This window comes from Haemaphysalis longicornis, unplaced genomic scaffold (genome assembly GCF_048455015.1).
Source record: "Haemaphysalis longicornis isolate Haplotype H1 unplaced genomic scaffold, Haemaphysalis longicornis Haplotype H1 scaffold_18, whole genome shotgun sequence".
NCBI classification, from domain to species: Eukaryota; Metazoa; Arthropoda; class Arachnida; order Ixodida; family Ixodidae; genus Haemaphysalis; species Haemaphysalis longicornis.
In genome coordinates, this window is record NW_027526282.1 from 3521235 (window position 1) to 3633093 (window position 111859).

A 111859-nucleotide genomic window follows, 5' to 3' on the forward strand; every position below is an offset into this window, starting at 1 on the left:
TTCTACTCTCCATCAGCGTAGAGCAGCAAGCTTTAATGCCTGCTCCGGCCGTAGCCTGGTTACAGCGTAAGTGACAAATTTCCTGGAAAATCTCGAAATAAACGTACGGTTCAAAATATGTCGATACAACGAACATCCCTCGTATGATTTTCAGGCTTCTTCTGTCCGCTCTGGGCGGCGTTCATGATAAACCGTGATTGCAACGGAATGCATTGCAGGGCGAAGGTTGACGAAGACTTAGAAGGCACATGGGACGAGCCCTGTGTCCTTCTTTTTTCTTGTTAAAGCGAGTTCTCAATCAGCCTTCGCGCTGTAATGTCGTGTAAAGCTAAATACGAACTTCGCCGACAACATGTTTTTCTGCAGCATGATTGCCACTTCTGGGCGTCTGAGTTAACAATGCTTTAATTTAATTGTTTTAAGTGCACAAATTACAAGATGACGTATTCGTATGGACAACGCAATACCGCGAACGCGGTATTGCGTTGTCCATACGAATACGTTATGACTTAGCCGAACGAAGAGTTCCTAGGAGGGCAAAATTTTTTTCATTCCGTGTTTTTCCCACGTGGCATATGAAAGAAGTTTAAAGAAGAGAAGGTAGAAGAAAGTAGCAAAACAAGAGAAACAGGAGGTACAAAAATCATAGATAGTCAGGAAAGTGATAGGAGTGGTCGAGTCTACAGGTTGATAGTGTCACTAGATAAGGTTACAGAGTATCAGCACTCTTCTGCTATTGATACGTGCCGCCGCCGTGATCATCGATGAGTTCGCATCACGTGACATTTTTTACACTGCAAAGGTTCATGGGAACTGCTATTTTGTGGTTTAGGCGTTTTCTGTCGGTCAACTGTGGTAGATAGTCTTAGCTTGTCCTCCCTGCTCTGCGGGTGCGCTCTGCTGGCGTCGTTCCGAACGCAAATCAAAGATAACGCGCTTCGCAGCATTTAAGCTGCAGAAGTGTGTCCGAAGATGTGTAGTTGCGTTTTCGGCAGTGTTGTTTGCAAATGACCTCGTCAATGTTTGCGGTGAGGCCGCACAAGCGGCAATTTGGCCACACTGAGAACCACCAAAATGGCCGCCGTTGCTCACCTACGTGCCTGAGTGACGGTACTCTGTATCTTCTATAGTGACATTACACTTACGGGTTGGCATATAGTTGTCCCGAGCTGTCCTCGGCAAATTATGAATATCAAACAGTGGCAACGGGACCTCACTAGACTCGGTACGGCGTCGTCTAAAGAATGTAATAAAATAAAGATCAACCTTAGATGTGAAAACATAACGCTGTTTGAAATGAAAATAAAGTTGTTCATGTGCGAATAATCTACTTATCTGCTTGTGTCCAGAATAAATCAAGAGTGCGTTCAGATTGTGAAATGCAGTTTTTGGTTAGCAACCATCACAATGGCGACATGGTGATCATGGGAAACGGCATTGCCAACATCATCCCCGAATTCTTTGCCTTATAACCGCCTATTAACAGAGAGCGCACTTTTATAGGCTTTTATTTTAACTAGCTCTGATGAATGGTCTGAGCTATTTTCTAATAGCGTAAAAATTACTGCGTGGCGAAATGAAATATCCTAGACTTATAGCATTGATAAGAGTCAAGTATAAAAACTGCAGAAGCTTTCTCATCCTAAACATGCATTACGTTTCACTCCCCCTCCTTTGCTGCGTCAAAAAAAACCTTCACAACAGACGTGAAGTGTGTGCCAAGCTCTAGACATGTGGCAATGTATAATTGAAAAATTGGTCGCGCATCTGCTTACTTCCGTGCAAATGTCCTCAAACCACGATAACCTTCTGCCGCCCCTGCTACATCAATGTCTCTCTTCTCCCCCTCCCCTCAACTACCACCCCACCCACCCGCCCTGATCCCACGCTCTTCGACTCCCGTTTCGCTCCTCCCACAAGAAACACTCCGGATATTTGCTCAATTCAATTCAATTTTGCCGCGCACCACTGCTCGCGTGTGTTCTGCTGGAACCTTTAATTACGACTGCACTTCTATACCGCCACAACGTCTTTGCTCGGGCGCGAGCGCCTTTTGTATTTTTGGGTCAAAACATTGATTTAGACGCGCAGTTTCAATTTTCTGTTTCAAAAATCAAGCATCCCTGTATTTAAAGAACATTGCGAATACCACTTCTATATGCGTAATGTTCTATTTTGCTGAAAATTGTTGACAAGTATGAAGTTTGGTTCATGATTTAGTGGTTTGGAAATGTTTTGCCTGTGTAAAGGCGAACAGGCATCCAGGCTCAAAGACAGGTAGCCAGACAGAATGAAAGACAGACAGACCAACATTGTTGGAGTCAAGAAGCTCAGGAAACACTATTGTTTCTACAAAATGTGGTGCGTTACATCTCAGTGTAAATGCCTTTATGGCCCCTACAATAAGCGCGACTGTTTTTCGCAGAGAAGCAATGGTCGTGCGTCCAGGATGTCCGTGCTGTCATGGACATCCCCTCCGTGGTGGAACGTTTTTGCCGTTGCTTCCACACTTGCGAGTAAGTGAATTCATGCATTTTACTATGAATCAGTGAAATAACTGACAGCTTGAATTTAACCATGGTTCCCTTTAATTTTGCTAATGTAACGACGAGTGGTACAGTTTTTTGTGATGGATACTTCAATCTAACATAGCTTCAAGGAAAAACGTTACCATCCTTTTCTAAAGCAAGTTGAGAGAAGCGTGAAAGCTAAAAGTGAGTCGAACCTTCGCTAAAGGTGCGTCCCGTCGATCGTCAAAGCTTCAGAGACCAAAATTGCAAACGAAAAAAAAAAATTTCACCACCTTCCCGTAAGGGAACCCTGAGTAGTGTGCGAAGCAGCCATGGGGTCGACTCAAGTTCCCATCAGTTTTCAGTTCGATCGCGGCGTTGCCGTAGGATAATGAGGGGAGCGGAGCGCGCGCGCGCGTCATTTATACCGCGGAGCTACAGTGGCGGAGTATGCAGCGGAGTATGCAGCGGCTACCGTCGGCTATGCAGCGGCTACAGCGGAGTATGCAGCGGCTACCGTCGCGTCTCTAACCCTAAGCTGCTTCGCATTATCGCGCGCGGAGCCGCCGGTGTTGCCATTCATTGCGCAATCCCGGAGAGGAGAGGAGCTTCGGAGAGGAGAGGAGGAATGCCGGAGAGGAGAGGAGTGTCGGAGAGTAGAGGAAGAATGCCTCGCATACTATTCAGGGTTCCCCTGCGGGAAGATGACGACGGTGGTTGAACGCGAAGCTATCTCGTGATTGATTCTTTGGTTGACCAATCCCTCGAAACATCCTGCCACAATCATCATCAGCGGTACCTGGCCAGGCATGCGCAGTGGGGGTGCGGACGGCGGACAACAATAACAAGCCAGGGAGGGACACAGCCCTGAGCATGAGATACTTCGCATTTAAAACAAACCCATGCGACGGTTTTCCGAGGACTAAGTAAACGCATCTATGAACGATTTAAATGTATACCGATGCTTGGTAGACGAGATAAAAGTATACTGTTGTACTTCTTCATAATCGACAAGTGTATTGTCTCATCTAGAACCGCTCCTTTTGCGCCCTTTTCAAGTGATCGTTTTGACGCATTTAAGCCCGGTTTCAAACACGCGCCGTGTGTACATAGATCTTAGAGCTTTTCGGCCCGCCAACCCGTCTATGGAGAAATGCACCAGTTTTCTGACAGGACGCCATCGTTCCCACTTTGAAAGTTCTCGCTTTTAAAATGCAACCTCGCAACGCAAAGACTGTGCGTTTTGCTGTACCGCTCTCTACACGGACTCCTCCTCCACACTCCGTCTCAAGCGGAGGGGGCTATGTGGCGGCTCTCCAGCGGCGATGGCGCTGGAGCTGAGCGACAACCAATGAGAGCGGGCCACGCGTCGCTGGTGCGCAAGCAGCCACGAACGCCACGAGCGTGGAATAAAACGGGGCCCCAGTTTTCTGGGTGCACGGCATAGCCTTCAGACGTGTCTCGGCTCATCTCTCTGTCGCGTTCGCGACACTCTAAATCCTCTCATACTGTTCGCAAACATTATTTTTTTTATTCGTCACGCCTTTCACTGGACAAGTAAGTACGATCACATGAAAATTTGGCTTCGTAAGCGGAGCCTTAGCTCAGGTCTTTACCGCGTTCATGAGCCATTCCAGGTGCGCAAAAAATGTATAGTACAAGCTTAACTGTCGAGCGAGGATGAAAGTTCCCGTGCCTATGCTGCAGAAAACGCCTTTCGTTCTTACTGTCATCAAATAATTTGGTCACAGTTAAAGGTAAAGTGCTTGCTTCAAATGTTTTTGTGGACCAGAGACCTTTGGCGGTGCCAAGAAAATTTGACAAAGACCGTAAGCCATTACACCCGTGGTTTTTTGGTACACCCTGGCACACTTGCCAACATTACATACATTGTAACTTTGTACTTGCGAAACAAACTCCGGACGAGGTCTCAGCCCGCGTGTGTGTGACTTGACAATAATATCAAAGAAAAATGACGATGCACATACATCGAATTTGGGAAGAAATTAAATAAAATACAGTTCCACGTTTTTCCTTGCCAACAAGAGGGACTCTGCTTTTCCACATCGTTCTGCGCAGGCCCAGCCGGCGTTCGTATTTATATTTTATTCTGTAGCTCTATAGTTATAGAGCACGCTGCAGTCAATGGTAATGAAAGGTCTGGCTTCCGAAGTCGGAGTGGTTCTCCATACGACGCTGACGAACACGGTTAACATCACTGGGACATTTCACGCTTTTATATTAAATGCAACCCTTACCTCCTGAATACAGCTAACAAAGTTATGCTTAGGAAAAAAACAGCGCAAAGAAAAGGGACGGAAGCACGAGGCACGTGACAAACCCAGGCGGTTCCTCGTCCATCTGTGCAGTCTTCTTGACCTGTTTTCTCCGGGATTATGAACCAAATTGCCAATTTTCACAATTTAGTAAACTTTACGCTTGCGTTCTATTTCCTCTACCTCTACCCCTCTACCTGGAGATTCGGATATTTTTATGTACTACAAAAAAGCTGCACAGCTTGGTTGGCCCATAATTAAAATAACTTTTCCCTGAAGGACGGAAGAGAGGAGAGAACGACACCGACGTTCTCTCCTTTGTCCCGTCCTTTAGAGCAAAGTTTTTTTAATTATGTACGTGAACCAACTAGCCCAACAATGCACGCTACTCAAATGATTAGCGCACTCAGGTCCTGCGTATCCGTATGGAACGCCCTTCAGGATTGCGGTCAACATTGCACTTTAGACACTAACATTGCCGGTCATGTGACGGCAGTGAAACAGACTGCCTGTGCTGGCTATTGAAGATAGCGAACAATTCTGAAAGGTGTAACTTTTTTTTCCAAACTCAAGATTTATGCAGTCTTACCGCAAAAACTTCAGTTTTGGGACAAATTTGCAGCTATATCTAGCAAAAAATCTTCACCGCTACACTTAGTAGGGAGAGTGTAACATCCTCCCGTGCCATGCCATCACATTGTACACCCTTTCCTCTGAAATTGCGAAATGTCGGCAACACCCAGGCCCACAAACAAAACCCATAAATCATCCCCTCAAAACGCTTGTGCATGTACTGCATTGAAAGTCAGGGAGGCCAGTAGTATCTTTATTGTGGGAGTCATTTCAACAGACTTCATCACACATGTCATCTCACAATTTGCCCAGAAAAACCCGAGGCGTCTGCAGCTGCCATTTAAGGAAGATTGACGGAATGCAGTTGCATGTATGTGAACTTATTGGGCTGTGTGCTGGTGATCAGTTGGCGTGAGCCGAGAACCCTCTCGCATCGAGACTGGCCCCTCTTCTTTACAAAGTGATGGTAACTTTTCGCATTTTCTCATTTTATTTTCTTTATTAGCTTTATTCTTGTTCGGTAATAAAATCCAATGTATATTCTCCAAGTCTGGTTCTAATTCGCTGTTTGTAATTTTTGTACCACAAATACTCCCCCCCCCCCCCCCTCGCCAATGGATGTCCCCCCTTGCAAAAAGGTCTGCGGACGCCCTTGGCCATAGACGTTAACAGAACTTGTTGAACTAGTTGGTTCATAATTGTAATGGATAAACGAATAGGGCGCTAAACCTGGCGCCTGTGTACGTCTCTCGTGTCTTCTTTTGCCTTCGTCCGTTTTGCGTCCTGTTCGTCTATCTACTACCTCCATAGAAGCGCATGAAAACACCAACCTCGAACATCTGCAGGAAAACTTGCAGGTGTTGTTCGAGGCGGACTGCCTAGTTCTAACACAGACGGCAGTATTGTTCGAATTAGCCGTCACGCGTATATTACGTTCGAATCAACAGAAGCTTTCCCTATTTAAATACACATCACTCTGCCGGGCCCACGGTGCCAGTTTGAGTTATTCGTCGGTTCTATTTGTACGACCTCGATTTGAAGAGCTGCGCCAGTACAAGTTAAAGAAAAGGGTTGTATATTTACCCAAGCGCAATGTTTCACTCAAACAGAGCCCCTATTGAATCGCGTAGACATTGCCAACATCCAGTTCTACTAGCGAGAAACTAAAGAGTTGTTCTGGACTAGTCTGCACATTTTATTAATTTTGTAGACAGCAATATTAGATCTGTACCCTTAAGTTGTTAGGCATTTTAACCTATCCACTTCAACCTCCAAACATTGATCGAAGACCAAAGAACCGTGAACGCGACCTAAAATTCTGTTTGTAATATAAAAATGTTATTTTTTCACGAAATACTGTTTTTCTGGGTTTTTTTTTTATATAGGAATACTTGTCATGCTGAACTATTTCGTATGTGGAGAAAACGTGCCAGTCAAAGTAAACCTCCAGGAATCAAATCGAATTTCTGTTTTTTAGTGCGCAAGCACTTTGATGGCTGTTACTGTGGTTTCGCGGCGGCGATGGCGGTTGTAATCCAGCGAGCGAAGACAGACGTAAAACGGCGGAGGAAAGTGCGGCGAAAGTGTGTAGAGGGGAGGGCGGCACGCGCTGCCATGGCGTCATCTCTCTGACTGCCTCCCCCTCACACTTTCTTCAGAGCTGCTAGCTCTGTTCGTGGCTCATCCGAACCACGTGACATTTGCTCTGGAGGTTCAAACACGATTTGCACCAACATGTTCTTCAGCGGCGGCTTCGCGCCACGAGATGACAGCAGAGTAGCGCACGCCGTGCGTTCACTGAGCTCGGAATCACTTCCAGAGACGCAAAAAATATGCCCCGTGACCGCCGCTCACACATTTCGCATTAGGAAGTATAGTAATCGCCAGTGCTTTTTTTTAAGCTAGCCCCTGTGTGATCAATGGGTTCCCTAGTCTCAACTAAACTGAACGCAGTTATATTCACGCATACACTGAGGCATCATTCCGCCATTTAGCTACCAGTCCTCGGAAAATCAAATGTTAAAGTTCGTTTATAACGTTTACGCTTGTGAAGCTTGCACAAATTAGTGCAAGTGCCTTATCACGCGCCTCATGTTTCCGGAGTAGTACCGCAATGCAGTACCGCAATAAATATTTCAATTTCGTTAACCGCAGTGGCCCTGAAAATCCTTGAACTCCCTTCGCATAAGTTTGCTCGATCGCTGCTGCCACCCAAACAAGCGTGGCTGACTATTCAATGTCTGCCTTTGTGCCCGCGTGCAGAAACCTGAATTTGAATTTTCTTTTCTACCTTCTCTTTACAGTGATATCGACTTCATCAAGGAAATCTCCATTTCGACGATGCCAGAGGTACGATTCGACTGTTTAAGGAGACATTTGAGTTAAATCATTTAGGTTTCCCTGATATTTTCCAAGCGAAAATAATGTTGCAACGTTAAAATACCAAGCGCAGCTTCGAAAGGAGTAAGAAAGCTTAGTTTAGTCCTGCCTGAATGAAATCATGCAACTCTTGCACTAGTTATTTGAGTTCGACTACACCTATGCATGGGAGCAGGTACAAACACAAATTACTTACCTATGGCGGTTTTGTTCTCTACCTGGTGTCTGCTATTTTTGGTGTTTTGTTCAGTAACCTTGCCCTTTTATTTGTTCCTAGGGATATCGAAGTGAAGAGGCAGGACATCAAAAGCAGTAAGTGAGCAATACTGAAAAGAAGTTTTATAATATTTATTTCACGCCTGCCACCAAGCAGGCACACACTTAGTGAGTAATTACCTGTCCTTGTAATGTTTTTATACCGTAACAATATCGTGTGGATTCACAGAAGGCAGAACAAACTTCGTTCTTTGAATTCGTAAGAAATTTTTTCTATAATTTGCCTATTCGATTCATCATCATCATCATCATCACCAGCCTGTCTACGCCCACTGCAGGGCAAAGGCCTCTCCCATATTTCTCCAATTACCGCGGTCCTGTGCCAACTGTGACCAATTTATCCCTGCAAACCTCTTGATCTCATCTGCCCATCAAACTTTCTGTCGCCCCCTGCAACGCTTGCCTTCTCTAGGGATCCACTCGGTTACCCTTAACGACCAACGGTTATCTTGCCTTCGCATTACATGCCCGGCCCACGTCAATTTCTTCTTCTTAATTTCTACTAGTATGTCCTTAACACGCGTGTGTTCCCTGACCCACCCCGCTCTCTTCTTGTCCCTTAATGTTACACCTATCATTTTCCGCTCCATTGCCCGCTGAGTCATTCTCAATTTAAGTTGAACCCTCTTAGTGAGCCTCCAAGTTTCTGCCCCGTAGGTGAGTACCGGTAAGATGCAGCTGTCATACACTTTCTTCTTCAAGGGCAATGGAAGGCTGCCATTCGTTATCTTAGAATGCCTGCCGTATGCACTCCACCCCATTCTGATCCTTCTAATTATCTCTGCCTCATGGTTGGGATCTGGGGTAACAACCTGGCCTAAGTAGATATATTGGCTTACCACTTCCACTGCCTCGCCCCCTTTCCCAAACTGCTGTGCTGTCCCGAGGTTATTGATCATTACTTTGGTTTTCTGCATATTAATTTCCAGGCCCACGGTTCTACTCTGTTCACCCAGTGTGGAAAGCATGCCTTGCAATTCGTCCCCCGAGTTACTTAGCAAGGCAACGTCATCAGCAAATCTGAGGTTACTGAGGTTTTCTCCATTAACCCTTACTCCCACCTGTTCCCAATCCAACGTTTTGAATACTTCTTGTAAACATGCTGTGAATAACATTGGAGAGATTGCGTCTCCTTGTCTGACGCCCTTCCTTATAGGTATTTTACTGCTCTCCTTATGGAGGATGATGGTAGCTGTGGACCCCTTGTAGATATTTTTAAGTGCGAATGCACTTTATAAGTGACCCTGAATTCCGGCGACCGCCGTCCGTCCACATAGCAACAGCTGCGGGTGCGCGCGCTCCTCGTCTTCCTTGGCAACGGGGGGAGATGGGCGCGCGCTGCCTGGCCGCTGACATGGCACATACCCACGTGGGGGATTGGCCAGGAATCTCCTCGTCTTCCTTGGCAACGGGGGGAGATGGGCGCGCGCTGCCTGGCCGCTGACATGGCACATACCCACGTGGGGGATTGGCCAGGAATCGGGCGTGAGAAGGGCTAATGCACCCGCTTAAAGGAGTACTGACACGAAATTTCAAAGCTGAGATCCGCTCTAGCAATCAAGTACAGCGACAACACAAATAGGTGTCTGGGCATGGCACATACCCACGTGGGGGATTGGCCAGGAATCGGGCGTGAGAAGGGCTAATGCACCCGCTTAAAGGAGTACTGACACGAAATTTCAAAGCTGAGATCCGCTCTAGCAATCAAGTACAACGACAACACAAATAGGTGTCTGTGAATAAATGCATCTTTCTTTCTTTGTAGTTGTGTGTGTGTGTGTGATCTCTCTTTCGCGAACATTACCGAACCGCGCAAATTCAACTCATGCATTCGCACTTTCACATTCTTCCCCTCGGGGAAATGCGGGGAAATTTTCTAGTATTTTTACACAATGCTCATCGACCCCCTGGTTCCGTAGTGCCTGAATGAGTGCTAGGGTTTCGACCGAGTCAAATGCTTTCTCATAATCTATGAAGGCTATATCAAGGGGTTCCGTATACTCAGCGCACTTCTCTATCACCTGATTGATCGTGTGAATATGGTCCATTGTTGAATAACCTTTACGGAACCCTGCTTGTTCTTTAGGTTGACTGAAATCTAAGGTTGCAGAAATTCTGTGAGCGATTACCTTATTAAGTACCTTGTAGACGACTGACAGTAAGCTGATCGGCCTGTAGTTTTTCAAGTCCTTCATGTCACCTTTCTTATGGATTAGGATGATGTTCGCGTTCTTCCAAGATTCCGGTACACTTCCGTTATTTAGGCATTTCGTATACAGGTTTGCCAGTTTTTCAAGTACAATTTCTCCGCCATCCTTCAAGAGGTCTGCTGTTATCTGATCCTCACCTGGTGCTTTGCCCCCTTTCATTTCTTTCAAAGCCTTCCTTACTTCTTCGGTCGTTACTGGTGGGATGCCTATCTCCTCTGAACTACTTTCTCGTTCAGCATTATCCTGCATGTCCCGGCTACTGTACAGGTCCCTATAGAACTCCTCGGCCACTGTGACTATTTTATCCCTATTTGTGAACACTTTGCCTTGCTTATCTTTAAGTGCATACATCTGATTTTTCCCCATGCCAAGACGCCTCTTCACCGCTTTCAGGCTAGCTCCGTGCTTTACAGCGTATTCAATGCTCTCCATATTATACTTCCGCATGTCAGCTGTCTTCCGCTTATTGATTAACTTCGAAAGCTCCGCTAGTTCTATTCTGTCAGCTGGGGTGGAGGTTATCATGGTTTGCCGTTTCCTAATTAAATCTTTCGCCTCCTGGGAAAGTTTACCAGTATCCTGTCTAGCCATCGTGCCCCCGACTTCTACTGCACACTCCCTGATAATGCGTGTAAGGTTGTCGCTGGCTTCCTGTGTCGTAAGCTCGGCTTCCTCGGTAAGAGCTGAATATCGGTTCTGTAGTGCGATCCTGAATTATTCTACTTTACGCCTTACTGTTAGTTCGTTAATCGGCTTTTTTCGTACTAGCTTGCTACGGTCCCTCCTCAAATCTAGCCTAATTCGAGATCTTACCATACGGTGGTCACTACACCTTACCCTTCCGAGCACTTCCACATCCTGCACGACGCCAGGGTTATCGCATAATATGAAGTCTATTTCATTTTTGTGCTCCCCATTCGGGCTCCTCCAGGTCCACTTCCGACTCTCCCGTTTACAGAAGAAGGTATTCATTATGCGAAGGTTATTCCGTTCTGCAAACTCAACTAGTAGGTCCCCCCTGCTATTTCTACAGCCCAGACCATAGTTCCCAAACGCCTTGTCTCCAACCTGATTCTTGCCTACTTTAGCATTGAAGTCCCCCATAACTACGGTATACTGTGTTTTTACTTTAGCCATTGCCGATTCCACATCTTCATAGAAGCGTTCCACTACCTGGTCGTCGTGGGTAGATGTTGGGGCATAGCCCTGTACCACCTTGAGCTTGTACCTCTTATTGAGCCTAATTACAAGACCTGCTACCCTTTCGTTAATGCTATAGTATTCTTCTATGTTGCCAGCTATGCTTTTATTCACAAGAAATCCCACTCCTAGTTCTCTTCTGTGCACTAGACTACGGTAACATACCACGTGTCCATTTTTCAGCACCGTAAAGGCTTCACCCGTCCTCCTAACCTCACTAAGCCCTGTAACATCCCATTTAATGCCCTTTAATTCCTCGAACAACACGTCTAGACACGCTTCACTAGATAGGGTTCGCGTGTTAAACGTTGCCAGGTTCAGATTCCAATGGCGGCCTGTCCGGGTCCAGGTATTCTTAGCACCCTCTGCTACGTCACAGGTCTGACCGCCGTCGTGGTCAGTTGCTTCGCAGCCGCTGGGGACTGAGGGCCGTGGATTAATTGGCGTATTCATGGGAGGTTTTGGCCGTTACTACACCAGGATGGCCAATCCTGCTCTGGTGAGGGAGTGCGTTACCGGCAATGGTCGCCGGGATCAGGCCGCACCCCAAGCCCCAATGTGCTATTCGATTCATATCACTTTAAAGATTAGGAAAATGCATCAGTTTCTTTCTTTTCAGCCCTGTACGTCTCTGCATGCATTTGATTTTTCGTGTGAGGTATTTTCTACTTAAATTTGGTATAGGCTTCTTCACACTAAATCTCATCTCGTTCATATCATTCATCGCCGCTTCCCTACGCCCACGCTTCATTGAGAGTAGCCCCTGAGGAATGGGCAAACGTACTGTATAAAACCTTATAATTAACATTACCGGTGTGCGCTGAAGGGTCAAAAAACTGCTACTCTAATTTTTTCCGCAGTTTACTGCGACAACTTTTTCAAGTAAAATTTGCGTAGTTAAGTGCGAAAGTTAATACATTATTACACCACTCTACGGGTATCTTCGCACTGATAGCTGGAAACTTACAGTCGCAGTTCAATAAGCATCCATTTCATGTCCGACACTCCTATACAGCCAAATTGAACTTCTGCAACTTGTAAAACTACGAGCGACAGCCGCATTCGGGCTTTCTCCGCCTGCAAGTACGGAGCTTTTTTAAATGCTTGGGTTTTCCCCAACCAGGTGTCAACATGGGGAAAGCGGGGGAAAAATCCCACCAGGGTCTATTCTTTTCATTTGAAAATGCCAGCAACTACAACACACTTTATAATATTCAGCGCCTAGGCGCGAAACTTGCCTCTTGTGATCTGAATTTTACTTAAACGTTGTCTGAATTCTATGTTGGTGTACAGTTGCTATGAGTTCTAAAACTTTCGCAACCTGTCAAAGCTCTGAAAATGTTAGCCTGTGCAGAAGGTGCCACTGCGTTTTCAATTCAGCTCATAAGGTTGGTTCCCCAGTAAACCTGCCAATTTTCATTCACCGGAGATCGTAGATTGCTGTAGCCATTTTTGCACAGTTTGCCGTAATCTGTGGGCTACCTATGGAGGTGGATATCCTGCAGGCAAATGTTTTAGCATTGCTCCCAGTCCAAACTAGTACACTGATGTTCTCGCATTTGTGCTGAGGTTTTGTAGTATGGGGCAGTGCAATTTCTCGTTAAATATTTCAACTATATGTGAGCACTTATTGAAACCACAAAAGAGAACACGTCAACCTTTGATGAGCGCTTATTAAATTAGCGAAAGTATCCTGAACATTCGCGAAACTGTTGTACGGCGAAAGCGGCGCGGCTGGTAACAAAGAACTCTTAGTCTTCGGTCGTCATTGAGTAAAGTGGCATAAACGCCTACCGGTACCTCCAACGTAAAGCAAAAAACTGCGCAATTTTGGACGGCCAGAAAAGGGAGGAAACACGGGACACGCGCAGTCCTGTGTTTCCTCCCTTGTTCCCTGGAGGTGGTGCTAAAGAAAATGAAAGCCGGAAATACCAATCGTGGACCTCAAAGAGAACGCGAGAATAACAAACGTGAAGCTGTGCCTTATGTGCACAAAGCGTCCCACAATTTTAAGAAGGTCATGAAACGGTTTGACGTTCAGGTGGCATTTTCAGCACCGGTCAAGCTAGGCGGGATGTGATCGCGCATCGGAAAAAGTAGCGCTGGACTGAAAGGGTGTGGAAAAAAGCACACCGATGCATACGTTTATTGCTGCACGGGGGCAGTTTAGCAAATACCGCTGACATGTGGCAAGGTTTACGTGCGCCAAACGGAAAGATGCGTTAATGTGACGTTACGAGAGAATGAATTATCGATACAGAACAGCGCGAGTAGGCATCACCCCACCCACTGCTCGGCATGCACGTATAAGCCATGTAAGCCACTCTTGAAGGAGGTTAAGGTCTTGTGTCAGTGCCGTGATAGCCGGGCGAGAGAGATACGCGAAGCGTATTACATAAAAAAGCTGGGTCATGAGTGCGTCAGCGAAACGTCGATGTGGTTGCACAACAGTGAGATGAAGTTTATTGATGACCGGAGTTAGGGTGTTTGGCTTGTTGGTTTTTATTATTGTTATACGAAATGCCATCGGTTTCGTTTTGCGCATGCGCAGTGGTGGTGTTCCGGCTGTACTTATATGGAAAATTTGGTGTTATAAATGTTAGTTGCAAGTCTGCGCCTGCCCTGTGTTTCCTCCCTTTTTGTGGCCGTCCAAAATTGCGCAGTTTTTTACTTTACGTTGAAGATGCACCAACTCGCCTACCAACAAGTTCTTCTCAACTACCGGTACCACATGAGTATAACTGGTAGTCTTCGGTATACAGACAACTTGCTTGTAACCGCATCCTCTCTCACCGAGGAAAGTACCTGGATTTGTTACTGATAACGCCCCATCTCTGACACACGCCGTTTATTATTGTGTGAGCATGGCAAAATTACCGCCTCAATCCGTGTCGTTCTGTAGCTCAGCCAGCAAACGCACACGACCAAAAACACAGTTACGAGATAGCGTGGAGATACGCACGACGTCGAGAAGACGAAAGTGGGAGTATACCTCTTGTTGTTCTTTCTGTCCCCTTCCCCACTCGCTAGCCTTCCCACGCGCTCCCGGGTTGGCCGGTGTCCAACGGGCAGCTGCGGTTCGCGGAGAGGATGAACTTTCAGTGACCTTGCGGCACGTTCGGCGCGCGCCACAATGCGAATGAGCGGATGAACTAGGCTTCCTTGCAATTTCAATAGGTGACCGGTAAAAAGCGCAGAGGCCCATGAGTACATTGTTTTCTCCCGCGGAGTGCCGCCACTTCCGGTTCGGGAGCTCTTCTGGCTTCCCATACGCTGTCGGCTTTCACGCGCGTGTGTGCTTGTTGTTTATCGGTTTTTTACCGGGAAAGAAGACGCTCATGCATCGGGAATTCCATAAATAACAACGATTGGCCCTACTAGGGGTTTATCTAATAGGTAAGCGCCCTGTGACAAATAAACAACACAGGCGCGCTCGTGAAAGCCGCCGGCGTACGGGAGGGCAGAAGAAATCTCGAACCGGAAGTTGCTGGAGCAGACGACGTACCCATGAGCCTTTAAGCTTTTTACCGGTCATCTATTGAAAAACGTTCGACGCAACAGCAATGTTGTACAGTCAGGTTACCTCCAGGTTACGCGAGGCTTAAGTGGTTGCAGCGGCGTTCGAGCATGTGTTTGCGCGTCTCGTCACCCTTTGACAGCGTTGGGACAAGATTCCCTCACATTCTTAAATCTTTATTGATGATCTTCAAATACTTTTTGGAACCCATGTGAAATACCGAAATCAACTTCATGTCTCTAAAAGCTAGGAGAATAGAAATTTATCTGGAAACCACGAAAATCGCATTTAAGCAGAGTCTGGTAGCCAGCCGCAATGTAGCCAAGGTGCAGATTTTTCCCCATTCGTCTAGTCAACTAAGGCTGTTCAGGGGATTGAAGCAGCGACATCGTAAGTTGAACAGGTTCTTGATAACGAACTACATCATTGACGCCAGAAATTGCGTTTTGCAGATTGCCGTATGCTATAACGTGACATTCTTCGTGTAATATATGCGCTGAGTCCATTCTGTACTTTGCCTTAACCGAAAAAAGTGGCTATATATACACGCATCCTTTCTTCTGATAGCTTAATTTCATGTTTTCTCAATTATACCATTATTTGATGTTTTAATAAGCACTCCTGTCTTGTGTCTGTGTCCTCTTACAATTTTCAGGTTGTTGGCTCAAGTCGTGATCTACTTTAAGACGCTGACTTTCGAGAACGTTGCCGCAGTACCGAAATACAACGTGAGTCTGCTTGCATTTTTGCATTCAAGCCTATTTTCTGCTTTTGTTATTGCTACTTGACCTCGGGGGTAAAAACACGAACCAGTTAACAAACCCGTTAGTCAAACTGGTAGGTCGTGACCTGCATACAGTTGTGACAACATGTGAGGGACCTGAAAAAAATATGTTGGTATTATGTACTTGCAACATCAGGTTTTATTTAGGCCAATGCCTCGTTCGTTCTATGGATGCGTAGAAAGTTAGTTCTACTTTATCGCCACAAAGCCCCTTCGGATGAGCCACCTTCACGGGAGTGTACTGTATCTTGTTCAATACGTAAGGATTATTTTGTACGTTATCATTTCTCTCCACTTCTAAGAGGAAATTTCCTGGGCTCTATTAAGCACCATTATTTTTTTAACGCAGCTGGATCGTGTGCTGAGCAGCTTTTGCGGCATCAACGGAATGTACCTGGGCGGTTCCTTCCTGCTGTTCTTCAGCCTCCTCGAGGCGTCCCTCGTTGCCTGCTGGAGCTACTGCAAGGCGCGATGTCGTCGCCCCGCCAAGGCGATTGTGGCCGTGTATTAAAAAATGCAACAGTACTGACGTGAAAAGAGTAATTATCAGAAGCCTACATGTTGTCCTCTTGGACTATATAGCACACCTTTTCAATACCTGCTTTTAAACTTGACATAATACCCACAAACCCAATATGTCCCTCATGTCTGAAGCGTTGATTACAACTGGCAGCCTTCCAAACGTTCCGATTCAAGTGCCCAGTTCTTAAACACCCACCACGCTCTAACAACAGAAAAGCCTCTTACTACCTGTCTATATGTTATATCTGTATAGATTTCTATATCTAGCGGTGAAGAGACGTTTCTTCAGCTGAGTTTGCTGTTTCAAATAATTAATGGGGCAAGACAAGTGCCACCGTTTGTAGAAAATTTAGTTCAACATATCACATTATATCGAGAAAACGTGTTCTCCAAACACAGTGTGCGATTGCACTGCACTGATCGATTAACATAACTGCGCTCTCTTGTCTTGTCTTGTTGTGACTTAACCTGCACATATTATTTTGCTCGGACACGTTTAAAGGGTCCACATGCCATTATCACTCGTTGTGAAGACCGGCTACGATACTCAGTGAATTCGTCATCCACCTGCCGCGGTGGCTCAGTGGCTAACGCGTTGTGCTGCTGAGCGCGAGGTTACGGGTTCGATTCCCGGCCGCGGTGGCCACTTTTCGTATGGAGGCGAAAAGCAAGAACGCCCGTGTGTACGAGATGTCGGCGCACGTTAAAGATCCCCAGGTGGTCAAAATTAATCCAGAGCCCTCCACTACGGCGCGCCTCATCGCTTGCGTTGCGTCGGCGCGTTAAACCCTACAGTCAAATCAAACTTGTCCCCCGCGTAACAATTACTAATAGGGCTTGAAAATGAACATGTAACTTCTCCGCACAGTCGCTCTCTGTAGAGTTTTGTACTGTAGGTATTTTCGTTCTCTTGTACATGTTGCGCTCTGTTTTTCCGAATAAAAATTCACTGGAGACGCCGGAATTGTTCGGGTCTTTTCTATAACCTGTCATTTATCAAGTTCATTTCGGACTGTATTTACGACTATAAACTGCAACTAACTAGTCTAGTTTTTATCTGTTGGAGCGGTAAAACAAACCGTGTATTGCACAAACACTGACTTGTCTTTGAGGGTCGTGCTTGGTGCTTTCCTCAAAATTATCATGCTGTCACATTTTGTGTTTTACGATTACCTGAATAAAGAAACATGCGAAACAAACGCCTTAAGTAAGCTTTCTTGGTGAAAACGACCGGTACACATTGTAGTGCAATTTGCACTAACAAATTTTGCAAAGAGCAAAGGTCATCATGGGGACACAGAGTGAAACCGATGCCGGATCTTTTGTTTCCTTTTAGAGCATGCGCCTTTTTAACGCTAACATATTAAGTGGTATTATTTTCAGGGCGCAGCCCATTGGCACCCGTCTCTGGGCTGAGCCGCGCCGTCGTCGTAACCGAGTGAACGATGGCGAGACCGATTAGTGAAAGATAGCAAAATAGGAGAGTGTCACAAAATTGGTGCAAGCACTCTCCATGGTGGCGCAAGCACTCTCCAAAAGTGTGTGGTGGGGGAGGGGGCAGTATGCTGTAGGGGGATATGTCGCGAAATGTTCGCGAAATGTTCGCGATATGTGGGGGATATGTTCGCCGTGGCGGCGCGAGCCAGCGCTCTCCGAAAGTGTGCGATGTGTGTGTGCGGGAAGGGGGGAGGGGCGGGGGGGGGGGGGGGGGGGGGGGGGTTCCCAGCAATGCACGTGAATTCATGCCGAAGTTCTCGTCGCCTGAAGACGAACGGAACTTACTCCCCACCACGGAAAGCGGAGACGCTCTTTGGGCCAACCACAAGCTGTATAATTAAAAAAAGCGCAGTTCGCTGTTCTTGTCCAGCTTACGAACGAGCTTGGAGAAAAATTTCGCATGCGCTAGTTTATTGCTAATAGTACCATATTAATGCATTTCGCAGTTCCAGAGTTATGGAAGCAGAAGCAAAAGGAAATGCTCCAGGTCGAAGAAGGGCTTTTACCTCGCGCACAGTTGGCCGCCGGGCCCCATATTCATAACGCGGTATTAGTAAAAAAAAAGAAGACAAAATAATGTTAGGTGTTAGGCTCCGAAGCCACGCGTAGAGTATTGTGCATGAAGCAGCGCTTGCATTTAGTCGCTTGCTGCATAATTGTGCATATGCAAACTTGACCAGGAATAGGCCTAATAAAACTATTATACGAACTATCGCAGCGCAAATATATGAAAAAAGAACAAAAATAGCGGTCTATATAACCGTGTTGATCAAAACAATGATAGGATTCATTTTGTCTGAGAGGAACGTAGTTTTCGTTATGAAAACCCGTGCCGTTTTTCCTGCTATGCCAGACTAGTAACCACGGAGAAAGAATGACTCTGGCTAGTAATTGAGCAGTACTGTTTTTATTTGTGTTGTAATATATGTATATAATAATCCTAATTACACTCCGTGCCTTGACCTTTGTCATCGCCGAAGGGGGAGATGGGGGAAGAGAGTTGGAGGAAGAGGGGGGCAGTGAGTGTCCCGACTAAATGTGGTCCTGTACGGCCGCTTCTCGAACCTTTACGAGTAGAGAGACGAGGAACATATTCCTGTGTTCTGTAGACCCTTCGGGATGGGTCCACTCCCGCAGCGTTTGTGGCCTGACTTGAGGAGGAATGAGCGCATGTGCGCGGTTTCTCTGGTCCTTAAAGGCAGGGCAGCTCCATCGCAAATGGCCAAGGTCAGCTACTTGTTGGCTGTCAGGTGATCCGCACTGTTTGCAGGTACCGTCGCCGGGGTGTAGACGAAAGCGTGCCATGATGTGCGGCGTTACGGCAGTGTTCGTCCGAGTGCGTCGGAGTGTAACCGTTGCCTACCAGTTATAACCGGATGGGATAGGGTCATCTTCTTCAGGTAGACGAAATCGAAGCGCTGCACGTCGCTCAGTACGTGCTTTGGCAATAGCTTCTTCGTAGTCATACTCTTGGTCATTCCGTTCATCTTCCAACTCGTCGGGTAGCGGCTCCAAAGATGGAGGTTTCAACGCTTGGAGAGCGGGGAAGAAGTTCGTCTGTCACGACGGAGGTTTCTGGCAATTATCGGGGTTGGAAAAAGCATCTCCCGTGCTGCCTTGTGTGCCTCCTCGTAGCCCGGTATCCCGTTATGGCCAGAAACCGAGCGAATAGTTATTGTGCGGCCGACTTGTCGAAGGTATCTTGCGACTGCACAAATTCTTGCGACCGTACTGTTTTTCCCGGTTGGGGGAAAATCGACACACCGCTCCCAACGGGCGTTCTCGTGCGCGCGTCCGCATGCTGTCGGGGTGAGGGTGGGGGGGATATTTGGCCACACTTACAAGACGACCTTCACCGCAAATTGTTACCGTCTGCAACTTGCCGGGAGGCCTACAGCTTCAGCAACGACAAGGGCTATATTTTGGCAGAATATCAGAATATCTAGCCCCATCTATGGCTCAACTAGGTCAAAGCGGCTGGAACTCTGCTGCCGCTTCCAAATGACGAATGACATCTCTCTTATTCGCTTAAAGGTGCACAAATTCCTAGTTCCGTGACATGCAGCTGCATGTTTATCACTACGTTGGACAACAAGCTGCGCTGCTCCGAATTGTCAAGGCAGAGCGCGTTCAAGCATGCTTTCCACGCTCTCAAGATATAATTGCGGATGCAACACGGGTGCACGCCGAAAATAGATTCAAGACTTTCCTCCATACGATGCACGAGCCCCGACTACAGATCTTATTCATGCGCTACCCACAATTTCCGGGGTGGCCCACGATTGCAGTGCCCGTTTTCTCTCTGGAACATTAAAAAAATTTATATGAGTTGTCTCCCGTTTCTTCTCTTGAACAACTGTGTTGCTTGCTTGCCGCTCCTTTTGTCCACCAGTATCAGCATTTTGCCTCCATCATTCCCATTACATTTTCTTTTGCAGAAAACTTCGGCCTTCTTTCCTTTCCCACTCTGTTATACAACGCGTTGAAAAGGTGGCGGCATGCGCGGAGAGGCGGAGAGGGTGAGAATTGCCGTGTGTGCGTCCCTTAATGCTTCGCCAGAAAGCGCTCCGAACACAGGCTACTGAAGCCAAAGCCGCCACCGGCTAGACTGACATCACCTATGCTTGCGCTCTATCGGTCTCTGCTCTGTAGCTGAATAGGTGACCGGTAAAAAGCGCAAAGGCTCATGGGTACATTGTTTTCTCCCGAGGAGAGCCGCCACTTCCGGTTCGGGAGCTCCCCTGACCCCCGTACGCCGTCGGACCTTTTTAATTGCGATAGATTGCCCTACGGCATAACAGGGAGGTTTAAAGGTACAACATTGTGCGCGTGTTCATGCTCATGCATCGAGAATTCCCAAAATAATAACGGTTGACCCTACTAGGGGTTTATCTGACAGGTAAGCATCCTGTGACAAATAAACAATACGCGCATACGCACCTGAAAGCCGCCGGCGTACGGGAGGGCAGGAGAAATCTCGAACCGGAAGTGGCGGCCCTCCGCGGGAGAAAACAATGTAACCATAAGCCTTTGCGCTTTTTACCGGTCACCTTCTCGTGGATGAACGGAAGAAATTTTCGCCTACAGGCACCATCTTTTGTTCACGCAATAATACACTCGCACTCCGAGCACTTCGTATAAAAGAATGTCCTCGTGGCAGTTCCGAAGAGTACTCTGTGTCCTTCCACTCTGTGGAAGAGGATGACCAGCGAAGCTGGGCACAGTTCAAGGAGTGCATAAATGCACAGGATTGCGCGGGTTTGTTTGTTGTAATTTGCGATTGAGCCTACTTCCTAGTTCATTAGTTTAATGAAACTGTGAAACCTGGAAGGATTCGAGTTTTATTCTCGCGGGCAAAAATGAGGCCGCTCATTTCCCTCCCGGGTCGCAGGCATATTACTGTCTGTGTAACACACCAATCCCAAACCGCTTGACCACGGAGGACATCGGTCAGGTCGCGTTGGGGCGCGAGACGTCCTCGTCGAAATTTCCTACCAGCACAACCAAGTGAACCCTGGCTGCGCCTGCACGAACCACTGAAAGCCGCCATGGCTCAGGATAGCCTTAAAGTTCAAGAGAGTGAAATGCTGGGCTTGTTGGTTCATAATGTATCAAAAAACAAACCAGCGGCAAGAACACGCAGGACAACAGAAGGAGGGACACAAACACAACGCTGGAGCCTTAAAGTTCTCCTGGATGGCAGTGCGCCACTACGCCGACACAAAGCCGGTGGACAGAGCGGCGTCGGGCCACCGGCTCGCACCCGAGGTTGAGGCGTGCTGTTTTGTTGGGAGTCTTTGGGGCATGCTTGAGAGGTAGCGCCGAAGTCAGAGTGGTGTTGAGTCAAGGCGTGCTCATCGGGCTTATTACAGCCCTGCTGAAGTTCTTGGGCTGGTGTCACACATGACGGCCTGAGCAGACTGTCTTTCTTCTTTCCATCTGTTCTTCTTCACTGATTGAGAGAGAGAGAGAGATAAACCTTATTTTGAAACCTGTGTCCAAAGGACTGCTCGGCTTCTTGGTTAGGTTACAGGGACTATAGTCCTGGCTATAGTCCTGGCTATAGTCCTGGCTATCTATAGTCCTGGCGGGTTTTTAACGTGGTTCACAAGCGTGGTCCAATAGAGCTCCTCAAGCTCCTTAGGGGCTGTGACCCATGCCTCCCAGCAAGTAGGGCGCTTTGTGGCAGGAATTGGTTGCACGCTAGCAACACAACACATACAACACGACATAGACGGGCTTCCAGGCACACCAAAATGCTCACACTGCGACCAATACCCCGACAATGAACACACCCTCTGGACGTGCCCAAATATACAAAGCGCCCTGATATCTCCACTGATTGAGATGGTTACCATGGTGCTGATGCAGTTGTCATGAGCGTGTGAATAACGTTCACAAGCCAATACAAATTTTACACGCTGATGCTGCAGCGGGGTTTATATCAACCTCAGCAGAAAGTTGCGGTTTTGCTCAGACCCATTTGAATGCCTAAAGTGAGTCGAAATCTTCTCCACATTATGAGCTCTTCAACTACAAACATGATCAGTATTATTATTGACATCGCTGCGATTACTCGGACTTGACACGTGCCCAGCAGCCAGTGCATACAAAGCCCACTAGAGGAAATTATACTCATAACGCGAAACGAACTGAGCTAAACAGAAACAAACACTTACCTAAATTTTCTTTCAAGCAACTTGGCTTCGGCAATTCCATCCCGTATGTATGGAAGCAAGATCTCACTGTATTTAAGACTTTGAAAGTAAAAGACTTAACAAGCGTGTAAAACATGTCATATGTGCGAGATGCATTGCGGAGCGCAGTTTTCTGAGAACTCGAGAAAATCGGGCGAAAATAACGCTGTAGCTCCTAGACTCGGCGGTGAGCATTTTTTTTTTTTCTGCGGAAGTTTGCTTTTCAGCATAAGGACGACCACATGTACAGATACACTCAGGATTCCCTAAGAAATCGGAGCAAGTGTACTTTCGGTAGCCAAACATTAGAGGCGCTGCAGTCAAACTTCCGCACGCAGCAGTGCAGTGATCCCGATGTCGTATTGGGGGAACAGGAAATCGTGCACTTGTTTTTAAGCGAATAAAGTACAGGAGAGTAGTAACTTTGAAAGCTGGTACAAGATTAGAGATGTCGGAAAGCGCTACCCAAAGCGATGCTTGTGCAGCGTTTTTAAACACCAGCAGTTAAACGAATGGCACGCGATTGAAATCATTGATGGCCTCAACCGCGTAAGAATTAAAGTATTCCTTCCTGTGATCCTAAGTTACCTGTGCAGGCTATGCAAATATTACATTTACTCCTTCGCATTATCCCCTGCCTCAAGGAATGTGCACCCAAAATATCGCCAGCCAAGCCGCTCGTGCATCTGCATTGCACCGAATATGTGGCTGTAACTCCACCAGAATGTACGCAGACGTTCCCCACTAACCAACCTGCCCTGCCTACGCCATCGCTGTAGTCGACCAACGCAAGCAACGGCTTTAGACGACCGCTATCTGCATCACACATAGAGTTTCTTGCTATACTTACTAAGAAACCCTTGGCAGCACCAGGGCCACGACGGATGAAGGAGAAGCCACTGCGCTTCCAGCCATTACAGTCCAAGGCTTCATGACTATAACCACAGACTCGCAAGAAGCCTGCCGCAGATGTATCGGGGCCGCATTACTACGACAGCCCTTTTTATACTTAAAGGAGCAAACAACCAATCTTTGTGGAGTGCATGTCCTCTAGTTCATGTGAAAGCCAGCGTTTTATATAGTGGGTTAACCAGAAGGAATTTCTAAACGATTTGTAGGTAATATTTTCTATTTGGCACATTAACTCTCTGAAATATGAAAGGTTGCGCTATGTAGTGTCTAAGCGTAGCACTAACGTACGCTTAAAAACAGCTCCGCTTCGGTTTCAATGCAGGACTAAAAAACCGCTTAGAGGAATAGGAAGGACTACATTTTATTATTGTTTCAGCTGGGGACGAGTCTTTAAATCACCGTCCGACCCTTTATACGTCCGCATTGCACGTGGGGAAGTGCTGAAGCTCATCATACACCACCTTCTAAGGGATTGTATATGTCTTATATGGCCCCGCTCGGCACATCAGCCTGCCTGGGTCCTCGCTTCCGAGTACTGGATCCATCCAAAGGGCAGCATCACAGAGACTTAATCCGCATTATGGCGGTTCGTCGATGATTCCTCCATGTTCGGGATGCCTTCTTCCTTCCGTTCGTTGCTCCTCCCTTTAGTACTCCGCCATCGTATAAATGTACTGGCAGTCAGGGATCGTATGTTTTATTAATAGCGGAGCTGTTGTACAAGCAGTAAGTTCACCGCTGCATGAAAAATACGAAGAAGATGCCGACCTCTCGTTCCGACCTCTCGTTACAATGCTGAGGGTGACTTTACATCCGCCCCTCGACAAGAAGACGACGACGCCCTCTTCGATGCATAACACGGCGATTACTAGCACCGCAACTACGCAAATAAACAATGATACCGAAACTTAACTTTGTGTACGGCAATGCTCGCCTACAACAGCTTCGACATTCTAGTCTTGCGGATGAGTGCAAGCGTCCCTGAATTTTCTTAACCTGCCAGCTTCTTAACGGCAAAGCAGCAAAAGGCCCATTGAGCGCTAAGGATGGCCCCCAATGTCTGTACAAACTCAACGGCTCCTTAAAGTTCATTGCACAGGGAAAATAAATTACCATGTAGATCGGAGAAAGGCTCCCGGAATTCGAGTCAAAGTATACGCGCCCCACTACACCAGTTGCCTTTCTTTCCGATGGCTAACTAATGGTGGATTATGACCATGCCTATGGGGTACGACATATAAAACATCGACAACCGTCACACAGAGCTTGACGTATAATAAATAAGACTGTTTTTGGTACGTCGGTAGTTCATTAAAACACGCTTCCAGTGCTGTCAAAGCACAGGGACCTTCCCAGGAGGACACTGGAAACGAAGGCGATGTTTTCGACACGCAGCAAAATGGCGTGGTATCTACGTTATCGAGTGCTGAATTACCAATGGCCGGCAGAGAACCACCGGCGTAAACTCCACAGCGAATAAAAATGGGACAGCTGCGACTGACCCGTGAAGCGGTGCACCAGGACTGCTTCTTCATTCAATCATTAAATTGTGTACCTACATGCGAGCAAACGCTGATGATGATATTAAAAGGGGGCATAAAAACGACAAAGCAATGCGTAGGTTTTGGTTATTTATAACTTATTTGTTCCCTATTATGAATTGAACTTTTATGCTTTGCTCTTTAAAGAGCGTTTCGGCAATAAATTATTGGCGCCCATTTCATTTTCTGGGTGTTTTGGCTTTTCTTTTCATTTTTTGCGCCTATAATTTGCCATTTCTTCGCCGTTTGCATCATTTTTATTCCGTTGTCCTAATCCTAACTCTCCGTTTTGTGGCACAACATTAGAGTTTCCATGACCAATTCCCCAAGCGACTACCAGATAGCTCATCGCCACAACCACACAACGAAGAAGAAAGTGAAGCTGTCAGCGTCCATTCATGTTCTCTTTACAGGCTGACACCTGCGAGCAAGAAAATTAACCAGCCTTCTATCAACCTTCTTCCGCGAGGTGAGACTGTGCAGGAAGCCCCGATAACTGAAACTTCCTAAGTACAATCCGCCAACAGCCGCATCAAGTCCGACGAGTGCATCCTGAAGGCTTCTGAGGCCCCAAGTCAAGCCATGCGGAAAACAACCTCCTCAGAGGAGCAGTTTGACAAGCCTACTGCGACTTCATCCATCTCAGGCGTTTCACCTGGAAGGGCGGTAGAGGGACAAGTCCAGAGGGAAAGTGGACGAGAAATCTCTGCTGCTACAGAGAAACATGCGCAAGCAAGCTTGATAACGGGAAGAAGCAGTGATCCCCAGCCTACCGAACCTTCACGAGATGCGGAAAACGATGGTATCGCGAAGAAGGAACGACCTTTTCTTAAATCCCAAGCCCAAAAAAGTAGAGCTGAGGATTCATCGACCACGAGACGCGTCGCCGACTGGCAACGAGGGCGCACAGAGGCGCAATCGGCAACTGAACACTCAGTTACAGCTGAGCAGACCCACGGCCCATCGCACCTCGCTTCCACCTATACAAGCCACGCTGATCTCATTTCGAGTCGCAAGAAACTCAAGGACAAATCTAAGCCGCTGCTGCCTGTCAACCCCTCAAGTTCTGAGACGGACGTTGCGGTTATCGGAACAAGCGATGGAACTTCGGCCACAACGAGCCATATGCGAAGCGGTGTCGATACCCGTAGCCTCTGTCCCTCCAACGCAAGCCCTAGTTCCCTGATATCGTCCAAAGCGGTAGACGATAGCAACGATCATTCAGCGCCGCCCAGCTCGGCTTCCACCGGAGCGATCTTAGAGCCCAGCAGCTCCTTCAATTTCGACACGGAGCAAATAAGACAGATTCAGAAACTGACTGACGAAAGGACCATTGGAGACGTGCTCCAGCGACTCAGGCGATTTATAGTGGAACCCACTGATCCACTGGAGTCATTGAATACGACTACAACCACACTGGCTACAGGGCGAACAACCATAGTTTCCGCCACTGAAGAGACGTCGCCATCAACGACAGTGCTTCATAAAAAAAATCAACATTCTGTTAGCTCAACCCGTACAGTCACTGGCGAGCTCGGGACCTCGATGAACGGCAAGAAAAAGCAGGAAGAAGAAACAACCCCAGAAGGGCGACATCGATCCGGATACAAAATGGCCAAATCATTCTTTAACAGGAAGAACAAGCGAGAAAGGACATCTGAAGGTTCCGGTAAGCACCATCAGATTAATGACGTTCGTGCTTTGAACAGGTGCAAATACATCTGAGATCAATTTAAGAGGTGACGGCCTGTCTTGGGCTAGCTAAACTGGAACATTTTGGTCTTTATATAGGTCTCTGTATATTCAGAGGTGTTCCTCGTTGATCTGTGACAAACTCACTCGATGGAAATATTTGGGTCCCTTGTTTCCCACCAGAGGTGACCATTATGGTGACCTTTGGAAACGGGTGGGTCACGTGATCTGCATGTGACACAAATTACTAGTGAATCTAATGGCATACCATTGACACCGGTGAGATACGTTACCCATGGTTCGGTCCCGTCACCTGGAGAAGGACAAGCTGGATACGAATAAGAAACTAGGATGGGGCAGGAAATAAGCAGGTGCATAGGGCAAAGGGTTATGAGGAAAGTATCAAAGGGAATGGAAGAGTCAGAGGAGGATGGGATGAGGAGTAGCATGACAGTAGGAGTGATAGGGGACAGGCAAGGAGAGCAAAAGGAGGCGGAAGCGGATGAGGAAGAGGACAGGGACCGAGTGCAGCAGAAATAGCAGAAATACTAGTGGGAAAGAAAATGGGAGAAGGGTTATGGTATAGAACGGGGAGACGGGAGACGAAAAGAAATCGGAGTGCAGGACGATGGTGGGAACAGGGAAGTGAACAAGGAGGGAGGTACGCAGCGGCGTCCGTCCGGTGCCAATGTTTCAGCAAGGCTTTCCGCGACCACGGCAAATTTTGTGGAAACATTGGCAGCTGATTGAGGCCGTCACCTGGTTCAACGTTTTGCCTCTTATTTGCCCAACGTCCTACAAGTTTCAGGGTCTGTACATACATACATACATACATACATACATACATACATACATACATACATACATACATACATACATACATACATACATACATACATACATACATACATACATACATACATACATACATACATACATACATACATACATACATACATACATACATACATACATACATACATACATACATACATACATACATACATACATACATACATACATGCATACATACATACATACATACATACATACATGAATGCATACATACGTACATACATACATACATACATACATACATACATACATACATACATACATACATACATGAATGCATACATACGTACATACATACATGCATACATGCAAGCATTCATGCATTCGTACATACATATCAACAATCGTGCACGCGTTAATGCATATACGCATGCAAACACAGCTGGTTCCCACCTGATTGCAGTTACAAAAGCCTAACCAAAATCATCTGCGAATACGTATCCCTTGCAATTCCAAACATCATAACGCTTTTTTATTTCAAGTTATTTTTCAACTTCAAACGAAACCATGGGTATTGTTCTTTGTTGCTTCATTCGAAGGCTCCGTGTCTGATGTTGCAGGAGACAGCGATGAGCACTGCAACCGGTGTTCGCCCTACCGACTCAGCCAGGTCGTTTTCTTGGCTGCGTTGATGGCCGTCATTTTGTTTTTGTTTTCGGCGCTGGTGCTGCACCCGCGACTGAGTCGGTATCGCCGCCCCCAAATTCGTAAAGGGCACTCTTTGGACGCGGACTCCGTGTGTCATAACATCGCTTGCCATCGAGCTCTGACTTTTCTGCGTCAGCCAATGGACGCCGACGTTGACCCTTGTAAAGACTTCTACAGGTAAGCCACGGATTACTGCTGTAAGCCAACGTAATTTTCCTTGCATATACGTCTGTACAAGGTTTGTACGTGTCAAATTAACGTACAAATTTTCCTAATCAAAATGGAAATTATCCTAGGATGGCACGTTTAAATTTCAGTTGCTTCGACACCAATAAGTGCATACGCAGAACAATTAGCTCTTTCAACTCGTAAGGAAAAAGAATCGCAAACTTCGTAGTATCTGGGACGTTCTAATAACTGGGCAATTCGGTTCTGTTTACGTAGGCACATAATTACGCAGTGTTTCTAATTAAGTTCATTTGACTGTTAGCAAAACAATAAGGAACATAGCATTTACTTAAAATGACCAAATCAGGCTCGTCATAATCATTCTACTGTGTACAGTGTACACTATTCGGCATTTCACCCTAACAACTCCTCAAAAACGCACTGAAAACAACTTCAATGTGAGCTGTTTGGCGCGTGATTACAACTTTTGCAAAGCTTCCGCTAGGCAAGTTGAGGTGAATACAAGTAGCGGGATTAACCATCAACGATAAACAGGCAGGAGAAAAATACGGCTGCTCGTCCTGCTTAGTTTCTCTGGTTTAAATGCTGTTAATCTGTCCTGTGACTTACGTGCTCTTACCATTTCTCACAAACCCAACGTGTAGAAATTAAATTATCACGGCAGTGTAATATTTAAAACTCAGCAGTGGCCACAGTGTGCAAAAGAAAAATTCCTGAAATAAATTCTAATGGCAACTGGCGAGTAGGGAGGCTGCCGCAGTCCGACCCATCGTGGACCCGTCACCACGCCGCTTCGGACATCGTTGTTCCTTCTCTTAGGCTGTATGATGAACGCCTAAACACGAAGAGACGCCACTCGCATCGCGCGTTGCGCAGGGTGACTGGGGTTTTAGGGGTGAAGCCCCCTAGGGGCTCGGGCTGTCGGGGCCTCCGGTCGTCGTCGCCGTATCAGTCACGGTACTAAAACACCGGGACACTCGTTTTCCCATGCCTCGCGCTGGAACGTAATGCCCACTAAAAGAATGCACCGGGACCCTCATTTTCCTACACCCCGCGCTATACTTTTTCGTGCTACAAAGACACGACTCTTTTACACCAAAGGTGCAGTGTATAATATACCCCCATGTGCAAAAAGCCGAGGCCCCAAGAACACACCGCATGCTTCGCCCCTCCCCAGGTTTCAGCCCCTGATTTTTTTTCGAAATCAAAAGATATGTTCATGCAATATTGTTGAAGTAACATCACAATTTGAATGATGTCCAATTGAAGGAAAGTTTGACCTGAGCTTTCTTAATGCGCGATTTTTCGGGATTCAAATTTTAATTTATTCGTTTATTGTTCGTGATCAAATGACTCTCTTGTGCAGGATAAAATTATTTAGCCTGATTTGTGCCTGACACAGGAATTTTTGCATGTGTTGCATGGTAGTTTCTAACCAATTGTGTACCCCATTCAATTGCTTTGTTTGAACTTGCTCTTTGCACCAGTAGAACGACACTTATGACGGTAATGCAGTCAAACCCGATTATAACGAACCCGGATAGAGCGAATGATGCGCTGTATCGAACAAAAGCAAATCCGTTACGAAATGCATGCAAGTCATGGGCAGGTTACCGAAAAAAAGTAACAGTGTTACAGTTACTTAACCCAAAAAAGTAACTCTGAGTTACAGTTGCAAAGTTTCCAAAAGTAACTAGTTACAGTTACAGTTACTATAAAAAAGTAACGTCGTTACTTTTCCGTTACTGTATGAAAGTAATTATTAGATAACAAGATTTAGCTTATTAAATAGAAACGTACGAAGGCATGGGGGCCCAGGCAGCGGTTGCACTTGCTCTGTGTCGACAGAAATGGCTGCCAAACGTTTAGAAAAAGTACGAACGCGGAGGCCAAACTTATACTATACCGAGGTTGAGGACAACAGACGAAACAATCAATGTCAACTAAATTTATTTTCACCTACAGTGTCGTCGTTTGACCGCCTTGCATAGTGCGGGTGAAGGGGGAAAAGGGGAAGGAGGTGGTGGAACCCGGGAAGGCCCTTCGGAGGAAAAATGGAAACAGATGTGGAAGTACTTCGGTTGTCGAGGTGTTTTTGAAAGATACTAAAAAAAGCGCTGCGTTAGCATTTTATTACGTATTTGTCGTCGGAGACGGAGACCAATTTGAGATATACTGCCGTAGCGACGTTTGTCCTTAGGCCCTCGGGGTTGTTCCCCCGCCCCAACCCCCAGCCACCCCCACCCCCGGAATGAGCCAAGGTTATTTCCAAAGGGAATAGAAACTAAACTGGACGCTTTACTGTTTGTTTTTTCCTGCGCCCCGTGTCCTCACAAAGGCGATTTTTGTCGCCTCGACCGGAAAACACTCTTCTCCCAATCCCAGCCTTTCACAGCAACCACGTCCTCGATCCCGGAGCCCGCTCCCTTCGTTTGCTTTGAGGCGTCGGCCGAACGAAGCTCGCCCAAGTATTCTTTGCGCCCAACATTCAGAAACAGATGTAGCTACAGTATTCGTTTCTGCCCCAGCTCTGGAAACGAAGTCACGAGGCTTTCCAAGAATATTTCCTCGTGCAGCGGCAGTGTGGTCAGGTGTCTGCCGACCAAGATGCTGGGTGGTGTGTTGGGGTCGTCGTATGTGTGAAGGGGCGGGGAATTCATTACTTCCTCGACCTCGTACGGGCAGTGTTGACAGCTCGACGAATCCTCCAGACTAGGGGTTCCAAACACGTGGTCCCAAACACGGCCAGGGGTCTCAAAAGCACACAGCGGTCGCAAGCAACTGCGACTTGTGAATCAAACACTCTCCAGTGTTCACAGGGCTGGACGAGCGCGGGGACGCCGAGAGACTCGCCGCAGAATTTTATGACCCCGCAAACGGGGCTGCACGTCGCTAATGATAAGGCGATGCATTGAACGGAGTTTTCCAGACTTCCGCGAAAGTGCAAAGGATTCAGTACGTTGTGCGGTGTTTGTGGATGTTTTTTTTTTTTTCTGTTCGCCTTTGTGTCAAACACTTTTACTGCGCTCCAGATGTGGCAAAAATGGTGCAGCCGCGCATCGTACTCAACATGCGCCCACGTGCGCTTAGGCGCGTGTCGCAGCGTTAATTATGGTCTGGGTCAGAGCAACATCGCCCTGCTGAGGGAAATGCTGCTGCTGATACTTAACAATTTCGAGCCTTAACTGACCGCGTGGGACCCCACGCACACGTGCACGCCTAAACATTTCTAGTCCAGCTGTTTTTCACCATGCTAAAGGAGTGAGCTGGCATACATGAATTAGACGAAGGCTCTACAGAAGAAAGTCCTAAAAAGTGATTGATTGATTGATTGATTGATTGATTGATTGATTGATTGATTGATTGATTGATTGATTGATTGATTGATTGATTGATTGATTGATTGATTGATTGATTGATTGATTGATTGATTGATTGATTGATTGATTGATTGATTGATTGATTGATTGATTGATTGATTGATTGATTGATTGATTGATTGATTGATTGATTGATTGATTGATTGATTGATTGATTGATTGATTGATTGATTGATTGATTGATTGATTGATTGATTGATTGATTGATTGATTGATTGATTGATTGATTGATTGATTGATTGATTGATTGATTGATTGATTGATTGATTGATTGATTGATTGATTGATTGATTGATTGATTGATTGATTGTATGGTTTTAACGCGCCGACGCAACGCAGGCGATGAGGCGCGCCGTAGTGGAGGGCTCCTGATTAATTTTGACCACCTAGGGATCTTTAACGTGCGCCGAAATCTCGTACACACGGGCGTTTTTGCTTTTCGCCTCCATCAGAAAAGCGGCCGCCGCGGCCGGGAATCGAACCCGCCTCGTGCTCAGGCGGGTTCGATTCGGACCCGCGGGTTTTAATCGGACCTCGTGCTCAGCAGCGCAACGCCTTAGCCACTGAGCCACCGCGGCGGATTTCCTAAAAAGTGGAAAGCGCAAACTGTACTATTGTGAGCAATATGAAAGGGAACACAGGAACGCGTGGAAAACAGCCTCGAAACAGACTCGGAGCGATACGCGAATGGCGCTCTGAAAAACATAGGGGGACAGGAGGGCGCTCTTTCACTCACTGTTGGCACTCCCACCACGCTGGCATTTCTAAAAAGGCAGCAGCTTAGGTCATTTTGCCGATAATATAGTATCGTCCAAAAGTCGATAAGAGGCACAGCGGGAATAGGAACAGTTGTTAGAACAGCGTCCCCCTTTCCACTTTGTTTCCGGCTGCAGCCGCTGCGTATCACTCATATCTGGGTCTGAGGGTGTTTCTACGCGTTCCTGTGTTCCCTTTCATATTGCTCATAATAGTACATCGCCGTTAACGACTGTTGCTGTTTAATAATATTTTTAGGAATGAAGTAATTGTAACGGTATTTCTTGTTACAGTTACTCCATAAAAAGTAACAGTGTTACAGTTACAAGTTCCTCTGACTTAAAAGTAACTAGTTACAGTTACAAGTTACTGAAAAAGTAAATTGTTACCGGTAACACGTTACTAGTAACTAGTTACAGCCCAAGAAATTGCGAAGCATATTCCTTATAACGAAGTTCACATCGGATATATCGAACTCGGCGCGCCTGCAATTGCCACCGAAATGCAATGTCTCGGAGCGGCGATTGAGATGCTTATTGTCCACGATTGAGACGTTGAGCCTCGCATGGAGCGACGTGACGCCTGGCACCTCCCGTAACTGTTTCCGACGCGCGGGATTCACGACGGATGACATCCAGTCAGCGAGTCCGGACCAAGACGGCATCATCGGCGAACTGCGCGAAGAGCTCACCAACGTTCCAGATGCTGTGCCTAAATGAGTGTCCTGGAGGATTTCCTTAGTGTCAACGACGACTTTTCCGTCACTGTGAGCCCCTCAGGCACAGACAGCGTCACTGATGTCATGGCAGCTGGTGCTGCTGAAAGCACTGAAGAAACTTACAATGTCCCAAGGGACATCCTCGGTCCCTTTGGTGCTTTAATAAAGGTTAACGAAGCGCTTTCGCCAGTCGATGTGCTCTGCGAATTTTACTTCGATATTGAAGGACACGGATTTGAAATGGCGCAAACGACGTCTCCGCCAAAACGAAAGTGAAAGCAACAATCACCGTTTTTTTGTGAATTAGGCAGTTGAGGTGGAAAGTAGCTTTAGTCCATGCAATAAATGGATTGTTTTTTGTAAGGTAATGGCATAATTTATGCGTTTGTTTCTCTACGTGGGAATGTCAAGGAGGGGGGGGGGGTGTCCCGCGTATTTCGAACTCGTAACACAAAAACTCATAGACAGGTTCGGCTATATCGAACTATTGGGTATATCCAACCAATCGCGGTGTATATTGCAGTTCACTATAACCGGGTTTGACTGTACCCACCAAAAGACCTATTAGAGGAAAACACACTAACAGGCCTTATATACAGTACCAGTACATTACGTCTATTAGTGACAATAAGGAGTTACAACACTGGTCTTTTATAAGAATTTTTCCTATTTCCCATGCCTAAATGTCCAGCAAGCATACCTAAAGTAATTCCCAAACATATCAACATTTCCATCGCAAACAAAACGCTTGGCACATCTGACGCATGATCCACGTGCACTGCTGCAATTATTTTTCTTGTTTCAAAACCCACGTCATGTTTAGGAACATGTTGCAATAAGACAAAACCGCCACACCAACAGGAAAAGCTACTGGCGCATGAGTGCCAAACAGCCGCACACTTATGAATAATGTTGCAGTCATCGGTGATCTCAGAACTCTGAAAAGGGGAACAGTTGTGCGCGTGGTTACGGGCAATAGCTCGTAACTCTCTTTCCAATGCAAATACTCTTAAACCTACCCCATATCAACTCAATTTCGGCATCCCATCGGCATGTTGAATTTTATTGGGTTCATGGGATCTAAATGCATTCATCCTCTGCCTTCTCACTCAAAATTACTACCACTCAGAAACCTAGTGCAAACATTGCATGAAAATAATATTTCGCATAAAGCAGGGCATTCAATTGGGTATAAACATTCTAAAAAGGCTATGCAAAACGTTGTACACTTTGGGTAATTTACAGTAAAAAGTTATTTCCAATTCATTTCAATGTGATCGTTTTCATATCTCGAACCTGGAAAAGCCACTAGCCAAACTTGACACTGCGTAAAAACCAACCTTACACTATTCATATTGCCTGTATGAAGTTAGTTTGTACTACAGTAAATATCTGCAGAGTAATCGCTTCTGAAATAATTGTGATGATCTGGAAAGCTCCGCCTACAGGTGAATTGTCGAAGCCTTATTCCATTTCGTGATGAATGTCCATTCGTTCTCTACTGATCAAAGAAGTTAAGAGAACATCAACATTCTCTAATCTAATCATTCGAGCAGCGGTGCGCCGATGACTGGCTTAAATAAACTATGGCCGGTCACCCCATACAACCGTCATGAAGAGAGTTAAAGCACCGATCCTTCACAGAGAACGCGTTTCACACGATTGAGTCTTCGTATGCTGCGCAGTTCTTCAACAACTTTCGGAACAGTCTGTTGTGGACTATTTAGATAACCTAATAAGGACCCTGCCCATACTAATGAACCACAGTTGCACAAACTAAGCTCAAACAATGGTTGAAAGTGAACGTCAAGTGTTCACACTTGAAACATCTAAGAAAAGCTTTCGTAATCTTTTAGGCGTGAATACCAGGGTGTGATAGCGCAATTGAAGAGTCTTAAAATGACAAAAAATAAGATGTTTAGGGATATAGGTCCCCTCCGTTTCTGCCACTCGCTCCTAATTCGTTTTGCGTCCCATGGAAACTCGTGTGAGTTCCCAAAAGGTAGTGGGGAGGTGGCGATCGAACGGCGTTCTCTGCACTGCAGGCACGTGTGTGGCCGGTGGCGAGCGGACAATCCCGCACGACTCAGCTATGCTGCTGAGAACCACCACAACTTCTTGGTCAGCATCAACCGTGCACTGAAGCGCATGGTGTCCGGCGCCGACGCAAGCGGTGCTCAAGCGCAGCGGCCTCCGCCCGTTCCCTGTCCCGGTGCGAGCCGCATGATGGCCGACTTTTACGTCAGCTGCCTTCAGTTCGCGCGTCATCCACCGACTTTATCCCTTCGAAGAATACTGTTACAAGTAAGTGCGGCATTTAAAAGTGCTATCTTATGCTGCAGGCGATGGTGCCGCGGCGTCCTACGCGTATCGTTCAGGGATAAGCATGCAAGATGAAACTGGAAACTAGTTATTTCCTGAATTGATAGCAATCATTTTTAGGTGGCCACCTTAAGTATCAACAGTACGCATTTTTTCCCGTTATCTCGATATGCACCGTGCCGTATCCCGATGATTGATTGTAGGGTTTAACGCGCCGACGCAAAGCAGGCGATGAGGCGTGCCGTATGGGATCTTTAACGTGCGCCGAAATCTCGTACACACGGGCGTTTTTGCTTTTCGCCTCCATCAGAAAAGCGGCCGCCACGGCCGGGAATCGAACCCCCGACCTCGTGCTCAGCATTGCAACGCCTTAGCCACTGAGCCACCGCAGCGGGTACCGTGCCGTATCCCGAGAATCCGGCTCTAATGCTATGTTCAGACTACCGACGCTAAAACCATACCGTGATCTGTGGACGTAAAAAACCGGCGTTTCACACATTTCAGTCGGCCGAGACGTGAAATGACGTCATTCTTTAAAGTTATTACGACAGCTGCGGCAACAGTCTGAACTCAGCCTAAGGCTATGTTCAGACTACCGACGCAAAAGCCATATAGTGGTCTATGGACGTAAAAAAAATGGTGGGTCACGCAGTTCGGTTGGCTGAGACGTAAAATGACGTCATTCGTAAAAGTTATTACGACAGTTGCGACAACAGTCTGAACCCGGCCTAAGATACAAAGAGTGGAACACCGCCAATATACGGAAACGCTTCTGCCGCACCGTGCACGTAGCGTCCCTACTACGCTGTACTTCTATATCACCCTCCTGCCTCTCATGCTCCAATTTTTTAAAGACGATAGTCTTTCCTGGGCTACTTAAAAGCAAAAATTTTGGTGTCTCTATATGTCGTCTGTCTATCTGTGTCTGTCTGTCTGTCTGTCGGCGTCTCGATTCAGCCACCCGGCCAAAGTTAAATTGAATCTGCTGAATAGTCTGATATGCCCACAGCAAAATCTAAACGTCCAAGTCCAGCGGCAATCTTCATACTTGTAACCATTTTAGAACAAGAACAAAACATTACACAAATGTGAGGCACAAAATCAATACATACGTGATATTTGCAGTGTTCCTTTATTTAAAAATTCATGGATGATTGTTTTTGGCGATATCAAATGAAATACCGCATCAACTGCAAAAAATTGTCGCCTGCTGTTGCCCTCGCCACTACAGCTCCTGGCGCAATTTTCAAAAATCAGACTGCAACAGCAACGAAAGGTTCCATATAGATAGATTCCAAATTCCGCTTGGAACGTGCGTAGATCAGGTAACGTGGTTCTATAAAATGTGTAGTATGGTGTCTCAACTCACGCGCGTCTCCGCCATACGGCAGCGGGACAAATTTACTTGAGCAAGCATCTAGCCTGTTATCTTGGGAGGACTGAGACTGCAGAGGAACAGCATGAGAGGTGAGTGGGAAAGAGATGGGAGGCGTTTTACACGGCAGGGGCGAGAGTCGACTACCGTCTTTCGTCGACATTTGCAACGCAAGGAGCCGATAGGCGGCCTTTTTTTTCACCTCCCTCTACCCCACTCCACCTTTTAAATGCATAGCATTTTAGTAACTCACAATGTCACGCGGCGTTGGCGTGCCTTGTCGTAGTCCGCATGCGCGCCTTGTCGTAGTCCGCATGCGCGTCTTGTCGTAGTCCGCATGCGCGCCTTGCCGTAGTCCGCAGGCGCGCCTTGTCGTAGTCCGCAGCCAGGAAGAAATAACAGTTTCCGGCGCCCGGTTTCGAACCCATGACGCCGCGGGCGTTCCGGAGCGCAAGGTGCCCGGCGCCCTACCGACCGAGCCACGAAACCGACACAGATTTCGATGCACCGAACGCGCCTTATATCCTTCACTCATTTCTCGTTTGTTTCGAAAGCGCCACAAGTTGTCCCGCGCCTCCAAAAGATGGCGACACGGGTCCCGCGATCAAGAGATACGACTTGCCGGCGCACCCCCTCGGAAATGCTGTGCATTTGATCGTGCCCCTCGCGAGGGGGATGTCTTTTTTCCATTCTCTCTCACTGCGCAGGGCGGTCAAGAGACGGCATTGTAGGCGAAAATAAATTAAGTTGACATTGAAAGATTGTTTCGGCTGTGTTGTCCTCCAGTTCGTCCTCTCTGATTCCAACTTTGAAAAACAACTAATTCTAAGCTACAATGGTGTTTGCAAATAAATTTCTTGCAGTGAAAGTGCAGCAACCAAAAAATAAAGTTCCTTATGATGGATAGCAAAACTTCCGTAATAAAATAAGTGAGCCGTAAACAACGATTGTTTCTTTACCACTGCTTATCTGCCCCTCGGCTTGTCCTCCTCCTCTGTCGTCCCCTCACCATTTCTACATCCCGTTTACCCTCTATTCCTCTTCCCATCCCTCCTTTCTTTCCCTCACATTCTATGCACTTCCCCTTCCTTCCTTCATTCTCCTCCTTCTACCCCTATTCCGCCTCTCCTCTAACCCCCGCCCAAGAAACATTTGCCGAAACACAGCATGCGTGTTAAGAGCCCCGACGTCGTGTGCATTCTCATGTGTCTGCCGTAGAAGAGTACCCGAAAAAAACAATTTATTCCTATTGCTTGCAAACGTGCAGCGTGAGTGATATTTAGATTTTTCAGTGCGCTGGCCAAAAAACTTTTTGCTGTGACTAAAGTCTGTAAGTAGGAAATTCTTTCACGTCAACCCAATGGGCGGCCCTTACTCCGGCAGAATGAAGTAGAATACATTGCGTACAGCAGAAAATATTACAACGCGCTAATTTTTAAGTTTTGCGTGCATGCATGGTCTTCCACATTCTAAGGTGTTCTAATAATATTCAAGAACATGATAAGCAGCGCAAATAAACGACACACAAGAAACATGAACCGGACAGGCGCTACGGAGCGGTGTCTTCGTCCTGGTATGTCGGTTATTTATGCTACTTATAATGTTCTTAGACCGCACCCAACACACCGAGCATCGAGTTCTTACAGAAACATGTCTGTCCGAAATATCTACGTACCGCAACACCGATTTCCTACACTGACCAATTCGATTTGGTGTTTTTTAATCTAAATAACCTATCTGACAACATCAGTTGAAGAAGTATTTGCCCTAATTACGTAAGGCTTCATTGCTATAAAGCAACAGCATTTCCGTGAACGTTTCCATTGCAGATTGGCATCGACCCTGTAGTGTGGCTGAGACCGAGCACTTTCCAGGAGCTGGTGTCTTTTGTCGTCAACGCCTGTCTTCGCACGGGCTTGACATCAGTGGTCAGTATTCGACCAGGTATAACCAATCGAGACATCTTCCTGGATATTGGTGAAACGATTAGGCACTCCACTGAATACCCCGGAAATGACCAGAGCGCAGCGGACAACGCCAGAGCCCGACTCGTGACAACCGCGCTCAGCGAGCTACAGCTCAATTTGTCCGTGCCGAGCATCACCGAACTGGACGCTGCTATGGAAGTCCTAAGGAGCGAAGCATGGAAGCCTCCCCATTCAGAAGTGTTCACGACCGTCTCGGTCAAGGACTTGCCTCACCCGCTGGAAAGCCTGTCCTGGAACACAACTGTCGAAGCAGCCCGAGATAATGAAACGGTGGCGGGTGCAGTGAAAGTGAGTGAACGACACATGTTTCTCAACAAGGCTAGCACTTTAACTATAGTATACAAATGAATATACCTCACATCAAAACTGTAAACATGCCGCGAGTATCCTTAAAGAGCAATGGTATCGTACTTCATTACACTCAGAAATAGCATCTTGATTAAATTTGATAAGGTAGCTGCGATGTATGCATCAAATAGGTGGCTTTGGGTCCTTCGTCATCAGGAGGCCGTATCCTTTGCAGCCAAGCCGCTCATACCCGCTCATACAGCGGTTAAGGTGTGCGAATTCTCTTTCCCTACACTGGATACCCCCATGAAACCTCCTCCTTTGTGTACACCTTACACAACACCTAAAATATAAATTAATCGAGAGGAAAATGCATGATGACGCAATACAAAGAGCAGCGCCCCCAAATATTCCCCCTTTACCCCGCACCTGTAAAATCTTCAGTTACTAACTTTTCAACAATGCAGCACACACTCCGCACATCCTTAACAATTGCATCTCTCCTCAAGTCACCTTGAAAAACAGCGCGAAAAAACTCGGACGTGGAGAGGGTATGACACGGGGGTATGACACGGCGTGTACGTAGGGGATGACGTTGAGGCGGCCCCTGGCATTCTCTAGAGACCTTTTCGTAGTCCCGTTGGAATTCACCCGTTTCAAAATGGTTTTCGCTGAGCTGCGCAGCAATGGCCTGGGATACCCTGCTAAATTGAGTCTGCTGACCTGGCTGTCCAAGCTTCTCCTCATCATGAAGAAGATAGGAGACAAGGCAGAGGTGCGGACAGTTTTTTCAGTGCCCAACAAACTAGCCACCTTGTGTGCCATGATGAATGACGGAAAGGATCCCAGGACTGCTTGTGGGAAGAAGCATGAAAAACAGTATGTAAAATACGTGGAATGCAATACGAGATCCAACTTTCGTGCGGGCGAGTCTACGTCGGCCAGAGTGGCAGGTGCGTCAGCGACCGTCTTCGTGAGCACGCAAATAACATGCGCACAGGAACAGGTAGCAATCTAGCCTTACACTGCAAGAATTGCAAAAATTGCTACCCCAAGCTCAACGAAACCCGCATTTTAAAACGATATCGTGACGCCCGATCCCGCGAAATCATTGAGGCTTCAGTCATAGCCACTAAGGGGGAGGATTGCGTGAGTTCGCCTTCGGTGGCACTCCTTGAGCGCGAGATTGCTTATCTGGCCGGATAAACAGAAATTTGTGTGTGTTTTGTCAACTTTTACTGCCGACGCCCCTTTAAGCTGTTTGTTTATCTCGTTTTTACTGGCGTATCAACATTTTCTTTTCTTCTATTTGTTGCCAACTTTAATAAAATTTAACCAGTTGCTCGTCAGCGCTCGTGTCTGTTTACCCTCTCTACGTCAGAGGTTTTTCGCGCTGTTTTTCAAGGTGTCATGTATACCCAACTAGCCCAAAGTCAAGCTTTATTGCTCTCCTCAAGTCTTCTCGACGGGTTCCTTGTGCGATACCATAATCCTAGCAGACCTCAAAAATCTTTTATAGTACGTTTCTGATGTCTCAGGTATCACTCAGAAGTTCGACCTCCACCCAAATCAAGCCAAATTAAATCAGTTATACTTGAATAACATAATCTTGACCGCATAAACTACCTTTTTTTCTATAAGGGTTGCCTGACAATCGTGGTTTAGCTTGGGGCAGCCCCTCCATTGGAAAAGTGACAGATTATTTTCCCACATTTTTCTCCCCGCATGGGTCTTTGAACTTACGCTGAAATAACGATATGCTACCTACTCTCCCACCTCATACTCTCGAAGTCGTATATTGTAGATCCGACTAAATATGGGATGGTAAAGGAAGGCACATTACTTCTATATACAGCTACTGTACCGATAACGTAATCTTGCAAATAAGTACATCGGCGGACATCAGGTATCCCAGCTAATACCTAGAATCTTGTACCAGTGCCTCTAGCTTTCTGATTGCACCTCAAATATAAGGATTAATCATTATATTATCATCTTCTGAGACAATAAAAGGGATAACCCTAGCAACTGTTCGAAAGTTAGTTGTTGCTCCACTAAAATCCAGGGTAATTTCCGACTAGCTGCAATCGGCGTCATTTCAGGCTTCCTCGTGTTTGGAACAATTACTGTACCAGAAAAAAAAATCCGCACCATAGCTATATACTGTGGAGTAAATAAATCTGGCAGAAAATAAATTCCCGCACGCAAACGTATACTTTTACGCAAGATTCACTGCTAACTGCCACCGCAACTTCTGCGGCAAACACAAAAAAACCCAGCAAGCCAATTCTGACCTAATTTTAGACCGGTCGCATGTTTCACTAGAGCGTATTTCTTCGCACTTCGTGCTACGGTGCACATTCTTCGGCGTGTTACAACGAGGAAGCTATTAACAAACGAAATACCTCACCATACGTATGCACTTTATTTGTCCACATTTGACAGTTGTTCGATGTCATGCGTATACTACCCGGAAATCCACAAGCAGCCCGCATGAAACTGCAAGTAACTCGAAACACCTGTATCTCTAAAGGCTGTATGCCCCAGTTAGTGCGTAGTGCACTCCGATTGGTTAACCTTGATCCATCTCTGTAAATGTGGCGGATTTGATGTTCTCCGCACAATGTATCACTTCTTATGGAAGTGACAAGGCTAAAGTTTAAAAGAATCTGCAGGGTAGACATCAGGTCTGCCAGGGCCGTATGTCACTTCTGTTCATGAGTAAGAATTGAGTTTTTGGTTTTTCCTTGTTTTCGCTTTTTTGCAGGCCCCACCTTCGTTCCACGTGCGTCGTCTCACCGTGGTGCGAGCCACCTTGAGCCTCTTGGGTTCAACTAGTTTGCGATTAGCGTCTCTGTACACTCTGCTGCTGCCGGTGGCCCAGGTGGTCAGGTTTGTCCCGGCCCATCTGGGCGCCCGTGGGATTGACCGTGACGATCTCGTCCTTCCCACCTGTCTGCGGGCGACGGAGAGCCGCTTCCCGGGCCACTTCCCGCTCTGGGTTTCCGCCACACTGGAGACGATGCGGGCGCGGCTGCGCCTGGAGGAAATGGTCGCGGCCATCAAGGGCGTGCTCAAAGCGCCGGTTGCTGGTGGAAGCAGCATCGCGGGAATGAACAGCAGCGGAACAGCGGCCGAGTTCATTGTGAGAACAACCGGTGAGTTCACATTTTGAAGTGAAATTTGTACACATCGCACGCTTGCGCCTACGAAGTTCCACAGTATACATCGCATACGCAGAGAGATCTGGGAAGTGTATTTCAGGCGGTGTTTATCGGAGTGATACGATGTGGCAGGGTGATCCCTACACAAGAGCATATAGGTAAGTGTGTGAGCGAGGTGTAAAAAACTGCAAAAGTTTGATGCTATACATATATGCAACATTTATCTTCGACAGACCCGCCGCGGTGGCTCAGTGGCTAAGGCGTTGCGCTGCTGAGCACGAGGTCGCGGGTTCGATTCCCAGCCGCGGCGGCCACTTTTCTGATGGAGGCGAAAAGCAAAAACGCCCGTGTGTACGAGATTTCGGCGCACGTTAAAGATCCCCAGGTGGTCAAAATTAATCCGGAGCCCTCCACTACGGCGCGCCTCATCGCCTCCGTTGCGTCGGCGCGTAAAACCCTACAATCAATCAACATTTATCTTCGACATGCAGCCGCACTGCCTTTTTGCAGAGGCGCGCCGTTTATGCTTGCTTTGATATGTCACCGCGCGGGCTTGTTCCTGCAGGTATTCACCTCTGTCCCAATCACTCGGGGGTCGTTGAACCCGATTTTTGTTTAACCCCTGTCGCTTGTGATGCAGGCTCGTCGAACGGAAACGTAACTGCTTGCGGTGACGACAAGAACGTCTCTGTGGCACGGCTGTCCAGCGAGGACTTCATTGGAAACGTTATTTTGCTCAGCAGACAGACCAGGTTCGTCGACTCCACAGAAGAAAGTTGGATGGGCACACACGGTAGTGCACACGGGCAGGTTCACCAAGTTCTGTGCGCCATTGACTTCCACAACGGGACGCTGGTCGTGCCTTCCATATACTTGACTGAAGACCTCATGAATGTCGGAGCCTCGGAGCCCTGTCTGGACATACCCACGGTTGGAGTACCGCTCTTAGCGGCTTGGGCTCAAGGCACGCTTTCGGGCGGCCAAGAGCAATCGGAACAGTTTGTTTCTTCTTGCCACGGCTGTTTTCCGCAAGAACGTGATCATGCGATGGCCGGCACCGATGGGCTCAAGAATGGATCCATCGATGCTTATCTCGGGAATTCGCTTCTGGTACCGTGGGCGGCCAAAGTGGCCCTCGCTGCTTGCACAGCTATGAAACGGAACACTGGGAAGCTAGAAACGAAGGCGTTTTCAACCGGGCCACGGACGACGGAGAGCGTGAGGGTTACACCGGAAGCAGAGGCGGTAGCGAAAATGCAACTGTTCTTCCGGAGGCTATGCCTGATGACGTGCGGAGATCCCGCAGCAGCCTCAGCGTGCAATTATGTAGCACGCCTGCCAGAATTCACCGCTGCCTTTAAATGCACGTCGTAGCCGGTGTATCCGGAACGCTGTTGCGGAAGTGTTTTCCCACTCATTTCCAGACTGTAAAGTTTCGGTGAACTGCCATGCGGCCTACTTATTTAAGGAGCTGATCCTCAAGAATGAGCGTGTTTTCTTCTTAGTTTAGAGACCGTAATTCTCTCCCGGCGTCAAAAGACTAACTTGCCATACTTACGCCACGATGCTTTCTGGTAAAGCTACCAATGGGAGAAAATACTGAGTTGTCCCGGTTTATATTTGCTGCTTGGACAATTGAATAGCTGGGCCCTTTTTGTGCATATTTTTGGCTGTTTTGGGGAATATTTACTGAGATTTGAAGGTGATGTGTTTATTAATATTACCTCGCGTGAGTCGTTGCGTATGAGTGTGTCTTTGACTAGATGCTGTAACAGTAGTAAGAGATGGAGCAAATTTTATAAAGAAATAAACTCTGGGACGTTTACTCAACGCTTTGTGTTGTTTTATTTCTTTATATCTGCTGTTAGCTTGTTTTATAGCGTTACAACCGAAGAACACAGACGTCAGAAAAAGTGCTATTACCAGTCTTACGCCAGATCAATACTAACGTAAATGATAACTACTGCGAACAGTCGTATTTGTGTATTTTTCTTTTATTGCATGCGTGTCGCCCATTAACACCCTGGAGACTCTGCTACTAGCGCACCTCCTCGGTGTACACATTACCCCGCACGTCTCCGGAAAACGTCCAGAGATTATAAGATCTGCGTGTGTCGCTAAGGACGCTATCACCCCCGTTGCGGTTTCGGAGATCTTTATGTGGGTATATCTAGACTAAGAGTAAAATCTATAGCGTGATTCGCGGTGGAGTAGTTTGGTTCGCGATGCCGCACTGGTACGAGCCAAGCAACAACGCAGCGGCGCTCGTTCTATGACGGGACATTCTCGAAAAGCGTGTCTTCCGTTGTGACTGCATATCTCCGCTTCGCTGGTTGGAGCGTTTGTGTGCTGTTCGCGGCAACATGACGCGTCACGGGCAATGGCGACGTGAGGCTGGGGCATACCGACGTTCGCAACCAACGGCTGCCCTCTTTTAACAACGAAGCTGCAAATGGCCGAGAGAGCTTTTATTTGGGCAGGTGGACTCTACGTCATACGGGGGATGCGGTAGTAGAAGGTAGGGTGTTTGCGGCCTGGGACATCTTGAAGGTCGACCGTTCCATCAGAGAGACAGGTGGGCCCCTTGAGAAGGTGCTATGTCACACGGCCTTGAGAAGGCCGTGTGAGAGGAATACAGCAGACTCATGGCTTTAAAAAGCTCGCGCTGTACAGACCAGTGTGCAATGTGAGTCACCGTGGAGGGTGCCAGTGTGTGAGGGTCGATGTGTGTGGAATGCTGTACACGGCTGTTTCAAAATTCCTCCGCATGTAGGTGAAAAATTTCCATGTGCTGCCACCTGTGCGAAGTCGGCGCTTTCACAGCACCGTCAACGAGCAATGGGGCAAAGGCTTGTCGTTCGCTCCGAAGAAGGACGGGAGTGGAAGGAGCGCCGAGGCGCGAAGAAGGTCGAACGGACGCGGAAATAACGTGAAGCCGATGCCTTCGTCCAACGTGCTGTTTCTTCCGTTGATTCTTCACCCAGCACTGGCGTTCTGCGGGAGCTATGAACCGCGTGACACGGACGTACGGTTCTTCTTCTTAATCGTCTGTCTTCACTGATTAAGATTGACCGTGGTGAGAATGAGAACCGTAGTTTTCGTGAGGGCTATAATATTGTTACAAGAAGATGTAGAAGAGGACTCAGATGGACGGGCTCCCTCATGGCCGACATCGTGTAAATAGTGTAAATACATCGTTCGACTGTCTCATCGTTCATGTCGCCTGTCCTGCCACCACGTAACATTTTGGTGGAGTGTGCGGGTCGGTTCATCGCCACCCTGGTCATCGATTCGCAATGTCTAGGCACAAGCGCACTCGTCGAGGGTAAGCGGGATACGCCGGAAGCCCCAGCCCTTACTCGACCTGAACTCGACCCGCCCACCGCCTTGTGTCCTCAGCCGGTGACCAGCCCATCCAGTGCTGCCGTGACCAGACGAGACGATACGTGACCAACACAAGATGCCGTGTTTCCAGCCCAGTAGTCCGACGTGGTTCTGGCTACCTCAGACGTTTCGTCTGTGCCTTGACGAGATCGTGTCGTGGGACCAGTTATCACCGACATCATCATCCTATGTGGCGGCAAGGACTTCACTGTAAATCGCCATCTCATCTTTCGTCCTCACCACATAACCTACTACCGCGCCGTCGACCGGCACGGCCGCTTTCAACAGCGGGGGAAGAGGTGGGGGGGGGGGGGGGGGGGGCATACTACGAGAAGACGTAGAAGAGGACCCAGCTGGGCGGGCTCCCTCATGGCCGACATCGTGTAAATAGTGTAAATACATCGTTCGGCTGTCTCATCGTTCATGTTGCCTGTCCTGCCACCACGTAACAATATGAATGTCGGAATACCAACAGGTTTAACACGTTGATGCTGCATTCGGGTTACAATAGGTCTCTGGCAGACGGCTCCCCTTCTCAACGCGCGCGAAATCTGATTAAGATTAGTGTTTGGGCGACGGTGATGATGCTGTTTACTCTCTTTATTATTATGATTGCTTGCACTTAACACGTACCAAACCGAGACTGCTTACAAAAGAAAAGGCAAGTGATAGTATTCAACCCTAGAAAGCATGAAGATGAGGCGAACGCGTCAACCAAAATTTCTGGACGTAGCCACGCTTTAGGAAGGAAAATAGGCATTTGTGAGAGCCAAATTTCCAGCGCATACAAAGCGGTCTCAACGCAACAAAAGTCGATGTGACATAGTGAATGCTGAATGGAGTGATGGCTCTTAATGTTTAATTTTCCAGGAACATACAAGGCAGGAAATTAGGGCAGCATGTGCGCTGCAGCTCCGGCTTTCAGAACAATAAAAAATGTGTTTTCGGTACAAAACCTCAAGGCCCCTAATTCAAACCCCTGCGGCCTGCATCGCAGTGAGAACGTTTTATATTTGTGGATATTGCCCTTGCTTGAAATTAACGCTGGAGCAAGCCGTGCAAGGAATGGAGGCCGTGATAAAAACCCATTTCAGACGATCCGTCCCAGTACGAGTCACCCGTGAAGGCGCAGCGAAGCACGCGTTTAGTCTACCACGTACGTTGATTTTGAGCGTGATTAATAGTATGCTGCTGTGAAGCCGTGGCCTACTCCAACCTTTATTGTGCATTAAACGATACATAGGGAGTCCTGAGGGGTAGTTTGCATCGTTTGCTAAAGTGGGCCTGCGTGATACGATAGTGCGGATTTGCTTCCAGGACCCCTAAACTTGCATCGATGAATTTTTTCCAAAAGTGAGCCTGCGTGATACGATAGTGCGGGTTTGCGTCCAGGACCCCCAAACTTGCATCGATGAATTTTTCCATGAGATGGCTGGTGTCCAAGGGCAGCAGTCAACCGAACAAACGGAGAGCCAGGTGGCTGTAAAAAGCGAACGGTGCTTCGTAATGATAGTGGTGCAGGCCTCTCGGCCGAGCTGACAGCTTAGCGGGTCTTGCTGGCAGCGTGAGACACTGCAAAGGACTCCCACCACGCCTAAAAAATTCGACGCTGCCAGCAGTCGTAGCTGGAAAACTCTTTGCCAATATTTACCCCAACTTCAAGGGAACAGTTTCAAGCAACGTCTTAGTGGGGAAGCACTACTTACTGTATTCTGCACCCCGCCACCCCGCAGTATACTGTACACCCCCGCTCAAGCATCAGCGTGTGAAACCTGCGTTGGCATTGGTGTTGATACGACCACAAAAACAACGCTCTAAACCACCACAATCGCCACGTAACGCAGCGGAGATGAACGATGGAGAGGAAGCGCGTGTTACGCCCTCGATGGCTCTCGCGCGCACGCGCGACACTCACAAATCATCACTGCCATCGTCGTTGTTGGAGTCCCTGCCGCGCGCTCTCAGTCGCGACCAGCTGGCTGCTCGTGCTGCAGAACCGGCTAGAACACGTCGGCTATAATCGCTGCTTGTTCGGAGTTGGGTTTGGCCAAGTATGGGGTGGCTGATTCATTGGTTTACGTTTAGGTACATCTGCGGGATCGCATAGGATTTTGCCATGTCTATTTTTTCTTCCGGCTAGGGGTCTTCTCCCTGGGCGGCTAGTCTCTTGGCGGAGGACTTACCCCTGGACTACTTCTTGAGGAATGGTATGATGGCTGTTCCTGTGGATTTGGTCCCTACGAATGGCGGTGCGATCTAGGTTAAAAATTTCAAAACTATTCAGAGGGATCTGCAAGCTGCGAGTGAGCACTTCCAGAACGTGAAGGAGGTGAGACCATACGGGAAGGACGGAATCGTCTGTAAATCTTCGGATAAGGCCTGCTTGGTCAATCTTCTGAAGCGCTCGAGATTCGCGTTGTTCCAAGTTAGTCCTTTTGTCCCCTACCAGCTTGCCTGCACAAAAGGAATTGTCCGAGGAGTAGACACGGAGATTTCGCCCAGCGAGCTCCTTGAGCAGTTACGGGATGCCGGGGTAATCTCGGTGTACCGTTGCTCCCGTGTAGGGGAAAATACCGCTATTCCAACAGAATCCGTGATCACCACTTGCACGGGTATATCGTACCCATCAGAAATTAAAGTCTGGCCTCTCATCTACAGGGTAGAACCGTTGTCCCCCCGACCTCGTCAATGCCGAAACTGCTGGCGCTTTGGACACCGCGCAGGGTCATGCACGTCCACATCATGCTGCTGCAATTGTGGGGGCGCGCATTTGGCTAGCCAACCTCTAGCCAACCTCTAGCCGACCTCTAGCCGACCTCTAGCTAGCAGACGAACTCTCCTGTTGCCTTTGCGAAGCGTCTCACACCGCTGTTTATTCCAACTGCCCAGCCCATTCATCTGAAACCAGTATCCTTGAAGTTCTTGAAAAGCGCCAATTGCTCTCGCTAGGAGGCGATGGCGATAGTTAAAGAGAGTACGCATGGATATGCAGCTGCGGCTGCCCGCCACACCATCCAACGAGGTTTCCCTTGCAAAATCGACAGCGCTTGCTCTCAAAGAAGTGCTACCGGAGGTTTCACGGAATATGGTTGCGTCTGTAACTGAGCAAGTGTCCAAGCTTTTGGCAGTGCAAACACAGCAAATCGCGCAGGCACTCTCTTTGCCCGTGTCTCCCTTCCAGCAGCAGGGATGCTTGCAGCCCTCATCCCCGCCTCCCAGGGATCAAGAGCCCCAGGATTCAGCGGGGTGAGTTGTAGATCTGGCAAGGAATCCTTCCTCGGCTAGCGCGCTCCCGAGTGTGAATTCCAAGGAGTAGGTCCAACCTCTATTCCGATGGCAACTGTCCAGGTTTTGGCACCTTCTATTTCTGTGACTTCTCAAGGTCAGCCTTCCTGTACAGATCTCTGCCCATATTGAGCCAGAAATGGAACTCGACATTTCCACTGCGTCGAACGAGGCGTCCTGACGTTGAGCGAGCTACTCCACCCACTTCGCAACAAACCACTTCTTCCCCAGAATCGCGATCCAAGGAACCTAAAAAGGGCCAAGGGGAAATTAAACTTAAAGAAAGCATCTTGGAGGCAGCCATGGCTGCCATTCACTCTCCATAATGTCTATCTGAGTACTCCAGTGGAACTGCCGTTCTGTAGTTCCGGCACTGACAGATCTGAAATGTGTTATAACTAATCACTGCCCAGATATTATTCTCCTTCAAGAATCCTGGCTGTCTAGAGGAAAACGATTTACTTTACCCAATTTTCGCGTGTTTCGCTTAGATGGGAGCACATGAGGAGGTGGTCTACTTATTCTAATAGCTACAAAGTATTGCCACAAAGCCAAGCTGTCCTTCCAATTTTTGTCACCGGTTAGCAAACTCATGGTGGTGGATATAAGTCTGCCAGGTTGTCTTTCATTCTCTCTACTGAATGCCTATTTCCCCAAAGGAGTTTCCACCACATAACACCTAGATCTGGCCCTTTCTTCCTGTAATCAAAATGTCGTAGTTGCCGGAGATTTTAATTCACACCATGTGAGCTGGGGCTTCAAGACGGACACTTCTGGTTGGCACTTGTTAGACTGAACAGATGAAAATAATTTAGTATGTCTTAACTCGGGTAGTGCGACTTTTTTTCTGAATCAAACGCGCTCAGTCTTAGACCTAACTTCGCAAGGGTGGATTGGTTTCCACTTGGCGTACAGTAGATGGTCCTACAAGTACCGACCACGTTCCTATAGTTTTTGATGTTGTGGTTTCCCCAACCACACCTAATCGTGTGCTGCGGACCTTGGTTAACAATGATTTCATGCAACACAAGTTGAGTTCATCACTTGCATCTCTGCCCGGTGGTTCTGTGGGGATTATGGCCATAAATGTAACAGGAATAATGAAACGTTCACTAGAAAATTCTTAATTTATTGTTTCGTCAACCAAGAGCCTGAGATGGCTTAAGACCCCGTGGCGTAATTATGATTGTGCGAGAGATTATCGGCGTAGGAAAGCGGCGTGGAAAAAAATTTATTAATAATCAGAGCCCCAATAATCGGACCAATTTCAAGCATTATTCTGCAATTTTTTGCCGAACCATCTCAACAGCTAAGCAAGGCTATCATTCGCAACGGTTTTCCGCGCTTTCCGAAGCGAAAAACCGGCCGTATTTTTTTTTTGCTTTTTTGCGTAACTGCAAGAGCACTGACGATAGAAGCATTAGTGTATTCATTGTGGAAACGCCGGAAGAAAGCTCAGAGGCGCTCGAAAAAGTCGCCCGGGCCTTGCAAACAAGGTTCACGGCTACTCTCTGACCCATGATAATTGAAAATACCTAACTCTGTCACGATGGAGGAAATGGCGGATATAGTTATGCGCCTCCCGGCAGCCTCCCCAGGGACAGATGGCATCTCGACTACAGCGATAAAGCTTCTCTTTGAGGAATCTCCTCGCGATCTATTAAACATTATAAATACGTCATTCAAAGACTGGAACACGGGGTTTCGAAATTATGAATGGAAAAAGATCAATGCGAGAGGGTGAAAGGTACGACAAAGACGGATGAGACACGGTTCGCGGAAACGATGCGGAAAGCAGAAGAATCCCAAGTTAAATTCAATAAAGCAAATGAGAGCTGACACAGTCTGACAGATTGAACGTCTGGCTGTGGTAGGGAAGCGAAAGCACTTCGAAGTAGGATGGAGGCGCCGGCGTTGTCACGTGAGTGCCATGGTTACGGGCAGTTGCGGGTGCAGAAAGCTGTCGCTCGATGGTGGAACCTCGTCCCGTTGTACAGTATGGGGACGTGGTGCCTGGCAGTCAGGTCGAAATCCGCAGGACACTGTGGTTGTGACCATTTGGTCGACAGGCCTCAGAACCAGTGGACTCGCCAGGAAAGCGGGAGTGCACTGAGATTTTCACTCTCCTTCCGAACAAAACTTCCTCCTCTACTGGTCGTGGTGGTGGCCCGAAAAATGACGCATACCCACTTAAGGGGATTGGCCAAGAAGAGTTATGTTTTCGTTACAATCAATCATGCGAGGCAGAATAATTCTTCCTCGTAATTCTGACGATGATGCTCAACTTGCGTTATCTTCGTTTCGTCTCACACCACTTCTACTGGGGATTGGCCAACTTTCTGTTGATTGTGCAATCCTATCACAACCAACAATCGATTCCACATTCCTAAAGCATAAACCCGTATACTTGGAGTCCTGTTCCATTAAGATGGCTTTGGCACTGCAGTTCTTCCCCAGGTAAAACCCACTGCCACCCAACTCAGCCATCTCATCAAACGCATCACAAACCAACGTCAAGGCCTCAAGGAGGAGGATACAATACGACTAATCCAAGCACTTTTAATTAGTCGCATCGCATATTCCGCCCCACACGTTCAAAGAATGAAAGAAAATCGGCATACTAATTCGAAAAGCTTTCAAAATAAGATTTGGCCTCCCCACTCTCAAACTTCTAGTTTACTTCAACTCGGAATTCATAACGCCCTCGAAAAACTCCTGGAAGCTCAACGCAACAGCCAACTCACCAGTCTCCTCCTTAACACTGCCAGCCGACACATTCTTCAGTCCCTCTGCTACCCGACCTCGCCTCCTTTACAAGCCCTCCAAAGCATTACGTTTTCAATTCGGTGTCACAGTACTATATCCAAAATTCCTAACAACATGCACCCGGATTTTAACCAAGGTAGAAGACTCTCCCGAGCTAAAATCTTCGATCCCAAGCCCACTTCCACCTCGATAACCGCTAAACCGGCGCCACCCTCTACCCCTCACGCCAGGCTCATGCTCTAGCGGCTTTTAACTCGGAAGGCACACTTCTCACCTCCCTCACGTCTCTGTCTACATCAACAACCACTGCAGAAAAATTTCCATAGCCATTGCAGCTACCACTGACTCTGAGTACGTTACAATTATCACAGATTACCAGCAAGCCTGCAGTACCATTCAAAGTGGACGCATCTCACTTCCCGCCTTATGCATAGTCATGTCAATCGACCTCCCACTCTACCTCTACTTCGTCTAGACCCCTAGCCACTTGTCCCTTGAGGGAAATGAGACGGCTCACGCCGCTGCCCGTAACATTCCACACCGGGAATTTTCGTCAGGGTCACAACCCACGGCCAAACCTCCTCCACCTCCCGCTGTTTCATCACGCTAATTCAACATCCTCTGCCGTTATCGCAACCTTCGTCTCACCTTCCCTCAATCTCACGATCAACTAACCAAACAGGAAGCAATAATCTGGCGTCGACTACAAACACTTATTGCAACACACCCATCCCCAAATCTGTTTCCCCTATCCAATACCCGCTCTCCTGCCATTCTGCCCCTCTCTTGATACTACCTATCCCATGATGACGGCCTGTCAAAGCTCTTTCGCCTTCAGCTGCAATCACAACCCTTTCCCCCGAGCAGTGGGAGGGCCTGCTGACCAGCTACCGTCAGGCTGACCAGATCTTTCTGGTCACCTGTGCCCGGGCTTCAGCCAAGTCCCAAGGGTACCTGGATGAAGGCGAACCCACCCCATCGAGTGACGGCTCAACGACCACCGTTGTTTCTATTAAACTTTAACTCTCTCTCTCTCTCTCTCTCTCTCTCTCTCTCTCTCTCTCTCTCTCTCTCTCTCTCTTCGTTCACACTCACTGTCACATGTCGCGTACTTGTCCTAAAGTACGAGATTCTCGGGCATTTAATGCTGTATTGCATGGTACTCCATGGTACTCCAAGGTATTCCAGGCAACCTCATACTCAAAAAAAACCTGTCACGTCATTGCAATGCGTCCGTCGCGGTAGCAGAGACCGGAAGAGTTCGTCGCCGCAGTCTGGGACACCAGCAAGCTGCATCCATAACTCTATGGTAGGCCCTTCAGGCTCGTCAATGACCACCACTCTTTGTGCAGGCTGGCATACTTAAAGGGCCCATCTGGGCGTATTGCTAAATGAATCCTTCGACCGCAGGAGTACGACATAAAGGTCATCTGCAAGCTCGGAGGATGCTTTTGCTTTGTTTATACCGAGCGCTCATTGACTCACCACGCCAAACAATGGAAGGTCTACCCTTTCTTGGAGCCCTCAGCGCTTTCGAAATGGCCCAGTTGCAACGAGCTGGCCCAGAGCAGCTACTTATTATCCAGCATCTGATAGTCCTTGGCATTCCTATCCCACCCGCATTTATCCGCAACTTTGCTTGTATGGAGGCGACCATTCATACTATCGCACAATTGCACCCATTTGTCATTGATGAGCTGTTGCGAATATTTCTGAATTTCGTGGGAGAGTTCCTGAAGTTGTCGGCGTAGTTTTTTGTTGTGCTTGTTTCTGTGCAGTTTTTTTCTCAGGCTAAGCCGCCGGTCCCATAGTGCGGGGAGATGATTGTCAACGGTCGGCTGTTCTCGTGTCGTCGTGAGCTCTGTGGTGTGCTTGCGTACGGCTTGGTGGATCTGTTTGCTCCATTCCTCTTGGTTGACTGGTGGCTCCGATTCCTGAAGCAGGGCTCGGACCTTGTCCCAAGCCGTAAGGGCGATGGTGCTGGGAGAGAGCACTGTCCAGCTGGGACCCTGACTACCAGCTTTGGCTGGTGAAGAGAGCCCAAGAAGCCGGACGGCCTCAAGGGGTCTTGGAAAAAGGACTCTTCCCCAAGGTGAACAGCTTCGTAGGGACGTTTATTCCTCATCCTCCTCCAGAGATCGTCATAACAGACCGAGTAACGGCCTTTACAGAAAATCTCATGCAGTACATCATGATGTTAATCCAGACCACTCGCAGGTGAACGACAGCATACCAGCCGAAGAGCATAGGCTTCACCGAGAGATTAAACCAAACCTTCGTCGACATGTTTTCCGCGTATGTTGACGTCGAACACAAAACATGGAATGAAATTCAACCGTGTGCAACGTTAGCCTACTACACAGCAGTTCAGGAAACTGCACGGCTGACTCCGTTCCAACTGGTTTGTGGTCGCACGGTCACCACTACCACAAATTCGATGCTACCCCTTCACGCGGACGTAAAAAACATTGACGTCGACAATTTCATACAAATGGCCTAGGACGTTCGACAGCCAGCACGACAGCGGAATTAACACCAACAGAGGGCCGCGGCAACCCTTTTATGACGGAGGCGAAAAGCGAAAACGTTCGTGTGTTGCAGATTTCGGCGCATGTTAAAGATTCCCAGGTGGACAAAATTAATCCGGAGCCCTCCACTACGCCGCGCCTCATCGCCTGTGTAGCGCCGGCGCGTGAAGCCTCATAATCAATCAAATCAACACCAACAGAGCGTCGACGCCAGCCGCCACAGAAAGCACAGGCGAACTGTGTTCTACAAGCCCTGAGAAGCGGTGCGGGTGCGGATGCCAGTACGCCAGCGGGGACGATAAGAACAAAATTTCACCATCTTTCCGGGGGGGCAACCCTGAGGAGGATGGGTTGGTTGGTGTATAAGTAGAGTTGAAGTAAGTATTGAGTTGGTGTGTGGTGTTAGAGACGCGTAGGTAGGGTGAGGAGGAGAATGGAGGAGAGACGCGCATGCGCAGTAGAGTAGCGCGCAGCGCGTGTGCACACCTGGTTTATACGGCTGTGAGGAGGATACTGGAGGAGAGACGCGCATGCGCTGTGGAGGTGTGGACGGAGCAATGAGGGAACCGGCTCGACCATAAGCATCCTACAGAAGATGGTGTAATTTTATTGGAGGGCGGGGGATGTTAGAGGGGAGAGGCATTAAAGAGAGAGAGAGAGACGTTGTACGTGGTATGAGTTTCTTTATTTAGGCATTATGATCATCATGTTCAACGTAGGTGACGTGGAGCTGTCGTTGGCGTTTCGCTTTGATTATGACCGCCTTATGGTCTGTGAAAGTAAAGTCAAGGGCTGTTCTAGTGGATGAACCCTACAGTTGTGGAAGATGAGGTCGATGCACGTTCCCCGGATGGTTGTGGACTGCTTGTAATCACGGCCTGCCGAGACTCGCAGACGCACGCCGCCGACGACGACGATGAAACCTCGAATGCGCGTGAAGCGCGCTCGTCTCGCGCCAGCCCAGGAAGACACCGGCAACACTGTCGCTCCAGGAACCCTTAAAGGGGAAGCGTGCTCGTCTCATGCCGGCCCAGGAAGACACCGGCAACACTGTCGCTCCAGGAGCCATTAAAGGATAAGACACCACCGGGCGTTCAGCAAGCCGAGGATGCGCAGTGGGGGTGTGGACGGCGCAGCAACAAGGGAGGGACATAGCCCCGACCATGAGATGCTTCGCATCTAAAAAATGGATGCGGCTTAGCTAAGCTAACCTTGGATCTGCAAAGCAAAACCTTCGCTTAGTCTGGTTGAGTCTGGTTACGCTTGGTTAACTTCTGATGTAGTAATTGTATTGCGGACCACGGCTCAACGCCATTCCGTCCCGTGCAACGCTCACAAAATAAGGCCCGCCTCGACTGAGCGCGACTGAGAGCGCTCAGTCGCGGCGAACGCGATGTCCTTTTCGCCAGCGGCACATGCGTGGGAGGCGGCGGCGTTGGTCGGCTGCCGATCAGCTGCGCGCCCACAACCGCGGCGGCCGCCACCGCTAGCTGAGCAGAACGACTGAAAACGGGGCCTTGTGCGCAGCGCCGAAAGCGGACCCGGCGAATCACGCGATGCGCTTCAAGGGGTGTGTCGCAGGGGGTGTGTCTGCGGTCAAAAGGTGAACTTGCGCATCCGCGCCGTAACCGCTGGATGGGGGTAATAAATATTTGCTTTAGAACTGCTTCATTGGTAATTTGGCCCTATAAGGACGTTCATCGCATTAGTGACGCCAGGTATGAATTTACACCGGACAGTAGGGCGCACTCCTCACGACGCAGGCCAACTTCTTAGGTCGTACACATACGTCATACGAATGAAACCTTTCTACGACAGACGCTGATCCCCCTGATAACGGACCCTCAATGCGTAAACTTCTTCCACTACGCCGGCGACTCTACGCGCTTGGATGGTCACGCGGTGCATGGAATCATCCTTTGGCCGACGCCATGTTCACCTCATAAGGGACCATGGCATCGGGACGACACTCGCAGAAGAGGGGGTAGAGTGACGATGTCATCTGAAGTACACCAGCCCAAGAAGGATCGACGGACCCGTTAAAAGAACAAAATCCAGCTTGCTTCCTCAGTCGCCTACGTACTATATACCGTAAAAACCCGCGTATAATACGAGGTTTTTTCAAAATTTTACTATGTAAAATTTGTGTCTCGTATTATATGTGAATCCCAAAGTTTTCAGCTGAAAATTTGCACTTTCGGTTTTGGTTTCAGCGGAGGGTGGGCCGTCTTGCGGTGGTGTTAGCTGGCTGCTGTTCTCTCAGCCGGCGCCATTTTGATTGTTTTGACCACGCGAAGGATCGGCACGTCCACCGCAAGTCTATCACGATGTCGGGTGCACGAACGCAGTATTCGGCGGCAATTAAAAGAAGAGTTATTTTATGTGCCGAGACTATCAGGAATTGCGCGGCAGGATGGCAGTTCGGCGTCACCGAAGGCAGCATTAGCGGGTGGAGAAAGTGGTGCTTGACTGGATAAAGTCTGTGTGGTGTCGGCGGCCTGGAGCACTGTTGGGGGTTTCCGTCAGTGCTCGTGTTGGACGCCTTTCGCTGCCACCTGGCCGATTCCGTGAAGAAGTTGTTGCGCGAACCCCGCATCGAACTGATTGTCATTCCATGAGGAATGACATCCCAGCTGCAACCGCTAGACGTTTGCATCAACAAGCGTTTCAAAGACTGCATCAGGTCCAGCTACCAAGAGTGGATGAGGTCAGGAGACCCGTAAGTGACAGCTACCCGATGGCTGACTCGGGCTTCTCCAGCGGTGCTTTGTGGCTGGATCGCGGATGCGTGGGCCAGCATCCCAGAGGAGCTCGTCAGTCGATCTTTTAAGAAATGCGGCATCTCGAACGCCCTTGATGGCACTGAGGACCACTTTCTGTGGGAAGATATTTCCAACAAGGCGACTTCAGGAGACAGCGGCAGCGAACGTGACGATGACTGAACGGACGTCAGGAGACAGTGCCAGCAAAAACTGACAAAGACTGAAGGGTAACAGCAGTGCAAATAAATGTTTTCTGTGCTGTTTACCTCGTATTATATGCGGAATAAATTTTCTTTTTCTGATTTTAATGTCCCCGAATTACACCTCGTATTATACGCGGGTCCGTATTATACGCGGGTTTTTACGGTAGGTTAAGTATACAACTCGACATGTGCTAGTGAATTTGGCATACAAAATACTTTATTTCGAGTGTAAACGAAGGATTTTGTTTTGACTAGAGTGACGCCCGACAATACTATAAGCACTCCACTAAAGCGACGTCTTCGGGCGTTTCGATAAAAAAATGCCGCGTCTGCCACTATTTCGCCCGACAGCAACGAGACGTAGCGAAACGACAACCTGACATAACGTAAAGGGGAGAAAAAATCATTTCAAAAATTGAAAACTAACCTGAGTCATAAAAATTAGGCAAGAGCCGGTCTCGAACCACCGGTCTTTGAAACACAAAGCTGAGACGGAACCTCTACACTATAACGGTAGACGACCTGGCCCGTATCAGCTCGGTCATAAAAATTTGAATGCGTCGGACGGCCCTCCAAACGCTGCAACTGCGCTACGATGAAGAAGAGACGACAACGAACTAAACTGCTTTCGCCCAGCACGACACCTTTAAAAATTAATGGCTGCAGCTTTGCTCGGCTAGGCCGGGTTATGCGAGTGAAAGCAGTCGAAGCACAGTTTATTCAACCGAACAGTATGGCAAGTCTAACGTTCCGTACTGCGAGCACTTACTACCGTCTCGAAAACAGGCGCGGAAAGACGTAGACTAAGAAAAGTAATACACAGGACGACGCGCTTTTTTTTTTTTTCCGGACCGAGGCAAGATTTCCACGCATTCAGTGATGCACCTTTGTTTCTCCTCCTCCTTTACCTGGCGGGACACTGACCTTGCAAGGGCGATCTTGTCCACTGCCTGTAGGTTTGGCTCCAGGCAGAACTTTGGGCCAAGCTGCAATATCCGCTTGTGCTGCTGCGGTACTTTATCCTCACCCAAGACGACAACAGGGCGGTCTGGTGCGCGCTTCTTTACTCTCGTCGGAAGCGTGGGTTGAATCTGGGTCCACAGAAATTCCGTGATCTGGTGGGCTATCTTCGACCATTCTCGGAACGAACACCTTCCGTTGTGTTGCCGTTCACACGATACACGAAGGCAGTCCTTGAAAAAGCGCACCTGGTGTTGCCACTCTGTGCAGAGGATCCGGCACATGCGCCTGGAATGACCTTCCGATGGGGCCATCCATCCACACATCACTCGTAGGTCAGGAGGGCACAGGGATTCCCTTGCGTACCACGATGCTGTTCTCGCCTTGCACGTGTATACGCCGATTAGAGTCGTTAATAGTGACGGGTTAAATAGAACTGCGTTAGAACAATCAAAAGAGCCCTTTGTACAAGAAATTACGTTTAACAGGATGGCAAGTTGGGCGAGTATTACTTTTCTTAGTCTACGTCTTTCCGCGCCTGTTTTCGAGATGAATCAGCACCAACTCGCCCAACTTGCCATCCTGTTACTACCGTCGTTTCGTATCCGAAGCCGTCGTCAAAGACAAAGGCGAAATGTCCATTGTCTCTTCTAAAGCTCTTCGGTGTCGTCCTACTGCACCCTCTTCCGACGCTTAGCTTGCCGACGTTCCCGTTCTTCTCTCGTTTCAGCCGTCCGCTTTGCGCGCTGGTATTCACGTTACCGCTTTACCTATAACTCGTTATCAAGCCGAGCGACATCTGCAGGATGGTCCGACCCAGCTTGCCGTCCTCGCTCCCCTCTTCCATCGCACAACAGCTGCAAGATGGTAATGAGGGCGGCTCCGTCGGCTCCGTCGTATTTTCAGTAGACATGGAGGAAGCAAAAAGTTAGGAGGCGGCGCCACCGGAGAAACGTGAAGCCTATGCATAAAAAGTAAAATCGAAGTCGGCCAAGGCGTCACTGCAACACGTGACCCCACCGCGCCGCGGCCGTATGAGCCACCGCGAACTCTTCAATTTCGTCTGCTCGAAATTGCTCTGCGGCCCGTTGTCGCGAAGCCTGCTATATGTTGGTTTTTTTTTCCACTGCTTTTGTCTTTCGCACATAGGCGGCACTCCTGCCCGCACTCGGGCATGAGATCGCCAAGCAGACAAATGCAGGAAGGACGGGGAAAAGCTACCGCCAACCGAACACGAGAGATGCGCCGGAGTCGGAGACCGCCGCCGCCGCCGGCCCGCCCAACCATGGAGGTCACGTGCTGGGCCGAGTTCGGCGGCTTGAGAAAGGGAAACGGCGGAGGGAGCGGCTTCAACGGAGCTGGGCTTGCGAAGGCTAGCTGCGTGACGTCATGCCATCTCCTAACTTTTTCTTCCTCCATGTCAGTAGACTAGTGAGTCACGTGGTCACGGGCAGCTAGCCGCGCGTCTGCGGTCGGTGCGGCGTCTGCGGCGCGACTGAACTGTCACGCAGGGAGAAACTCTCTGGACTAGGCAAATATGGCTTTCGCCCTAAAATCACGAATGAGCTTAGGCCCTAGAGTGGGGACGCGCTGCAAGGGCCACATCAAGGGAGCTCAGAATTTTATTCGCATCAATTAAAAATCAGCAATCACTTACTGCGCACGTTTAATGGGACATGAGACACTTCGCGTCTTGAAAATACAAATCTGCGTGCACAACACGATAGCCAAAAAAACACTTTTATATATGAGGCACTTCGTATAAGGAAACACTTTATTCTAGCTCTTCCAGCGAAGACATTTGCCACCGCTTCTCCACACACGCCCAGTGCACATTTCGAAACTATTGCAACATAACCCGACACCTGCAAAATTCTTGAGAGATTCAAAATCAAGCGCTTGATGAACCCTATCAGTACGTTGAGGTATATTATGCAGGTGGAATGTCCAATCGTCCTCTTTGAAGTCAACATCGACACTCACAAAGTGGTGCAAAAAGCTCATTCGACGCCAAGGCATACAAGACGCAACATTAAATGAATGATGCGCTTTCTGGGTTGTTTCGTGCAAATGGAAGTGTTTTTCTACAATCAGGTTTTTCATAAAAAGGGTAGACTCAATTATTGGCGTACAGCTGGCAGTTATAAAGGGTTTCTACACGAGGTTTGCCGCATTTCCTGTCAAACGAGCGAAATTCAAAGAAAAATACTAAGGTGACCACACATACAGTTATATACAGGGTTCAAAGCGCGGTTCATTTAGATTCACAAAGGCCGAACAAAGGATTTTTTGCCTGCTCACGGACACTGAGAAGATCCCAGGCCTGGGACATAGCGTGTAACCACAAAGGGCTAGGCATTCACTGTTGTTCTTGCCGGGCGTATATATATTTATATTTGAAAAAAAGTAGCTAAAAAGCGAAACAACAAGAGAATCGGATGTGAGAAGTGTCAAAAACAATTAGGTTGCGTGTTAAAGTGCACAAGAAAATTCATGACAATCCTTCAAGCAGGTGTAAAAACGCACGGCACAAATCATGAGTGCGTGGAGTGGACTCTGGGCGGTGAATTCAGTGCCGTGCCCTCCGTTTGAGTTTACGTCAGAGACTTCACGCTGCGAATGGAACGGGAATGCTTGGCACGGGGGCTCAAGGTACGGGAAGGGGCGCCCAAGGAAGCCAAAATGGATGCCTTGCGATCGCTTTCAGACAACGTCGCCCGTCGAGGGCGCGCCTTTTTCTTCTCAACAAATACTTCCGGCAGCCACTGTATTGCTGCAGCACTGAGCAGGGCCAACAGCGTGACCACCGCACTGAAGTGCACGTGGGATGCGATGTCGAAGACGTGCAGCAGCACCCACGCAGCGAGCACACCGATGCGGCCAACGGTAAAGGACAAGCCCAGTCCCCGGCTTCTCACGACAATGGGGAAGACCTCAGCGGTGTAAATGTAGTTGAGGCTGAGCACCACGGAGGCAAGGCTTGTGACGAGCACGTCCACCAAGGGAAACATGGGAGACCAACCAACGAGCAGTACAAATGTCTGGGCAGCTGAGGAAATGCACAGGACGAGGTGCAAGAAGGACAGCGTCCGCCGCTCTCCGAGGCGTTGAAGGACGTGCCAGACTCCGGTGTAGAGCAAGCATTGAACTGCGACGAGGAAGGCGTGCCACAGTTCTGTGGCGACCACGTCGCGCAGCAACAGCCCGTAGTAGATGAAGTTGGCGCTGAACCACGCAATCATCACAGACAGCATACGGCATCGTTGCGTAGCGCTACCGAAGTAGTCGTCGGTAGATGATACCACGGTACTAAGGGCCACCTGCTCGCGCTTCTTCACCTGATCTTTCAACACCTTGAACGTCGAGCGTGCCTTGCCCATGTCACTGCGGTTCTGGCTAGCCGCGAGCAAGATAACCTGCTCGGCGGCTCGCATCCTCCACGTCGCAATGAGCCAGCTGGGCGACTCTTCCAAAAAGTAGCCCCAAAGAGCAAGCATGGTCGTTGGTAGGATGAGGAAGGCGTGAGCCAGGTACCAGTGGGGCTCTTGTAGGGCCAGTGCGTACACCAGGGGTGGCATTACCGTGGTGCCAACGGCGGTGGCCACGACGCCGAACAGCCCGCGGCGATCGTTGCCGGTCACTTCGTAGATGAGTATGAACACCAGCACCTGCACCGAGCAACTGCACGCAGACACGAAGAAGCGAGTCACCAGGAACATGCCCAGTGTCTGCGATGCAGCGGCTCCGATGCTGCACACCAGCAACACAACCACGTTGGCCAGGATGGTGGGTCGGCGGCCCACGCGGTCAGACACTAGTCCAACCAGAGGCACAAACAGCATGGCACCCAGCAGATACGTGATCCTGGAGAGACTGTGTAGCCAGACACGGTCGCACACCATGTCCCAGCGGCTCACGATGCTGTCTTCCAAGTGATCGGTACCGTAGAACCAGCGGTCGCAGGTGACAAGCCGCCGCTCTTCCTCGGGGCTGACCTTTGGAGAAGTGAAAGTGATACATGACTTTTGTGCATGCCTTTTATGTTGTATGTTGCATACCATACCAGAAATACAACCGATATTTTGGTATCTGTAAAGAATAGAATGAGAATTGTGCGAGCCTTAACTCGTTTAGTCACGCGACCATTTGTTACGTTCTTTAGAGAACGTAATAACGACATCATCACCTCAATGCAGCTGGACCTTGAGATGGTAAAATAAAAATGTACAGCTACCGACACACGGAACGAAGGATAGCACTCGCTAAAAAAATTACCATAATCTTCCTTATTCGATCTATGACGAGCAAACAAAAGTTACATGTCCTCCTGATAAGGCTCCGGGCAAAGTGTAGATTTTGTCTTTTCTTGTCTACGAGGTATAACTAACGGGTAGACTGCGGTTCATATGTATTGAAGTGAACATTAGTATGAATAAAATCACTCTGCAAGCACGCGATATCCCGATAAGAAATGAATCGTTGTTTGTGGCGTTAAGTTAGAACTATGTGTAATACAACACTTTTATCTACATTTCCGTCATCCCATCTATAAATGACCTCGCTCGGTTCAACGCTGGAAATTAACCTTGAGAAGTAACTATAACTCTCTTGTTTCCCGAACGAAGACACGGAAAATTGGAATTCAACCTATGGCGGTTGGCAATAACGGGCCCCTGTAATTCAGTCTGAGAGGAGGCCGGAATGTCAATCTTGCGCGGTAACTACTGCACCCACGTGGTACAGCTCGTGGTTGGACCCCATCTCTGCCGTGGTTGACGTTAAACTAATCTGGGTAACCCAAAGCTGGGACAACGGCCCAGAAAGTTTTCTCTAGTCGTAGGTGTGAAAGACCGCGATTTCTAAAATCCCCCCTCTCCCCCCCCCCCAAAAAAAAAAAAAAAATTGGTCGCCCTCCCGCCCTGCGAAAGTGGATCTCCAGCAAAGCTGTTGTAAACCACTACGAATGGTGATGGAGGAGGGAATGAAATGTTTCTCGCCGTATCGGCGGGGTTGTCGCTAGCGCTCTGGTAGTGTCATTACATAAGGGCACAGAGTATCGGCCCTCTTTTCTCCTGTTCCGTGCCGCAGCCGTGATTATTGGTCAGTTCGCGTTACGTGACATTTGTTTGCACTGCGACGATTCATGGGCGCCGCCATTTTGTTGTTTATGCGTTTTAGGCGGTCAACGCTTAGCTTCTCCTTCCTGCTATGTGGCTGCACGCGAATGACGTCCTTCCGAATGCGAATCAAAGATAACGCGTGTAACAGAATTTCAGCAGCACAAGTGTCTCCAAAGATGCAGCAAATGCTGGGTCCTGCCTAGCCTGACGCCTGCGCTCGGCGTCTTGGGCAAAAAATGCTCTATTTAGTGACTTAGGGCCCTCATTTCGAGTGCACAAATTCGCAGGGAATTCGCCACGTTTCTTGCGTAAGCACAACGTAAGCAATCAGTGACGTGATAATGCGAACCGCGGACGCTTTGACGCTTCAAATGCGAAGCGTCAAACTACCTTTACGATTGTAACGTATACGGAATGCTAACAAATGTGGACACAAATACGAGCTAAATGAACAAAACTTCTGAAAAAGAAAAGGGTCATAAGGCCGGTAATAGCAAAATGCAGCCCCACCGCTGGAAGCCTAAGCGAGTAAAGTGAGCATGAAAATTGCAAAATTCACAAATTAGCACGGCACATTTACCGTAACGCCGTGTATATATGACTAACAATTGGGCTATTGGCCAAATCTTTCAATCATACTAAGAGCGGAGAGAAGGAAACAGGGGAGAAAAGGGTGCAATGGGAAAAGTGCGGTGGCTGTGGTAACCATATACCGTAATCAGACACGCTTCTACCGTCAGGGCTGTCGCGCATACGATGGACATAACCTACCTGACATACTTCAGCAGCGATGGACTGCATCTACCTCAGAATCAGCTCTGAAACCGGTTCATAATTGGACTTGCGCAAAACAAACGGGGACGAGGAAGGACGACAAGGACGAGCACAAGGAGTGCGCTCGTCCTTGTCGTCCTTCCTCGTCCCCGTTTGTTTTGCGCAAGTCCAATTATGAATCGTTTCCAACTAGGCCGGCTTGCTGTGATGCGTCTGAAACCGGGTCTCACACGGAAGAACGCCGCCGTAAACAACGGAAAGGAAGTAAAAAAATGCCGGACGGTGAGCAAAGATGCAGGCGCTCACTGCCCTAAAACCCCCCACGGCCGACACTCAGCAGACACCCCACCCACCGTTTCGATACGAAGACTACACGCCAGACATATATCCCCCCTCCTGACGAGATTAGTCGCGCCGCAGAATAACATACAATTGCACTATACTCGGTTACAAGTCAAGAACGGCACCACCTCATGTAGTGTATCACTCTGCCAAAGCGCCGGACCCGTGACGTTAGTGCGCGCGCGTTTTGAAAGGGGTGCTATGAATGCGTGATATCGTCTGTCTTGTCTCACGCAGTTTGTCTTCACTGGAGTCGTTTATAAGCATATTAAGTCCAAAAAATCACGGGAACTGCTCACGCCATGTTCAAAATATTCACAGTAACGCCCTACTTGCGCCGCGCGGAGAAACATCCGGCTACGGTGATAAGGCACAGCGGCAACTTCCGGTGCCGTTCTTAAGTTGTCACCGAGTATAGTAGGAGACGGTACCTCCACACATAGACAATTCCGCACCTTCACTTGGCGTATACGCGGACGATGTCACGCTGTGGGTCACTGGTGGTAGCGAAGCACTCATTGAAGACACATTACAGCAAGGTGCACGTGTCGTGAATGAGGAAGCACATTTGGCGAGCCTCGACTGCCCTCCCACAAAACGGACCTCCTCGTCTTACCAGCCAAATCGACCTCTCAAACTTGTCCTGACATCAAAATTTACCTGAATGAACATTTGATCCCAGAGGTCCACTCCCTCAAGGTTCTGGGTCTCGTCATTCAGCATTATCGTAGGAACACTAAATATATCTCGCAGTTAAGCTCGCACGTTAATCAAACAACTGGACTCATCCGACGAGTTACCGGACGCCACCATGGTATTAAAGAAAATGAGAGAATCAGGCTTATCCAGGCCTTCATCATCAGTCGTGTAACATTCTCTCCCATACCTTCATGTTTCGAACGCAGAGAAGACAAAAATTAACTGTCTTATGAGAAAGGCCTACAAAGCTGCGCTACAAATTCCTCTGAGTACATCCACTGCTGCAGATTTGAGCGCCTCGGTGTTCATACCGCCCAAGGATTGGTCGAGGCGCATCATATCAATCAGCTCCGTCGTCTCTCAACTACTCCCACTGGCCAACATATACTGATGCGTCTTGGTATCGGGGGCCCAGTCTGTTCTAAATTAGCTATCCCCATCCCCCGGCCTATCCGCGACTGCCTCCGTGTGCGTCCTATTCCGAGGAACATGCCCCCCACCTACCACAGAGGTAGAAGGGAGCAACGAGCGCGGGCGCTCACCAATAAACTACCCATCAAACCCGACATCCTATATGTATAGATGCGGCAGAATACCGCTGCCTCGACGCCTTTGCCCTCGCAGTTGTTAACAGCCCGAATGACCCCCGTGTCAACTCCCTAACTGTCCGCACCACCATCCCGGTAGCGGCAGAGGAGGCGGCAATAGCGCTCGCGCTAACGACTCGGCCGTCACCCACAATTATAATCACGGATTCGAAAGCGCCCATTAAAAACTTCGCCCGTGGGTACATATCGCCCATCGCGTCCAAAATTCTCCTTCAAAATCCCCCGACCTCCCTGGTAGCTGGTAGACATCCTCTGGACCCCGGCGCACACCGGCTTGTGGGGAAATGAGGCATGCAGACGCACTCCTTGGCCTGCCGAGCACTTCTGCACCGAATTCACCCCTCGCAATTCCCCTCGCCAAATTTTCCACTCTGCGGGGACCCAGCCACGCTGGTCCACTCCATGCGGGCCTGTCCTCAAGACCCCTTTCCAGCCGTAGTTAATGAAGAGCAGTGGGTGGGAGCGCTGGGCAGCTCGGACCCAGAGGTCCAGATACTTCTGCTCACCCGTGCTGCCAACGTCGCTGCCGGCCTTAAACCGGCGGCCACACCGCTTTCGTAAACCAACCTAAGGCTCAATAAAATGATTCCTCCTCCCCCTCTACACAAGAATGGCAAGCGGGTATACCTCCTTCGTACCGATGCTGAAGAACGGCCGTGCATCTAGCTATTCCCGGCAGAGTACACGTCGTGCGGAAAGCACCAGTCCCTAAATTAAGCCTCAAAGTTCTAAAGATGTGAATAGCATCATGCCGCGCCACCAGTCCTTAAACGACTCACTTACCGGTACTGGCGGCTCGTAGACGGTGCACTGGCTGTAGCTGCCGTCTGCCAGGAGCGGGATGGCCGCGTTCCTCCATTCTTCGGGTGGCAGGTAGCGCAGGTTGTCCGGAGGGGCGCACCAGTGCGGGACTTCGCGGCTGATCAGCTCGTACGCCAGGGCGTGCATAACCAGCACCGCCGAGGAGAGCATGCCGGTGAAGAGCACGCGTCGTTGGAAGCTGCCGTGGCCCAGGACCGTGTAGACGTTCTCCTGGATGGCAGTGCGCGACTCGGCCGACACGAATCCCGTCAGCACAGTGGATTCGGGCCGCGGGCTCGCGAGCAAGGTCGAGGCGTGCTGCTCCGTTTGGGGGCTTCGGGGCATCCTTGGGAGGTAGCGCCGATTTCAGAACGGTCGGCGCCTGTTCCGTCGAGATGAGGTGATCGTGCTTCGTCACGCCCGACCGACGTTCTGCGCGTGTTACGCACGGGACTGCCCCAGCAAGCTGTTCTTCCTCGTCATCGTTCATCTCCGCTCATTTATATGGCAAGCAGAACGTTGATCGCATCAACAAAGTTCAAATGCCGTTAGAGGTTTCACACGTTGATGCTGCAGCGGGGGCAAGATATACAGTAGCGAAAATATGCGGGTTCACGCAGACCTCTTATGGGTCCAAAAGTCCGTGGAAATGTTTTGCACTTGACAGCTTCAACTAGGATGATGATAAATATTGTTTACTTCAATGCGATTTCTCGGACTAGGCACGTTACCTCCAGCCAGGGCTTACTAACGCCCAGTAAAAAAACTGCAGTTATAAAGCAAAATAAATTGACGAAAATAAAACAAGCTTAGGCAAAATTCCTTTCAAGATGCTTGCGTCGCAGTTGGCCACTGTTTCATGCAGGCATCTGCAGATGGCGACATCGTCTCATTCCTACCGTCCCATTTTCACGAAGTCCCCCACACGCATTCAGTTTTGGACTTTACGTTTGCAAAGGGCGGATTACTATCGTCGTTGGCTACTCGATAGATGGCCCCATGAGTAGCGACCATGTACTAATTGTTTTCGACATAGCTGTCTCCCAAAGCGCACCGAGTCGTAGCTATCATAACACGCAACACAAACTACGTTTATCCGTCTCCTCTTTACCCAATGATCATGTGGAAGCTATGGCTCTGGAGGTAACAGCCTCGCCTAAAACCTCCCTAAAGATTGAAGGAAGTCCAGACTAATGTAAGGCTTGAAAGTAGCGAAGCTGTGCTCAGCAGCAGCGTTTTTCCTCTTTTTCGCCTCACGGCGTTGTTTAGGCCTCGCCGCTGTAGGAGAAACCACAGCTGGATGTTCGTCTTCCTCCATCGCACACGGTTCTGCGCCGCACGTGGCCTCGTGGCCTTCCTTCGTGGTGTGCGCTTATCGCTGCTGTGGCGGCGGCCTCCTCGCCTTCCTCCGGCACGTCCCGCGCAAGGGTCCTGCGCACGTCTCCTTTCCATCCTCGGCTATCTCTCCCCTGCCGGCTATCTCTCCCAGTTATCGGGCTGCTGCTCCGTTCCGGGCGCTTGAGGAAGGGAGTGTGGATTGACCTCTAGCGCTCACGGGCAAAACTTGTCACCACGCGAAGACTGCCTGAGCAAGATTAGTGTAGCTAGCGCTACAAACCTCATAATTTTTTGTTCCTTCAACCAAGAAAGATGAAATCAGCCATTGGTGGATTCAGGCCTGTGCTAGGGTTTATCGTCAGAAGAAGGCGGCATAGAAAAAAGTTATTTGCAATCAAAGCCCTGATAACTCGGCGAATTTCAATTATTTCTCCGCAATTTTCAGCCGAACCATATCTGTTTCGAAGCACGAGTACCATAAAATTCGCTTTTCCGCGGTTTCAGAAAAGAAAAACCGGCGTTCACCGTTTGCATTCCTGCGCAAGCGTAAAGGTACTGATCATCAAAGTACTGTGGTTTCAGTCGTAGAGACGCCGGATGAAATTTTCGATTTCCGCGATCAGATCTCTTGCGAATGAAAAAAAAATGGTTTACCGCTGCCCTTCCATTCATGACCCTTGAAATCAACGGCTTCACACTTTTCCGCAGTCACGATGGAAGAGATGGTCGATGTGATCATGCGCCTCCCGGCAGCTTAATTCTCCACGGCCCGAAGGTATCTCTGCTCCTGCATAAACCTTATTTTTCATGAATCACCTAATGATTTGTTAAATATTAGATTAGAAAATTGCAAAAATTGTTACCTAGCTAAAAAACTGCAGTCTTGAACATTTGCCAAATTGCTCTGGCTAGCAGCTTAGCCAAATTGGTGAAGATAATTTTACATGGTCGTTTACTTCGATTACTCTTCAAGGTAAATATTCTTAGTCCCCATCAAACAGGATTTCGTCCAGGCTGCTCTATTTGGTCGGCTCATGTTGACCTGGGCAGTCGAATTCCCTTTTCTCGCAGAATAAACAGGTTTGAGTGCTGGTCCCAGTGGACAGTGCCAAACAATATGTCAGCGTAGAGTATAGCATTCCGATTGCCAAACTCAATGATTGTGGTCTGCCCAAATGCATTATTTCCTGGATACAGCAATTTTAACAGCGGAGCTGTTGTTGCTGGGCGTAATGTGTGCCGGCGTCATCAGAAAACGCAGGGTCATATATCTACTCCCACCGCTTACCGTGCGCGTGAGCACGCGCTTTACGAGGAGCGCCCGGCGTCGTCCAGGCTTGCGCGTGGCGCTGGCAAAAAAATACCAAGAAAACAGTTCACGTGCACCTGCGCCTCACGGGGGAGGGGGGAGTGAGGGAGCACAAGACAGCTCGCGCTACAGACGCCCAGTTCGCGAAGCCAGTTGCCGCCGGTTCCAGCGCGTGCTGCAACGTTCCACTTTGAGAGAAATGTGGACGCCTGCGGACAAAACGACCAGGGCCCGCTAGTCATGCATGAGGAAGACGACTATATAGATGGATATGACGATGACTACTACAACCACAGAGAAAAGCGACGACGGAACATGTATATAAACAATTTCAAACCAAATGCAATGCGTATCAATTTCAAACCAAATGCAGTGTGTATCCCGTGTGTGTCATTGAAGCCGCAGTAAGCATGATAATCAAGCTAATCCTAGACAAGCAGGAAAGCTAAGAATAACCAGCTAAACCTGAGCTCACGCTACGTATATCCTGGCATAGCCGAGCTAAGCCACTGCTAATTTTTTACTGAACATTCAAACGTTCGGAGTCGTTAAATCCGGACGTCCCACGGACGTACATGGTATGTCCGTCGGCTCTGAAACGGAGATCCAGTGGACGTCCGGCCGACGGACGTCCAATGGTTGCTTCGGCTGTGTAGGGCAATTTGGCACCTTAAAAGTGTTGTAATTTCGGCCGGCCGCAACACAATCGTAAGAATGAAAACATTATGTTACTATGTATATGACGAAGGAAGCACTACCGATGGGACGTACACAGGGAGAAGGAGATGCGCACTTGCACTGACTACAAAAACCATTTTTTATTGGTTCGGGGCATAGGCTTTGTAGACGCAAGGCGAACCCCATGCAAAAAGGAAGAGGGAAAAGGAAGGTGAAGGGAAGCCAAGATAGGTTTCTAAAACAAACAGGAGGATAACAGAACAATCGTGTCAATGCAAAATTTCGAGCGTTAATTCGAAATTCGAGGGATTGAATTCTTTCGAATTGAAAGGTGTGCTCAGGCTTAGGCACTATAGACGTTCGAGTTCACTGATTGCCACAAGATCCTTTCGTACTATAGCCCCTTGTACAGGAAAAGCTGCTCTTTATAGACTGATGCAATAACCTGCTTTGCTTTTGTGCATGCGTGCGTGCACGCGTGTGCGCGCTTTGCATGCACGTTTTTTGTAAATTGTTTTGTTATAGGGATGCAGGCCGTATCAATTGCCTCTTGATTAACGTGATAGCAAATCCGATACCGGAGGTGCCGCAGTCCGTGGTCGGCGCTATTTCTCTACTGCTTCTCCTGACACGCTTGGTTTTGGACGCTGAATGGACCATAAAAACAAAGCCCAACATTGCATAATTAAAAAAAATACAGTTTTTGGGCCTTTGGTAACTCGCCCAACTCAACTCATTATAGCCTGAAGTACAGCGCTTTCACGAGAAAAGATAAAAAAATATCGAAAAGCTCTCAAACTTTGTGCCCAAAAACGACAGGAGTGACATGATAAGAAAATAATTGAAACAGTGTGGCAACTCCTTGTTAGCATTCAAGTGGCCCAATAAAACGGAACAGGAGGCATCACTAAATCCCATAGTCATGTCTCCTCGCATAGTGGCTTTATGTAGTCCCTTGGATGACAAGGGCTGGGTGAAAAAGTGGCTGGTACGTTTTCTTTATCATCTGACCAAATTGTTTAAAGGAGACTTTAATAAGCTCCACGTTTATTTAAAAAACGATTTTGAATGAAAAAATACTGCATTTCAGTTTTATGGTGTTTTTGAACTACACAATTTCATTTCGCCTTTCACTTATAATTCAGCTCTGAACCTTTTCGCGGACAGCTGTTCAAGCTTGCGTATCGGTTTGTCGCATGATTTAATCGAAGTGGAATTGAACCGGAACGAAATGAATTTGTCCGAACCCGAACCGTAACTTAACTCGTATTTTAGATGCAACTGCATCTCATTCACTCGCCTTGTCCATGCAGCGTCGTCGGCGTTGTTGTCGTCCGCCCCTCCCCCCATTCTCCTCGCCGCGCGAGCTGCGCTCTCCGCCGCTCACCCCCTCTCCTCTCCGATGCCCCTCTCTCGCGAGGGGCATTGCATTGGATTCGAATGGATTGGCTTGGCTTGGCTTGGATTAAAGTGGATTGTGTTGGATTGTGTTGCGTCCCAGCCACGGCAGACACACAGGCGCCGGCGCATGTGCAGTACTCTCTCTTGCACGGCCTCCTCTCCTTCGGGCGCGCTGCGCATATAACCGGCGCGCTGCTCTGCGGTGGCCTTTCGGTCGACGGTTGCTCTCCGCTTGCGCTTGATCCCCCCTCAGCGTCGCATCACACCAGGGTTCCCGCGAGGGGAGGTGGGCGTAATTTTTTCTAGTTCGACACACTGCTACCTCATATGGAAGACACATTAAAAAGGCACAGTATATTAAAGGGGGGCGCACTAACAACGCTGCATTTCCATTTTGCTTGTGTATGAAGGAATTTTTGCTTGCGACGTTCGTCACAGAGACTGATGCGCTTGGAGCACAACTATGGGTTAGGGGGAACAACAGAACAGCTCATTAGGACTCGGGACTTTGCCGACCTTCCGCCCCTGTTTTGTTAATTTTTTTTTCGTTTTTTATGATCCTGTAATCACTGTTGCGACAAAGCGTGGGTTTCTACGAGTGTGGGCGGCTTCAGGTAGGCTTCAGCAGGCTAAAAACAGCGAAGGGGACGGAATAAAAGGAAGACCGTTGAACCCCGGGGCTTTCAATACTAAAGGCGCAACATGGAATTTTTGAGTGCAGAGCACTTTAGGCTCTCGCCTTGCCGTCGTAGCTCCCTCGCTGGACCCAAGTGGAGCAACAGGACATCCCGTAACAGCGCTGTCGTTCGCAGCGTACATCAGAGGCTTCGAAAGCAGTTTATATAATCATAAGCGTTCTAAACTCGTGAACCGCTGGCACTTGTCCTACATCTTCTCGTTGTTTAGCGCAAAGAAAACTATAGGTACAATTGAACCAAAATATACGTAATTAACCTGCGGCGCCTGCATTCATTTAGTTAGGAACGCTCGTTGGGTTGGTTTTATGATAGTAAGCGAAAAAAGCAGCAGCACAAGAAAACAATCGTATAAGTAAACGCGAAAGAAACAAGGACAAACGAAGTGGACGGGACACGGCGCTTGTATATAGACACTGTGTCCTGTCCACTTCACTCGTCCTTGTTCCTTTCACACTTACTTATAATTATATGATGAATGACCAACTCGCCCAAGAAACCACTCTTAAGAAAACAATGGCGTGTTTGAAATGATGCAAAAAGGCTCCACGTGCAAGAAAAAAAATGGCGCATTCGAAATGCCGCAGTAAGGCTCCAGCCCTGCGAGAAAAATTACGCGTTCGAAGTGAGGCAAAACAGCTCAAGCATAAGAAATTAAAACAGGCACAAAAAGAACAGAACTCCCGCCGGTGCAGTTTCAGGCAGGGAGCGCGCGAGCACTGCGAAGGCGGGAATTTTAAAATGCATGGGGTGGTAGCAGTGAGCAGATAACAGCGGTCTGCAGCCCATTATGGCGAATCACTGCTCTTCACTTCCGACAGCTTTCCCATGGAGTGGAACAGCTTCTTTTTTTACGCCGCCTTCTTTTTCTCTTTTTTTTTTTATTGTCTGCTCATTGACAACCACTTACTTCTGAGAACCATCCGTACTGCTCGATCTGCATGCGCTAGCACTTCCCAATACCTCTCTGTCACCCCACATCGCCTGCAGCACCTGTCTCCGATTTAGTGATTGTAGGGCTTAACATAGCGACGCGGATGAGGCGCACCGTAGTGGAGGGTTCCGGATTAATTCTGACCACCTGGGGATCTTTAACGAGCACGGAAACCTCTCACAGATGGGCGTTTTTGCTTTTCGCCTCCATCAGAAAAGCGGCCGCCGCGGACAGGAATCGAACCCGCGTCCTCAGGCATCCATCTCCCCTACTTCCGAGGGTGAACAAAGCGCACGCGGGCTGCACGAGCCACTCAAACCACAACCCAGAACGTACAAATCCCAGCAGGCATCACTCTTACGCCCGGGAAAAGCAACGCGGCCACTACGCGATAAAATCAGCGCTGCGCTTGCTCTAGGGTTGCCTAAAGTCCCCCGATTCGGCGTTTAGCTAAAGCTGATGAAGGGACTTTAGGGTTGCCACCTGCCCGGTTTTGGACCGGCCCGACCGGTTTTTTAAACGGCGGGCCGGTTGCCAGTCCATATCTAAAACCGGCCGTCATTGGCCGGTTTTTTTGGCCCGTGGGCCATGATTACGTCCGTTTGGCGTTTTATAAGCGTCAATTCAACAACCAAGACGATGAATATGTGTCGACAAGCAGCGCAAAGACACGCGAGCAGAGAAAATACGCGGGCGAGAGCGCTGCCTGAGATGGAGGGGGACCTAAGGGAGGAGCAAAACAACGAAATGCTACCGCCGCGGTTACCAATTGCGTTTACGTTTAAGTAAATCACTTTCAGTACAAACGTTACGTGGATTTCTCTTTAAGAAAACACTACAATAAATGGCACTGCTTGTCAGAAACATGGCGACTTTTTTTTTAACACAAAATAAACATTCTATATGCCTCCCCCCCACCCCGAAGGGCTGGTTTTTTTTTTCTGGGAAAAGTGGCAACCCTAGCTTGCTTGGACAACCTGAGCTTTACCTCGCCATATGGTAGTACTAGTCTGTGTTGCTCTCTGCGTATATAACCCTGTATGGGTATTCGGGTTCGCACAAAAACGAAAAATTACGGGCTTATGCGTTGGCCAATACACGTCTGCGGACCTGAGCCAAATGCTGCTTTTTAAAGCGAAGCTTTCAGCCTTTCACTGGTGTTGTCTGTAGTCCACCCAAGACTCACTACAGGAAAGCCAACTTTCTCCAACGATGATGATGATCGTGGGTGAAGGGAAGACAAGCCAAAACGCTTCCTGTGGTCGGAATCGAACCTAGGTCCCTGGAGCTATGAAGCCGGTCAGTAGAATCCATCTGAATTAGGTGAGGGGTGCATGGCAAGATGAGACGAAAAAAGTGACCCACCAACTGATGATTATGATGATGGCTGAATGCTAGGGAAAGCCGTACAAAGCCTGTATCAGTAAGGCAGTATACAGCACAATCGCGGGGCAGTAAATGGTAGTAAAGGGTCCACTCGCAGTAAATGGCCCACTCGCCTCCGGGCTGATTCCTTTGGTGTTGAACTTGATTTTGGAAAGCTTCGCGTTCCCACGTCATTGCTGTTTTGACAGAGGGAAAGTTGATTTTTTTCTCAATTTGCGATTTAATGCTCTCGCATTAAATCAAAAAGCAGCCCCCAAGGCAGAGCAAATGGCCCCTAGTATGCCTACCTTCCATGTTCACCGATTTTTAAGAACCCTTTTGTCTTTGGGGATGCCGTGCCTCTCTATTCATGTATAGCGCTAACCACATGGAGCGATTTTTACAAGCGACGCGACATGCAATGCGATGGGGACCTGCAATTGCTTGTCCCAGTCGCTCGCTGAGGCAAGCACACGAGAGTGATCGTGAAAGCGACTTCGAAATGCGATCTCAATATTGCCGCACAGCGCCCAATACGATTATCGAAGTGCACACAGTCGCAAGGTTTTTTTTAGGTGTGCATTTGTCCCAAAAATGGGAAATAAATGTATTTCAGTAAGCAGAGGGTCGTAATTTTCTAGGATGTGCTGTGCCGCCACTTGCCCCTTCACCTCCCTAAGCCAGAAGTTGGCCCCTTACAGCTCTCCTATAGGCTAGTCGCTAAGGCCACTTCTGGGAGGTGAGCGACTTTTTCTGGCGACCCAGAACCAAGCGATCCAATGAGCGATCTGGTCCGCGGCGAAAAGTAGTTTGTCGCTAGTCGCGTCGCTCCCCAAATCGCTCCATGTGGTTAGCGCTTATGACAATACGGTTGCATTGCACCAACATCACTACGTTGCTACGTAATTGCGATCTTGCTTCAACACGGTGTGCAGCACATCACCTAATCTGCACACCATCCATGAGTGAGCTGGCTAGCCTTACTGGAAATTCCCTTGCTCACACAGCGAACATTTATTCACTCTAAAAAGGTAAGGAACCACACGGCGTATGCAGAACACTTAGCCAAAATTCAGTTTGATCTTCTGCAGCCTGATGGAGGCCTGGGCGACAGACTGCGAGATGTCCTCTCCCAGTGGGCACCTGGGCACCACTCGGAGCGAGTCCAAGTCTTCAGCCACCGACTCCGCACCTGCCCTCAACCGCTCCAGCCCGTTCCAGGCGATCATTACGCCATTGTCTGAACACAGTCGAGCGGGCGTGGCCACAAACATGGCACCCAGGCTGCTGCACACTTGAGCGAGAGCATCCCGGACCACGCCGTTGCACGCCACGCCACCAGCGACCACGAGGGTTGGAGGCGAAGCTTCTCTTCTTGCTGTAGAGGATGTGGGATCCTCATCCATTACACCCTCCTCCCCCTCTTCCGGGGGAAGAGAAAAAGGTGGCAGCAGGCCCTGGTGTGTGCAGAACTCCAGCGCCCTCTGGGTGCGACGAGCCAGGTGCTGCACGATGGCACGCTGTGCTGAGGCACACACGTCGCGCAGCTCGGGAACCAGGGCATCTGCCTCAATGCCTGCCATCGGAAAACAAATAAACGAATGCAAGAAGTAAGGTCGAATGAGAGGGCTACTCAGCCTTCTCACTCAGCATGGGCACTGGCATGGCTCTTGAAGGAGCCATGAAGGCAAAATACAAGTTCGTTTCATACGAAAAATTTCGTGTTCTATAGTGCCCCAGCGCTTGCCCGGAAGCAAACGAAGCTTTATTCACTAGAAAATTATTCAACTGAAGCTAAAATTTTGATTCTCACACCAAAACATATGTTTGAACAACGTTTGAAATGACATCATAAGAGCGGAGATTTACTTAGTGTTAGTCAACCTAGATGGTGCCACCACATCATGGCAAGCCGTTTTCTGCCTTTGGTTTGTTTGTGACCATATTTAAACCTGGCTTGTTTTTGTTCATGGAGAAAATCATTGTTTCGTAAAACATGGTGCTCGCTTGACAAATATGGTCACGTAAGAAACCGTTGCTTGCATCAATCGGCCAGTGTCGTTCGAGACAACCCCAAAGCCTGTGCATCTAAACGAAGCATAGTGCATGCAATACCAACAGTAGTAGGCATCGGTACTTCTATGTTTACGCGTGCTTTTGCAACCTCCACTGTTTGTCCCACGATTCTTGCTGATAAAAAAAGAATGTGCCCTAAATTTAAGTGCAAACAGCTTGTTCAACAAGCTCATAAGTTGTGCCTAATTTGCATTTACTTTTTCAGGCTTCTGCCAATCACAGAGCTGGCTGATATGACATCATAGGTACTGTTGTGGGAAATGAGCTAGTGGGTCGCATGGCCATTCCCTTTTTTCCTAATTATACAGCTTATTTGAGCGAAGCTTACATTAAAAGTGGTGTCAGTATGAATGAATGAGGCAATCGTCTGAATGAACCAAACTTGCATTTCGTCTTTATGGCCTCTTTAATTTAAACATGCCACTTTAATGGCATGAAAAAACTGACATAGGTAACTTCCATGCATGTGGTAGCGTAAAAAGAGAAGTGAAAGCAATGTCAGACGAAAATATTTAGTGAATGTCCTTATGCTGTTTGTTCCTCCGTGCCTACACTGGCATTTCCCTGCGGTTACTCCAGAAAACATTTGCTACATGCTGCTTGCACTTAGCAGAGCAGCCTGGGAAATCTTCAAAAACAATCACAGCTCACACATCCACAACAGCTGCAGTGTCGCTGATATCTTTTAAGGGGCAATGAAGACAAAATGCAAGTTTGGCTCACTCGAAAGATCGTCTCATTAGAACACTGACACCACTTTTAATGCAAACTTCACTCAACGAAGGGAAATCTGGCATCCACCTCAATGCTGCCGCACGGCTACAAAGGAAAGCTGTACAGCTTACTGAGAGACTTCGCAGTTGAAGAAAAATTTGTCCTGGTCTAGGGCGAACATTTTTTTTTTTTCTTCAACTGCGAAGTCTCTCAGTAAGCTGTACAGCTTTCCTTTGTAGCCGTGCGGCAGCACTGAGGTGGATGCCAGATTTCTCTTTGCCAGAACTTACTCCACCTTGGGGTTTCCCCAAAGTCTGGATGATTAAAACTTCGCTCAAATAAGCTGTATCATGAGAAAAACAGAGAATGGGCATGCGACTCACCAGCTATTTTTCCACACTGAACTTATGACCTTATTACAGGCAGTTTGTTGCGACTGGCTAAGGGTGACAAAATCCTATGCAAATTAAACAGGGATTATAAGCTTGTACATGTGCGATTTGCACTTTAATTTAGTACACATTCTTTTTACAGCAGTGAGAATGGTAGGGCAGGTAATGGAGGTTGCAAGCAACACTTAAACACAGAAGCCCTACTAGCGCGTATGGCATGCACTATGCTGGCCGACACTGCACAGCCATCGGGCGCATTGGGCTTGCACAGGCCAACTTGCATAAGCAACACTGCAACTTAAGTGATCCTGTCTGACGAGTCATGCCCTCCCCCTCACACTTTTGCCACACTTTCCTCCACTGTTTTCCTCCTGTCTTGGATATTTCTTTCATTTGCTCGGTTACGAGGCCAACAAAGCCGCGAAACCAGAGTAGCGGGCGCTTAAGTGTTGTGCACTAAAACCATTTCGCTTGAGGCACTTGGCTATTCTGGTGCGTAGCTTGATCCCACTTAGACATAAGAGCACAAGGTGTAGCAACAGAGAGCACAGCCAGATTTCAGTCAGAAGACACACGATGCGAGGTGGCAGCTTTTTCTTGCATGTCAATGACAACAGTGCCTACAAATTTAATAGGCTGACTTTAGAGAAGATCAAAGCCAAATATTCCCAATATTGCTGTTTTAAAATGACCGCTGCCTTTGCGACATTACGCATGCACCAGCTTTTATTCTACATCGTTATGCACATTTATAACAAGTTGAAGCTGGCGTTCCTTTTTATTACTTGCACTGTCATCATTTTTTATTGCGTGCGCTGCCACCGGATCAGCAGCTGCCACTTTTCCATCTTTTCCTTTTCTTCCATAGCATTTGTTTAAAAGTCAGTGTTATGTTTCTATACTCCTCCTGTCCAGCTGTTGGTCCTGTCTAAATGTTACCGTTGCCGTCTGGAGGCTTTAAGGGTCACGTTTACCACGCCACAGCCACGGTACGAGGGACTAGTTATTACTACCCCTAAATATGCTTTCTGGTACCACGGCAGTTAATGATCTCATCCGCTCTCATTCCTTTATCAGAGTGCACACCAACCAGGTAAGCTGAGACAACACTTCGCATTCCATCAAGAGAATTGACACTGAATCAAAGTGAAACCAGAGCAACAAGCAACGAGCAACAACACCGACCGTGCAGCTTCTCAAGGCGCTGGATCTCCCTGTAGACGGAGTTCTTGAGGCCCGCAAAGGAGAAGTCGCATGTCCGGTACGACGTCATGGGCTCGGGGAAGGGGACGGCCCGGCAGTTGGCTCCACGGGCCAGAAGCTCCACAGCGGCCCCACCGCTGAGTCGCCGACACTCGGGAAGGTTGTGCACCTTTAATCGTCGGGCGATCTGAAGAAGAGAAGGCGGACGTAATTGTGTGATCAGGCGCAAGCGCTTTGCTATCATCAGGAATACTTTAAAGAATACTTCTCATGCCTTTCTCAGGCTGTTTGTTCAACCATTTGGCATGCACCAACTGGCTGAGCTCTCCACCATCGTCAAGAGGTTCTTTTGGCACAAAATAAGACAAAATATACACACAAAATATATACAAAATACCAAATATATACAAAATACAAATAAAATACAAAATATAAGACAAAATACAACTTTCTTCAGTTTGGAAAAAAAAAAAAGCAGTATTTTATAACTTTTGCAGCTCCATTACAGCCACGAAAGATGTTTTTGTACCCAGAAGAATGAATTGCATATTCAAAAACTTTGAAATTTTGCGCTACAATGATGTAATGACGTGTTTTTTTTTTTTAATGTCCTGCTGTTATCTGCACTTATCTGCTGTTTCCGGTATATCCTCTGTACGCAAAGCCCTGGCAGCACGTGAGCATGGGCACATGATCTGAATCTAGTTTTTTTTCTCTCTCTCCTGTTTTGTTTTGTTATTGAGTGTGTCGCTGCCGTCTGTTGTTTGCACAGTTTTTTCTTTGCATTTTTTTCCCTTGATACTATTATGCCGTACCTGCAATTCTTTGTGTTTATTTTCCTCTATAACACCGCCCTACATAATGCCTTTTGGAAAGTGTAAGTTTGTTAATAAATAAATAAATAAATAAATAATATGGGCACAAATGGTGTGATGCGGGCCAGCACAAAATGCATAGTTAATAGTGTGTTAAGTGAATGTTAGCATCCAAGTGACATGATCAAATGGAACTAGAGGCCCCAGTATAGTCAGCACAGTCATGAGTCTTGGTGGTGGTGGCTTAGGTCACCGGATGCCAACGTCCAAACAATATTTCCCAAGGTCATAGATAAATTGCCGGAAAGTGACTCGTTAGTCGCCACTGCTTCATATTTTTTTCTTAATATCTCCGCTCTTTGTATAAAGTTTGTGATAAAATTGGTATCGTTGTTGTCAGGACAGAGTGGTCCTTCCAACGAATGAAATTTGTATTTTGTCTTCATGGCCCCTTTAAGCTTGAGTGGGACAGTGAGGGGAGGAGGAGTGGACCAAGCGTGTCGTGCCTTGTCCAGGGCCTCCCCCGGAGCGTCGTCGATGGTCTGGCCAAGGAGCAGGAAGTCGTCGATGGCACGCACAAGCGCCAGTTGGCAGTGGCCACCGGACACCAGCAGCACCAGGTAGGGAAAGGGAACCCTGCATCACGGGCCACGTCTTGTACTCGGTGTTTACAGAAACGGGTAAACTTGCAGTCAATCTCTTCCCACAAAGAGACCCACTGGGACATGTCATCTAAGCTGTCTTTAAGCACCATAGTGCCTGGTTTCCTGCCACAACAATGACATCGTGGTGGCAGAGACCATTCTGCACACTGCTGTAGGCTGCTGTAGTCTCAGACTGCAATAAAAACTTTCTTTAAGAGGGTTGAATACAACCACCAAGACCTTTTGTTATGTCTTGTGAATGTTGTAATGACTACCTTTTCTGCTTCAGCAGATTGCTGAGTACTGGTTATTTTGTTGGAACTACTGGCATCTGTTACATGCGTTCTCAATGAGTGACATTGATAACGATAGCCTCCTGACCAGAGGTGTTAAAGACTACATCATACAAGTCTTGTGTCCTTCCTTGAACATTGAACAAATTGCTATTCTCTGCACCTACACATTCAAAGAAATGCATGAATATGTTGCCTGTTCTCCCGAATTTTCCAAAATTAGTAGATTCTGCAAAACAGAATTTCAATTTGGGCACCCTTTGAAAAATCTTCATACATCTACACGGATTACTATATGCGGAAGCACTGGGGCTACTCATTTCTGCAATGTGCATACCGAACTGGACTAATAACACAGGTTAGTTTCACACAGAAGGGAGAACTCTGTATACACACCGTCATCCTGTAATTCAACAGAGCAATTCATTTGCTCATGCAAGGCCTTGCAGGGCTCGCATGGTACACTGAAAACATGCCACCTGCCAGTGAACTGAGTGCAATCTCGCCAAATATTGAGAGGACGGATCAGTGAGTGCCTAGAGAAGCAGAATTGTTTTACTTTCTGTACACACAATTGCAGTGCGGTTTCTCTGCAAGATGTGGCTGTTGTGCTGGGTTCACGCTCTTGTCAATGCAACTGTGTGAAGGCAAGTTACCTCTGGAGTAGCAACATCTGCCGATGGAAGCACAGCCACGGTGACTCATGGTTAGGCATAGTTAAAGGTGCCATGAAAACAAAATGCAACTTTGTTCAATTTGAAATAACTAGCCTTTGGAAACTCACGCAGCTCTATTCTACCAATGAAGGTCATTTTTAACAGAAAAAGTGCCAAGAAATATTGAAAGACTCAAATTTCACACTACATGCAGTTACGCATTATGGAAGCGTATAGGTGTTTCCTAGTCAGCACAGCCAAGTTACACAAGGTGCCATCTAGGGGAATTTTCGAAGCTATATCCACGTGCTTGTGGCACTCAATTTAATTGCTCAGAATCATTCAGTCTCGTAGTGTAGTGGTTCCGCTCCTGCATAGCAAACATTCAAAGCCAAGTTCAAATCCCGTTAGTGCTTTTTCTTTTTTCAATCGTTCGTCATACTTGTGGATTAGTATTTTTTGTCACACATATCTATTTATGACACCTTCATGCATTAAATGGGATTCCAGGTAGTTCCACTATCTCTAGGTCAGTTTCAGCTACTGTTGCTTGTATGTTTTTGTAGTTTTGCCGCTTTTAGGTCCGTTTGTGGGCTACTTTTGTTGAATATTTTGAAACACCCTTGGTTGTTTCTCTGTTGGGTGAGTTTAAGGTGATATATATATATATATATATATATATATATATTCACTTTGGGTGATTTTGTCCGGTTTAGGGTAGTTTTGCCTCCACATAGGTCAGCAATGCCGGCTGAGGTAGATGCGGTAGGCATTTACGTACATTACTTTTTACAATTCCATTGTTTTATCCATTTTAGGTCCATTGTGGCTGTTTTTTTTTTTTCAGTTCCGGTGGTTTTGTGGGCATCAAGTAGGTTTATACCACGATACAACCCCCCTACCAAGCTCAGGTGATGGCTGGCTGTGCTGACTAGGAAATGCATATACACATCATGCGTAAGAGTGATGCAATAGAGGGAAACACTACAAATGTAGTTATCAGTGTGTCCAACCGCAGGTTAGCGTTCAAGTGATACAACCAAATGGAACTAGAAGACCTAATACCCCTGTCACACGGCAGATCTAATGACATTTACAGCAAATGTCATTCGCTCTAAATGTCATTAGTTCTGTGCTACACGAGAATACCGAATGACATTTGAGGCGAATGACATTTAGCGGCTAACTGAGGTCCCGGACCTCAGTTAGTGGCCAAATGAGTGAGTAGCCCTGACAGCAGTGGCGCGTCCCTAGACAGGAAAATTCAGTAACAAACCAAAGAATACTGTTTTTAAAAACTGTCAGTAAACTTATATTTTCTTCTTTGTATTGTTGTTCAAATAAAGAAAGACAAACAAGTACTAACAAAAAAGAAAATCTCGTCCCCAGTGTGCGCGCTACCCTAATCCGTATTTTTTGCAGACTTGTTTCGACTTGTGATGTCTACTGATGTCACTTAAATCGGTGGTTTTCTTGTTTTTATTTTAAGAAATATTCCTTTGTTACGTTTTTAAAAGAAATAGTACGTGTGAAAACAATCTAGATGCGCTTGAAATGTAATCTTGCGGTTTTGCGAGCATGCTAATCGTCACCGCTATCACAATCAAATGACATTTGTTCCGCCGTGTAGACCCGCACGGCCGAGCCGAATGTCATTTACAGCTAATGTCATTCAGTTTGAATGACATTAGATTTGCCGTGTGACAGGGGTATATCGCCCAGTGACGTTTCTTGGGAATGGATTGAGTTGGCAGCTTCTAATCGCACAAACAAGATTCTGTGGCATCATAGATAGAAAAATAACCGGAAAATGGCTGGAGAGTGGCCCCTACTGCAACTGTTTTCCCTAACATCTTATGAATTTTTTGAAGTTTGCAGGGAACACTGCTCTTAAAACAGGTTCCTTTAATTGTTAAGTAAACTGTGTGAAACTTGCAGTCTTGCTGCTTTTCTTGCATTGATTTCAAATATGCCGTTATTTTTTTTTAGTCGGTCAATTAGTTTCCAAGATAATTAGAGATAATTTGGAGGAACAGTAGACGACACAGTGTTAAGAACTGTAATCTTTATATTTCACAGTTTTATGAACCCTAGTGAATGCAATAACAGAATCAGTTTATTGAAGCACAGCTTGGAACTAATTTTACACCTCATTAAACCTTGGTGGCACCAGTGGCAAAGAACCATTTCGAATGCCCATTTGAAACACCAAAGTTTAATGAGCTGTAAAACAAGTTCCAAGTGATGCATCAATAAACCGATTCTCTTACTGCATTCACTAGGGCTCATAAAACTGTGGAATATAAAGATTACAGTTCTGTTACTAACACTGTTTCGTCTATTATTCCTCCAAATTATGTCTAATTATCTTTGAAACTACTAATTGACACACTCAAAAAATAATGGCATATTTCAAATCAATGAAAAAAAAAAGCCGCAAAACTGACACATTTCACAGAATTTACTTACCGATTAAAAGGAATTGTTTTAAGAGCCATGTCCCCCCTTAATGAACCAAACCTGTATTTTGTCTTCATGGCCCATTTAAAGTAGCCTATCATTCACACGAGGCAAGAGAGCCTTCTCCTCCTCACCGGTGCTGCAGCCGTACGGCTGTGGCGTGCGCCTCCATGTGGTGCACGGGGACGAGCGGCTTGCCGTACTTGCGGGCCAGCTCAATGGCAAAATCCAGCCCCACGCGTAGCGACAGCGCCATGCCTGGCCGCGTGGTCACCGCTATGGCTGTCACCTCCTGCAAGAGTGCCGCAGACATGAGCTTATTTTCCTCGCATGTTTCTATGGCCATCGATTCTTGGAGCTGAACTGGAGTGTGGGAAGTGGACAGCCAAACCGACAATTCTACTACATACAAGCAAACAGCCAAAAGCTTCGGCGCTCGGTTTGTCCTCAATGCAAAAAGAAAAGAAGCGTCTAGCAAGAAGCAAGCCCGAGACAGGACATGGCACTTACAAACTATTTAAAGCTTTACTCTGCAAGACACAAAAACAGTCGGGACAAAATAAAAGAGAAAGATGCAGCGTGTAGTCTAGTAAAAAACTTAAAACTCCAGGGCACCCAAGCCCTTTTATGAGGGTGTGATTGTGAAAGAAGCAATAAAAAATTCCCCGCATTTTCCCGAGGGGAAGAATGTGAAAGTGCGAATGCACGAGTTGAATTTGCGCAGTTCGGTAATGTTCGCGAAAGAGAGATCACACACACACACACACAACTACAAAGAAAGAAAGATGCATTTATTCACAGACACCTATTTGTGTTGTCGTTGTACTTGATTGCTAGAGCGGATCTCAGCTTTGAAATTTCGTGTCAGTACTCCTTTAAGCAGGTGCATTAGCCCTTCTCCCGCCCGATTCCTGGCCAATCCCCCACGTGGGTATGTGCCATGTCAGCGGCCAGGCAGCGCGCGCCCATCTTTGAAATTTCGTGTCAGTACTCCTTTAAGTGGGTGCATTAGCCCTTCTCACGCCCGATTCCTTGCCAATCCCCCACGTGGGTATGTGCCATGTCAGCAGCCAGGCAGCACGCGCCCATCTCCCCCCGTTGCTAAGGAAGACGAGGAGCGCGCACACCCGCAGCTGTTGCTATGCGGACTACGGCGGCGGACGATTCAGGCTCACTTAAGAAGTGCATTCGCACTTAATAACGTCCAACTGAACACCACAGACCACTCTGCAACGCACAGAGTATCCTGACTAGCCGGTGACTGCTGCACCATTGGGTGTGGATGCAGTGTCGCCCAGAGTGTGAAGCATGGCATAAGGGTGATTAAGCTGCCTCCCTTTGCAATGACTTGTGGGGAGGAGGAGAAGGAGAGAGAGGAGGAGAGGGGGACTGCACTACCTCCATTGGAACGGTGCAGTGCTCGAGGGCCTCTTGGGTGACACGGGCAATGTGCTCCTTGTGCATGTCCCGAGCAATCGGAGGAATGATGCCGCCATACCTGCACAGGTGTTCACGCAGTATTCAAATGCCTGACACCCTGTGAATGTTCAAGTCAACTTTAGGCCCATACCATCTTGTACAGTAAAACAGGGAAGGCAATAGAGGCTGAGGGCAGTGCCTTGTAGCACACCATTGTGATGCGCATCAAAAATGAAAGCAAAAAGCAAACATGTCATGTTGTTGTAATTAAGGACAAGAACAAAGAGATACAAATGCACACGCCTGTAAGAAACTATAGCTACATTTTTTAGCACAATTCGCTGAGATTTCAGGCAGTGAGAGGGTGATAGCTGAAAGTGATACTGGTAAAACGTGGCATACAATCGACACGAGGCCTTGGATACTCGAATCACCCCACCTACACAAATATTGTCCGTACAAGGAATGTGGACGTGTCGCCAGATTTTCTATAGCTAATGAGCTCATTAGTGCCCATAGGAAAACTGTCCATTCTGCGCGAACACCATTATGCGGTTGCACCTATACACTTTAGAACATGCAACAACTGCATGCATTAAAGGCAATTCAACTGGTGCGGTCTCAGAGTACTACGACAGGGCAATGGCCAATTCCTTTCTTTGCGAGCATTTGACGCCATTCCAGGGCTGCTCAAAGGTAGACTGGGCCACTTTTTTTTTTTTTGCAATGTTCTGTTAGCCAGTACGGGCATGTAGATACAGATTGAATTAGGTCCGGTTGTGAGGCGCTACAAGTGCAAAAAACACCATCTAGTAAATGGTGTGCTTTGCCCATGTCGTTAAAGGCACGTGAAATCTCCTATGTGGCTTTCACATGCATTAGTCGGGCAGTACAAAAACACTTGAAAGTACTGGTAGCGTAGAAAAAACGTCTTGTCTCCTGATTGCCCCACTCTCACATGTCATTAGGAGTCAAGCAGCACCTAAACACTTGAAAACACCGAGAGGGAACCCTGAAAAAGAAAGGGAAAGGAACAGTGCCCCACCCGAGGAACTCGCTCAAGAAAGCGGCTTCACACAGGTACCACAATGCGGAAGAATTCTTCGCTGTTCCACTTTATCTAGGTTCAGGCGATACTCACTCAATGTGTTTCGCCAGCTGGGAGTGTGCTGCCTCGCCGAGGACGTTCCCCTGGTCATCGACGATGCCGACGGCAGTGTCGTCGCAGCTCGTCTCGATGCCCAGCACGACTGTCCTGGGTCGCGTGCACTGGCACCGACTGCGCCCTATTCGCTTGCCAAAAAACGAGAGTCCCCCTGAAAGGAAGCGGTCGCTCGGCAGCAAATGTCGCAGCTTTCGAACGATCATGCTAGCAAGGGCGGACGGGCGTGCTACGGGTCCTCGTGCTTTTGCCGGCGTGACTCGCTGTCGAAGCTAAATGCGGTTGATACAGAAAGGAAAGCCTAAATGTGGCGATGCAGCAAATCGGTTGAAAGTACACCAGGCATGTTCATAAATAGAGCTTGTAATCGTATCACGTTGCTCCAGCCACTGCTCCAGCAGTGCACCAAAGCCGCCATTGCGCGTCCCTAGCAACCGTTGCTACTAAGTGCGCAGCAAAGGCGACCCTCCGCATAATTCTTCTCAAAGCTCTATTTGCCTCGTAAAATTCTAACCCTGATATTTTTCAGGCAAAAATTACAGTACAATATTTAAATACTTCCTAATTGGCTATCGTAACAACATCTTGAACAAAAATATACATCACGTGACTTCTGCAAACGACGCGGCATTTTTGGATGTAGGTCTTGGCATGTTTTGGTGTTGCGGCCTTGCTAGGCTTCTTCTGACCGGCCAGAAGCAAGGAACCGCGACGGAGGGGCCCTGGCGGAAGTGTATTGCGTGGTGTCTGCGACAGCTGGTCACTGCCGCCCAAGCTATGGTAGTGCACTCAGAACTATTGAGTTACGCTTGTCGCGTAGCTCACAAAAATCGCTGTGTTGTTACCCTTATAGATATCGTTCAATGTAGCCCGAAATACCCTTGAATTGCACGCTTGTAAATGTTGATGCTTGGGCGAGTTAGTGTTCCATATTCTTGAATTCACATCGTAAAACAACAAGCAAACAAGGACGAGAGGGAAAGAGAGACATGCAGGCGCTGTCAGCGAGTCTCGTTATCCTCCTTGTCCTTGTTTGTTTGTTGTTTGTGCTGTGAATTAAAGAATCTGCACACTCTTTGATTCAGACGATGTCCACCAGAATCGGAACTTTGCCGCCGTCACACCCATTCGTTCTCTTTTTCTTGCCTCCACTGGCTGCAAACTCCATCCTACAACATACACAAGTGATGGCAGTAGACGCCGGCAGTAGACCCATGAAGACATCGTGCGACCAAACTGGCGCATTGGTGGAGGCCGACCCCCCCAAGCCGCGCTTTGACTGACATCTCCCCGGCAATGCACATTTTCCACTCTCGCAGCAGCTCTCTCCACTTTGCTGTTCCGTGTTACAGAGTGAAGCGGGTCGGTGCAAAAATTTTACTGACATCCCCATCTGGCGCCCTCACAATAATATGTATGCCAAGTTACTAGTATAATCACAAAAATGACTAGGACTTTCCAACACTCAGTATGCAGACAGTAATAGGTATCATTCTAAATGTAACGTAAAGTCAAATCAAGTGAGATGCAACAGTACATACATACAGGTTAAGATATGACATGTACTGCTGCACTATAGGATTAAGATGCTAGATCAGCAAAATGTTGAAAACAAATCATGATGAAAAGCCACTCTGCAGATTTCAAAGACAATGAAGAGGCAATACTGCCGAAAATGTTAAGCGGATGCTCAATTTGTATTCTGTTATGCATTGGCTCAATTATACTTTGTGAATGTCAAAAATGCAGCCTTTGTTGCAAGTCAGTGAAAAAGCGCAATTATGTGGATGGAAGAAAGGACACTTCAGGCGCCTTTTTTTCTTTCCAATTCATGCTGTTTCACTGTCGTGTCGTGTAACTAAATAGTTCAAGCTTTAGCCAGTTTTTATGGGTGAGCTTTGCTGCGTTACGTGAGAGCTCGCAGTGAAGCACACTTGAAGGTTTTTAGCCATGCCAGCACAAAAAAGACAACCTGCTGAGACAACAGAGTGTAAAAGTTAATACATAAGCACTGCAGCTGATACAGTTCTTGCGCCTGCACTTACCCTTGCTGGCACAACTTTGGCATAACTTTGCAGTACAAACTTTCATAATTTTTAGATAATTTGTTTGATTCCAACGCTACACAGGCGATCAGGAGTGCTGTAGTGGAGGGGTCTGAATTACATTTGGCCACCTGTGGATCTTTAATATGCGCTGAAACCTTGAATGCATGGGCGTTTTTGCTTTTCACCTCCATTAGAAAACCGGAAACCATGGCCGGGAATCAAACCTGTGTACTTGGGCTTTCTTTTTTTTTTCAGATACAGCAAACTCGTGAGCAGCTGTGTACAGAAAGTACAGTTTAGGCGTGGCAGCGGAAAACCTAATTTTCAGAAGTTTAAGACAGAGTTGTCAAATTCCAACCTCCCATCAACAGTGCAGGCAGTTCTGAAATTTGTTTACTCATCCACCAATTTAACAAATAAATTTCCACTCCCTGTCAGTGTAGTTAAATCAAGCTCTAGCAGTGTAAAGGTCGTGTGAATATCATGTAGTTGAAAGTAAATTCAGAGACCGATGCAGACTCGTTAAACCAGTTTTATTCACTATAACCTGCAGTTGCACCCGCCTCAAAGCACACAGCACCGCAGCAATGGCCACCAGCTCTCTGCCGTTCCCGTTGTTTACGATGGTACTTCCCTCCGCTCCTTTTCCAAGGCCAACATATTCACCACCGACCCCCTCAGGGCGGTGGCTGCGTCTCCCACAAGCAGGCCGCAGAAAACACGAAAGTGGAGGGCACGAGTGGAAGGGGAGGTTGGGGGGGGGGAAGGGGGTCAACGACAGTTCTCCTTCTAGCTACACAGCATAAATTACACGTGGGGGCACTGTGTGTCCAATCAGAGCAGCATCAAGTGTGGGCTCTCGAGGAGGTGCTTGAAGTGCTGGAGCCACTGCGCCCCTACGGCGCCGTCGACCACACGGTGGTCGCAACTCAACGTCACCGACATCATCTTCACTGTCCGGTACCTGAGGGAAAAGGGAGGAGGAGGGATGAGAGAAGGCAGCGGCTGAGGAATGTATCTCGCTGCATTCATTGGCCCCTATTCATCGAATGAACCCTAATTGGGGTTGAAGTCCAAGGTTTGACAAAATCTTGTCTGGTCGGGTAAGAGATCCACAGTTAAAAACTTGTGGTCACCGACCAAGGGTTTATTAAAAAAAATAAGGAAAGACGTTTGGGTTTCCACACAGAAGCCTTGATCACTGAGCAAAGAAGTCCGAATCTCAAGGCATTTAAGTGTGTCTTGCATCTTGCATATGCCGGCGGCAGATTGCCTGCATGAACAAGGCCTCCGTAGTGAACAAGTAGTGAACAGTGAACAAGGCTTCCGTAGGGAAGCCAAAACGTATTTCTTACCATTTTTAATAAACCCTTGGTTGGCAACCACATAGTTAGTATGAACCTAATTTGGGTCTTACCGTATTTACCCGATTCTAACGCGCCCCCGATTTTCCTGGCAAAAAAAACGAAAAAACTTGCACCTCCGATTGTAACGCCCACGGGACTTTGTGACACATACAAACGAATGCGAGAGAAACAGGCGATTTATTTCCCAAAGTAATCTCACTCATCTCACTCCTCGTCGCTCTCCGCTGAGCACAACATCTCGGCCTCGGAGCCTTCAAGCGCGTTCGCGACTTCTGAACAAACGTTCAACCATGTTCTATGGGATCGTGGCCCACGCCTCGCACGCCCATCCCGAGAGCTTCTCCAGAGGTGCACGCTTCAGCCGACCGCTCGTTTTGAACGCGTGGGAGCCGCTGCTGCCATTGCTGTTATCAAGCGCGCAAGTGAAATGATTGGACGATTTCTGTGAACTCCGATTGAAAAGCCTAGGCGCCTAGGCTTGCTGCGTCCGAAAAATTGTTACTAAAAGCTTTGGCGTCATCTTGAGATGGCGATGGCGATGGGTGGGACGAAATTTCCGCTCTTTCGGCAGTTTCGGTTTCGTATCCGATTCTAATGCGCATGCGATTTTTCAGCCTATTTTTTCGGAAAAAAAGTGCGCGTTAGAATCGGGTAAATACGGTAAGTGTGAAAGCAATGCCTCATCTATCGATGTGCCGCAGAGGAGGCTACAGGTTAATTTAGACCGCCCGGAGCTAGAGAACGAAATCTCGACTGGAAACTGAAACCATGACCTAACAACCTAACATTCTCAGCTCATGGAGATTACACATTTGGTCTTGCCAAGGCGGTAGGACTGTGTTTAAAAAGGCATCCTGGATTGAGTAGTTGCTGGAGCAGCACGCTGCCTATGATGGGCCGCACAATAAAAAAAGTTTAAGGAGAAATTAAACTAGTTTGCATTTCACTGGATTAGATTGCAATAAACGTGCAAGAAATGTCGAACTGAAAAGTGCACATCATACATAGGCAAATTGAGTCTATGCTTCCAACTGTTTACCTGACAAGTTTGACTGCCAATGTTCAGTGACACTTACTGAAAGTGTAAGCACTAAAATAAACCAGCAATAATGAGGACGCGCATACAGTCCAACCCACTTATAACAATACCGGTTATAACAACATATTGGATATAACAACAAACAGTTGTGACACCATCAACTTTGCCATGTATTATATGGTAAAATAAACTGCTTATTACAATGGTTGTTTTCCTTATTATTGGTTACAGTTAAACCTGGATATAACGAAGTTGACAAAAATTCGCTTTTTTTCGTTACATCCAGGTTTTCGTTACATGCAGGTTTCAAGCTAAAGCTCGCGGGAATGAAGGAGAAACGAAACCAATGTGCTAGGCATCAGTAGTGCTGAACTCAGCCTTGTTCAAGGATATTTCACACTGAAAAACTGCGTGATTTGCGCTTGCTGCTACTACACGGCCCCCGAATTCACAAAAAGTAACTAAGTATAACTTTTCCTTTTTGATACTTTTCGGTGCCTAACGCGTTTCAAGAACCAGACTTGTGCTGAAAGGGCGCCTTTTCGCGAAGTCCATGCTCTTTTCTGCAGTCAAAATTGTTGAAGGGATGCTAGCTGGGACACTGTACCGGGCGGTGACGTTTATCGCCGGCGGAGGCGCCATTTAAAATTGCGAGCTTGACTTGAAAAGACAAATCTTTTCGTATTCAGGCAGCAAAAATCATCCGCGAACCCATACCACAGATATCAGGGGACACACGCGACTACACACCGACAGGCAGGCCTAGCATCTAACCGACACCTCACTCACGTTGAAACGCACTAGAGATTGCGGTGCGGGCGAAATTCGCTAAATTAGTGCATTTCGCCAGCCGATTTTTCAGAAAAAGGGCAAGAAACTGACTCATCAGCGTAGCGAATTCGTTACATCCAGGTTAACCATCGCAACTCCTTCGTTACATCGAGGTCGCAAACACATGGGCCTCAATAAAGGGGGAAACGGGGAAGTGAAAAACTTCGTTAAATCCAGGAATTCGTTACATAGAGGTTCGTTACATCCAGGTTTAACTGTACAACAATTGAAACTGACAGTATGAGCCTACGCAAAATATGGTATTTGGAGATCTGTGAGAGATCATGAAGCATTGTGTGTGACCAGGCATGACTTCAAGCATGAAACAAGTTGCAGCATCTACTATCCTTCCAACACTCAGAAAAAGTTGATGCCCTTCATGTAGCCATGCTATCCCTGAAGGAAGAGACCTCCTGACTACCCCTCTTATCTCCTGCTGTCTGCTGGCCCAGGAAATAAAAGAGGCAGGGAGCGCCTCTTTAACACTGTTTAGATCAAAATAAAGCTACAGCAGGGTAAAGGCTACCGTTGATTGCCAGTGTTTAAAAAAGCAGAAAACAATGCCACTTCAGTGGCATGAAATCTGCCAATCCATAAAAAAGAAAGTAAAAGTCAAGGAACTGATGCAGAGACTTCCTCCGAATAAAAGAAAGTAGTCTTTCCTAGCGGTTCTGTGGAGTCGGTTGGAAAACGCACGGCCAAGTCTGAGGGCTCAACCACCGGGTAACATTTCCGTTTTGTAAATATTGTGTGAAAACTCCTAAATGCTTACAAAAGTACCTTGCTCTGCCCAACCCCATTATACCAATTACTGGTTATAACTATGACTTTTTTGTGGCACTTCAAGATTGTTATAAGTGGGTTACACTGTCGCTACTTCACGCTCTGCGCAAGGTAGCTTTGGTGTTCGTGGGTAGGCCTACAATGCTAGAGGCCTTTCAAATTAGTGCTTAAAGTTGTTACTGTATATGCCGGATAACTTTTTCATTCTGAAGTGCATCCACTGAAAGCTAACTCCTTTTTCAGTAAACAATAACACAAAAGGGATGCTAGCTCTCGTGAATGCCGCAATCACCAAGATGCAAAACACGCAGACATTTATCCAGCATAATGAAACGGGGAAGGCAGTGGAGTCTCCATACCCTGTACTGCTGTCTTCGTCGGGCACAAGCGCATCCTCAGTGCTACCCACTGCCAAGATGCACGCCTGCACAAAACAAGAAAGAGAATGGGAATGAGGAGAGTTTACAGCTGGGTACCCTTAGGCTGTGAGTTTCTTTAGTCAGCCTGCTACAGCAGAGCACTACCGACAGGACAGACAAACACAACAGTGTAAATATGGAGAACAAGAACAACACAGTGTATACTTAGAATGCAATGTGCACTTGGCATGTGCAATTTATGTGTAACCACGCATTATTGTATTGATTGTAGGTTTCTTAACGCGCCGACGCAACGCAGGCGATGAGGCGCGCCGTAGCGGAGGGCTGTGGATTAATTTTGACCACCTGGGGATCTTTAACGTGCGCCGAAATCTCGTACACACGGGCGAACCAAGCATTATTAATTTTTAGCGAGACGTAAGCACTGACACCGCACTTTCATGAGCAAAAAGGCACACTTGCACCTGCTCCTTCTAGTGCTGTCCTTACAAGAGACAGTCTATGGAAGCTGTGACAAACGCCAGTAGCCATCACAAATTTCTCAACAAAAGTAAATGCCATTAACTGCTCTGTCACCATAGATTGATTCAACATTAAAAAATTGCCATTTTGAACACTGACATACCCCAAATACTGAGGCCCAACTTGTGCTTTGGCACAGTGAACAGTCACAACTCAAATGATCAGGAGAATATAGAGGGAAGATGGAGGCAAACCTGAGGCGGGTTGATGATGGCCGAGAAGTTCTTGACCCCAAACATGCCCAGGTTGGACACGGTGATGGTGCCGCCCTGCAATGATACAGCAAGTCGTTTTACTGTGCCACCCTTTCATGCTTTCGCTTCTTTTACAAGCAGTACTGACACACCTAAAGTGAGTGCGCTTAGGGTCAAGCACCGAGCACACCTCACTCAATTTGTTCGCAGCAACTTCTCCACAATGTGTGGCCACCACATTTTCTTAACTAAACTAACTTAATGAGCACGATGGATTGCATTTTTCGGCTTGCAGCAAGTTCCCGATTACACTTTTCGGCTGGTTGAGTGTGTACTTGTCTGGGAGTATAAAAAAAACTTGACGAACTGGGCATCTAGAGAGAAAACGCCCACGCTTTCTTCCATGCCGTCTGACCACATAGGCTTCCAGGTTTGTCTTAGTTTTTCACTTGATGGGCTTGCAGCTTCACGTAAAAATGTCGCTGGGTGCATAAATGAATGGAGTCAATGACAGGTTTTGGGCAGTTTGTGTTAGTGGTTCACCGTGTTCCCTGGCTGATACTACAACTACAAAATGCCCGTGGGGCAAAAAAAGAAAATTACAACAAGTTTTACACTATTTAAACTCCTTCTTGCTTTTCCGCCAAAAACTGTGCCAGCTTTGCAAAACCAACACTGCAAGCAGTGTTTCGACCATTTGAAAGCATAGGTTACTAGTGACTCGACCAATTTCGTGAGAGGCATTGTAAATTTTTGAGCCCGCAGTCATACATCTAAAGCATCTGGTAAGTGCGTAAATTTCCCTCGATTCATTTTACATAAGCAAAACTGGCCCACTTTCCTGTGCAGGTAACAAGCACCACAATGAAAGCACGAAGCAGAAAAAAAATCGCCACCAAACTCACCTGAAACTCGTGGGGCTGCAGCTTCTTTTCGCGTGCCTTGGAAGCCAGACTTCTGGTTTCTTGGCTGATTTGGGCCAGACCCTGAAACAAGGGTTGGCAACAACGACACTCGGCATTTCACCGTCAAACAGGTGATTTTAAAAGCAGCACTTGTTCATGCCATAGAGCCCCGGTAACTCTAAAACTTGGAGTAGGGAATTTTGGGAACGCAGTTTCCCAATTTTTGTCCAGCTCCACAGCTTAAAAAGTAAGTAGCAATGTCACTAATACTGCTTGCTTCATCTGTTTGCAATTCATTGTGATCTTTTAGTCAAGATCTCACAACCTGCTTTATAACAGCTTTTCTAGTGAGAGGTGCTTTGGCTGCAGCAAAAGCACCAATTTCAAGCACACAGCCAGGCTTCCCTTGTGAGTCACCAGCTCAGTGAAAGATATGTTGTCTCGGCTATCTAGTGATTCCACAATCCAAGACGGGCTTCGCATAATAAAATGAATGCGCAAAGACATCCATCCTGGGTGACTGACTTGAAAAAGAGCGATACAGCCAAAAACCTCAACACAGATTAAACATGCATGTAGCCTCCTAACCTTCTTCTCAGCTCCAAAAACGATGGGAGTGATGAGGCCCTCTGGAGTGCTCACTGCCATGCTCACGTCGACAGACTTGTACCTGCAAGGTCGTGGGGAAACAGTGAGAATTTGCGCTTTCTTCAGCTGCGACTGTTACTTAGAGGGTACATTACAAGTGTCATAGGACAGAGTCCAACACGTACTGAAATGCCCATAAAGTATAACTGTTACAACTTTTCCGTTCTAATCGTGTTAAACAAAAGAGACATTTTCTGGGGCATTTAGTGGTACAGTTACAACTGCGCATGCAACGAAAATGAATGAAGTCAAAGAACAGACGGGACAACTTTTTGTCTGTAGCTTCTTTGTATGCTGCTGTAATCATACTGTTGTAAAACTTGCTGGCCCAACAATCCATGTTTAGAGCTTTTAACGTGCATGAAACAAACTCAAGATGGAACTGCACCGATCAGGCAGCTCACATACAGACAGCTTCAATGCAATATGCAGCAAATACGAAACAGTCATGCTTGCTGCCATGGATAACTAGACAATAGATATGAGGCCCAACCAGGGGAGACAAGAGGGGGAATTCAGAAGTGCCCTGAACAATAAAAGGGGTACTGACACCAATTTTCAGGGTTGATGTTGTTATGCAGTTTGCTTCCATTGCTCAACAGAACACTCAGCTGACCTGTGACGCATAAAACACACAGGGTGGTACGACAATAATTACCTGTTTATTACTTTACCCAATTACTTACAACTTACCGTATTTACCCGATTCTAACGCGCACTTTTTTTCCGAAAGAATAGGCCGAAAAATCCCATGCGCGTTAGAATCGGATACAAAACCGAAACTGCCGAAACAGCGGAAATTTCGTCCCACCCATCGCCATCGCCATCTCAAGATGGCGCCAAAGCTTTTAGCAACGATTTTCGGACGCAGCAAGCCTAGGCGCCTAGGCTTTCCTATCGGAGCTCACACAAATCGTCAAATCGTTTCACTTGCGCGCTTGATAACAGCAATGGCAGCAGCGGCTCCCACGCGTTCAAAATGAGCGGTCGGCTGAAGCGTGCACCTCTGGAGAAGCTCTCGCGATGGGCGTGCGAGGCGTGGGCCACGATCCCATAGACCATGGTTGAACGTTCGTTCAGAAGTGTGGCATCGCGAACGCGCTTCCGCGAGGCCGAGGCACCGCGAGGCCGAGATGTTGCGGTCAGCGGAGAGCGACGAGGAGTGAGATGAGTGAGATTACTTCGGGAAATAAATCGCCCGTTTCTCTCGCATTCGTTTGCCGGTGTCACAAAGTCCCGTGCGCGTTACAATCGGAGGTGCAAGTTTTTTCGGTTTTTTTGCCAGGAAAATCGGGTGCGCGTTAGAATCGGGGGCGCGTTAGAATCGGGTAAATACGGTACCTGTTTATTCTGAAAATAAATAAGAATGATTTTCGCCTATGGGAACATAGCGGCCGATTCCGACGTGCGAGCCAGCGCAAGCTGATCTCGCAACGACGGCGCCACCTGGGGTATGCAGAGCGAAATGGACGATGGGGATTCACGGTAGGAAGGAGCCAAGTGTAGCAGATGATCAGAAAATCTTTTTCATCCATAATTTAAGATTATCACAAATACTTGCATAACAGGACAAAAGATATTTTCTGATCGTCTGCTACACCATTTGGCTCCTGCCTACCGTGAATCTCTATCTTCCATTTTGCTCTGCATACCCCAGGTGGTGCCATCATTGCAAGGTCAGCTTGCGCTGGCTCGCACGTCGGAATCGGCCGCCATTTTCCCATAGGCGAAAATCAGTCCCATTTATTTTCAGAATAAACAGGTAAGTACCGTCGTTTTTCCTGGTGCCAAACAAAATACAGTGTAATCTCGATGATACGATTCTGGGTGATACGAATTTCGGGATGATACGAATTTCTGAAAAGTCCCGGCGAAATTGCATTGTTAGCAATGGGAAAGATTTCGGCTGTTCCGAACGGACCTGCGCGGCCCGGCGGATGATACGAACGAGCCGGCGAGGGGCCCGACTGCCGAACGAGCAAGTGACGGCTCTCTCTCCCCTCTTTGTCGCTCTTTCTCTAGAAACGGCCGGGCCGTTGTTTTCTGCTTGCAGACATTGCCACGAAACCCCGCACGCTTCTCGCGGCGTGGCCGGCTGTGACCGCAAAGTGGTGAGGCCGCAAAGTGGCAAGGCCGCTTGAGCGACCACTCCTAACCGCTCTTTAAAATGCCGCTCAAGGCAGACGCTAAGTTGCTTGTGCGGTAAAGGAGCTGATTAGGCATGCGAAAATGGTACTATAAAACATCATCCACGGCGCTAGTGAAAGCGCCCATGAGATATCTGCCGGGGTGCTAAGCTTAACCATCTCCGGCGGAGCTAAGCCGGCTGTCTCGAGCGCTTCGCAAGTCGTCAGGCTCCTCCATCCTGCCGCGCGCGTCGTGCGTCATTTTTTGGTTGAGGTAGGAGCTACCGCGGGCGCGAAATCGTCGATACAGGCGTGAAAATACAGTGCGCGCAAAGCCGAGGTGTGCGAATCGCGTGCAAAAACGCACCATGCGGTTCACGCTTGACTTGCGGCATCTAGCGAGCTTGGGCACCGCGAGTGAGGTGACGAGCGCGAAGCGTTACGCGCTCCAGAAAGGACTGCTTTGCGACGTTGGGGTAAAAAAATGCAGAAGAAAATCACGAATTTCTTCAGGCGAAAGTAAAAAAAGAAATGTACATGAAAACTTTTTTCAACGCTACATTTTTTGGTCTGTATTGGTTCATACGAATTTCGGATGATACGAATATTTTTCGCGGTCCCGCGAGATTCGTATCATCGAGATTTTACTGTAGACCAGAAAATGTGACCTCCGTGTGAAGTTTGAGCGCGAACAGAGCAACGGTTCGCTCAGGACAAAATTTTAAGTGTTCCAATTATCATCGTACCACACTGTATTGTAATTTGACCTCATTTATTTGGCCGACAGAACAGCTCGGGCAGAAGAGCGCGGAAAATGGACGCATCAACGTGACATCCCCCATGGTAAGGAGAGAAGTGACGGATTGATTGATTTGATTGTAGGGTTTAATGCCCCGACGCAACGCAGGTGATGAGGCTTGCCATAGTGGAGGGCTCCGGATTAATTATGACCACCTGATGATCTTTAACGTGCACCGAAATCTCGTACACATGGACGTTTTTGTTTTTTGCCTCCATCAGAAAAGCGGCCGCTGTGGCCGGGAATTGAACTTGTGACCTCGTGCTCAGCAGTGCAACACCTTAGCCACTGAGCCACCGCGGCGGGTGCCAAGTGTCTCCAACGTTTGGCAGAAACATATGACGTCACTTCACATGTGTGGCTCGGCGTACAGTGGTAAGGTGCTGCCAGTGTTCACAACTGATGCGTGCAACCACTGCTACAGGAGTTACCGCTCACCGAAATGGCACTCCTAGCAAAAACAAAGTTCCACGTGCAAGAAAAAGGTACATAATATGACCAAGAATCAGAATAAATATCGCCATCCGCATTTCAGTTGACAGCGGTATCAAATATCCACTGTGAACATAGACCTAAACGCCTTGAGGCAATGCAGTTTTGGTGGCCGGGTAGTCAAAGCAATGCCTCTGTCAGTTGAAAAACAGCGAGGTGATTGTCGTGTTGTCGGGGGTTTTACTGAAGACACCTAGAGTGTTAACACACGCGTTTATTCACGGTAGCCATGTTTTCCACTCTATCTGCTCGGCCGTTCCCCGTCCCAGCATTCCCCGCTCTGGTACGTGACGCCCTCCTCTCGAGAGAGTGCCGTGATAGTTGTCTCGACACGACAGTGATGACGTGTTCTGTCGCACCCGCCTTCCGGGCTTAAAGCAATGGAAACGGAAACTGATGCTTTTGTAGTTTTGAGAAACCAGGATTGACCTGAAATTTCCCACTAGGAGAAGTGTGCTCCACATAATGTAACGTGGCACAATGCTTTGATGCATGTCAGCTATAAATACACTTTGTGAGCTATTACATCAGTGACATAAATGCAACGTCCAGGCCTGCACCTCGATGAGAGATGTGGATGGGGAAGCAAGATGTCAGTTGTGTTTACTAAACTGGCACTTCCAAATGAAAACAAAATAGAAGAAAAAGAAGGCAGAGCCACGGCAGCGTGAAGAACCAACGCAGCACTCACTCCCTGATAAAGGTCTCCTGCCAGGAGGAGTTGGCGGCAGGCACCTTCTTGGCGGCCAGGGCAGTCGCCTTGATCACAAAGTCGTTCACCGAGATCTTGGTGCCCTCCTTCTCCATCATCTTGTTGAACTCCGCACGCAGCCTGCATGCACAAAGGAGGGGATGAACGGGTGGGTACTGTATTTTCACACGTATAACCCATCTTGCACCCACAGAGAAAAACAAAGAACACATATTTCCTCACCGAATTGACCGCTTAATACAAACTTTCTGCCTTCGTAACAAAGACGTACTAACAATGAGATAAGACAACGCCACGCCTAAGACTGAACAGTTAAACTTTACGGTCTTCTTGTGCTTTCGAGCCAGCTAGAATACAGCAGGAGAGAGAATGCATCACAGTGTGGCACGCGTTGCTGTGAAGTTGCCCTTCGAGGCAAAATTCACATGTTACCACAACGCACCTTTACTCTTTAGTTAACGCACAAAGAAAAACCATCATGGCCTGTTACGAACAACGACAAGGAGGGACACAGACAATAAAGGAAGGGCCAGGGCCCCAGCACATATGTGCTGTGTGGATCAATTTGCCCGTTGTAATGGACGTCCCTTGCTCTAATTTCGCACAACCAAGTGAAACCGTTCTTTGAGGAAGTCAAACTCACTTGAAGACAGCGTCCATCTTGATGTCGACAGTGAGGTAGTAGTGTGGTATCGTCTGCTTTGACTGGAGTAGCCGCTTGGCTATAGTCTGCAAGAAAAAAAGGACACGAGTAGTCGCAAACACAGTGCTTTCTCTGTTGTTTACGGCCAGCTTCACGAGGCAGCCGAAGCACTTTTGATTGATGATTTCTGTCTTTTTCACCACCAGTTTTGTCGTGCTTTTGCAAATTCGAAGCGACCTAATGTCAAATCGTGTCATTCGCAATCAGTTCCAATCAAGGGTTCGGAGAGTCTAGTGGGTGAAGGTCCTCCATTTGAACCTTTAGATCAATGCAAATTGAACTCTTTTTTTTTCTTGTACATTTTCAATCTTACCTGCCCTCTGCATGCGATTTCCCTTAAAGACCACATACACCGTCATTCCCGTAACCTAGGCAAAATCTCTATGGCACTTTCAGGATTGCGTGTTTGTGCTGCCCAGAATAACACAATGTCCCACAAAATTTTCTTTGTTTTGAAAAACATTTCCAATGCACAGCTCCTCACATTATAAACAAATCTTTACTTAATTCCTGAATAATGTATACCTAGCACTCCCACTTTCTAGGTGCCCCAGATTTTATTTCTATTCTCACAAAAAAAAAAAAAAAAAGCCCACCAAATGCTAACGTGCCTTGATAATCCCTCCAATAGTAGTGCACCTGCCCATAAAGCAGCCTGCTTCCCCCATTTAAGCCCATTTTTAAAAAGTGGGAATAAGTTGCCTCCCCTCCAAAGTTCAGATAGCTCCAAGCTCCACAAGAGCTTTGGGAATGTTTCAAGGGCATTACGTCCTTTTCTCTACAACTGAAGACCCCGGCTCGATTCAGCAGACCCCAGCTGCAGCCAAGCAATCGAATCATTCAGCCGCAGTCAGTGTTTCTGTCAGTCCTTCCGTCTAATTGCGCTGTTCACATAGCAAGCGCAGGCAGAGAGGGAACCCACCTGTCGCATGCTGGAGAGGGAGATGTCTTCGTACTTGGTCGCGACGCCTCCAGCCGCAGCCGCAGCCCTGGGCGCAGCCAGGGCCGAAGCCAAGTCTTGAGCCACAATCCGGCCTCCCGGGCCACTCCCTCCAGGAACTTGCTGCGAGGGAGAGAGGGATGTTTCACACTCAGTAGCCACTATCTCAATGCCCTGAAAGCTTGCCTACCCCAACGACAAGAAATGGAGAGGGCACTTTTTGACAGAAGAGTGCTGCCTGGCTGAGACTCGTTTCTTTATGTGCGTGCAGAATTTACTTCTGCATTTGCTTTAGAAGGAAAGCAAAGAGGTTACAGAACTGAAAGAAGTCTTTACCACTGGCCAATGGGTATCGAGGAACTCACATGAATTATAGTAACTATTTTTGAGTGGTGCAATATAGCCACCCAATTAACAAACAAAAGTTCCCGAATGCTACACATTTTCAAACGAAACCAATCAGTGGAAGCTACCGGCCATCACTACTTTGCAGTCATGAAATTTATGCTCAAAGTTCCTTGAACCAACACATAGGGATGTGGCCAAAAAAAAAAACTGCAATCACTTCTATATTCTAAATTGTGTACTGAATTGCGGTGAAAATCAAGCATCGTTACCGACTAAGCTCTTACACACTCAAGAAAGGCACAACCAATCAAAAGCCTCGGCAGTGCAAAGTGTGTGTTCTTTGACAGAGGGCACATCTTCCATGACATAATTTTCATTTGAACTCCCGTGTGATAAATATTTATCCAATTTTCAGAATGACCGTGCAAAAAAACTTGAAGAGCCACAGCCTGCAACCTGATTGTTAAATATATGCATGTATAAATTGTTATTGGGTAAGAGATGGCCAGTGGCCTCAAAAAAGAGGGGGTGCTGGGTTCAGGGTGGCCAGATGCAATTGGGCTAACAAGTAAATAATCATTCCAAAAGAACCCAAAAAAATGTGGCGAGACTTTTGTGACAAAGCACAAAATAAGGAGGGGTTCCAGAAACGCTCACAAGAAGGTCCCCCTCTAGACTCGTGCTCTGAGACCTCATTTTGTATATTCAGTGTGTTCTCGGCAAAATAAACTTCTGCTCTTCTTGAAAAAAAAGTTTATTAGATATAATTAGGCAAGAAAACGGGAATGCAGTATGGAGTAAAGAAGTAAAATTAAATATTTTGTATCGTGACAATATACAGAAATTTGAATGAAAGCACTTGATTTTACAGTTAAACCTCGTTATAACGAGACGGGCTATAACGAAATAATGGATATAACGAGCAAATCGTAATTCCCCTTGAAAGTCCCCATAGAAGCCAATGTATTAAAACCTCGTTTTAACGAGGTAAAATTTGCCCGTTACGGGATACAACGAACAAATTTCGTCGAGAAATCAAATTTTGAGCTTATTTTACAACAGTGCGCAACGCGGATTTGAGACAGTGCGCGACGTGACAACTGTATTAGCAGTTCAAAACTCCCGCCACGCGCGCGAAGCTGGATGGCGCGCCGTGCGGACGCTGCGCCCGCGAAGCCATTCCCACCCTCCTCTCGCTGCGCACGGCATGCAGGCAATGGGGCCCTTCGATTTACAGTCTCGGACTCACCGCGGGCTCCCCTAGAAGCAGTCCGACGTTCGATTTTCCCATGTATCCCTATGGCTTCGGGGAATCCTCGGACTACCCGCGGACTATCCGCCCGAGAAGAGCCCCAATGCACACGGCGCGCGCGGTTGCGTCACCTTCTTTTCCCCCCCCTCCTCCCCTGTTCGTATCGCCGACGTCGCTGCGTAGTTGTGTGTGCGTGGGTTTTGGCAGTCTTTATCGTCGTACTGCCCGCGTGATTCCAACAACGCGAGTGCGACAGGCGGGAAGCGAAAGCGAAAGACTATCACGCTTGAACAGAAGACGGCTATGATAAAAGCCGTCGCATCGGGCGCGAATGAAGGTAAGGTGCACTCCGTGGTAAGGTGGCAAGAGACTTTGACGTGTGGACGAGTACGCTGTCCATCATCGGGAGCAACCGAGAGTCCGTCGTCAGGGCTGTTGCACGTGACGTGAAAGGAAGCGCTAAGGACGGCGTCGGAGGCACTATATAGATGCGGTGGACGTGCTGCGCCGCTACTTCGGCGCGCACGAGGGCGGCGAAGATGGCGTGAACATAGCGGCCGCTGCTGAGCGAGCCATCGCTCGCTTCAGGAAGGTGCATCAACGTCCAATTACGGACTTCTTCGTAGCCAAGTCTGTTTGAAATACGAGTTTTGAACTGCAATAAAGTAGGTTTGTGACTTTTCCTTTTTACCTCCGGAATGTGTTTATTTTACTGACTACCGCCGTGCGGCAAGATGCTATTTCGCCCCTTTTGTTTTGGAATGGTTTTAGGCAACTACAATGCATAATATTTGCAGTAAATGTCGGCTACGGCTATAACGAAATATTGGCTATAACGAGCAAATCGCGGCGCCCCTTCAATTTCGTTATAACGAGGTTTAACTGTATCGCCGTCTCCTATAGGTAGTCCCCGCCCTATTTAACGATCGTGTAACAGTAATATTAATCACACCAGTGCTTAATTAACTTACTTTTTGGCTCCCCAATGTATGTTTCATTTCACAACCCAACTACGCACAGTCATCGTCGCAAGTGTCGACTCAACTAGAAAGTCCTCAGTTTCCAGCCTTGGCTGAACCGTACATGTTTTTTCGAGTTGAAAAGCTGCGTCATTTCTGCAGTCCATTGAAAGTCCCAGCAGCTGACAACCCCGAAACTTTAGGCCATTATGTTTTTGCAGGATACCGCTCAACATGGGATTCTTCATTCTGTTTCGATAGTGCAACTTCACAACGTTCATGTGCGAACGTTGCTTATGGGCTATTTACTTCAGACAGCCTTTACCACTCGTGTCCGTGTCATCAAAAACTTCTAGCAGGAATGTTTTTTAGAGTTTTTGAAAAAGAACACATTAGTGAAAGTCAGTACCTTCATGCGAACACGAGTAAGCCCAGAAAAGGCAGCAAATGGCTGAATAAATCTAGAACTAACTCGGTGAAAAAAAAAAGCCCAAGTTCGCTTATAATAAGCAGAGTTAGCATTAGCAGCCCTCGCTGGGCTCCTCTATGCCCTAAGCTCTTCAACACACTCCCACTGTGAGAGCAACGTCTTTTTGCATGACTGGGATTCCTGGGTGTTGTCCACTCTTTCTAATGGCACTTGGAGGGTGTGTCGGGCGCGGAGTTGAAAAACATTTCCCTTTGCCTTTAATTGTAAGGCCATTTCAAAAATACACGGAAGCAGAACCACCCTCACCGCCAGGCTTATTCCCTGCTCTGCGGCCAGTCGCTTGGCAAGAGGACTGGCAAAGATGCGGCCTGCCATGCCGGTAGCTGGAGCCCCCGCTGGAGCCGCAGCCATAGCCGGTGCAGCGGCCGGTGGGGGAGGAGCCGCAGCCGGAGGTGGAGCCGCAGCCGGCGCTGCTGCCGGCTTTGGCGGGGCGGGTGCGGCGGCGCCATCATCAACAAAGTCCTTGAAGGCTGCGACGTCGCCTTCGTCGAAGACCAGAATGCACAGGAGCTGTCCAGGTACAGAGGAACAAAAGCAAGGGCACTATTAATTTGAAAACGTAACTTCATCCCTTGGAATAATCGGCTAGATGCAGAGCCAGTCATTGTCACTGGGTCTAGCCCATGGGGCATGAATGGCCTTTGCAGCTGAAGCTGTAATACTTTGTTGGCTTGGAAAATGACAAGCGAGGTGGCTTCACATGCTAGACATGCGCATAAATACCACACTTGCCAGCATTACTGTAGGCACTAGTTGCGGTTTTATTCTCACTTTGAGGTGCTTACTCCTTCTCCAAGCCTGTCCGTCAAACAGCACAACAATTTTGACCTCCCCAGTGAAATTTGTTAATTTCAAACCTACACCCCACTGCCATTATGCTGATGTCTTTTCCCCCCAATGTACCGTAGGGATCACACAGGCCGCATAGCCGATACAGCTGTACAGCAGCTTCTTAAAGTAATAAAGGGGTGAAATATCAATGATGTTTTTGCATGCTTGCCACACAAGCTTGAATTTTGAATTAAAGCAAAGGCTTACAAATAAACGTAAGAGTTGCCATTTTAACCTCCATCACAAAATGTAGGATTTAAAGAGACCATAAAAACAACATACGACCTTAATTTATTTGTAAGAACTAGCCTTTGGTAACTCCCACAACCGCATTTATGCCCTGAATTAAATTTTCACCGGGAAAAAAAAAAAATATGGAGAAACTTTCAAATTTTGCACTACACAACCTCAACAGGGGTATCATAAGGCAATCAATAAAAACCGAGTTTTCAGTGAGCTAACTCTACATTAGCATTCTTGTAATATGATCAACCAAAACAACAGGCACTACTAAAATTTTTTTTTTTCGTTTTTTTCGTTTTTTCGGTGGTCGCTATCACCAGAGACTGCCAATCACACCACCAAGTATCAAGGGCTAGGCATGAAGGTGGCAAGTGATGTTCTACAGCTTTATGTGTTTGAAATATCTAGATTAATTTTTCCACATTTGCGCTAGACTTGGCATCATTTTTCTTGGGACAAAGCAGTCTTTAGATCAAACCAAAATACACTCGTGTACAAGTAAAAACTGGCAATAGCTCATGTGGCATATCACTCCGCTGTAGCTGTGAATCCAGGTGTCAACACGAGCATGTTTTCAAAAGGAGAATGCGCTTAATGCCCGACATTGTCTACTTTTTCCATGTGGTTTGTTTGTTGTCACAGCAATAATTTATAATGCTTGAAAACTCCCGTAAACGCCTTGCGTGACATTCAAAACACTTTCAGTAACGCACTCCTTGCGCTGTGCGGAAAAACACCCGGCTGTGGCGATGAGGCGCAAGCGCAACTTCATTGTCGCTCTAAAGTTGTACTCAAGTATAGTAAAGAGCCCTCAGCAAAGACGCTCAACTTCAGAGGCTAAAGACAGGCAAGCAGCCACTTCCAAAACAGTTCAGCACACAAAATCCTGCATTGAAAGCATGCAAGAATTTCGAAACACTCTCCGCAATTCTGGCAAAAGAGAATCGGCAGGTGATGACCCCCTCTGAAGAAAGAACCCTGCCCAGGGGTACGCCTCTTGATCAAACCAAACATGCAGTTTGTCTTCACGGTCCCATTAAGAAACTTTGGCAAAGATGCATGACCATGGAGGCTATATATACTGGCAGCCACCTAAAAACTGTTCCACACATTATTTCCTGTATTTAAAGCACCCGAAATTTTTGAAAACGCACAGGGTTCTTTGATTTACAGCTTTGGAGTCACAGAAGAGAGTCCGAGGAGCCCCCACTCCCTATAGGGTGGGGTACAATATATCGCTATGCCAATTTTTCAAAGCCCCTGGTACGCTCCCTTATACGGTAGGGGGCTGCGCCCACGCCCCACTGCATTTGCGCAACCGTTCGCATTCTTACGAGGTTTGGGAGAGAGCTCTGACCATCTCCGACTTCAGTGATCAGCGCCTGGTGGTGTTGAAGGACGTTAAAAGCTCAAGGGGTCTTGGACCGAGGACTCCTCCCCACTGCTCGTACAAATAAACATGTTAACTCTCTCTCTTCCCCCACCATAGGAATACATGTGAACAGAGAATTCCTAATTGCTTCTCGGGGAGTCTAAGCCTGACTGACAGTCAAAGAGCCCCACTGTGTGTACGATCCAGGCGAAGGAACCGACCTTGCCCAGGGGCACATCCCTGGTTCCGGCCGGGATGAGGATCTTGGCCAGGAAGCCCTCCTCGGGCGTCTCGAAGCCCATGGTGGCCTTGTCCGTCTCGATCTCGCACAGCAGGTCCCCCTCTCCCAGCCGGTCCCCCTCCTTCTTCTCCCAGCTCACGATGGTGCCCATCTCCATGGTGGGGGACAGCGCCGGCAGCTGCACCCGCAGGTGGCGCGGAAGCTCTGCTCCCACAGGGGGGGAGAGGGGGGCACAGCAGGAGGAAGGTTGGTTTCAAAGACCAATGATAACAACTTGATGTTTAAAGGAACCATGAAGAGAAAATACAACTTCGTTTAATTTCAAAGAACTAGGATTCAGTATCTCACTCAGCTCCATTACAGCCACAAAAGATGTTTTTTAACGAAAAAAAAAGCAAGAAGTATTTCAAAACTTTCAAATTTTGTGCCACAGTGACGTGTTATGAGCAAGAATGACGTCATACGGGCCAACAATAAAACATAATTTTCAGTGCGTTAACTGCACGTTAGCATTCACGTGATGTGGTCAAATGGAACTAAAGGCCCCATTACAGACGTCCAGTCATGTGTCGTCACGACAGGTCAGTTAGGCGGCCGCCAATCGCACAAACAAGGTTCTGTGACGTCATAGAAAAGTTGCAGGAAATTGGCTAGGGGGTCGCGACTGCTTCACACGTTTTCTTCAATATCTCCGTTATTTGTTCGAAGATTGTGATGATATTGGTATCATTGCTATCGGGACTAAGCAGTCTTTCTAATAAACCCAATTTGTATTTTGTCTTCATGGCTCCTTTAAAGGAACCATGAGGATAAAATACAAGTTTGCTTTATTCGAAAGATTTTGTGTTTTATAGTGCTGCTAGCGCTTGTCCGGCAGCAAAAGATGCCGTATTCAGTGAGAAATGAATCATCAATTTAGGTTAAAATTTTGATTCTTCCGCTAAATCGTCCGTTTTCAGGATGTCAGCAATGAAGTCTTAAGAGTGCATATACAAAGGAACTTGCACTGCGTGATTCGGCTGCAGCGCTGCTTGCCGTCAGTCTTCCCAGATGGTGCTACTGAACTCATGCACAAACTATTGTCTGCCGTATTCGCACCTGCCTTGTTTTTGTTACTGTAGAAAGTAATTGTTCATGTTTCATGCACCATGGAATATCCTCAACAAACAGGGTCACATAAGACAACGTGTCGCTTACGCCAGTCAGCCGGTGTTTGTAAGACAACTTGAAAGCACCGCAGTGCTGCGCAGCTAAAACAAGCATAGTTCGCGCAGTACCAACAACAGTACGCATCTGTATTTCAATGTTTATGCGTGCTTTTGGAACTTCCACTGTTTATCCCCCCATTCTTACTGCCATAAAAAAAATGTGCCCTAAATTTAAGCGCAAATATAGCTCGTTCGGCAAGCTTATAAGCCCTCCCTAATTTGCGTTTGCTTTCGCCGGTCTCCGCCAATCGTAGAGCTGGTTGGTATGACATCATAGGTTCTGTTGCGGGAAATGAGCTCGTAGGTCGCATGGCCATTCTCCTTTTTCTTAATTATATAGCTTATTTGAGCAAAGTGTGTGTTAAAAGTGGTGTCAGTATGACTCTAACAAGGCAATCTTTCGAATGAACCAAACTTGTGTTTTGTCTTTATGGCTCCTTTAAGCGTACAAGGCCAACAGAGGGCAAAAAACACGCCTATTTAATAAAAATGGTGCAACAAGTAAGAAAATTCCGGGCTATCACCACTAACATGAAACCTGAGGAGGAGCAAAGCATGCAGTGTATAAGTGTATTGAAAGATTGTAAGTCTCTCTCTTGCCACACGACACGCGCTGATTGGGCGCTGGTGGGAGGAGCAATCACACACTTGCTGAGGCGGTGGCACCCTCTCTTGCGTAGAACTGGATTTAAGCAATTAAATATGAGAAAGACTGGCCATAAGTTGTCTTCGTGTCGCACGCCACAGCATGCGTTCTAGCGCGAGACATTGGAAAACGAGTGTCCTGGTGTATTCTTTTAGTATGCGTTTTTACCCATGGAGATGAAACGTTCTAGCGCGAGGCATTGGAGAACAAGTGTCCCAGTGTGATCTTTTAGTATGCGTTACATTCAAGAGCGAGGCATTGAAAAAGAGTGTCCCAGTGCTTCAGTACCATGACTACATGAGACGACAGGAGACACCGACAGCCAAACCCTAAGGTGCTCCGCCCCTAATATAAATGCAACTAAAATCAAGCAGTTTAGCTAAACGGAATACAACAAAGCTAAGATGTCTGGTGTACAGGGCCAGGATATAACTATGCGTGAAATGAAATGCAGTGCAAACATTTGATCTCTGCTAAAAACCTAAAAACACGCTTGTTGTAAAACATGGGATTGTCGCCTAAGAGAAAAGATAGATTGGTGTAGTTGAATACGTTGTCTGTAAAGTTCTGGGAAATGTTTCTGTCATGTTGGGTCGAGAGCCCTACACAGAATTAAAATGTGAGCTAGTGATAGGTGTTCTCTGCACCTTCTACACACTTTTAGAGAAGACAATCTTTTCTGAGGCTACCTAAACGCGAGTCTTTTGATCTGTCTGCCTGTCACTTGATTCAGCCGACCGGCCAAAGTGAAAAAACGCTTAAATGCAAAGTATATATAGCCAAAACCTTCCTAAACTACTAAGACTGGTTGTACACCTTGTACATGTGAATGCTGTTCAGCAAAAAGAAAACTGAAGGAATATTTGAGGTAAAATGTAAGTGCGTAATTGTAAGTACCACCGTCCTTTAATTCAGCAATACACGTTGGATCGGTTGTAGCGATAGCGAATGAAAAAGCTATGCGTTTAAAATAACGGTGTCGAAGACAGGCGTAATAAACGCTAACGCTAAAACCAAAGATTTCGGTCCGGGCTGCTACAGGACCAAAAGGAACAAAAAGTCCCAACAGACGGTGTGCGGGCAGTGCGAATGCTGGAAAACTGAAGTGAACAAACCTCCACTCTATTCATTGTGGTATAGCAAGAGGGGAGAAGAGGAGCAAGAGGAGTGGGATGGGCAGAGGAGAGGAAGTTACGTGGCAGGGGCAGCCGAAGATTATCATCTTTCGACGACACTTGCAGCAAAGGAAGCAGATACACAGCCAATTCCTCTTTTTGCAGCCACTTTCTCCACTCTTTGTCATTTCCCCGATAGTTAACGACTGTGTAGTATTATATCGCAAATTTGGAGGAACTTAAAATTGATGGTATGGCAGCATTATATTTATACACAACGAAACCATCGTAAGCAATGCCACATGTGAGCACTGTTTATTAAAAGCCGTCTCGACTTTGAGCGCGTACACACCAGTTTTGAGTAGAACCAAGCAACGAACAGCTGGCCAACACTGGTTCACAAATGCCACATTCCGATTGGCTGGTGAGCTTTTGATTGAAGGTACCTAAATTTGTGCTTATGAGCCCCAGTTGGATTAATGTCCAAACACTTTGTAGTGCGCTTAAGGCTCAGCAAGTCACATGTTGCAACTAATAGCCTAAGAATTTCTTTTAGGCGTGTGCACACCAGAGCTTGCATGTACTCCATAAGGAGGAAAACGCTGACAAATGTAATGCAGGAAGAGAGAAAGGTGCACACTGTTCTTTTGCTTTTTGCATTTCACCCCTTTAATCCAGACAAATTTCTCTTAGGCATATCTGGGAAGCTACCCAGATATTCAATGGGATGGTGTGTCCTCTGCCAACGCATTCAAGTTCATAACACCAAATTTGCGCATACATACAACTGAGTCAAAATCGTTTGAGCAATGCTTCTGCTGAGGACAGTTCTACATCTCACTCCCCCACCCTTCCCCTCTCCTCCCGGAAAAAAAAGAGGGACGCTTCGGTATTCCAGAAGGAATTCGGCTAGGTTCGTAAGAAGTCAGATATGAAGCAATCAGAAACGTGTTCACGAACATGGATAGTGAGAATACTGCTACAAACGTACGATGCAGATGAGTGAATTGAAGAAGTGAACTCTTGGGGTGACCCACAAGGATCAGAGGTTACCTGCGCTATACATCCGCCGCGCCAGGCCATCGTCGAGCGGTTGCCTAGGCTTTAGAAGGCTCCTAGAACTGTGTGCGATCAGTCTGCATTGAAGGAGAGGGTACGAACGGCATACATATAAGTTGTGCTGCTCTACAAAGATCGCGGTTATTAATTCGCACGCAACGCTCCAATCAGGCACAGAGCTAAAGCTCGAACAAACAGCACGGTTCTGCAGGCAACGTCAACAAACACCTTCTCCAAAATTGGCTTCGAGCTTTGGATAGGAACGGTGACCGACCAACATGGGTTGGGTCTGGGTCCAGAAACCTAAAGTCGATCGTGTCGAAACATGCAGCGTAAGCTCTTCGCACTAACGCTTACGATAAGCAGTAAACACCAATGAACGATACATTTCGTACAGTTGGAAGCCGAAGTGACCTTTCGGTCGCCTGTTCCTCTCACCGGTGGCTGGGATTCGCGTGAGGGTTTTCCAGGCAAAGCACGCTGGCGGCTCGGACGAGGCGCTTGCAGCATCTCGGGGCACGGCCCAGTTCGTTCCGCACAACCAGCACAGTCCGCAGCATGCTGAGGCTTTCACTCGACGAGCGCCGATAAATTTCGCCCGCCTCCTGACGTCCCGACGCCCGCACCCAAGTTGAGATGCGACGGTAGAGGACACGGCCGCCGGAGTCTTGCGTCTTTCCTCAGAGCCGACGACCAGGAACGTCTCTCTGAAATGGCGATAGATGGCAAAACAAGCGCCGTGCGCTTCGGAATTTATCACGGCTCAAATAACCGCAATATAATAGTTGTAACAGATTGTAACACAATGCCTCTTGTAATACACACGCCTATCATCGAGGATTTTTTAATTATCGAAAACGTTTATGTGCTATTACGTCGCGCCGCATTTGTTAATACGGTTTAGGCGACCGCGGCGCCCCTCATCGAGTTGTTGCGGCGCTTGCCAAAGCGGTAAATTTGAAACTTGGCTTGTACACGCAACGCAGGCAAATTAATTGTAGATTCATGGGTGGATCTTTAATAATGTGTGAACATCTCATCCCTCTCCCTCACGAGCTTGAGGCTCGACCCGATGCGAATGCCTTGCTCCGGCTTCAGAAGTCCGCAACGCAATGTTCCTAGCACGTCCCTAGCACATCATCCCAACCAGTCGAGTGGTCACGTCTGTTCGCTTTAGCGGCGGCACTGGCTGCCTGCAGATGTTTCTGTTGCCCAACAATGTCGTAATTTCATCGTCGTAACCCCAGTTCCTTCCTTTTTTGGCGCTCGCACTGGCGGCACTGGCTGCAAACAATGCGTGCGAGTGGTGGCGGGAGTCGCGAGACCCATCGAGGTACAGGCAGCTCGCGGGCCGCGCTTCGCCTTCCCTTCCATCTCTCTGGCAATGTCACCAGCGTTGAGAGCTCACCAGTCTTGAAGGCAGCTCTCTCAACACATTCCACTTGGTTGTTTTGTGCTCTTAGATCTATCGCTGACACTGTTGACAGAGCGACGCGAAAATTTTGCTGACATGACCGACATCTTTGTAGTCCACGCACACACAAAAAAAAT

The 111859-nt window shown here is 47.7% G+C and overlaps 5 protein-coding genes across 6 annotated transcripts; 2 read left to right on the plus strand and 3 right to left on the minus strand.

The window, feature by feature from the left end:
- The first annotated feature begins 14107 nt into the window (after positions 1 to 14107).
- On the plus strand, positions 14108 to 16269 carry LOC144166627 (uncharacterized). The gene is made up of 3 exons (XM_077696168.1): positions 14108 to 14148; positions 15597 to 15669; positions 16075 to 16269. The coding sequence occupies exons 1-3, from the start codon at positions 14108 to 14110 to the stop codon at positions 16234 to 16236; spliced, it is 276 nt and encodes a 91-aa protein (XP_077552294.1). The 3' UTR covers positions 16237 to 16269.
- Positions 16270 to 38684: 22415 nt separating this feature from the next.
- LOC144166541 (uncharacterized) lies at positions 38685 to 44084 on the plus strand. The gene is made up of 3 exons (XM_077696040.1): positions 38685 to 39105; positions 41873 to 42263; positions 42910 to 44084. Exons 1-3 carry the CDS (start codon positions 38950 to 38952, stop codon positions 43641 to 43643), a joined length of 1281 nt encoding a protein of 426 aa, XP_077552166.1. The 5' UTR covers positions 38685 to 38949; the 3' UTR covers positions 43644 to 44084.
- Positions 44085 to 60544: 16460 nt separating this feature from the next.
- LOC144166542 (solute carrier family 22 member 7-like) lies at positions 60545 to 67017 on the minus strand. The gene is made up of 2 exons (XM_077696041.1): positions 66484 to 67017; positions 60545 to 62152 (listed from the first exon to the last, which is right to left on the minus strand). The coding sequence occupies exons 1-2, from the start codon at positions 66844 to 66846 to the stop codon at positions 60752 to 60754; spliced, it is 1764 nt and encodes a 587-aa protein (XP_077552167.1). The 5' UTR covers positions 66847 to 67017; the 3' UTR covers positions 60545 to 60751.
- Positions 67018 to 75189: 8172 nt separating this feature from the next.
- Tcs4 (Threonyl-carbamoyl synthesis 4) lies at positions 75190 to 86485 on the minus strand. The gene is made up of 6 exons (XM_077696062.1): positions 86035 to 86485; positions 84873 to 84972; positions 83609 to 83766; positions 79928 to 80057; positions 78589 to 78793; positions 75190 to 75797 (listed from the first exon to the last, which is right to left on the minus strand). The coding sequence occupies exons 1-6, from the start codon at positions 86259 to 86261 to the stop codon at positions 75283 to 75285; spliced, it is 1335 nt and encodes a 444-aa protein (XP_077552188.1). The 5' UTR covers positions 86262 to 86485; the 3' UTR covers positions 75190 to 75282.
- A 2132-nt stretch (positions 86486 to 88617) lies between these two features.
- On the minus strand, positions 88618 to 111016 carry Muc (dihydrolipoamide S-acetyltransferase muc). 2 transcript variants are annotated; one of them, XM_077696063.1, is made up of 12 exons: positions 110747 to 111016; positions 110303 to 110385; positions 106261 to 106484; positions 103840 to 104103; positions 100527 to 100667; positions 99545 to 99630; positions 98881 to 99021; positions 94713 to 94794; positions 94125 to 94205; positions 93220 to 93294; positions 92483 to 92547; positions 88618 to 89067 (listed from the first exon to the last, which is right to left on the minus strand). In XM_077696063.1, the coding sequence occupies exons 1-12, from the start codon at positions 110866 to 110868 to the stop codon at positions 88938 to 88940; spliced, it is 1494 nt and encodes a 497-aa protein (XP_077552189.1). In that variant the 5' UTR covers positions 110869 to 111016; the 3' UTR covers positions 88618 to 88937. The 2 variants fall into 2 exon arrangements, with proteins under 2 accessions (XP_077552189.1, XP_077552190.1); XM_077696064.1 differs by lacking the exon at positions 110303 to 110385 and having other exon boundaries at positions 110747 to 110880.
- Positions 111017 to 111859: the final 843 nt, after the last annotated feature.

Bases quoted from the DNA above. Each gene is read 5' to 3' on its own strand.
- LOC144166627 (XM_077696168.1), top strand. From the start codon at position 14,108: ATGCACCAACTCGCCTACCAACAAGTTCTTCTCAACTACCG. The intron at 14,149-15,596 runs GTACCACATGAG...TACAATTTTCAG, and splicing joins CAAGTTCTTCTCAACTACCG to GTTGTTGGCTCAAGTCGTGA. The intron at 15,670-16,074 runs GTGAGTCTGCTT...TTTTTAACGCAG, and splicing joins CCGCAGTACCGAAATACAAC to CTGGATCGTGTGCTGAGCAG.
- LOC144166541 (XM_077696040.1), top strand. From the start codon at position 38,950: ATGGAAGTCCTAAGGAGCGAAGCATGGAAGCCTCCCCATTCAGAAGTG. The intron at 39,106-41,872 runs GTGAGTGAACGA...GCTTTTTTGCAG, and splicing joins CGGTGGCGGGTGCAGTGAAA to GCCCCACCTTCGTTCCACGT. The intron at 42,264-42,909 runs GTGAGTTCACAT...CTTGTGATGCAG, and splicing joins GTTCATTGTGAGAACAACCG to GCTCGTCGAACGGAAACGTA.
- LOC144166542 (XM_077696041.1), bottom strand. From the start codon at position 66,846: ATGCCCCGAAGCCCCCAAACGGAGCAGCACGCCTCGACCTTGCTCGCG. The intron at 62,153-66,483 runs GTAAGTGAGTCG...ACTTCTCCAAAG, and splicing joins TCTACGAGCCGCCAGTACCG to GTCAGCCCCGAGGAAGAGCG.
- Tcs4 (XM_077696062.1), bottom strand. From the start codon at position 86,261: ATGATCGTTCGAAAGCTGCGACATTTGCTGCCGAGCGACCGCTTCCTT. The intron at 80,058-83,608 runs GTGAGGAGGAGA...CCCGTGATGCAG, and splicing joins GCCGTACGGCTGCAGCACCG to GGTTCCCTTTCCCTACCTGG. The intron at 75,798-78,588 runs GTCGGTGTTGTT...TTCCGATGGCAG, and splicing joins GCGCCTTGAGAAGCTGCACG to GCATTGAGGCAGATGCCCTG.
- Muc (XM_077696063.1), bottom strand. From the start codon at position 110,868: ATGCTGCGGACTGTGCTGGTTGTGCGGAACGAACTGGGCCGTGCCCCG. The intron at 99,022-99,544 runs GTGAGTTTGACT...TTGTGCATGCAG, and splicing joins AAGATGGACGCTGTCTTCAA to GCTGCGTGCGGAGTTCAACA. The intron at 94,206-94,712 runs GTTAGGAGGCTA...CCCTTGTTTCAG, and splicing joins TTTTTGGAGCTGAGAAGAAG to GGTCTGGCCCAAATCAGCCA.